Source organism: Chlamydotis macqueenii, chromosome 11 (genome assembly GCF_036417535.1).
Source record: "Chlamydotis macqueenii isolate bChlMac1 chromosome 11, bChlMac1.mat, whole genome shotgun sequence".
NCBI lineage: Eukaryota > Metazoa > Chordata > Aves > Otidiformes > Otididae > Chlamydotis > Chlamydotis macqueenii.
Genome location: NC_141566.1, coordinates 21,327,884 through 21,467,908, shown reverse-complemented (window position 1 = coordinate 21,467,908; position 140,025 = coordinate 21,327,884). Strand labels below are relative to the sequence as shown.

General features: G+C 49.3%; 6 protein-coding genes, 4 long non-coding RNA genes and 1 other non-coding gene across 21 annotated transcripts in view; 6 read left to right on the top strand and 5 right to left on the bottom strand.

The window, feature by feature from the left end:
- Window positions 1-17,227: 17,227 nt before the first annotated feature.
- Window positions 17,228-24,277, top strand: LOC147599425 (putative P2Y purinoceptor 10). The gene is made up of 2 exons (XM_086756697.1): window positions 17,228-17,459; window positions 22,345-24,277. The coding sequence occupies exon 2, from the start codon at window positions 22,347-22,349 to the stop codon at window positions 23,367-23,369; it is 1,023 nt and encodes a 340-aa protein (XP_086612823.1). The 5' UTR covers window positions 17,228-17,459; window positions 22,345-22,346; the 3' UTR covers window positions 23,370-24,277.
- Window positions 24,278-29,957: 5,680 nt separating this feature from the next.
- Window positions 29,958-35,372, top strand: LOC104476188 (putative P2Y purinoceptor 10). The gene is made up of 2 exons (XM_086756278.1): window positions 29,958-30,187; window positions 33,287-35,372. The coding sequence occupies exon 2, from the start codon at window positions 33,337-33,339 to the stop codon at window positions 34,450-34,452; it is 1,116 nt and encodes a 371-aa protein (XP_086612404.1). The 5' UTR covers window positions 29,958-30,187; window positions 33,287-33,336; the 3' UTR covers window positions 34,453-35,372.
- A 5,095-nt stretch (window positions 35,373-40,467) lies between these two features.
- On the top strand, window positions 40,468-49,006 carry GPR174 (G protein-coupled receptor 174). 8 transcript variants are annotated; one of them, XM_086756273.1, is made up of 4 exons: window positions 40,468-40,655; window positions 40,768-40,869; window positions 42,911-42,983; window positions 46,782-49,006. In XM_086756273.1, exon 4 carries the CDS (start codon window positions 46,933-46,935, stop codon window positions 47,914-47,916), a length of 984 nt encoding a protein of 327 aa, XP_086612399.1. In that variant the 5' UTR covers window positions 40,468-40,655; window positions 40,768-40,869; window positions 42,911-42,983; window positions 46,782-46,932; the 3' UTR covers window positions 47,917-49,006. The 8 variants fall into 8 exon arrangements, with proteins under 8 accessions (XP_086612399.1, XP_086612396.1, XP_086612395.1 ...); XM_086756270.1 differs by having other exon boundaries at window positions 40,765-40,869; XM_086756269.1 differs by having other exon boundaries at window positions 40,736-40,869.
- Window positions 49,007-51,905: 2,899 nt separating this feature from the next.
- On the bottom strand, window positions 51,906-52,858 carry LOC147599424 (uncharacterized). The gene is made up of 2 exons (XR_015259639.1): window positions 52,367-52,858; window positions 51,906-52,091 (listed from the first exon to the last, which is right to left on the bottom strand). It is a non-coding gene; the product is annotated as an uncharacterized LOC147599424 (long non-coding RNA).
- Window positions 52,859-55,313: 2,455 nt separating this feature from the next.
- TRNAE-UUC (transfer RNA glutamic acid (anticodon UUC)) lies at window positions 55,314-55,385 on the bottom strand. The gene has a single exon. It is a non-coding gene; the product is annotated as a tRNA-Glu (tRNA).
- A 4,818-nt stretch (window positions 55,386-60,203) lies between these two features.
- ITM2A (integral membrane protein 2A) lies at window positions 60,204-70,767 on the bottom strand. Its single transcript, XM_086756065.1, has 6 exons — window positions 70,610-70,767; window positions 66,727-66,858; window positions 66,307-66,495; window positions 64,838-64,948; window positions 63,570-63,720; window positions 60,204-61,284 (listed from the first exon to the last, which is right to left on the bottom strand). Exons 1-6 carry the CDS (start codon window positions 70,691-70,693, stop codon window positions 61,196-61,198), a joined length of 756 nt encoding a protein of 251 aa, XP_086612191.1. The 5' UTR covers window positions 70,694-70,767; the 3' UTR covers window positions 60,204-61,195.
- A 2,322-nt stretch (window positions 70,768-73,089) lies between these two features.
- On the top strand, window positions 73,090-75,646 carry LOC147599422 (uncharacterized). 2 transcript variants are annotated; one of them, XR_015259724.1, is made up of 2 exons: window positions 73,090-73,622; window positions 74,831-75,646. It is a non-coding gene; the product is annotated as an uncharacterized LOC147599422 (long non-coding RNA). The 2 variants fall into 2 exon arrangements; XR_015259723.1 differs by having other exon boundaries at window positions 73,090-73,739.
- A 2,022-nt stretch (window positions 75,647-77,668) lies between these two features.
- LOC147599421 (uncharacterized) lies at window positions 77,669-80,885 on the bottom strand. Its single transcript, XR_015259726.1, has 2 exons — window positions 80,321-80,885; window positions 77,669-79,094 (listed from the first exon to the last, which is right to left on the bottom strand). It is a non-coding gene; the product is annotated as an uncharacterized LOC147599421 (long non-coding RNA).
- A 186-nt stretch (window positions 80,886-81,071) lies between these two features.
- Window positions 81,072-82,736, top strand: LOC147599420 (uncharacterized). The gene is made up of 2 exons (XR_015259725.1): window positions 81,072-81,767; window positions 81,861-82,736. It is a non-coding gene; the product is annotated as an uncharacterized LOC147599420 (long non-coding RNA).
- Window positions 82,737-107,089: 24,353 nt separating this feature from the next.
- TBX22 (T-box transcription factor 22) lies at window positions 107,090-113,743 on the top strand. Its single transcript, XM_086756379.1, has 8 exons — window positions 107,090-107,225; window positions 107,322-107,451; window positions 108,164-108,265; window positions 108,477-108,651; window positions 108,955-109,119; window positions 109,380-109,444; window positions 109,515-109,600; window positions 111,547-113,743. Exons 1-8 carry the CDS (start codon window positions 107,090-107,092, stop codon window positions 112,140-112,142), a joined length of 1,455 nt encoding a protein of 484 aa, XP_086612505.1. The 3' UTR covers window positions 112,143-113,743.
- A 20,218-nt stretch (window positions 113,744-133,961) lies between these two features.
- CHMP1B (charged multivesicular body protein 1B) overlaps window positions 133,962-140,025 on the bottom strand; it is a 9,100-nt gene continuing 3,036 nt past the window's right edge. For all 3 annotated transcript variants that reach the window (XM_086756266.1, XM_086756265.1, XM_010115849.2), the window contains 6 exons: window positions 139,485-139,631; window positions 138,818-138,886; window positions 138,341-138,448; window positions 137,312-137,355; window positions 136,386-136,458; window positions 133,962-135,402 (listed from right to left, as the gene is read on the bottom strand). In XM_086756266.1, coding sequence (XP_086612392.1) covers window positions 135,358-135,402; window positions 136,386-136,458; window positions 137,312-137,355; window positions 138,341-138,448; window positions 138,818-138,886; window positions 139,485-139,631 — 486 coding nt within the window. In that variant the 3' untranslated portion in view covers window positions 133,962-135,357. The remainder of the gene's footprint in view (window positions 135,403-136,385; window positions 136,459-137,311; window positions 137,356-138,340; window positions 138,449-138,817; window positions 138,887-139,484; window positions 139,632-140,025) is intronic.

Sequence of the window (140,025 nt, the reverse complement as noted above, 5' to 3'; positions counted from 1 at the left end):
GGCTCAGGTGGGCAGCAAACCCCAGCTGTGTCTGTTTTCTAGCTTTCCTCGCACTGCCACCACCTTCCATCCTCACTATGAGAAATCACTCATGGGTTACCAAATCGCTCTCAAACCCGCAGTTCAGAGCGGTAACACCCCTTGGTACTGTGATGGCAGAGCCACAACTCTGCAGGCAGCGGTACACAAACGCTGGGAATTAGGAAGATGAGCCTCTTGGAACAGAGGTACTGGCTATGCGTTTTGGAGACTTTCCTTATTCATCCCCTGATCCTGAGTGTCACAGGCCTCAAAGGGAACTTGCTCACCACAGCAGATTTTTTCAAACAATTACAGGCTTATTGCAACAAGATGGACAGAGCAACTGCTACCCAAGAAGGCTGATGTCTTCATAATTGCGTAGTTGGTCAGGAGTATTGCTAACAGAGATGATATGAAAGGCCCTCAGCTCCCCATGAAAAGCTAACCTGTAACTGGCTGACCTTCAAAGCAGACAGATGAAGTCGTTAAAACTAAAAAAGAAAAAACCCACACCTGCCAAAGTGTAAACCTAAGCTGAGTTATTTCTCCTTTGAGGTTTAAAAGAACAAAGCTCTTTTTGCTCCGCACTTTCACACCTCTTAGAAAGTTATTTAATTCCAAATTGAAAGCACTGGTGCTTCACTTGGACCCACCACAATACCACTCTGCCAGATGGCAGGTTTTCTTCTTCCTTTCCTAATGAAGCCCAGACACCATCCTGAGCACCTCTGAGCACTAACCCAGCTCACTTCCATCCTGTTGTTCCACTCATGCACATGTTCAAGGGCTTTTGCAGTTTACTGGAAACCAAAAGGACAAGATCAGCCGGCATGGCTCTTTCCAGGGAAGGAGCAGCCAAATGTCAACATCCAAAAATCTTTTTTTTTGGTAACAAAGCTGGATGTTCAAGATAGAAGTCTGGGAGATAACTCATGTCAATGTTTATTGACATCAACACATTGGGGTAAGGATTCCTTTGAGGTGTCTCCATTCTTTAACCCAACAGAAAAAAAGGTGAATGAATCCCAGTGAAGATGTGGCCATTGTTTGCTGCTTTCACACACAAAGTGCTGAGCCATGAATTTCCGATGTGACAGCTATAGCAATATCAGATGATAGATACAATTTCTATGCTGTCTCCTGGGATTAAAAAGGATCCAGTGGTGAGTTTGGAAAAGGAGAGCGAGGACTGGAGCAGGTGTCTGTCTGTCTTGAGGTTGTAACTCAAGGGAGGTGGGCCAGGAGCACGCAAGGGGTGCACTCTGCACCTTGCGCAGCTTAGGCAAGGATTTTCTGTTTGTGAGATTATCCTGAGATGAGGTATAGAGGGAGAATGGAAGAGAATGAAGGACAAGAGTTCTCTAGGAAACCTGAAAAAGTTGGGGATGAAGATGTATTCTGAATCAGAGGACTAGAGACAAACCAGGAGACTATAGAGATCTGGCCAAGAGAAGACAGAACTGTGGATTTGGGATTAACCCAGAAAAGGAGAATTACCAAGTACAACACCCCAGTCTCTGAGAAAGAAATCACATTTGCATTGGAGAAAGGCAATGGTATTCGTGCCAGGAATACACAACCAGAAGAAGGGTATGGGAATGAAAGGCAGAGCCTGGAGCTGTCAGGCTGGACCACACAACATGAGGAAGGAGTAAAAGTGCAAGATGAGTCGTTGAGGCCATGCAGGGCAAGAGGAGGAGACCACAAAGAGAAGACAAAGAAACATGAGCTGATGGCGGAGAAGTCATTTGAGTGAAGATCCCCATCAACAACCAGGGTGGGGAGGAGAAAGGGTGTGGGGTGCATGGAAGTGTGTGAAGGTGGGGTGGGCAGCAGAAGTGAGGGAGGTGAAAATGGCCATTGTCAAAGGCAGGAGCAGTGCCTGGAGGACTGACATCTGTGGACGTTGTGAGGGATGAAGACTTTTCTAGAGACAGTAAAGATTTCAGAGACAGAAGAGGCAAGTGCAGGGGAGAGGTAAAGAAAATGAAGCAGGAAATGAATTAAATGAGAGCCAGGCTGGTAGAAATTGTAGTGGAAACAAGCGTGGGAGATGTAAAGATAAAGAAGGTGGTACGCTTGCATAAGAAAAAGGTCTCCAGAACTGAGGAGGACAGGAGATAAAAGCACTGGTGAGAAAAACTAGGACAGAGAGGGGATTTTACAAGGATGGAGGGAGGAAAAAGCCAGGTGAGAGGAGGAAAGCAAAAAAGCAGGACATTTTTACTGCCGGGAGAGTTGCACAGAGGGAGAACAGAGGGCAGAAGCAACACACAGGGCTGTTATGCTTGTGCAGACAGATGGAAATCAGAAGCGTTTCTGGGTTCAGTTAACAGAAACAGGCACCTTGCCTCGGAAACCAGCCCCGAGGTGCAGCAGGGGGTGCAAGCAGGGCCAGGACCGCCATCAGCCCTCGCCACAGACACCCAGCTGCTTCCCCTCCGCCACAGGGCCCTGCCAAGATGGCACCACCAAGATGGCGGCCAGGCCCTTCTGGCACATCCTGCCCCAACAGAGCTCCCCTCAGGGGAGCAGGGCTGCTGCCAGCTTATGGTGGCGTGAAGCCGACACGCTCCACACTCAAGCTCATAGCAGCTGAGGGGAAGCGTGGCCAGCTGGGGCCAGAGAGGACATGCCACCTGCTTGCCCTGCTGCACCTCAGGGAGCGCGAGTGACACGGCTCTGTGCTTTTCTGTTATCACTTCTTTTGGTCCGTCCCACACAGGAGAAAAATACACACCCAAAAAGAAATAATGATGACAGTTGAAACATCCCAAGGAGGCTATCTGATGAAGAACAAGCGCTTGCCACAGCACCCGTACTGCGAGACAACGACCTGCGGGTTCCCTCACACCCTGCAACACCTCAAGGCCTCGCCATGGCCAAGAGGCACGTCCTGCAATGGCCTCCTGGATGTGCATGGAGAGCAGACAGCAACTCATCTCTCACTGCTGCCATTTCCTCTGTCCCCACAGCTAACAGCACCATCTGCCCTCTTTGGCCCGCGGGGCCAGAGCCAGGGGCCAGGCAGCATGGAGGCCCTGCACTGCGCCAGCCGCAGGGGAGATCTAATTGGTGCCCATCCAGCTGTATTTTTAATTAAAGAAATAAAAACCCATCAGCTGCACAGACTAAGAACTAGGGGGGAGTGAAGCGCTTGCTGAGGTGAATATTTGCTTAAAACCTTTAGGCACTTAAAATAAAGTTCGGTGGATGGAAACATCTGTCAGACCAGAAGTGGTTTAAATGCTTTGTACCAACATTTTGTAAGGCTCTTTGTTTCAAAGAAACATCTTTTTCCTCATTTCAGATTTTCTCAATAACAGTGAAATAATCTTCCGCTTTCCCTACAGAAATTCTACAGAATTTTTTTCACTCTTGTTTTCCTTTCATCCAGCAAACTTTTAAAGCTCAATTTAAATTACCTTAACTGTTTTTCTGAAATTAACATTTTCTTGTATTGCTCCACAAAGGCTGCATTTTCAGCTCCAGATTCTTAGACTTTTGCACAAATTCAAGACAGACTTTAACACATTTTCAATGTTTTAAATGTATAAACTCCTTCGTCTCATTGCGTTTCACTAGTAGATACCTTGTAGCCTGGGGCAAATCACTGGTTACCAAAATTTTCCTATCTGAAGTGGAAGTGAAGCTTATTGTTACAAATAGTCACATAATTAGGTTAAAAAAGACATAAATCTTCACAAAGTCAAGTTCCTTCCTGCTCTGAAGGCACATTTTCAGCACGGGAAAGTCCAGCTAGCCAGAGCCTGAAGCTGAAAAATGAGCTTAAAATGCTAAGTAAGGCCAAGAAGCTGAAAAGTCAGAGCTGTAAAATCATTTACCCTGTAAAGACAATTGTCTGAAATTGAAGTGAACTCCACAGAATCGGGCCACAGAGGCTGGTGGGGAAGAAGGGGGCTACGTCGCCCCGTTACCAGCAGTTTTGCAGTTAAAACGAGGAAAAAGCCATTCAGCAGCTGGAGAGGCACTGGGGTCAAGAAGGGGGCCCTGCTCCTGCTGTGACCTTTACACAAGGTGTGCCAGGCTAGGTCCAGAAAGGATTTTGGCAGCTCACATACGTGAAATTTGGGGGCTTAAATCCCAAGGTGACATCCTACAGTCTCTCATACTTCTGCTGTCTGGACTCCGCAGGCTTGTCTGACCTCAGCCTTTCCATGGCTCCGGACACAGAGCCTAGGACACAGCTTGCATAGTCCTGACTTCCCTTCAGTCACTGGAGAAAAATAGGCACTTAAAATAGCAAAGTTAACTTCTTCTACAATAGACAGCTAAAACAATCACGCCCTGACCATGCCCGTTTCTTGGTAACGAAAGGAGGAGCCCAGCAGGAGTAGCTCACAGCGTGGTGCTCACTTGTGCCCCAGCAAGGTCCTTACAAACTCTCCGGAGAGGCTGAACCCAACAGACACCCTCCGTTTATACCCTCCCGATGCTGAGAGCATCAGATACCCAACACAGGCAGCATTTTATTTAAAAACAAAATAAAAGTGAAAAATGGTCCCTGGGCTCGGCACTCCTTACGAGCCCAACCCCGGCTGCTGTCTGCACAGGATGCTGGCGGCTCCAGATCCCATTTGAAGATGCCTTACTTTTCCCTGGGAACATCTGAGAAGCACCAACACCTTATTGAGTTCTGCATCCCCTCCAAAAACCTAAAATTAGCCACTCTAACACTAACTTTGAAGGCTGCAAGTCCTTTGTTTACTCTAACTCCTTTATTTGAGAGGAAGCAGCTACTCAGGCATTCTCAGGAGGTTGCGCACCACCTCAGACTGAGCTGGAGACCATCAGGGAGCACAAGGGTAGCTGCTCCCTAAAGACAGGAGACCTGAGAGCCAGGGGTGACCCCAGCACAAGCAGTGCCCTCACCCACTGGTTGCAATCCCCTCTAGACAGGCAGAGACTGGTTCTGGTAACATAGCTCATCCCATCAGCAGCTCCAGCCAGGGCCAGCACCAAGCCGGGTCCAGGGTCCACCTGGGCATTTAAGGAAACCAGGCTGCAACACAGCTCCAAAACCTCCCCCCAAGAGCCAGGGTCCAAGCCCAGATGGGAAATAAACCACAACATGCATCCAAGGGTCCACCTCAGAGACAAGTTACCTGCACAGCTGAGGTCCATGCTGCAGGCAGGGCCAGAGAGGGGCATGCTCACATCAAGGTGAGGAAGGGGCTGAGGGCCCCACCCTGAGCTTAAATAGAGCTGTGGGCAGGTGTGGGGAGCCCCAGGTGAGGCTGCTCAGGACCATTAAGGGGTCTTGGCCCCAGCAAAGATTTCCTAAGGGATGTAACAGGTGTCACACATCACTGCTATGAGACTGCTGTCTGCGGAGCCCCGCAACTTCCAGACTTTTCTACAATAAGTCACTGAGTCACTCCCACATCAGCTTCCCTTCAGCAGCCCCCTAAAAAACCTTCTTCCTTTTCCAGTAAACCCATGCCCTGTCTGCACGGTAGAGGCCTCTTTCCTCTCTTCACCGCAACTGCTGAATGTGGTGTGGGAATGGGCTCTCGTGAGTCCAGGACTGATCTTTTCCCCTCAGCAGATCTCCACTGGCCTCCTCCGAGCACAAAGACAGGATGTGCCTGGTGATGGTCTTCACCTCCCATCCCTCCTGCTCTACATCACGTGTGCATGCTGTTGTAGACCCCGTGTGCCCTGCCTGCCACATGTCTCCATGGAAGGTCCTTATGGAAGCAGAGAGGGGCTGAAAGGAGCACGGATTTCCACTGCAGAAGCCATTGACCATGGCTTTGACAGAGGCAAGACCCAAGGCCCAAAGAGCTGTGACGTTTGTGGGAGATGGAGATGGAGGTGTGTGCGAAGTGGCTGTCTGTGGCTCACCTGGCTGCCCTGCTTCCTTTTGGCCATCTCACTCTGCATTGAAGCTGGACTCTAAGCAATCTGCAAAATTCTCCAGCGGTTCTCGGGGCAAGTCTTTCATCCGCCTCATCTGTAGTCCTTTCTTACGTGGACTGCTCCAAAAGTCGGGCCCTGGGCGATGGGAGCAGCCTTGTCTGATGTGATAAAAGAAAGCCAAGGAAGGCTGAAAGGCTCTCAAATCTGCGAGGAGCTTTTTGGAGCACTGCGGGCTGGCCAGCTGGTTTGGCATGGTTGCATCCGTGAGCAGAGCTAAATACACAGTGACACAAAGGGCTGTGGGTAAAGGGACTGGGACCAACGTGAGAAATCAGGAGCTTTTTGTCTTAGCCCTTGCTGTTTCTTGGTCCTTTTTCTGTGACGCAGAGCTAATACCACTGCCTTTCCTGTAGGCTGAACATCTTAAAGGCCACAAGGCGCTCAAATAATTAACCAGGGAAGTTATATAAATACACAACCATTTGTCTGTGCTTCATCTCGTAGCTCGGGGGCCTTCCGACCTGCTGCCTGGGGAACTAACGGCAGTTTAGCCACAGCTGCACGGAACGGTGTGGGCTATGAAGCCTGCCCACAAAGCTGCAGAGATATCCAGACAGCTCACGCGAAGAGCTGTGCTGTCACAGCCACGCCGCTCGGTGCCGGAGCGAAACGGTCTGCGGGGAAAGCGCTCTGCGGTAGCTGCCGCACAGGGAGACGGGGGGAATTGTGCACCACGGCGTTATCCAACAGGCCAGACTTGGTCTGGATCCTGCTTGGGGCAGTCACACTTCAATCAAATAAATCGGGACAGGCGGTGGGGAGTGCAGGACAAGTTTATACAAAAGGACAGGCAGATCCCAAGCACGCCACTCCAAAGTGAAAATTTTGTGAACGGGTGTGAAACTTCAGTGAGTTCAGCCATGTCAGTGCTGAGAAAACAGCATTTTTTCCCTAAAAGCTTTCTTTGGTGACCTACAGGAGGAAATCTCTCAATTGTTTTCCCTGGTGATTCGCTTTCCATCAGCAAGCATGCTCTCAAACACCCAAGCTGAGGCTGAACGAAGGACTTGGGGGTTCTTCAAAGCGAGTTTGGTAAGACAGAGGTAGCAACCTGCAGTTGCAGGCAGCCACCACTGCTCTGGACGTGCCCAAGTGCTTTAGGCACTTTGCATTTCCATTGTGCCCGGAACTGAGCCGCACGCCTGGAGCTGCCCTGGCCAGAGCCACTCAGCACCAAACTCCTGCCCCAGTCTGGCAGGAATTCAGGAAAGAGTTATTCCTTCAAGGCTCTCGGACAGCTCACGTCGCCCAGTCCCCGAGCTCAGAGCTGACAGGAGCAGACTCCTCACAAACGCAGCTGCAGGGGTGATTAAAATAAACGAACGGAAACCAAGGGCCTGGCAGTTGTGGCGGTGCTACTGCTGTCCTTTGTCACTTCCACGCGGCTGGAGGAGCCGCTCGGCTCTGTGCCGGCATTCAAGGTGGGTTCTCACCCCAAGGGAGGCTGCCCTCGCTACCGCACTCATCAGTTATTCCTTGGAAAAGGAAGGGTGCCTTTCCAGCCTTTCTTTCTCAGCTCTTCCACTTGTGCAGCCAAGAATTCAAGGCAAAAGAGGGAGGGAAAGATCACGTACCAACGGGCTCGGCTTCTCCTCTGAGCTCCGTGCTTGCGGCACCCGCTCTCTCGAGGAGAAACCCAAGAGCTGCAGAGAAGCTTCTGCATTCACATCAGCATCCTCACATCAGGCATGGGGGGGCCTGCTGTTCAAGGTTATGCAGACGCACGGGCTCCAGCCTCAACATGTACAAGCAGAAAGCAGCCGTGTACTGCTCCGGGCCGGTTTCAGAGGAAAGTTATATATAGCCTTGTCTGAAGAAATAGCTGTGAGACAAAGGGTAGCTGAGTTTTGGGCTTAAACTCGTAATTTAAAAAACACTGTAATGGAAGAGGCTGCTAAGCTATGTGTGATGAGTTCACACCTTAACGTGAAAAGGGTCCTGTTCAGACAGCATCACAATGGGATTTAAATTCCCTCCCTCCGTCTTTTGGCAATCTTTTCTCAACAGAGAGGACAGAAGAGCAATGAGTTCCCTCAGCTACAGAGATCCTCTCACTTCTGCAAGGGCTTTAATCTATGTTTTAGGAAGCAATATGTATTTTATCGCCATTGCTCATTCACTCCCCACGAGAATAGGATTAATTACTTCTACCACTTTTAACAAGAAACCATCTTGCCAGCAAATAATGACCATTTCCTGCTTGTAGGTTTGGCCCGACTTCACGTGAAACCAGTCCCGTCTCACTGCTCTGCAGTGCCTGTTCCACGGTTCCAAGGCATCCACGCCTGACACCTTCTGTACGTGGTCACTGGCCCTCCCCTAATACACGCTGTCTCGCTGCCGCACGCCCTGGGGATGGCGTATCTTTCCTTCCTCCGAAGCATCTGCTGAGACCGCTGGCAAAAGGCAGGCTATTGCTTTGATGAAGCCTGATGCCTTTTCCTCTGTGGTAATCGAATAAATACAAGTTAACAGAGCTGACTTGAAATCCCCGACACACTGACTGTTCAGTGCTTCTTCCAGGTGTTAGTTGTCTTTCCAGTCAGGAAGAAAGAAAGAAAAAAGGAGTCACCATAGCTGATCTTTGCACCCTGACCCCATCGTTCAACTGAGTAAAACTCTCACATCACTGCGCATGTCTTGACCACAAACCCGTGGTTTCTTTTTTTTTTTTTTTTATCTGCACAATAGTTCTCAGAAATAAATGATTGCACCATGAATTTATGAGGTGCAGCTAGTCAAGACAACGTATTTTGTAATTTACTGTGGCTAAAAATGTTTTTCATCTAGATGCAAAGATGCTGAGGCGCCCTGGGAAAAGTAGAGATAGGGTTGATATCGATGTGGAAGAGGAACCTGAGAATTACTGACAGATCTGGGAAACATCTGTGTTCTGCTTACGAAGAGTAAACAGAAAGAAAAAAACCCTAAGTGTTTTATGAAAGCTCAGCAAGGGAAAAAAAAACAACAAATGAAACAAAACCAAAACCCAAACAAAAAAGCCTGAAACCCCAGTGACCCAGCCTGAAATGAGAAAGTGTAGAGTCCAGCTCTGGTTCAGAGGCAATTACAACTTCTCAGTCTGAGCCCAGCGCAAACTGGGATTAGCTCTGGCTGGATTTACAGGGGATCGTAGGACTGTCGTGCATTCTTCCACTGAATGGGAGGAGGGGAAATAAGGAACTTTGCTTTTAGTTTGAAATTAGACTTTTAAAGAAGCCAATTCTGAACTTTTTCTCTCTTTGACTACTTGTGGGGATTTTCTACCTGTGGAGCCCCCCAGACCATACTCTTCAGTTTCTGAACAGGTTTTAAAGACGGAGGCATTATCCCAACCTCAAAACCTTTCTTCTGAATCTCCCAATCAGATTCTCAAAGGTTTTCATTTTAAAGTAGCAAAAATTGAAAGTTACAATCTAATTAAAGACCCATGAGAAGTTTGTTTTCTCAAGGAGGGTAGGACTGTTGCGGTCTGCCTCCTTCATGAGGTGTCTGAGCCAAACGGGCACATGTGCGTGGGAAGTCGTTTGTAAGATGTGTTTGTGGTCAATGCCCCTAATGTTTGCACGCACAGCTCAAACAAGTGGGCCTGACTTCTGTGCAAAGGCTTAAAAATGATGTGGAATGTTTGCATGGGATTTTGTCAGAGTCAAATCCCTTAAGGCATCTGATATCCCAGCTTCAGAAATACCATTTAATGAACTGGTAATTTGATACAATCCATGTTATGGATAGAAAATGAAATAGATGAGAAGATAAAAAAGTGAGAAAATAAAAAAAAATATAAGAAAAATAGGATATAGCTGAATCATTGTGTCTTCCCAGAATTTGAAGGCTGCTTTCTGCTCGAAACACAGCAAAACTGCAGAATGCTGCAGACGTAATAAAGATATTACTGTGCTGCATTTCCTCCCCAGGTGTCAGAGAAAACTAGCAACCGATGAATGAAAGACAAATCTGAAAGAGAAAATAGAAAAAATGGGAGACAACCTAAATACAGAGATTCTGGAGAAATCATCAAAAGGAGAAGTAGTGACTGAAAAAATCAACAGCGCCAGTGAATTATCATTGCCAAGGAAATCTTGACTCCCCGATCCAAATGAACTGCCTGTAAGAGCAGAGACTTACTCACTCCTTCCAACACACAGCTGGATTTAGCAGTCCATGTGGGATGCAAGCAAAGGACAGCCGTCTCCAAAACGGGAAGCCGGCCCCGGGTTTGACACGCAGTCCTGTTGGCTCCTGCTCTGCTCCCTCCCACCAGTTTCAGCAGACCAAACCCACCTTCTCGTGGGATGCCACAGCCCCTTTCCATGCCTCTTCACAGCTCTCCTTTGCCTGTTTGCCTAGAACTTGCACCGCAGGTCTTCAGCTCTCCATGCCCACAGGAAGGCACAAACTTGGTGTTGGTAGCTGGCAGCGTTCAGCTTCAGTGGAGTCCATGCGCAGTTAGGCACTTAGTGCAAGAATGATAGCTTACAAAATATCTTTATAAGCAAAAAAAAACCCAAACAGATTATGCTTAGCTAATGTTTCTCAGGAAGGGCTGAGATAAAGCTGCCCTACCTTCACCTACGTACATCCCCGCACCTCTGCCTTTGGGCAAGGAAAATAAACCAGCTCCCAAGACTTTATCCTGCTCTGTTAGAATAATGGAAAGTAGTGATGGGAGCAAAACCTTCTCATGTCCTCTCATTAATCCAATCAACCAGTGAAATCCTTGCTTTGATTTGTAGTTACTGCCAGTGCTGTTTCTCATCTCACTGAAAGGACAAAATGATTGTTTCATGAGCCTGTTTTCTGCCACAAACCATTCTCCTTGGAGTCCTTTACCAGACAGGAGCTACCCAAAGCAGACCTGAAATGTGACTTTTGCTGTTGATCTCTTGATGGTAGTTGCTGATGTCATTGAATTTGGGTTTTTTTTTTTGCTGAACGAGTTTACACCTTGATAGCTAGCCACATGCCTAGCCCTGTGCTCATGCTGGTAAGACACCTTGTTTGTCCTACACAGCATCTGACAGGCCTTTTACCACACCAGTCCAGCACAATGTTGCCAGCTCTGCACAGTTTCTGGGGATGCAGACACCTGCTAACCTCCCTTGGGAAGTATCCCACTTGTAGCACAGTCTTGTCCTACAGAGCATGATTAGAAGGTGTTTCCATTGAAGTCCCACTGTTCTCTGTTCCTGTATCTCCTGGCCCTTCTGCATCTTCTTGGCCCCTTTACTGCTTGGACAGCGAGGAGAACTTTCCAGCCTGGATTCCTGTAGGCCCTGTGGCCTGCCAGCAGCATGTATGGCTTCCTGGGCCTCAGCCCACGCACTGCTGGCTGCACACAACTCAATCGTTACTTTGAAGGCTGGCCAGTGAAGTTGTGAAGGATTTCATCTTCCTTCAGCTACAGTTGGCTTTGGCTTAGGGCAGAAGACATGGAAGAGGCTGACAGGGGATGAGCTGTAGTGGCAAGCCCCTACCAGCACCTTGATGTGTTGAGTTTAGTTGACTTGCTTTGACTTCTGCTCTTGTACGGTTTGATCTGTGCACCCATCTCATTTGTGTGTGTTAGCAGTCTGACCTCATTCTTGTCAAGTTATTCCTAGCTTTAAAATTTGATTAAGTTCTCTGTTGGCTGAAACCTTTGCTTCTGTCTACCCAGATGAAGTGAAAGGGGAAGCACAGCCTTATGAAGCAAATGTGATGGAGAGCATGGGTGGAGGTTGCTTGTATTTGTCAGGAGGGTGTTTTCCAGTCTTGGGAATCCCCCGTGGAGATCATTGCTTTGTGTGTTCCAGTTCACACAAAAACGCTTACCCTTCACTCTGCAGCCACCATGTGCAGGGTGCAGCAGCCTGCCACATCCTAGGCGATATCTGGGATGCTGGCACACCAATAGCTTTGGAAGCAGCCTCATTTTCCTTCCAGCCTTCCTGGTGCCCACTTCTCTGCCGCTCCACGTGTGTGGCATGCTCTCCTATGCTGGTAGGCAATGCGTAACGGATGGGAAGTCCTTTGATCTGCAGGGAGGAAGTACTGCAAACACGCAAATACCTGAACTCAGAACCGTGGATCTTCCCACACCAGTTTCATGAGCTTTCCCTTGCTGACCCAGGCACCACTGCACTTTCCAGGTATGGTATCAGTTATCATAGGTGGGAGGTGAGCTGAGGAAATGCCCCAATTGTTCCAAGACAGATCGAAAATCTCATTTCCTGAAAGCCAGTTATTACATTTCAGGTGGGTTCCCAACGGCAACAACCTGAGGGCTATACAAGTGCACACCTCTACCGCAGACTCTCGTTACCACTACTCTTATAATTGTCTTGCCAGTACAGAAGGGGTCAGCCACCAGCAGGTCAGAGTTGACGTAACTCTAGCAGATAGCTTCTAAGCTGCTTCTGGTTCCCTTAGAACAGTGATCTGATACTAGAAGACCCTCACGCAGAGTGCTCCAAAACCTGTTAGTTGTATAACCTCTCCATGTAGTTGGACCTCACCAGACCGTGGCAGTCTTTCTCCTCCAGGAACGCTGCTGGGCAGTGAGCAATGGTAGTTAGCATAAAGCTCCTAAAGGCATGTAAAGGACTTGATGATCTTAGAGGTCTTTTCCAACCTTAATTATTCCATTCTACACGCCATGCTGATGAGAAAAAGGAATCACATGTGCAGGCTCACAGCAGCCGCTACAGAGTTACTCACTGCTATGTAGACGCCCTTGGAAAGAGAACTTTCACAAGTCTCTTGGACAAACTGGGCAAAGAAATTAAAATCACCACAAACCAAAATAAGCAGGCGTTCTCCTCCCAAATCCCTCCTCCACAAAATTTTCTTTTATCCCCTCCAAAAGGCCACAGGTTACTGGATTCTGTGCGTCAAGGGATTCTGAACTGTAAAGGATGGCAAGGAAGTTTTAGCAAAGACAACGGATGAAGCTATTTTTAGTATCAGCTGCATGGAAAACACTTCTCAGAGGCTCTGGTGTGTTAGAGCAGAAGATATATTTCCTCCTTTTTAGCTTCTGCTGAAAAACAGAACCTCAGAAGTAAGTCACAATAACAAGAGAGCAACGGTTCTGGTGGGTAAATACTCGCGGCTGGTATTGGCAAGCCCCAAATCTCCCATGAGAAAATCTTCTCAGGCTTTCATCCCGTTCCAGAGATTCAAGGTGCTCAGCTGGTCTGAATAAAATCTGGGGCGAGCTTCCAAGGTTTTGGGCACCCCAGACTCCAAAACATGGGAAGCTTTCCTCTCTCTTTCTGCTGTCAGAGAGGAATATTCTCGTTCCTCTAGAAACGCTGGGTGGGAAGGCTTTCAGTTCATTATCCGTTCCCAGCCCACGGAAGGGAGCGGGTGTTGTGGGATGGCGCTGGCGATGAGCTAAGGCAGAACTAGCAGGCGGTTCTCTTAGGAAACGCTCCTGGTTTGAATTAAAACCCTATCTATTTCAAACAGAATCCGCCTCTCTTTTGGACAAAGCTAACGTGTGCGTCTGTACTAGGACCGGAGGAAATTATCATCGACAAGATTTAACTGTGCTGTGGAATTGTAGCTCTGTAACAGCCAGAGTCACTAACGAGCAATGCCATTTCATTTGCCATAAAAATACAGGCAGGTAATTAGAAATTATTTCTCACAGTACACCCAGGGTTTGCTTTTTCGATATGTTTGCTTTTTCTTTTCTTTTTTTTTTTTGCAAAGGAAAAACCGATTACCATCTGGGGGCCGAAACACATAGATAAAGGTATAGAATTTCGAAATGTTTGCCATTCTGTGTTCCTTTTTTTGTTATCTGATTGATAGCATGCAAGAGGATTTTAGAATAAACAACACATTTGTGTACTTTAATCTGCACGTATGGTTTTCCCTTTCTATTTTAAGTCTAATTCTCGTTTAAGTCCCGTCTAATTCTCCATAAGGAGACAGACAATCAGGATACAAATATTTACTTTCTGTTTGTCATGGTAAACTTTTGACAAAACTATAGCATTTCTTTCACTGAATATCTGCTTTTCCATACTACGAAGGCTTGAGTTGACAGCAGAACAAACTTGCTGTCCATGTTACGAATCAAAAATTAACTCTTAACCTTTATTTCAGGCAAATGTTAATCATTATATAATATTAGCAATACTACTAATAACTTAGACTCCCCATTGTTTTTTCCCTGATTCCAAATAAAGGGCTGTAATTTATTTCATTGGAGCTTGATTTTTTTTCCTTGTATGATTTCTTCCCTTGGGCATGTGCAGAACATGCATATCTAAAAAATACTGCTTCAAATATTCTCTGAACTAAAACGCATCGATGCTGCTATTGCCTGGTAGATCACAGAGCAGCAACCTAATTTTGGCTTTTGGAAAAGAGCTCAGAAAGGAAGCAGGAGCATGAAAACGGCACAGTAAGGTGTTTCTCCACATGTTCGTTCTTGCACGTTGACACAGGCTTCCTTACACACAACCAGGCACATCTGGAGGCATTTTTTGCATTAAAGCCGTGAGAGCGTGTATTGCTCAATTGTTCACCACACAACGGCGGCGGTGGCGGCACCGACGCGCTGCGGCCGCCAATGCCCAGCAGCTGTGGCTGACCCCCCGATGCCCCCTGACCTGGCAGCTGGGCTCTGCTGCCCGCGGCCGCCTGGGCATCCGCTCACCAGGGAGGCTGCTCCGCACCGGCTCCTCGCCACTGCGGTGGAGGACACCGAAGCCGTGCTGCAGACCACCCCGCGGAAGGTCTGCAAGTAACCAGCCCCGCGGCGCAAATACAGCTGAGGGCAAGCTCCTGCTCTGACCTCCAGGAAACAGCCCGTGCTGTTTTCCTGGAGCCAAAGCCCCTCTAATATAGGTCATTAGATATTTCCAGCAAGCTCATTACTCTGGTAAACGATAACCAAGAGCGGGAACAGTCCTAGGCACGCGATGCAAATCGACGTTTTACCATTATGTCTGAGGGCAAAGAGATCTATAGGGAAAGTACGTCTGTAACCAGTGACTGTCTGCAAAATCCCTAGAGTAAGTTTGGTTTTATCGGCAGAAAAAGCCACTTCCTCGCTCCTTGCCTGCAGGATAACGGATATGCAAAACCAGCAAGCAAGGTTCAGATCCCCCAGGCTGGCTGTACCAGAGCCCTGCTCAGCGCCAAGCGCGCATCGCACTGGGCAGCTGACCTACGAGGCTTTTGAATGTGCGTGATCGGAGTCTTACAAAAGCCCAGCCAGCAAACATCCTTCACTTTCAGACAGGAAAATGTTACCCCCACTTTGCAACTGGGTCAATTTAAGCACGAAGGAATTCAACAGAACTGTTCTGCAGGTTTTATATGACTTTTGCCTTTGAATCTCTGTCCTGGTCCTGCACATCTTGTATAACAATCTGTCCTGCGCTTGGCTGCCGGAGCGATTTCTGTGCGTGAGTACAGGAGCTGCAGCTCTTCTTTAAGTAGACTTGCCCAAAGTATGTGGTGTATTTTCACAAGCCCCCTTTTTATTGTGATAGCTTCCTTTTGTGCCTGCAATGTTCGACACACTGACAAGAGGAGGCTCCCGGGGGACCTTACAGCGGTCCTTCAGTACCTACAAGAAAGATGGGGAGAAACTCTTTATCGGGTCCTGTTGTGACAGGAGTAGGGGTAATGGTTTTAAAACAGAGAGAGGTAGATTTAGACTAGATAGCAGGAAGAAATTTGTTACACTGAGGGTGGTGGAGCACTGTCCCAGGGTGCCCATAGAGATGGTGGATGCCCCATCCCTGGAAACATTCCAGGCCAGGTTGGCCGGGGCTCTGAGCAACCTGATCCGGTTGGAGATGTCCCTGCTCCTGGCAGGGGGGTTGGACTGGGTGGGCCTTAACGGTCCCTTCCCACCCAAACCCTTCTGTGATGCTATGATTCTGTATACAAGCGCAGCTGTGATTAACTTCGCCTCTCCTCTCTACGCAGATTCTGGCTTTTGCTCAAGTCAGTCTGCTCTATTAGTGACAACTGAGGGAGGGACGGGCGCGCTAGAGATGGAAGCTCATGCAGACAAGAGAGCATCTGCTGAGGCATTGATAACGCCTGTTTTCCACAAACACTACTCAGGCCAACCAGTGAGCTCGTTCTCAATTGCCGTTCCCAAATGATGCTCTGCTTGGCTTGCTGCGCTGCAGAGCCTTGTGCGGTCATTTGATGTTAAAGGCAACTTTGTGGCTGGAGAAGTTCCAGCGAATACGTCCCCATTGCTATTGAACAACTTTAAAAATCAGCTAAACAGGATGTACTGATAAACACTGCAACACTGGCCAACAGCTCGCTATTGCTTTTCATGAAGCCCATATAAATAATTTTAAAATAAACATCTGACAATCTCCCAGCTTCTACCAGCCTCCTTCAACAATTCATGGAAACAGGACGGCCTGCAACGCACAGCACTGCATTACAGGGGGTGTTCACTGTGGAGCGTTCTGACTGGAACTGGAGCCACCGGTTTTGTGTTTCTGAGGTTTCCGAGCAGACGTCAACACCTCTGTTGTCCCCGAGTCCGGCAGTAGGCGCAGCGATGCTCTATTTCACACTCTTAAACCATGACAGAGCGAGAGTTTAACTGCTGAGCTGCAGGGCCGGTCGCATGCCGCAAGCCAGAGGCCGGTCCCGAAGAGGCAAAGCAGGTCAGATTCCCGGTGCCCTTCTGAAAAATCCAGAAAATCAGATCCTCTACGTGGCTGGAGTCCCAGGTTCACGAACGTGTTTACCCCCGGGATAAGGGTGAGGCTGGATTTCACCCCACTGCTTGAAACAATTTAAGAAGTGCCAATGTTTGACATAGCTGGCAGTGAGCTCCAGCAAGCGTAAACTGAGCTGCCTGCTTATTTAGTTCGAGAGAAATGTCAAGCAAGGCGCACACGAAGGCTATAAAAAGCGGTTGGGAAGTTGGAGTTCATCAGCGAGAGGACGGAGCTCTAGGTGCAACAGAGCAGCCCCCCACCCAGCAGTGACTGCCTGCAGCCCCGCAGCCGGGGGGCGAGGGCAAAGCTGACCTTCCCAGGGAGGAGCAGAAACCTCGGGAGCGTTTCCACGGTCAGCTCGGAGCTGCGCTTGGAGAGGAGGAAGAGTGGGAGAGGAGGAAGGGGCGCCCTTCACAGAACAGCACTCAGCTGCACTTGAGACTTTCTCCCGCAGCAGCCTGAGGGGTGCTGAGCCGTCCCGGTGGCACGGCGGGAGAGAAAACACCCAGGACGAAGGCACGAGAACCTGATAGCGGGGCAAGCGTGCATACGCCTGGCCGGCACTGAGCTCAGCGCGGCTGGGAGCCGAGCCAGCGGGTCCCACCAAAGCGGGCAGGGGCTGGGAAGCAGGCGGCCACCCCAGTGCCGCGCCCCAGGCAAAGCAGCACCTTGCAGAGCTTCGTGATGTCACTCAGGTCGCTGCGCACGCCGAAACACGGCTGCGGCGGTGCAGCCCGGACACTCCACTTCCTCCTGACTGCACAGTTGCGCTTAGCTGGGGTGCTGCCTGGGAAGGTAAGCCTGCTTTTAAGCTCTCTCTTTGCGATCTGGAATGATCCTGGGCGGTTTCCTACAAAACCTTGGCTCTCCTCGGGCTTTTTCTCAGGGCTTGGCTCTTGCCGCGAGGAGATTTGTGGCGCTTCTGAGTCTTGAAAACACAGCAGCCCTCCTCGCGCGCCAATCCTCTGTGTGAACACATGGAGGAATTGAAACAGCGGCTGCACAAAATTGCCGTTGGTAGAGAAAGCAAAATGTTAGAGCGTAGGCAATGAGCGGTTCTCCAGCTGCTCTCCGGTGCCATTATGAGGCACAGTTTCCTCCTCTCGCCTGATTTCTCAGGGAATAGCTTTTATTCCAAAATCATACTTGATAGTAAGGGAAACTTGCAAAGCTGTTTTTTCTAACGGTGGTTTATATTACCGTAAAAAACCCCTCCATGCTGCCTTTGTGCCATCCAGCTCTCTTTGACTGAATTTCAGCAGTAGGAAATTAACACTAGCCAGGGGGTCACAGTACGGCAAAACCAGCAAGACTGCTTGCACGTGTGTTTGTTATTGAGACTCCTGACCAGTTTCAACTCCTAATTCAGACTGCAGTCACTGGTCTGGATTAAAACGTACCTTGCTCCGCGGGCTGACGCTTTCAGGCTGTACTTTGTGAGAGGTGCTTGCTGGTGGGCTTGCTTCCCTTGCGCCGGGAAGGTTCCCTTGGTTCTCTTGCGCCGGCAGCTCAGCAAAACAGCACGGCTGCAGTTTGGCAGCGGTAGGCAGGACTCACCGCGGGTGGCACCTGAATCTGAGATTTCTTGAGGTAAATCAAAAGGGAAAGGCACCAAGGTGAGCCAGCGTGTCAGATCTGGCTTGCCACAGGTTTGTGGGGGCGAGGAGCTCAGCAGCAGGCTGGAGCTGTGGGGCGCGTGAGGTAAGAGTGTGATTTTTGTTCGGGGGCACGTTTGCTGGCGGCAAGCGAAAGTGCCGGGACCTTGGCAAACATCGGCAGCCGTGGGAATTGCATCCGTGATGCAGGTCCATCTGCCGGACGGCCCTTGGCCAGCCCGGAGCAGGCGCCCCGGCGAGGCTGCCGGCATCCCGCGGCGTGGGCACAGCCCGCTCCTTCGGCCGCCGGTGCTGCGGAAGTGAGACTCAGAGCGGTGTTGCAAAACAAAAACATCTCATCACAACAGATCAGACAACCCAGAACTGCTCCCTTTTTTTTTTGTGGAAGAAGAAAACCAGCAAAAGTACCCTTAACTGTAAAACTTTCCACTTCTGACTGCGAAGGTTTCGTACCGAAGCACGAGTGCGGTAACGCGAGATGTTCTCTGAGGGCAGGGGGTAGAGGCATTTGTGTCTTAATCAAATCAATTAACCCGTCTGCTGATGGGCTTGCCAGAAGGAGCCAGGACTCTGGAATGACATTCCTGTGCTTCTCAGTCCTATCAGGACTTTTTCCTGGAAATGCCACTTTTAGTTTCCAAACGTCCAGCTACAAGTAATAACGTGCACGCTTCGTTACATCCTTACTGCAACAGCCTCAGAAATACAGACTAATTAAAACGTAAAAGACAGTACATTGGTAACAGTCTATTTATTTCCTACCAATTTTTCCAAATTTCATATTCTAAAAGCGATGTTGCAGTAGGAGGCGTCTGCCTGCAGTAGATAACTAAGCGTCAATAAAATCTGACGGAGCTTTTCCGCCTTCTGCCTTTTCCGTACCTACATTTTGCGGCGAATGACTTGACTTTCCTAACAGCTTTGGAGACCCAGTTTCAGTCAGATGTTTGGTGGCATCTCTGTGTGCCTGCTTTTGTGCACAGGTGGGAAGACAAGAGAATAGTGGGGCTTCAATCTGAGCAGGAGAAGTGGGAGGAAAGGCAGAAATGCAATTATTTTGTAAACAGCCTGACCCCAAGCTCACTGAACATGAAGGAATGGCCTTTCCTGCCTCCACGGGCCGTACGTCTCCTGCTCATCAGTCACGGTGTTTGCTCAGGGTGGTGGGGATGGGACATCACCTGCATTTCCAGCGGTTGAGTTTTGTAACCTTTGGGTTCCACGTTTCAAAGCAGCTCCCAGGTCTCCATTAAAGCACAGCTTTTCACGACGCTTCTCCCTCTGAACGTTAGCAGTATGAGGACCACTCCCAAGAGTTGGGTCTTTTACTTCCCTAACATCAGTTATTCATCAACACAAGAGTTTTTCAGTTTGGGATTGCGCTAGAAGATAGCAACACAACCTCATGAGAACGTAGCCACACCAGCACCTTTGCCACCCGTCACTCAGACAGCCCTAAACCTTGGCCCTTAGAACACCGCCTTACAGAGCAGGGCAAAGAAGTGAAATTTTGATTAACTGTGACACCTTGTGGACAATTACTAGATGCAGATGAAGGCCGAGGAGGAACCTGTCCGTGCTGTGGGCTCCACCGTGGTCTCAGCCCAACCCTGCATTCCTCTGCATGCCACCATCAGAAAATGAAGGCTGGATGCTGGTATCGGGCCGTTAACTCGGCATCGCCCTCATGTTACAGCAGACGCATCCTGGGCACCTCGGTTTACCCTACATGGCACCATGCAGGGGCCCGTTTGAGTCAGCAGCCTGAACTTGATTATTCTGATTGCTGACGTTGCAGTCTGGTCCCTGGCTGTCACATGAAATGTAAATAAGGGCCAACTGTATGGAGGGACCTCAACCAGCACACTGACTGCTATGACTCATTTGAGCTGAAGAACACGTGTCCACTGGCCAGCATTTAAATATGAGCGTGTCCTTAAAATAGAGCATTTTGCAAACGTACCTCATCCTCCATGGTTTCAACGGCCACCTAGCACTGGGGTTTTGGAGGAGCACCAGGCTGTCAGCCTAACCTTGTCATCCACGGGAAGCCAGGCAGCTCCTAACTTTGGAAGTGGCTTTAATGGCTTCTTGGCAAAGTGGGAGGTCACCTGAATGGAGAGAATCACAGAATCATAGAATGGTTAGGGTTGGAAGGGACCTTCAAAGCCCACCCAGTCCAACCCCCCTGCAAGGAGCAGGGACATCTCCAGCCGGATCAGGTTGCTCAGAGCCTCATCCAACCTGGCCTGGAATGTTTCCAGGGATGGGGCATCCACCGCCTCTCTGGGCAACCTGGGCCAGTGTTCTACAACTCGCATTGTAAAAAATTTTTTCCCAATATCTAAAATTGGTGTAGTGAGCAGTGTTCTTCTTGGACACAGCGTGTCCAGCTAGAGCTGCAGGCAAACCCGATGGAAAGGGATAACAAACATCCAGGGCATCAGAAATTCCCAGCACTCTCAAGAAATGGGATGGAGCCCAACGTTACTGGTCTGAGAAGCAATGCCCTGAGTGAACACTGCAGTGCTCTGCTCCATGCCGTGTCCACTCCCTGCTTCAGTGTCCTGAGGAGCAGCAGAAAGCAGAGCGGGAGGCCTCCAACGTTGCTTCTCAGACCACTGGAGATAAGGCCATGGGCCAGATGCATCTTTCCTCCTCATCTCCAGCACCTTTTGAGCCCTCTTCCCTCCTCATGGACATGTTCCAGCCTTGTGATAGAAGCAAGGCTGTGGTGTCCTGGGATGAGGGCCGCTGGGGACACCCCACCACAATGCAGAGCATCTCGTCCTAGAGCTAACTTGGGGTGGGCATTACTGGAAGCAAACTACAGGCTGGAGGGATTGTCCTGGAGGGACAAAACCAGCCTCTGAGCCACCTGGCCTCCATATACTTGTGCCATCTTGGTGAAGGAGGAGGATTAGATGGAGGGTTTCTCAACTACAGCATTTTTTTTGATGTTTGGTGCAGCTGAAGGATGCAGCCCAGTTGCTAAAGCTGAGGGTGCTGCAGGAGACAGATAAACCTGCAGACGGTGCTTTTTGAAGACCGTGAGAAAATGAAAGACAAGTTTAAAGAGAAAAGCAAGAAAGTTGGTGGCAGCATCTGTTCAGGGAGTGGTTAGGAGGCCCTGTCACTATCAGTATCAGCCACAGCCACTGCATCTGTCGTGACGGTGGCCTGTGTCCCATCCTGGGACCATGCCACCTCTGGGCACCTCTGGGGCCTGAATTACAGCCCACCATGGCAGCCTTGAGCAGCATCTGTATGAGCTGCCGGGTCCAAGTAGCACAATGGTTTAACAAGCTGAAAAAGCAGCGATTTGTGTTCTTTGTCACTGGAGAGCTCTAAATGCTGCTCTTTTTCGGTAACATGAAGGAAAAAAGCATTAATAACAGGGTAGAAATTACTAACACCTACCTAAAGAGACGCTTTTTCTGGCGAATGCCCCTTGCCGGTGGTGCAGGAAATGAGTCAGGAGGACTGAATCAGTGTTGGCAGCGCCCCGTGAAATAGGAAACTGATGTTCAATTGCAGCCGTTGTGTTAGACACAGGAGGGAATCACTGGGTTACCCTACTGAAGACAAGTCTCAGTTGCACAAGCCAACAAAAGAAAGATGGCCCAACAGCTCAGCACGTGATGTTTTACCATCCCTACTCATCTGAATCAAAGAAGAGCCAGAAATTTTCCACCAGAAATTATCTGGTGGAAAAAAAAAGTTAAACTGAGGCTGCTGGGGTGATGAGAAATGGAAGCTGGTGATCCGATTAGGTCTCTGCTTGCTACGTTAGCTTGGGTACACGGCAGCGCTGCCTGCATATACAGCAGCCAAACTTTCCAAACCCGCTCCCTGCTCCTCTTTTCCATGTGGCCTGACCCTATCACGCCAGAGAAGGTGGGTCCATGAGGTCCACTGATGAGGTCACCCACGCAATGCCTAGCACAGAAGACACTTCCAAACCTCCATTTCATACTGAATAGTCAAATAGGAAGTGCAAATGTGAATGTTGACAACTCTTGCAGTGCCTTTGCCTTTACAGCCCCTGTTTTTGTTCTCTACAGGAATGACCCACCCATCCTACACCACGACAAATGTTTCCAGCAGCCCAGTCATGATGCAGAGCAACCAGACCTGCTCCAGTCACAATATAACCTTCAAAAACAGCCTGTACGCAACCACCTACACCCTCATCTTCATCCCAGGCCTCCTGGCCAACAGCGCTGCCCTCTGGGTCTTGTGCCGCTTCATCAGCAAGAAGAACAAAGCCGTCATCTTCATGATCAACCTGGCCATGGCCGACCTGGCTCACGTCCTCTCGCTGCCACTGCGAATATACTATTATATTAACTCCACGTGGCCTTTTGGGAGGTTCCTTTGCTTACTGTGCTTCTACCTGAAGTACCTCAACATGTACGCCAGCATTTGTTTCCTCACCTGCATCAGCATCCAGAGGTATTTCTTCCTGTATCAGCCGTTCAAAGCCAAGGACTGGAAGCGGCGGTACGATGTAGCCATCAGCGCTGTGGTGTGGCTCTTCGTTGGGGTGGCCTGCTTGCCGTTCCCCATCATGCGCAGCTACGGCCTGGCCAACACCACCAATACTTGCTTTGCAGACCTTCAAGTCCGGCAGATCAGCAGCAAGGTGGCCACCGTGCTGATGGCAGGCACGGCAGAGCTCTTTGGGTTCATCGGCCCGCTCATCATCATTTTATTCTGTACTTGGAAAACAAAGGACTCTCTCCGAGGTTTCCAGATACCGCTGCAAAACAGCAGCGAGAGGCGGAGGGCTTTGAGGATGGTTTCCATGTGCGCCGTTGTGTTCTGCGTGTGTTTTGCACCGTACCACATCAATTTCTTTTTCTACATGTTGGTGAAGGAAAATGTCATTACAGACTGCTTCCTGAGTACCGTCACGCTCTACATACAGCCCTTTTGCTTAAGTCTTGCGAGCCTGGACTGCTGTTTGGATCCAATCCTGTATTTCTTTATGACGTCAGAGTTTCAGGACCAGATATCAAGGCACAGCAGCATGGTCATCAGGAGTCGACTTATGAGCAAAGAGAGTGCCTCATCAATTAAAGAATGATGAGAAAGCCAGCTGAAAAGAATTAAGATGTTTAATATGAAATCTAGGACTGTCCTGGGACACTCGATTACCAATTCCGCGGTGGAGGTTTGTTCAGGGGAGTTTTGTGGCAGTGGAAATCTTTTGATACATAGAAGATAAAACTCTGTTTAAGACCGATGTGTTGGAAGCTGATGAGCAACCCAACTGGCATGACTACACCTCCTGCTGTGCCACCCACGCCTGACCTCGCTGGACTAGAAAATATACAGGAGGGAGCGAAGAAGCTTTCGCTAGGAAATGGTGGAAACGTCCCAGGAGCTGTTCTTCTGCTTTCCCAGCTCCACGGCTCTACGATCAAGCCAAAGACAATCCCCCGTCCATACACTGACATCTGCTGAAGTGTCCTCTCTGCTAAAAACACACAATGCATACGAGAACCTGGAAATGGCCAGTAACAATAAATAGCAGTTTTGTCTCTGCACTCAGGCCCGCAGACGGGTGAAGGTTGGCAGCTCGCTTCAGCATGGCAGCCCTGGCCTTGAGCACATCCCATTGGTCACCACACTGAACCTCTGCTTTGCCTTTCCCGCACCCCTCCTGCTGCTCTTGTGCGTTATTTCCTCCTCACCCAGCTCTAAGTTTGCTCCTTAATGGCTGGTGCATCCCATAACTTGCACCCACAGCCAGTGCAGGACCCTCTGCAGGACAAATTCTCCTGATGGCTCCTCAAACACTCCAGAGAGTGGGACCTTCCCTTGCTCAGAGAGACTTCCTTCCCCTCTGAGCTGCCCCCAGGGGCAAGGTGGGCATCAGCATGTGGCTTTTGTCTTTGGACCTCGAGGGGCAGGAGCACGGAGAGCGTGCCACGGGCCAGGCACGGCCAGACTCGGCATCGGCGGATTTGACGGTGCTGGTGGCACCATTCAGGTCCTCTTTGGCCCAGAAGTACCTGCAGTGGATTCACCCTGTGAAATCTCTGCTCAACGGGGTCAGTTGACACACCTTTCAAAAAAGAAAGGTGTCCTTGCCCAGGTGGTTTCACTGATAGCGCAAAGGCTGTTTCTTAAGTAAATTATTCATTGTGATTTTTTCCATCAGCTCCTCTCGCGATCTTAATGTTTACATTTTTATAACTTCACTCACTATGAAGATATGAAAAGCAGTGACAGGAAAGGGCGCCCTTTACCCCTGTGGGGGCAGCTCTTCGGCCAAGTTCACTCACTTGGTGTAAGTTCAAGGGTATCATTGTGCCACCTGAGGATTGTTTTGGCTGAACACAGGCACTGATTGTATTGCCTTTGTGTTTTCAAAAGGAACCTGTACGTTCTCAGTAAGCACCAGTGCCAGCATCTCACATAGAATCACAGAACGATTTGGGTGGGAAGGGACCTTCAAAGCCCACCCAGTCCAACCCCCCTGCCAGAAGCAGGGACATCTCCAACCGGATCAGGTTGCTCAGAGCCCCAGCCAACCTGGCCTGGAACGTTTCCAGGGATGGGGCATCCACCGCCTCTCTGGGCAACCTGGGCCAGTGTTCTACAACCCTCAATGTAAAAAAGTTTTTCCTAATATCTAGCCTAAATCTACCTCCCTCTATTTTGAAACCGTTACCCCTAGTCCTGTTGCTACAAAAACAGAAGAAATACCGGAAACACTTGTTAAGTATATTTGAAATCCAACCACTCAATTCCACTTAATTACATTCTAACGCAGCCAAAACTTTTCCACATAATAAGTTTTCCCTGTTTTACAACAAAATGGGAAAAAAGCAAACAATAGCCACGTGTAAATAACCATTACACTGGAGTTCCTCTAAAAAGCAGCAAAGACATGCTGGTTAAATAAAATAAGCTCTTGTAGTGCTCTTCCCATTTGTGAGAAGATCATGATGGACTACGGTACGATTAATTTAATCTTACACCTGAAAATGCCAAATCTGCCAATCTGCAGGAAGCAGCTTCCACAGAGAGAGTTTTATTGCAGGCTTCTCCAGTTTTCTGGTGAGAAAGCTGCAGAGCAAGCAAACAAAAAACCTGAAATCAATGGAAATGTTTTCTCCGATTTAACCGGCAGCTCGTTATGCCGGTGAGACACACACACGTGTACACACCGCATGTGGTCCCTTTACGAATGTGAGCAGAGGTTGATGCTCAGGTAAACAGTTAGGCGTGCAGAATGAAATTTTTTGCCAGTTCAGCAATTTTCTCATGAGCTAGACGCTGTACAATATTGTCAATGAAGGAGACTTTAGTTTCAACGGTTGTTCTGAGGATTTTTATGGAGGTTGATCGGCTAGAATGTGACTGGGAGCTGTTTACTGTGATTGCTTTCTCATAGAATTCTCCAGCCATCAGGTGAGAACAAATGGAAGGCACTGTTATGGTAACGATGTAGCTTGTCCTACATTTTCCTTTCCAAAAACCAATGCTTAAAAAAATAAACGCATTTTTGCAAACATAAGCTGAGTTTCATAGTTATCACTTATACCTAGAAAACTGAATGGGATTGGCTCCTCCTTGATTCAAGGAGTTCAAGAGGAGTGCATCAACTTGCCTTGTTCTCAAACAGGTTGCTTGCTGGTCTACAGAAGGGTTTTCACCCCGTTCTGATGACTGCTGTAATTTTAATTTTTATTTTGTTTTTAAACTACAACGCTTACATGGGATTTAGGGGTATTTTGGGGAGAGAAAGGTCCTCCGTGGGAATGGCTGTGCTGCAGGTGAGGAGTGACTGCTATCATCCTTACATGCAGGCAAGACAGCGGAAACCATCTCTCTATATCTCATCCAACAATAATTTTGCAGATCCAAATCTCTATGGCTTCAAAAAGCACTCGCACCATCGGCGACAAGATTGGTAAAGCAGAAATTCGTAACTATTGTCCCCTACGTGCTGAAAGCTATAGCGCAGACCCAGCGTGGGAATACCTGCTCCAGGATCCGAATGTCCAAAGAGTAGTCGTGGCTCTCCCACACTTAACAACGAATCTGATGGCTCCATGAGGGATAACGTTCACCATCACTGTGGGAAAGTGTACTGGTTTTGGCTAGGATGGAGTTAAGTGGGCTGTGTGGTGCTGAGTTGCTGGGTGGGGTTAAACCACGACAGGAAGTTAGCTGAGATGGTCATGATGGTGACCTAGCCTAGAGAGCAACGATTCAAAGTAAAAAGAGACCAAGGAAAACTTATAATTTTCTGAAAGCACGTAGAAAGTCAAAGACTCAGTTTGGCCTCCACAAATTCATATGTGAAACTCAAAGCTTTTAGCTCACGTCCTCCAAAACCTCAGCAGTGTGTCTGAGGAGAAGAACAGATGAAGCCAGTGTTACTGTCGAGGGGGACAGCATTTCGGCTGCCTGCCCGACTGGGAGGCGCTGGATCTGACACAAGACCCTGGGCTGCAGGTGTTGGCTTTGCCTGCCAGAGCTCTCTCACTTTCAAAGGCAAAATGTGCCCAGCTCCAGTTCCTGTAATTCACCCCCTTTCCTGCGACCACAAAACATGTTTATTATTTTGACAAGAGAAAATACAATTTTGTGATGTTCCTCCTGGATTATCTCTTCTAGTCTGGTCCCACTGCCCAGACTCATCAGCTATGAAAAGAAGGCACCTTCATCCTTCTTGGGCAGACACAAAAATAAGTCCTTCAACAGAGATGCCACAGAAAGGCAGAGGATGACCAAATCAAGAGGCTGGGTAGGGCTACGCAGGTTGGTGAAGGATGGATACGAAGGGCTCCACTGGCTCCTGGTGCTGGAGCAACCCTATGTCAAAAGCCTCACCCCGAAGGGAACTGCTCAGGGTAGAAACACGGTGAGGTCTCCAAGCCATACACACCGATGGCAGTGCACGTCCCCTGATGGCACGGCCCTGGACAAAACCACGGCGTGACTGATTCTCCTTCTCTAGCACGTGAGCCATTCACCCGTTAGCAAAAGAAAGTGTGTTTGCAGTGCTAGCTAATGGCCACCCCACCTTAACTGGTATCAGAGGTCTGGTAATTCCTCTCCTGCTTGAGAAAGGGCCCTCCCATGCTCTACAGCAAACATATTTGGAAAGAAACCCCATGGGATCTAATGCCTTTCTGCAGCCTCAGGTTCTGAGATACAGGATCCTGTGAGTACCTCAAGCTTCATTTTCTTTCCTTAAATGAAATGACCAGGTCTCTGTGTAGAGAAAAAAAACCAAAATATGCTGGAAATGCAGGATACCAGCTCAACGACTAGCAGCCAGCTCAAAAATATGAAAACCCTTCACTGCATTTAACAGATTTTGGGGCTATGACTAGTGCATTTTCACAGAACCATGGAATGGTTTGGGTTGGAAGGGAACTTAAAGCCCGTCCAGTCCAACCCCCCTGCCCTGAGCAGGGACACCTTCCACCAGACCAGGTCGCTCAAAGCCCTGTCCAACCTGGCCTTGGACACTTATAGGGATGGGGCATCCACAGCTTCTCTGGGCAACCCATTCCAGTGCCTCAGCACCCTCACCATGAAGAATTTCTAATCTAAATCTACCTTCTTTCAGTTTAAAGCCATTTTGACCAAAAACGCTGGTCTGTGGATTGCACGAGGGCTTAGCCCAAAAAGGTAGGTAGTGACTGACAATTATCTCCTGTAAAATAAATCAAGGCTTCCTAAAAATGCTGCCTTTGTGGAGGCCGCTGTGCGGTGGCGAGAGGGACTGCGTGCCACGGGGCACCGGGGACTCGCCCAGCCCCACCGACCACGTGCCGACGGTTCCGGTTCAGCCGTAGCAAATCTCTGCGCAAGGGTGAGCTGCTTTGTGTGAGTAAGACCTCCTCCTCCTGAACAGCCCGCTGTTTTTCATACATCCTTCAGATGCATCCTGTCAGATAGTTCTAATCCTGAGTGCGTAGAGAGATGCTGAGCGTATGCACTTGGCCTTCTGCCCACAGGATACCAGGCCAAAGGCGAAGGCAACCTTTATCTGGAGGCCTCAGATAAAGTCTCGCGGTTATTTAAAAACTCCTTTGTGTTTCTGCCTTTGGAAGTGTGGCGTAAAATGAGCGTGTGGGATCGGTGATGAGCCAGAAGAGCAGAAATGCTAAATAAAAATATACATGCAGTCAAAAGAAGAATGGAGAGGTCGATTAGCGTGTGTTGAAGGCAGAGGCTTGAGGCCTGTCAACCCGTCAGCTTTTCACGACCAGGAGGGCTGCGATCTTCTGCAGAAGCTCTGCAAAAAGATGATGGGCAGATGAAGGGAGGACTTGGCGTGGTTACAAACCCGAGGTGAGAGCCCGACCCTCGCTACGGTCTGACGCCCACTGACCTCTCCTTCTCCAGCAGCCCTAAAAATAGGGCTGGCAGATGGGATACGGCACTGGATGCATGCTTTGGACACGGCCGTAGGATGTCCTCGGCAGGATATCCTGATGAAACAGCCACCTCACTCTGGGACGAACCTTTAACCTCCGGAGAGGGATGGGGCGCAGTGCCAGCCTCCCTTCTACGAGTCTGAACATTTTGCAAATTTTTTTCAAATTTGTGAAGATTTTTGCCTTCCTGAGGACACTGACCCACGGCTTTAAGTAACTGCGTCTCCACTGACCACAGGGCACTCCATGTCAAGGATCCTCTTCTCCATTCTCCACGCTGCTGTCACGAAGCACGACTTCACAGCACGGCAGCGCGCTCAGGTCCCCGCGAGCAGCGCCGCTGCCAGCGCGGAGAAACCCTGGTGACGGCGCAGCCGGCAGAGCCGGTGGGCTCAGCTGCTGCGGGGGGAGACGCAGCCTTGACCCCAGACCCTGAGCCTGTCCTGCAGCAAAAGGTTATAAACAGCTTCCTTCTTTCATTTCTCTTCCAGTTCTGTTTCTGTCAATTTTGCGGGGTCATGGGGCCAGTGACAGAAAATAGATGAATCGAGCAAGAATATTTCTATTTATACATCACCTACAGTAAAAAAGGGAACGATGCCAACAGCCATATTATCTTCGCAAGCCTTGGACCATAAGATGTGACACCGTGTATCATGTAAAACTGCTCAGCTGGAAATAAAGCAGCTTCAAATAAGTTACACTAGGATCTATGCCTGCTGGTTTTCAGCAGTTCAGAAAGGAGGAGGTCATTCCTAGCAGGCAGAACTAAAAATTATATACGTATTTATACACACAGGAAAGGAAATAAAGGAGGCAAAAAAAATAAATTGGGAATGATGCACATTATGGGTTGTTTTTTTTAAAACCAATAGTGTTTTGGGAAAATCTCCACCTTAAACCACCATATGATTTCAGAAATAAAGTTTAAACCCTTAGCTTTAGCTTATAGCCTTGATAGTCTGAGGCTAACCCAACTTCCAAGGAAACGAGGGAAAATTGCTACCTTCCAGTAACTGCCACCGGCACAGCTCTCAGTTTTCCTTCAGCGAGCGCTTACTGGAAGGTTTCTGCTTCTGTATTTTATAGCTTTTAGGAAGCAAATGGCAAGTGACCGTGGGTAACAGCAGAAGCAGCTCTACCGAAGGGAACCCTCGCCCAACACAACTGCTGGGCAGAAAGAAAAAAAGAAATCCGCGTCTGAGGTCGGATCGATCGACGTCATCGCCTTCCCAGTGGTTTCAGCGTCATTAGCCGTACACATTTTGTGTGGCAGAGAGAGACAAAATACAGGATTTCCTGTTCCGCAGCCACCAGCGCGCTGGGTTGCAGATGCCGGCAGGATTCCAGCTCTCCAAAAACATGTGGAAGCTGACCGGGGAGTCGCGGGGGCTGGGATCGCTGCGGGAGTCAGTGGGAAGTGAGAGCGGAAAGCTCGCTCCTGCGGCTCTCTAGCATGGATGTCACCCCCCCGAAGGATGGGAGTCGCAGGAAGGTAAGCTCGATTTCTGCTGCGTGTCTTCTTCAGTAGATGGAAGCTATCGCAGTTTTGAGCGGTTTTATCTTTTTTTTTTTTTATTATTTTCCTCCTTCTTCAAGCGATGTTATCGGGCAGAAGCTGGTGTAACATCCTCGGCAGCTGCTGACAGTGCCCACGTACTTCTGTCTCGCGCGGCTCCGCAGGGTGGGCGAGCGGAGCAGGCTGCTGTGCGCAGGGGTCTGCGGGGAAAGCCGTTTTACCCAAAATACTTCAATTCTGGCGTTACTGACAGAAGCTGCCATAACCCATCGGCTCTGTTTACTCGTCTCCTATTAGCGCCTGGATTAAACAAAACCAGTGCTTAAAACACAAGTGCCAGAAACCTTCTGCTACTTCAAATCTGGAGCCATTAGTGGATTTTTTTTATTTTACTTTTTATTTTTTTCCCTAGACTGCTTTTCCCTCCAGCATCCCAGGCTTGCGCAGGGTTGAGGGGCAGCAGCTCTGCTCCGGCCCCCTGCTGCCCCCCAGCCCCGGGGCTCTCCCCCGGCTGCGCCCGGAGCACAGCTTTCGCCCGGTTTGGCCAACCATCCCACGGAAAAGATGAGGGCGAGTTTGCCAGTGAACGCGGGAGCCGCAATCGCGGTCCGGCAGCCACGCCGGCTGGGTGGGGCGCAGGGTGATTCAGAGCAGCCAGGCCCTTTCCAATAACGACAGCCACGTACGCCTCCAGGAGCAGACACCGCTAACACGCTCAGAAAAAGAACCACGGGTGTTTCAACCTAATTGATCGCCAAGTTCCTCGACGCTTAATGAATTACAGTGCTACATCCACAACCGGTGGTCTTACCCCTCCAGTAGCTACACCGGTCCCCCCTCCGTGATTTCAGCAGGCAGCTGGATAAAACTCAGCTTTGCCGCTTAAAAGAAAGCCCCCTGCCCCCCATCCGTGCGCGGATGAAACAGGAAAACAGCCAGGGAATGGCAGGGAGCCTTTCGTGCGAGCTGCGTGAAGTCGCTGAACGAATCCCCTGCCAAAGCCCACGGGAGCATCGCTGCCCCGACACCGGCATCACCGACGGCAAAACACGGCGGGAGCTGGAGAGGTTCGGGGCAAGGTGTAGGAGGGAGGGAAGGCGAAAACGGAAAAAAAAGAAAAAAAAAAAAATTTTTAGAATCCCCCCTTTCAGGAAGTATTGTAGTGAATGAGCACTGGCCTGAACCCAGACCGGCGGGGAGCTCCCTGCTTTCCTGACAGGTGCTGTCACCAAAAACTGAAAATGCTGGGTACCAGGACTAACACCCAGCCATCTCGCTAAGAAACAGGCACTCCTGCTCCCCCAGGGAAAGCCAAAAAATGGAGAAAACCGGCAAGCAGGCTCCACACGGTCACGTCTCCAGGGACAAGGTCTAGGACGGGGGCTGAGCTGCGTGGTGGGGAGGAGATGGCAGCACAGGGACCTTTCCACAAGCCCAAACCTGCAAGCAACACCTCCGTTGCTGAAAAGCTGTGACAAGAACCAGGAACAGCTGCATTCCCTGTGCTTCCCAGCGGTTTTCCCTCCCTATTTTCCGCAGGGATGCGAAGAAAAGGCGTCCCACCACCACTTCTCCAGGGTTAATAGCCACGGTGCAAAGGGCACGGGCCAAGAGCGGGGCCAGCGCCGAGCACGAGCCCTTTGTGGGTTTTGAGGTGCGGAGCACGCGGGGATGCTGCAGGAACCGAAGGGTTTTCTTTCCCGCTGTCCCCTCATGCCAGATGTCCCCGCTCCCCTGCCCTCATCCCAGCAGAGAAATCAGAAACCCCCGACGTGGGGCCGCCGGCTCAAGCACAAAAAGCCCCTCAGCCCAGCAGCCCAGGTTTCACTGCAGCCTGGCTGTTCTGCAGCCGAACCCTGGAGAAATCGGCGAAGGGGAGAAGGCAGTTTGGCAGGGGCCCGGGTCAGAAAGCAGAGCACCAGCACCGCTCGCGCACCAAAATGTGGGAAAACGCACAGACCCTTCCCGTGTCGGAGGTGCGGGTGGTGGGAGCCAGCCCAGAGGCTGCTGGCGCCATTTTATATTTATCTATACGCATACAAGCATAGAGATTTCTATATAAACACGTAACCTTCCTCCTGAAACTGAAAAGGTGACAACCCCTCTGAAGAGCTGCCTCCCTGAGGAAGAGCAGGGTAGGGGAGCCTTCATCCCGCGCCCCAAATTGATGCTGGGCTCAGCGCAGAAGCCCGGTCCCCGCTGTGGGCAATTAGCTTTTAGAAACCCATCCCTGTGGGAAATTGGCCGCTGCTTAATTAAATCCCGCTGTCACGGGGCTTGGTGGCCACGGCAGGCGGTGCTCAGGGCTCGGCCAGACCAGGCGCTGGTCTCCTGGGAGGGGAGGGCGGGCTGCCCCACGCCCTGCCGGCAGCTCCAGGCTCCACTTCCAAGGGGAAAATCGCACCGTCTCGCTGCGGACGATGCCGCAGGCCCTCGGTTTGTAACCTGCTGCTGCTAAACCGCCTCTTCCCAAAGGAGTGGACCACTTCCCCGCAGGGTCTGCTCACGAATGGCAGAACCCATCACCTCTCCGCAGAGCTGCCCGTGTACCTGTGACCCGTTAATGCCCTCAGCGCCGGCTGGAGGAGCTGAAATGGGTAAACAGATGAAAAAAAACCACTCCTGCTCTAACTAAAAGGCAGATCTATTTATCTTCCTTCACGTCCTGAACTGCTGCTGGAGGATAATTCCTGTTGCTGCACTACCATGCCTGCACAGCGTGCCACAAGCGCGGGAATTGAGTTAGCAGGGCCAGCAGAGCAGCTGGCGCGTGTTCCACCAGCTATTAGCGTCTAAATCCAGCCTTAAACCTGGAGCCAGAGCTCTGACAGATCTGTCTGCACCTCTGCCACCGGCCTCTGCTCGGGTCGGCAGCCTGCCAGCACCTTCGTTTGCTGATGCTAATTATCGCCCTCGCTGCACGCTTCCCAACGCACACTCATCCCCCATCTTGCACACACGCGCTGTGCACACACCTACACGCAGCTTACTCTTCCGTAGCGAAGTGCATTTACGCCCTGCGGGGAAACGCTGGGAAGTTTCTGGCTTCACAGCCCCTGTTTTCACTCCCTACAGGAACCCTCCACCCACCGTAATCGCCCCGTGAGTGAAGACACTCGGCCGAGATGGAGAGCAACGCGTCCTCCGGGAACTGTACTGATCCCCAGATGTCCTTCCAGTCCACCCTGTACGCAACCACCTACACCCTCATCTTCATCCCAGGCCTCCTGGCCAACAGCGCTGCCCTCTGGGTCTTGTGCCGCTTCATCAGCAAGAAGAGCAAAGCCATCATCTTCATGATCAACCTGGCCGTGGCCGACCTGGCTCACGTCCTCTCGCTGCCCTTACGGATGTATTACTACATAAACCACACCTGGCCGTTTGGGAGTTTTCTTTGTCAGGTGTGCTTCTACCTGAAGTATCTCAACATGTACGCCAGCATTTGCTTCCTCACCTGCATCAGCATCCAGCGGTACCTCTTCCTCCTCCACCCCTTCAAAGCCAAGGACTGGAAGCGGCGGTACGACGCAGCCATCAGCGCCGCCGTCTGGGTCTTCGTCGGGGCGGCCTGCTTACCCCTGCTCGTGGTCAGGAGCCCCACCTTGTCCAACAGCACCAACACATGCTTTTCGGACCTGGGGGTGAAGCAGCTGAGCCCGGGAGCCTCCATCGCACTGGTGACGGTGGCGGAGCTCTTTGGGTTCGTCATCCCCTTCAGCATCATCGCCTGCTGCACGTGGAAGATGTGGCATTCCCTGCGGGATTGTCCGGGACAGCTGCAGAACACCAGCGAGAAGCAGAAGGCTTTGCGCATGGTCTTGATGTGCGCGGTCGTCTTCTTCATCTGCTTCACCCCCTACCACATCAACTTCCCTTTCTTCATGATGGTGATCGAGAACATCATCCGGGACTGCGGCGTTCACAGAAGCACGCTCCGCTTCCACCCCATCTCCCTCTGCCTGGCGAGCCTCAACTGCTGCCTGGATCCTGTCCTCTACTACTTCATGACCTCCGAGTTCCAGGACCAGTTGCTTCACCACAGCTGTGCCACCCTGCGGGCTTGGTTCACGCGCCGCAGGAGCAACCTCTCCATCGCTGAAACTGCCCACGACATTCGTATGAAGAGGAGAAATCTCCCGCGCTTTAAGTTTTGGTCTCTTCCCAAGTTCCTTGGCCGAATAAACAGCATGGAAATCCCCCCGATGCCACCCGACGAGCTTCTGCTGGAGTCCATCTCTTGAAGCGCAAGACGTTTCTCTCCGTGTAGGTGCTTCTCACAGCTTGAGTGAAGAGTGCGTTAGGTCTCCAAAAAGCCTCGAATTACCCTTCTGTGCACCAGATGCCAGGATCCGACCGAGAAGGACATTTTGATGAAAGCCAGGGATGCTGGGTGTGTTGTCGCTGTTGGGGACTGTTTGCCTTACAGCGTTCTCCATCGCGTTGCTGTTGAAATACCTGAAGCAGCCGTCGCCAACGACAGTGTTTCTCCCGTGCTGAACCGCAACTGGGTTCGGGTCCCTCTCATTTCTGTCGTTTCACACTCGCGTGAGGCTGCAGACCAGGACCGTTCATTATCTGCATGTAAACTGAACCTCTTTCCATTGCAAAAATCAATCATCTGGAGCTTGTCTAGCCTAACCTGGACTGCAAGACTGTAACTTTACCACGATATATCAAGCGAAGAGTGTTAACTTATATCCACACCAGTGTTAAAGGGCGTTTTCTAATGAACTGGGGCCAGCTGACGCGATTGAAAGAGGCGCCCAGAGCTGAGCAAGGGAGCCTGCCTGGCTCCCGGGAGCTCCGGGATGCTCGGCTTGTTACGGGGGATGAAAACCTGGAAGACAGACTGCGACTGGATGTGCCACGAGCGAGGAGGAGGAAGGATGAAGGACATCTCCCAGGGCCCACGTGCTCACAGAGTCCCGGGGCGAGCCGCAGAAGGGAGGGCTAGCAGCCAATGTCACCGTCTTTCGTGTTGTTATTTGGAGTCCTGTGTTGTTCGGCATTCTGCTAAAGCCTGTGGTCGTAGGTCAAGGCGTTCCCCGAGCCTCTCAGTTTTGCTTTAAAAACCAGAAAAGATCCCGGCCCTCGCCGGGTACCGAGAAAAGTTTACAAAACTGACCTGAGTGCATCCCTAAGGCTTCGAACTCAGGAGGAAATAAAATGGTCCCAACAGGTATTTTCGGCATGGCGGGTATTATTTTGAGTGGCTGTGAATAGTCTCGTCGTGCACCACGCCTGCTCCCAGAGCAAAGCACAACCTGTGGGGACAGGGGACCCCAGTTTGGGGCTCAGAGAGGCCCCGTTGCCGCCGCATCCCCTCACGCAGCAGCGGCTGCAAGGTTTCCTGCTTGCGGGCTACGGCATCGACGGCTGCGATGCCAAAATCCCTCGGGGAATTGCGTGAGTAAACACGGGCAGAGGGGGGCTGATCGGAAACAGCTTTGCCAATGACTGCGCGCACATTTCCGATGCGCGCAGCGTTGCTGGGAACGGCAGGCAGGGGTTTACCCTCGCGTTGGCAAGGCTGGACTTAGGAAGATGAAGGGACATCCAGCTAACCGGGAGGAATTTGGTTTGGTGCTTACAGCCTGCCGGAGACGGGCAGAAAACTGGGACAGGCAGGAGGCACGCTGTCCTGCGGCTCTGTCCCAGATCTTCTCCTCCTCTCACAAAAAAAAAAAAAAAAAAAAGAATAGGAAACATTTTCCTGGTTTGCTTGAGGGGGGATGGGGGGAAAAAAAAAAAAGAAAGAAAAAAAAAAAAGAAAAAGAGAGTTTTCAGGGCTGAAAAAGCTGTTTCAGATGGCAGAAACCCAGCAGCGTGCGCTGGCAAAACAGGAAACCCAAACCAAACCTCGCCAATGCCGTGGCTGGCGAGAGCCGGCTCTGGGCAGCCGCCGCAGACGGGACGAGTCACACCATCACACCAGCACCTTAACTGGGAGCGTGGCCCCAGCCCGCCAGCGCCTTTCGGGAGTGGCACAGCTCTGGGTAACTGGGGTCAGTGTCCACGTGCCCAAAAACCGCAGCTGGGTATTTGTGAGCCCGGCTGACCGCGCGCAAAGCCTCCATCGCGGCCCCGACCTTACCGGCAGCACCAGCTCCGGATTTCCCAGTAGCTCCAGACACCGCTGGAACGTCGCCAGCCTGTTTTCGGATTGCACAGCTTTTCTGAAACTTCTGCGAGGCAGCTTCCCCCTCCCAGAAAGAAAACAAAAAGCAAGCAAAACAAAAGAAACTCGCTGATCTGCCAGGCAGAAACGCAACAGCAACCCTCACTGGGGCTCGCCTGCACCGCGGGCGGCGTTGGAAATACAGCAGAAAAAAAGCCCTTTTTGGGTTAGATGCACTGGACAGCAAGGATTTTGCTGGGTTTCCCTGAGGAACTGTCCTTTTCCAGTGCAGACCAGTGCTTTCTGCCCTTGAGAGCCACCAGATGCTGGCCAGCCCTCTCCTTTTATCAGAGCCCACCAAGTTCCCCCCCGCAGACCCAAACTGGGGAGATCCGGGGCCAGCGGGAGCTCTGCCACCCGCCTGCCGCGTCGGCGGGGACAGACGGACGGACGGGGATGCTGCCGGTCCCCAGTGCAGAGATGCGAGAGCTGGGGGGTGGCAGGTGGGTGTGGGCTGGGGGGACTGGGTCTGTACCCCGAAGATTTCGGTGAAAAGCTGCTGCTTTGAGGATTTGCTTCGGCGAGGCCGAGGTGCGAGCTCAGTGCTTACACGGGAAAAGCTCGAGGCTGGAGAGGAGGGAGAGCGAGGGACTGTGTCAGGGAAGGGGGTGATCGAAGAGCTTTTTGGGATTTCTTTCTCAGAGCCGTTACATGTGTGCACTCAACCTTTTATTCGCGTGGCGGAATCAGGCAGCGACAACCCCAGCGCCGCACTTCGGCCTCGTTAACGTTCAGGTAAGGGACGTTTCCCGGCGACTACAGACCCCGGCCACGCTCTCATGAGCGGAGCCACGGCAACAGCGCCGAGAGCACGTCCGTCACCCAGGGCACCCCCGGTCCCACGTGCCGTCCCCAGCTCTTCGTAGGGACAGCCCAACACCCCGGGGTCAGCGCGCCAGGCGGCCCCAGACCCCTCGCACCAATAAGCCGCGGGTGATGCTTTTTGGCTGGGATGATCTCCTCCCCACAAGAAAAGAGGGAAGGTTGCTCTTCTCTTCGCTAAAAATACCTTTCTCCTCCCTCCGTGAACGCACGCTTCCAGTCCAGCCCCAGCAAAAGCGACTTTGCCTCTGGAAAACCACTCAGCCTCAGCTCTCGGCAGCGCTGCCAGCACCGATGCTCAGACGCCGATGGTTTTTGGCGCAGCGCTGACAAGGGGCTGCCGCTCCATCCAGCCGCCTCGCACTGAGGAGCGGGGAAAGGGCTGTGCCTGGCCAAGGAACAAACGCACCACCAACTCCAACTGCAGCCTAAACGCACAGCAAGCAGCTTCTGCTGCCTTAAACCCAGCAAAAACTTGGAAATCATGACTGGTTTTCCAGACAGTCGTGATTTCATCGGAGCTGAATCCAATTTTTTTGATTCACGGGCTCAGCCGGCAACGCCCTGTGAAGCCCAGGTCACCGGTGTTCGATGGGACAGCACTGCTTTAGGGACCAGGGACATCCGTCAGCCCCTCCTGCACCACAGGGTTCTGTTCACGGCGCAGGGAAAAGGGGTTTGGGAACTTGGTGTCGATGCCATGTCTGCGTCCAGCACTGCAAGGCTTCGCTCTCCTCCAAGAGCCGGCCAAAGCCTCAACTCGCAGCAGCCAGCAAGTCCTTCCCAGCAGGAATAACCACACCGATCGCTCAGTCCCGCTCCTCTTAACAGGGGAATTTTTTCTTTTAATTTTTAAAGAAAATTTCCCTGCTGTAGGTGGGTAGGGCAGGCACTGAGGCTGGGGAAGAAAATCCAGAAGTTTTAGCTCCCAGCGCAGTGAAAGTGCCGCTGCTGCATCCCTGGCTCCGCTGATGCTGGGAGCTGCGGGCGAGAGCTCGGCACGCTCACGGGCAGCGGGGTCTTGTGCCCGCTCCAGCGTTCAGCTGCCGGTAAGGGCACCCCGGGGTTCCCACCCGCGCACCTCGCCGTGCGCGACGGCGCCTGGAGCGAGTGCCGGGAAACGGGATGGACGGCAGCGGTGGCGGCTGTGTGCCGAGCGTGGCACCAGCAAAACAGGATATGGTTATGCTTTGCAAGGTGTTTTTGCAACAAAAGCGCCGTCTGTACAGTAAATACACCGGCTGCCCCGCGCGCGGGCTACGTTTTCTGATAAATAGGCTGGCTTCTGCAGAAATGAAAGTGCAAAACCGAGCATCCATCACACGTCCGATGAGGAAAAGAAGAGAAAATAGGTCACCTCCAGAGCCTGCCCAGCCACGGGGCTGGCGCTGCCGTTATTCGCGGCGCTGGCCTCGGTTTTGTGGTCTGTTAAATCGGCATCCAAACCGTCCTGCCCGCTCCCCGCGCAGAGCCAGGGTCACGCAGGGAAGGGCTGGCGGGACAGGAGCAGAGCCCGGGGCCTGCCAGGCTTCACGCCGCGTGGGTTTGGGGTGGGGGAGAAAGGAAATAAAAGGTTTTTCTTTAAATCACTACAGTGAAAAGGCTTTGCAAAGCACGAGAACGTTTGTGGTGCTGGCAAGCGCGGGGAACGTTTTTCATCCTGGATCCCGCTGATTACGGAACCGCTCCAGGACTGCTGCGCGCCGAGCCAGCCTCCTCCACTGAGGATGCTCTGCACCTCCCAGGAGACTCCGCCGCAGCGATGAGCCCCAGTTAAGCAAAAAAACCCCAAACCTCAGCTGCTTCTGGTCCAAAAGCATCCGCAGATGAATCCATCCCCGCACCCAAGGGGACAGCTCTGCGGCAGAGATCCCACAGCGCTGAAAGCTCCAGCTCCCACAGACGATTAATTAAGGCACATTAAGTAATAACAGGCTTTAAAAAACATCTAGAAGCTTTAACTGGTAGAAGCATCAGCTGCTGAAACAGGCAACAGCCCGCGTTGTTTGGGACGGCAAACCCAGCGTGCCGTGGGGTTATAAAAGCCCACAACGCACCCAAGAGATTAATTTTCTATAAACCACAATTAAAAAAAAAAAAAAAACAAACAAAAAAACCCCCAAAAAACACATACAGAGCTACAAAACCCTGTAAAAAAGGTCTGTTAAAAAGCAGGGGTCAGCAGGTTCTCGGCGATGTGGGGACGCGGTGCCTGGGGACGCCGCAGCGGCTGCACCGCCTGGCCCCGGGCCTCCGCGCGACCCCTCCGTGCGTGGGGCCGCAAAGCCGGTCCCGCGCTCCTGAGCCGGAAAAGTGAGCAAAGACGGGGAAAGGGCTGCAAATAATTAAGCAGAACTGCTGCAGAAGTGGTTAAAAAAAAAAAAAAAAAGTCACTTTCTCAAAATAAACAATTGAGTCAAGAATCCTCAACCTTTCTTGATCTTAAAATAGTTTAAGGTTGTTTTTTTTTTTTTAATACGTCTTGCGCTAGAGTCCCCAGGCGGATAACGGCAGAAGTGCTGCTTTTCAAAATCATAAAGTCATGGGGGCGTGCGTAGGCAAGGGCGCAGCGGGCGCCGCGGCCGCCACCGCCCTCTGCCGACGGCCATCGCCCACCGAAGGGCCCGGGGCGCCGTGGCGATGGGCGACACCGCGGCGGTGGGCGACACCACTTTGAGGCACAGTAATTCATTTTGGGAGGGCGTCCTCGGCTCTGGGCTGGATTGCTCTGCACGAGGTCTAGAAATCCCGTGAAAAAGAAAGTAACGGCCAGAAAACCCATGAAAAAGAAAGTAACGGCCATGGAGAACGTCCTGTTTTTGGGGAAGCCCAAAGTGGTCGGTGAGCAGCTTCAACGCAACTTTCCAAAGCCCCCTCACAGCGCAGGGACCCGCAGCACGGGGGTGAAAACGCCCCGATGACAGCGAAGGAACCTTTCCCAGAAAGGGAGAGGAAAACAACTGAGGAAGCGTCTCTCCATCAGCCTCTTCGGGTGGGCGTCCAGCAGAAGGGGCTCTGCAAGCAGGCGAGGCCGCGGGAGCCGGCGCCGCTCCGGCCGGATGCTGTCGAGGCGTCAAGGCCCCCAGGCCCCCAAGTACCGGGGAGACGGCGGGGGTGACGGCAGCCTCGCAGAGACAGCGGCTGCCGCGCTACGGCGGCAGTTTCCGCAACACCCCGAAACCAACAGCGCTATATATACACACACGCATATATATAACCACAGGAAAAAAAAAAAAAAAAGCAGAAGGGTCAGGTCCAGGCGGGACCCGCGGACAGGAGGAGCGGCACGGGAAGCGCTGCCGGCCGGGGAGGGCCCCGCTCCCCTCCCGCGTGGGCGCAGGCTGCTCCGGCAGTTGCACTTTTGCTTTGCGCGTCGAACGGGTTGGGGGACGCGCCACCAGCGCCCGCAAAGTCACATCGGAGCGGCCCGCCAAGGCAGCAAAGGTAGGACCAACGCTCGTTTGTCCCCGGTTGTCTTTGATTCAGGCTGACGGGTTTAAACGGTATTTTTTGGTGATTACAAGATGGACTTGGTGCCTCCTCTCGCTCACAGCAGAAGGGCTGAGAGGGGACAGGAGGCCCCACCGAGAGGTTGCCGTGTAACCGCCGACCCCCGGGAATCTCCAAAAGCGAGCGAGGAGACGCGGGCTGAGCCCAGGTACAGGTGAGGAGCCAATATCTCCATTGATCAGGAGAGCGAGCTCCTGTGAGCGCTCACGAGGTGCTCTGAGGGACAGGAGGGGTCGGGCTTAAGCCAAAACAGCCAGCCGTGAGGTTTCGAACCGTGTTTTCTATTCCTGTGACGCCAATACCAAGAAAAAGAAAAACTCCAACTGTGGCGATTCTTAACATTCACAAACCCACAGCCGCTGGCGAAGGGACTTGGCTTCAGGGGGACTTTTGGAGGCCACGCAGCCCCATCTCCACCAGCACAGGGATAACTGGTCCGATCCACTTGTTACCGGGGGTCTCGCTCGGGTTCGTCTCACCGCCTCCATCCAAGGGATTTTATTAAACGGCCCGTTCGCCGCGAGAGGCGGCGCGCCGACTTTCCACCGGCGATTTCCCGCTTACTTGCGGGACGCGGGGGCGGGAGGAGGCAGGGTTCTCTGTGCCGCCGCCGCTCCAGCCCCACACGTCCCGGGGCGGAGCGGGGCGGCGTGCGCCGACGGGTCGGGTGGAAAACTCACAGCTTGGGCGCTCGCTTCCGCGCGCATCTGCCGCGGCGGTGAGGGTGCGCCAGGAAGGGAGCAGAGCGGCGGGGGATTGGGCTGGCTGAGACAACGGCGCTGCTCTGGGTTTGTTTTCCCCTTTTTAACCAGGATAAATATTAACGGGGGAGGACAAGAGCTTTAGCAAAGGATTAAGAGGCAAAAGCGGTGTATTCCGCATGGCATTGAACTGGAGCATTTTCCCCCCCCCCCCGCATAGTCTTGAAATTCACCCAGCCAAAATTCCCTGATGTCCCAGTCTCCCACCCGGCTCACGGCCCATCAGCACCCAGCTGGCACCCCCAGCACCACAGCCCAGCGAGCTCCACGGGGCTCCAGCCCCACAACCCCTTCCCAAAACTTCAGTGCCGGAGCAGGATTGCTCCGGAGCGACCATTGGCAGCTCTGCCGCTCCTCCCAGCACGGAGACAGGCGGGAAGGCAGGAAGCACGGGCAGGCGCACCGCGGAAACGCTACCTCAAACGAGCAAATGAGAAATTAATGAGAGAACAAAAAGAGAGAAGCCTTTTCACTCCAGTATGCCAGTGCCCCACAGCCCTAACCTATAAAGTCTTGGCTGTTTCACTGCTTTTTTTCCACCAGAACAAGCATCCCCCACCTGTCACGACTCACGTTCAGGTGACCGCAGAGATCAGATAAACAGGTACCCACGCGCGTACCCTGCCACCGAATCAAAACGAAAGAGCCGCTCTCACCCGTACCGCTTTGCAAACGCGGCCTTCGCAAAAATATTCCGGCGACCCAGAGCACGTTGGGTGTGGAAGAGATGCTGGGCGAGGGCAGGGACATGCTGGAGGCCGCTGGTACCCGGGCTGGGCGGTGGCGGTGCCGCTGACGGGACCGCGGAGACGCAGAGCTGGGTGCGGAGGGCAGGGGACGCAGGGCCGGGGGCTCCCGCTGCATCAGGACAAGTGCGGCAAGGCACGGGAGACCCCGGGGACGCCTAGCAGCGCTGCGGCCTCCGTGGGCTGATGCTACCCGAGAGGAAATAAAAGAGGGAAATCTCCACAGTTAGCTCAGCAAGAGGCGACGCTGTTCCCATGGAAGGGGATATCATCAGATCACGGAACGGTCAAACCCAGCTGTCCACCAGAAAGCTGCTCCAAGGGAGAAGAGCCTTGATCTTCTCCCAGTTTAAAAATCAAACTAAAAAGTAATCCTACGCAATGATCAGTTCATATTTCTATCATTTCTACTTTCAGTTAATACCTATTAGTTATTACAACTCAGCATTATATCTGCCAAAATAGGACAATAACACTTCAAGTGACACATAAAACCAGTGGTTACTGGGAGAAGCCCAGCACAGGACGCCACTGCTCTGGTCCCCGGGCCAGCTCCCGCATCCCCGGCTGGCTGCAGAGATCGGGACAGAGCCCCCACCGCACCGCCTCTGCTCATGTAGCTTCAGCAGAAAACTAGGTTTTTATCTGAAATTACCCCACACACATTTTCTTTTTGTTTTAGGCCGTGGAGGAGAAGGAGGGAAAATAGAAGAGGGGTCCCAGCCAGCAGCGCACCCACACCTCCCCCCGAAAGGGTAAGTGAGCAGGTGACAGCGCCCAGCTGCCCACACCACCCCTGCCACAGGCTTCACGCATTTTTACGGCACCCCACCCCAAACACGGGGCACCCACCACCCACCTGGGCCAGCAGCCATCCTCACAAGCACGGTGCTGGGTGGCCAGGGCCAGCCGGGCTGGTCTCTCACCCCGGTTCCGGGAGGGAGCCGGAGGTGTTGGGCAGCATCCTGAGATCCTGAGCTCCAGGAGAGGACTGGATACAATGCTGCAGACAGTGCCAGACCGTGGGCTGCTTTCCCCCAGGCTGATTTAAGCCCCTCTCCTCCCCTGAGCTGGGTTTTAAGAGCAGCTGTGGCTCTGCTTCCTGGGGTAAAAGCCAGCGGATTTGCTAACGAGGGCCCCGGACAAGCTGGGCAGTTTAACCGCCCTCAGGTGAGGGGCCTGATCACCCACGGGTGCGATGGGCTCTGACGGGGGCACATCCCCAGCTCCTGCGCCTGTTCGTACAGAGTGTGCGGATACGCGGCTGCCCTTCAGGGTACAAAATATTCTTTACGCCGCACGTGCCCGGCTTAGCAGGCATTTCCAAGCCCTGGGTGTAAAGGCAGGCTACAAAACTTACCCAGCGTTTCTTGCTCATTAAGTACAAACGAGAAATTTTCATCCAGTGCCCTGACGTGGCCGACTGCGGGGTCTCCTGGATGAAACAGGGGAAAAAAAAATCATTCAGGGGAAGAAGGAAGCCATGCCTGGGGAGAGCCTTGCACCTACCGCTACAGGCAGCCCCCCGTGCCGAGGGGAAGCGAGCGCAGAGCGTGCAAAACAAGATTTCCTCTTTCTGGAGCTTTTTTTAGCATCCTGCTGGTTTTTACACAGCGCCTTTGGCTGAATTTGCTGTGTTGCTGCTCGGGATTTCCAAAGTGCAGTTTCTCACGTTGCTGCGTTCGGACCCCACCCCTTCCCAGGGCGGCCGCTCTGGCAGGGGCGTCGCTGGGTGCCCGGGGCGAGGACCCTCGCTGCCCCTCAGCTTTAGCGCTGGGAACCCTCGCGCTGCGGGTTTGCAGCCCCAGGGAGAGGCAGGAGGAGCTGCAAGCGCATCCCTGCCCCAGGATCTCGTGTCTTGTGGCGCAGCAATGGATGCAGGGTGGGCTTACCCACCCGGGAACGCAGCCAGAGGAAAAGGAGCATCCTTCAGCCTCCCGGACTGGGTGACAGGAGCCCCTGGGCTAGGGATGAAAGATAAGCTTGTTTTAAAAAAAAAATTTAAAAAATCACTGGAAGGAAGAACTGGGTGATGCGGGTTTAGGGCTTTGTCTTGCGAACGCCCCTGGAGATGCTCCCCAGCAGCGTTCACAGGAGCGATGGCACCGCAGCGTCACCCGAGCTCCACTCTGCTGGCACTTCAGAGCAAACTGTAGGCAAGAAGCTGAGACATTCTGGGTGAAAAAAAATGGAAAAATCAACCCAAGGCCAAGCTGTGCGGCTCCTCGCGAGCCACCTTCGCTCTGCCGGCGGGCTGCCCACATCCCAGGGGATGGTGCCGGTTTCTGGGAAGCCAAGGGGAATGGAGGAGCCCTCCGGGAGCAAGGGGATGCACCCGGACACCGGTGTCCCGGTCCTGCTGCCTGGCCACAGCCCAGGGACCTACAACGTGGTCGTTTTGCCCGGACACCCCGGCAGGACCACGACCTGGACAGGAAGCCCGGACACGCCGTGCTGAGGAGTTCGCTGTGACAGTAAAGATGGACACGTCTTCATGCGGCCTCAGCATCACCACGGAGAGCCACCAGAAAAGAGAGCGTCCCTCCCATCCTCTCAAAGTGCCGGTCCCCACGCAGCAGCCCCGGGTGCTCTCCCAGCGCAGCCTGCTCTGCCCGTACCTACACTCGGCACTTTTTCAAGCCCAACAAGGCAATTTCTGACTGCCTGGGGAGGACGTACTGGTTTTTGGCCAACCGGTTCGGCTCGATTCCAGCGCAGAGGAGGAGCGAGGAACCTGCCCAAAGCGGGTGCCACTGGCAGGAAGCCCCAGAGGGCTTGACCAGCTGCTGAGGGTGAAGCTTTGAAGCCCCAGGGCACAGCAAGTATCGCCAAAAACCTGCCACATCCTCCCAGTTACTTGTGCCAGCCAAGCTCTAGCAAACGGAAACCGAAGCCCTCTGCCCAAGCTACCCACCAGTGATGGATAAAACCCAACGAGAAGGTGAGCACCAATTAGTTCTTCTGCACGAGGAAGAAATTACTCGCATTTCTAGAGTGAGTCGTGCAGGTTTGTGCATCAGAGGTTGGGTGGAGAATCGATAAAAGAATTGGAAAGTCTTTGAAGAGATGGCTAATTAACCCTCCAGCTTATTAATCGTTGCTTCTGAGGTTTCACGGGGTTATTTCACACACCATTTTGCTCTGGTTATGTTAGATGCTGGCTCCCTGGAAGAAAGGAAGACATCTCAGTGGTATGCAAGGGAAACTGCACAAATAGACACAAAAAAGCTGCCCCTCTCCCCCCCACCCCCAGCCCCCTGAACTGTTTCCTTTTGTAGAAGATTTTCTGTTTCCACCCAAAGCTCCTTCAAAGTTCCGGTGCAATCACACTGGCAAGTGTTGAGCGTCGCCTTCATGACCAGATGTTCGCATTTTAACGCCTACATCTCCAAGCGCAGGAAAAAACCACCAGGGACTGTGGCGGGATGGAGTTTTGCCTCCCAAACGTGCCTTTGGCATCTCGCTCGGTACGCAGAAACGTTTAGACCCGTAGGTTAATTCTTCGCGCTGAAGCAAAAGGCAAACCTGAGAGGGTTCGGACAGAGATCTGAATTTCCTCTGTATTTATCAGATCTGGTTGGGTTGTTTGTTTTTTTTTTTTTTTTTTTTTGTCTGACGATTCAGATAATATCAGCTGCTCGCCATGCAAACAATTTATAAATAAAGTCCCCCAGCAGCCACCTGAGTGACGGCAGCTGGTATTTCCAGCAGCCACACGCGCTAGGCGGGTAAAGGAAGGGCTCAGAAAAAGCGGTGCTGAGCAACTCAAATTTAATATAGTAGTTCTGCAGCAAAAAAAAAAAAACCCTGTTTAGTAAGTGTTCCAGTTGTCCCTGCTTCCTTGCAAGTATGTTTTACATTCCGTTTATGAAAGATAAATTAAAATGTTGACCCCGGTTTGGTGAAAGCCACCGTCCTGGGACTTCCACTCCATGCCACAGCAGCAGTGGCCGCAGCAGTAGACAGTCTCTGTTTCTCAGGCGCGTGTGTCAGCGTCGTTTGCGTGAGGAGCGGATCTTGTTCCGTCATCTTCTCGGCTGCCTACAGCGCGGTGTCGGTGGGAGGTTTCTGAAGGGCTTTCCTGGGAAGACCGGCGGAGCATCAGACTCGTGAGCGTTGTGCGAGGCAAGGGCAGCCACGAGGGACGCAGGCACAGCACTCGCTGGAGCATCCCTGTGCTGGCCACGCGCTCGGGCGTGAGGAGACCAAGGCAACCAAAGGGAACTTTGGATGGAAAAGCTGGAGCTGGGAAGGACGCGGCTGCAGAAAGCTGGCAGCAAGTTAAACACGCCCTGCGATCGGGGATGATTTCTGCTCGGCCGTACAGCACGAGAGGCTTGTTTGTAGCAGCAACTAAACACATTTGCTACTTATTCCTCAGTGGTTTTGCATCTCCTTGCACTGGGAGGGGGAAAAGCTGACCACCACAGGTGGTAGCAATAGGTTTCCACCAGAGACATGCTCCTACCACTCCTGCGAGCTTTCCTGTATATTTTGCTTTGCAAGGCCTGTGTCTCCCCACAGCGCTGTAACTGCCCCTTTCTGTCTTTCAGCCGCAGGGCCACGTCGGTTGTCCAGCTCCTGTGTTGAGAGAAGCGGCTGAAATGCCACCCAAAAGGTGACAGAGGTGCAGAACCTGCCCGCGGGACGCCAGCAAGGAACATGTTATCATGCCGGGGCTGAGCACAGACCTGGAGCACAACCATGACCAACACGAACTTGACCTGCACTGAAACAGACCTCAAGCTCTACTACGCGATTACGTACACCTTCATCCTGATCCCTGGGCTCATCGGAAACATTTTGGCTTTGTGGGTCTTCTACGGATACATGAAGGAGACTAAAAGGGCCGTAATATTTATGATCAATTTAGCCATTGCCGACTTATCGCAGGTTTTGTCCTTGCCCTTGAGGATTTTCTATTACTTGACCGGGACGTGGGAGTTCGGAGGAGGTCTCTGCATGCTTTGCTTCTACCTGAAGTACGTCAACATGTACGCAAGCATCTACTTCTTGGTTTGCATCAGCGTAAGGCGGTATCTGTTCCTCATGTACCCATTCAAATTCAGCGACTGCAAGCGCATCTGTGATGTGTACATCAGCATCGTCGGGTGGGTCGTGGTCTGCGTCGGCTGTTTGCCTTTCCCCCTTCTCAGACTTCACCAGGGTCCTAAAAACACGTGTTTTGTGGATCTCCCCGTGCACGAAGTCGACCTTCCCATCTCCATTACAATGATGACGATCGGAGAGCTGGTGGGGTTCATAACACCCCTCCTCATCATCCTGTACTGCTCGTGGAAGACTATCTTATCACTAAAGGAAAAAAATTCTGCTTCACATGACCTGGGGGAGAAAAAAAAGGCTTTAAAGATGATTCTCACCTGCGCTCTGGTATTCCTGATTTGCTTTGCACCTTACCACATCAGCTTTCCACTCGACTTCTTTGTCAAAACCAAAAAGATTAAGAACGGATGCGTCCAGAAGGTGATCTCGGTCTTTCACGTTGTAGCTTTGTGCCTTGCCAGCTTTAACTCCTGCGTGGACCCCATCATCTACTACTTTACTACAGATGAGTTCAGGAGACGCCTTTCCAGGCAGGATTTGCAAGACAGCATTCAGCTCCACAACCTCAGTTATGTGAGAAAGCATTCCAGAGACATGCTCAGGGAGGACGCCCTGGACTACTAGCGCTGCCCTTCTCCAAACGGCGTCCAGGACTTCAAACGTTCACTGCATTTCAGAGTTTGGCCCGCTTTTTTTTCCTCCAGGACACTGAGAGTGACTACTCTGACAAGCTTCTGCTGATTTCAGTGAGGGCTGGGGAAAAACAAACCAAATAAACCCCCCCCAAAAAACCCAAAGCTGACCCAAAATACGTTGATTTAATATTTCGGTTGCAAATTTTCTCTGAATATAAATAACACCGTACAATTGCCACAGGCCTGATTTCTGAGCTGGGCAACCAGGAGCACAGTGACTTTGGCAGCAGGAGGAGGAGGACGCGGACCCGTGGCGAGGGGCGATGCTGTGCCGCGCCGTCACTGGTGGGGCCGTTACCCAGCCATGTCCTGGTCACACGCCCTGGCTCCAGCACGAGGCAGCAAAGACTCTGGGGCCTTGCTATGCGGAAAGAATTTGATCCTAAAAGTTAGGTGACACAGTATTATCTATTTCTGAAGGAAAAGACAACCCAGCGGTGACTAATTCCTAAGGAGAGTGCCAAGAGCCTCCAGCCACGCTGACTTTTTTGAAATTTACTGTAACGGGAACTCACCATAAGTGGAGTCAAAGGTTCCACCCAACAAACTACGAGATATTTTTAAGAAAGGCTCAAGTGTGGGTGTATTTTTAGTAATAATTGCTTTAAAATCAAACAAAAGAAGCTTTGGGCTTGACTGGTATTGCATTTGCACCTTCTTGTAAAATTTATTTTTCTGTGAACATTTCCAATGTTACATTTTTAAATGTAAAAATACTGCGATGGTATCGGGTTTTATTTAATGCAAATGTTGTATTATAGATTTAATTTATAAAAATATATATATTTTGTAGACAAATGATGTGAATCCCAGCGAGTGCTGGAACACAAAGAGTTTTTTTCCTCCTAAAAACCCTTCTATGTAATAAAGCCAAGCCCCACCACCTCATCCCTCCAGGAATCTGAGCCAGCATGTCCGTACCCGAGTGTGCCGGCTGAGCAAGCGCTGCTGATTCACGGACACAGAGTAGGACATTGTCATTTGTTCACAGTAATGAAAAAAAAATAGTTATTTTTCAATTTCCTGTTGTATATGATTTTTTTTTTTTAATTTTAAATGTAATTCTTGACCCTCTCTCCCCTCTGTACCTGCCTGCCTCACCAGTACATGCTTTCACGGACCAGCACCTGGCAGAACTTGGACTGCCGGTGCCTCTCGAGGACCTTTAGAACTTTTTAGATGCTTTTTCCAAATTATTTTAGCCTCCTTGCACTGGGGAGAGAAGCAAAACGCTGGCTTGCAGAGGGACAAGACACACCGCTGCAAAGCGCAGCAGCTCATCCGCCCCCCATGAGAGGTTTCCCAGGACGAGGTGAGTTCCTAGCGCTGGAGGCCGGCAGCTGCACAAGCCCATCACCGTCCTCTCTGGCCGCCGTCCCCTGTCCCCAGCCACACAGAGAGGGAGCAGGATGGCCCCGTACAAACCCCTAGAGCTACTTTTAGCTTCCGAGGGGAAAAGATGTTACACAAAGTGGTGTCAGAAGTTCTGAAATTATTCAAACAGAAAAACCTCAATAAGCTGAAGCTTTCCCACCTAGAAAATAGCGTGGGTGCGACAAGAGCCGTTTCTCCGCCGCCGTAGCAACATGGTTTACTCACGTGAGCATTAACGGTCCCTTTTTACAGGAAGTCAGGTGTAACAGTCGTGGCGGCTCACATGAGCAGAGATCAGGAGAGACCTGCCTGCCCTTCCCCTGCCGCGGCACCTCCGCTGCAGGTGGGATTTGCTCGGGCCATGCTCTTCATCGCAGAGAAGCCCTTGGCTGATGTTGCCATGGATGTCTGGAGAATCAAGATGTTTTCCTTTGATAACAGAAGGTGTATTTTCACACCCTGTTGATGGCTCAGGATCCACGATACCAGCCCATGCTGGAGCCCCGCAGCAACCACAGACCAGCAGAGATGCTGGGGATGGCACGCGGGAGGTCTGGAGGAGACCAGTAACGCCCAGCCACTGCAGCTGCAGAGAGCAATTGCTGTTTGACGGCTTTTCTGCCTGGCTTTGAGCTCTGTGCTAGGCAGGGTCCCATTCTTCTTCACCCAGACTTTGCTCAGCTCTGGCTGTAGTTCTCCGTTAGCCCGTTCAAAGCCAGCAGAAGCCAATATTCCCCCAGAAATCTTTTTCTTGGGAAAGCCTTGTGAGTAATAAACACGATCTGCAGGACTGGGCTGGGAATCTGAATGAGAAAGTAACCAGGAGCAAAAAAAACAAAAACAAAAAAAACCAAAAAAAACCAACCCACCCCAAACATCCCTTTCATTCTGCATGGAGTATTTCCCCCGGTGGCTCCAGAAGCGCCTTTCCACCGCGCAGCAAAGCACCGAGGGTCCCTGCCAACACCCGCACCAGGCGGACTTTGCACTGAAGGGCTTTTTGACACCAAGTTAGGTTTAATTTGCGCTAGGCCAAAAGAAAAGATGTTGTGGCAACAGGCCCAGGAAAGGTCTCTTGGGGACTTTAAGCTGTTCAGAAGCAATATCAAGGGGTTTTTTTTTAAGCAGTCTTATTTATACATGAAACCAGGCGAACGAGGATGACACAGCTCTGGGTGGAAGCCGAGCTCTCGGCGCGTTTCTGAACGCCGCGTATCGCAGCCCGTCGTTTCCATCGCCTCCCACACAGCCGCGCGCCTCCAAGCCCACACGCCGCTGAACGTGTAGGCGCTGCCTGCACCAGCTGCAGACGATTTCATCACACCTCGGGCGCCGCTTCTCACAGCTTCCTTTGTGTCATAGCCTTCACCAGAAGAGACATGATGGGGGGTTTTTTGGTTTGGTTTTTTTTTTTTTTTTTGCAAGTACAGTTTTAAGTCTCGATGTGCAAGCGAAGGCTGCTACGGAAGTGGGAGGGCATGTGCTTGCCCCTCTTCCGGTTCTCCTCTTTAGATCTTTGCAAAATGGTGCCATTGAACCAGATGAGAGACCACTGAAGCAGCTCGCTTGCTGCTGACTGTGGGCTTGGAGAGAGCGTTGAAACGCTGGGCTGTGGGCGACAACCCTGCCTGGTCACAGCCGTCCTCAGCCGCCGGTCACGGGGCTTCCTGCAGCTGCGCGGAAAGCATCGTTCTCCAGAGCCATGGAAAGCTCTTTTCTAACCTGCTTGACCAACGCACACCTGAACCCATTGATCCCTGAAGCACGGTGACAATTCGTTCCCTATTTTCATTACATTGCTCAGAAACACATCACCATTGCTTTGAGCCGGCCACCTGACAACATCTTTCAGTGTCCCTTCCTCTTGCACCACGAGCAACTGGATCCCTTTTCACCCCCTCCCCACAGCTCGTGCCTCGGCAGAGGCGAGGTCTCCCCCACGCTCAGGGCCCCCAGCCGCCTCCCGGGTGGGAGCGGGGCCCCATGCTGATGGCCACGGCACGGGTGCTCCATAGCCAGAACCCGTCACATTTCCAACGTCCTCTTCATCTCCTCCGCCACCACCAGCCATTGCCCGTGAGCTACCCGTGTAACTCAAAAGACCCCCTTTCTGCGTGGAAAGGGCTGATTTACAGCTCCTCCTACCTAAGCAGAGATTTTCCACCCTCACACGTCTTTTCTTTTATCAGCACCAGATCCGATTTGCTATTTTGTCATCGTTGTTGCTCAGTGTCCTAAGACGACTCCATTTCTCTGTAGCCAGTCTTAGATTTTCCTGCTCCGGTAAAGGCTGCATCAGCACCAAACTTCAACACTTCTTACTCCGCAGCTTACTTCCTTTGTCCCTCTGCTGTTAGAGGCTAGAAGTTAGTATTGTCCCCAGCGTCACGAAAACAGCTCGCTGGCCATAAAGGCACACAGAGCACCAAACACAGCACTGCTGGACACCACTCCTCAGACAGCAATGACTAAAAAACCAAACCACAGCAAGTGACCCAGAGACAAGTCAAGTCTCATCCAGTACAAAAACAAACAAAAAAAAGATACTATCTTGTCAGAGGTGGTGCTATAAACACCCTGACAAAGAGAGAGCAGAAAAGCCAGACCTGTCTGGACAGCGCTCGGCTTATGCTGCCAGTTAAGTCAGGGCAGAAAAACTTCAACGTTTGGGCTACAAACTGAGCTCTGAGTACGTGTGATCTATACGACATCCATCAGCGGCCAAAAGATCTGATTTGGAAAAAAAAATCCAGCTACTTAAAGCCATGGAGAACAAAATAATAGTAATAAAACCCCAGAACACATCCGCCACAGCTGTTTCCCTACTACCACTCACTTTTCTGCTCTATTAAAGACTCATCCGTAGTCTCTCAATACCGACAAATGACCCCAGAAAAACATATCATACTTTTAATACCGTTCCTTATTTCCCAAGACTGAACTCCACGCAAAGACTCCTGCTGACGCCAGCAGGCTCATTAATTTCCATTAATGAAAACACTGACCTTCCCAGGAGGAAACAGGGACGGACACGATCGTATTTTTGGATTAGGTCAGCCAGCGTGAGGTGACCTTGGTGCAGACTCCTGATGGCCCAGCCCCTGTCCAAGGCTCTGCTCCAGGAGAGAAGCAATAGAGATGTCCTTTCTCATCGTGCTTCCAGTAGCTACAAGGGGAATGACCACACGGATCGTTGGCCCGGTGGGCTCCTAAGCCATGCAATGCATTTAGGAATAATCTCCAGCTGCGACAGAGACTGCTTTTGGGCACCAATATATCTTCTTTCAGGATTGTCAGCGTTCCTCTCCTCGTCGGAGAGCAACCTTGAGCCAAAAGGAGGCTGCCTGATCCAGGGTCAGCTGCATCCATCTGATACACTAAGGGCTACAATTACCATAGGACTGGGCTTCCTAATTCAGCATCGCCTGGATCTCCTGGGAGGAGTGCACCCTGGTCCTAAAACACGGGGAAGGCACGAGGCTGTCACTGCCCCGCCCTGTAAGTATAGTCCTTGCCTAAGAAGGAAAGAAAACGGTTAAATTTCCTCCTTAATTTAAGAGGGGGTTTGAATCCTCGTTTCCCCTCGCTAGGAAAACGCCCTTGGCTCATCTGTTTGAGGACAGTCTCTGCTCCTCCATCAAAGCAGCAGGAGAAAAAAAAAAAAAAAAAAAAAAGAAAAGATTGCAGCCCAGTAGGCTGGCCTTGCCTACGGGGACCAGACACAAACACGACTTTTGGTGGTTAGTGCCATCTCCTCAAAGGGGAAGACCTGGGTGCTTGTTCCTGCTTCCAGCTCTATTTCTGTACCGTACGTCACACCACCATGGGACACGCTCCGTAAACACCACCAGCTGCTGGCAGGGCTGCGGTGGGGTTTTCCTGGTGGCAGTGAGCATTCCATTTTAAGGGATCTCCATCCTGTCCATGGGTGGGTGATGACTGAGCAATGGCTGCATCTAAGAAAGCGCATTTGGCAACACACCCAGATGGCCCCAGAGCCCATTTCAGCACGAGGTAGACCTCACAGAGAGCCCTCATCCCAGTCAGAGCCAGTGCTCTGTCTGGGCACACATGAAGGTGCCAACGCAACGTTAAAGGGAGGGGAAAAATGAAGCCTCTCGGAGGTTAGGTACCTGCACGGTCAGCAAGTAGCTGAGCTACAATCGTCAAGATTGTGATTTTTTTATGCCAGTTTGCTCAAGTTTCCCTCCACCCTTGCTTTTTTCCCCCCTAAGCCTAGAATTCAGGGAAAAACCCCAAAAGCTAGGACAACCAAAGGTAGGATGAACACAAACAACGTAACTGATTGTCATAAAGCATTATGAGCATTAACAAATACGAGAACTCATCTGCTCACCCATTTTCCCAGTGGGCTCAGCAGTGATGTAAGGAGGAAATATCTTGGTGTGGCTCCAGCTAAGCGAAGGTCACAGCCTTTACCAACCGCAACGCGCAGCCGCCAGTGACCTGCTCCAAGCACCCCATGGCCAGCTTCACCTCCCTGCTTGCCCTCCAAGGAGTCCCAAGGGAAAAACTCTTATTTTAGAGTTGCAAATCCACCAGACTGTCTTGGCTGACTAGCTACCCTAATCTGCTGTCAGCACATTTATCAGTCCTGTGATTCAGTGCCGCTATCTTGCAAGAGCTCCGCTACTACATGACACAGCCGGTATTTAAAGAAATGGTAACTCCTTGTGGTCAGACAGAGGTCTGTGCAGAGAGAGAGAGAGTTCCCTGGAGACCCATGTAAAACAGAAGCTAAAACTCATATGGCTTTGAGTTTCTAGTTTAATGAGAGGCTTCTTATTTAAGTGAGTTAAGGCTAACCATCAAAGCCCAACAGGAACAGGCTGGGATGTGGGTTAACAGCCGATAAAACCCAGAGCAGCACTATCACAAGCCCAAAGACAACAGCAGCACCGCTGCCCACACTGGCCTGGTGCTGTTCCTGCGAGTTCCTTCACCCAAAGTTTCTCCCTCTGGGATCATTTGCCCCGAACTGACCCAGTCCAGGTGTCTCCCATGGGACATCAAACCCCTGGTGGCACCTGGCTCAAAAGCTCTTTGGCTGCTTCCTGGATCTTCTACAGCAGCCCCTGGCTCTGGACAGGGCCGCGTTGTCCCTGTGGGGCAGCCAAGCAGGCATCTACCTTCCAGCTCCCCATGATGTTACTACACTTAAAGAATGCCATGGGCTCACCAGGCTGCAGAGGACACGCTGGTCACAGGACGGGGCTGTCCTTAGAAATATTCCAGGAAATCTCTTACAACCAAGTCAAGAAGTTCCCTTTTTCAGGTAAAAGGGATGTGACACTGTCCCCTCACAGAGCAGACCACCCCTCCTCACCTCAGCGCCTGGGTGCTCTCCCCGCCGGGGCCAGCGGCACCACACTGCCCATCACGCGGGAGGGATGCAGCTGCCAGAGCGGCTGCGGGTGGGGAAGCAGGATGGTTTGGTGTGGGGCAAACAACCCCACCACTCACCAGGATACAAGCCAGCCCCGAACAACTGCCTCGCTTCCCATGGGTGCACAACCCTTCCCAGCCACCTAACTGTGGGCAATGCTGCAGAGCATTTATTTTTAGGTCTTCTCCCATTTCCCAATAGCTTTCCATTGGGCGATTGGTCAAAACTCACAAGCTCAGCATAAGGGAAGATCATTTCTGGAAATCAAAATCCTGTGGGTGATGCACCTGTCTCAGGCAGCATGCCAGCACCCACCAGAGCACCACGACACTAAAGTCAGCTTGACACCAAACCAGTTGGATATTTAGAAGCTGAAAAGAAATAAAAAACCTGACTGTAAACGATAGAGATAAGTGGGCTGACTATAGCACAAAAGCAGTGAATTAATCACAGAAGAAATGTGAGACTTGGTCTTCTTGAGCTTAATGAGGTTGAACAGGAGCCTACCTCTCCAGCCCATCAAAGTCTCCTCTAGATGCTAAAGCTTCCCATACCGGGAGTCGAACCCGGGCCGCCTGGGTGAAAACCAGGAATCCTAACCGCTAGACCATATGGGAGGTGCTAGAATAAGCTCTTGCCTTCTTCAGAATCAAGGGTCTTAACCTGCAGTGAAAACAGCCACACAAATACACCAGCATTCTGCAATTCTGGGAGCGAGCTCCCCCCAGCCCATATACACATCCACTTCCCAGCCAGCTCCACCCAAGCAAACCTTTACCACGGAAAACACCTTCAGGCAGTCAGTAACTAAGGAGACCGTGTCTTTGGGGTGTCCTTCCTGCGTCTCAGCCATCCAGACATCCACCTGATTCAGGGGTGCTTTCTGAGGAGCAGTTAACACCGAAGCTTTGACAAGAGCAGAAGGAACACAGACGTCAAGGAAAGCAGCTTACAGTGCAGCACAGATCTAGAGGATAAGCAGAAATGCTTTCCTTTCTTTCCAGACCGGAACCTTAAGTGAAAAGCCAGCAGTTACAGCGCAGCTCACAACCAGGGATGTGCTACAGTTTACTTTGTGTGAAAGTCTGATCCTTCCCTCCTGTTCCCCCCCCCCTCCCCCAAGAAAAATCCCTGTGAGTTGAGGGGGCAACAAGGCACACTGGTAAGAGCAGGGTTGCCTGAATTGCGGCTTCTACGTTCCTCCTATTTTTCTAAGTATTAAGGATTAACTAGTGAAAGGGACTAAGAATGTGAGGTGACAAGGAAGTGCAGAGAAACTCTGCCTAGCGCAGAGAAACCGAAGTACGGAATTAAGTATTGTCAAGTGAGAGTGCACTGTTACCCCTGACACCACCCCCCCACAAAACCAAAACCCCTGCACCCCCAATCCCCACCAACAGATTTCTGATCACCAAGTGGAAACTGTAGGTTTGGCTATCCATGGATCTGCTCCTGATGAATCCCACGTGCTGGCGCGCTCACTCCAGAATAAAAGCACCTGGTTCCGCTCCGCAAGGGATTAGGTTTGGAGGAAAGAAGTTCCTTGTTCCAGAATCAGGTGTCCACACATGGGCTTAACCCAGAACAGCTTCAAACATCAACAAGCCCTGAAATGGAACAGCTCATGGGAACCTGAACGCTTCTCTCGCACACACATCTCCCTCCACACTCAGATTGACTTTTTAGACAGTAAATTCGCTTTCACATTTGTTAATGCGGAACTTAGATGTGTCACAGCACAAAAAGAGAGAAAATACACTTAAGTAAACAAAATAGTTGAATTACAAGAAGTAATTCCCTTTGGAGGTGGAGTGCTAGGTGGAGAGTCTTTAATAGTTCTCAAGACCGGAAATACACCCATTTATATCGCCCAAGTAATATGAAATACATACACATGATGAAGAAATAGTTGTAATGCAGTAATGTGACTGTAATTATACATATTATAATTCTTTTGGTCACAGTCCCAAAGCTTCAATAAGAGCTGGCACGTGGGCTCTGCGCCGTAGCTGGCAGCCAAGCCACCCCCCCACGGCTCAAATCTAGGACAGCCAGAAGCAGCTTTAATCCTTCCAAGCCTGACCTCGAGCTCACTCTTCCCAGAGCGGTAACTGAGCCACGTGGCTAGCTACTGTGCCGCTGCAGAGGCTTCGGACTGCACTGCGTTTATCTGGCCCTACAAATATTCTCTTCTGTTCCAGGATCTCTTTAGTACGGGGCATGTTAGGAGAACGCAAGATGAAACGCAACAGATGGGGGAAGGGGTTCGGTGAAGAGGCTGTCTTTAGAGAAACGTCACAGTGTTTTCTTTCTTTCTAGCCTTCCAGGTGCAGAGAAGACCAAGAAACAAAAGCATCCACCCACAAAATCCAAAGCTGGCTGCTGCTCTGTCATTAACGAGGGGACTGTCCAAATCAGCCCACCCTGGTGCAAGCAGAGCTGCTGCAGCTGGAAGAATGAATCCCAGACACAGGAGGATGATTTAAAAACAGTTAACCAGAATCTCAGGGAAATTCAGAGCCCATTTCAGCACTCCGATACTTCTGCTGTCATTCACCATAAACTCTGCCAAGCACATCTGAATTTTCGGTAGCCTTCCCTAGGATGTCGAGAACTAACAAAGTCCACAGAAGTCAGTCCAGTCTTGCTAAGTCCCAGCAGGCTCTTCATCCTCCAGGCACCCGCATATCCACTGTGACTTTTGCTGCGGGTGCGAGGTGAGAGTTTTTCACTGCCATATAAGCATGACTGTGCTGCAACAGTCCATAGTATAGAGCTGAGCTTATTGTGAGAAAGGTCTCACATTCAGACAGCCAGTTTATCAAGTCTGAGGTGCTAAAGCTCTATTTCACACCACGTGGAGGCCTTGGTATGTCTTTCAAAGGTCTCCATTTTTTCTTCCCTGCGTTTTCACTCTCAAGGTATTTATATACATAAGCAACAGTTTAATTCCTATGAATTTTTACTACATCAGGCTGGACTAAACCAGAGTTCTAGTCTAGGCTAGCATCTACTCCAATGGGAGTGTCTGTCACACACACCCCACCACCAGCAGCCCTTATCTTACCAGTCACACTCAGACAGAAAGCTGTCAGGCTTCCGCAAAGGTCAACAGCATCTCCTCCAAGTAACAAATTCAAGTCTCTTCTTAATTTTGAGTTATCTGTTTGATGAGAGTACTCACCTGAAAAAGCCTCACGTGTAATGCTGGGAGAAGAATCATCCAAAGCACTGGACTGTCAGCTTCACATTCACAAAGCTATTTAAAACTTACACCTAAATACACTGCATCAGAAAAATAACGTGCGAGCTGGCATGAAGATAATTGTCAATAAGCAAGTGCACAGATATTGCTGACTGTCCTGTGCGTGCTGGTTGCTTTTTCAGCAAACACACTTGTAAACAAAAGGAAAATAAGTTTGCATTTGCATCTTGGTAATGTTATCCTTTCAGACACCACACCCACGTTTGAAGCAGTCTTACTCAGATATTTAATAGGGGTTTACACAGGCCACAGCTGTACCATACAAATGTTCTTTACTATAGATAAAAACTAAGCAGATACTAAACGTCACCCAGAGGAAGCTTTCATCAAAGCATTTTTAGGCTTAATTTTGGCAAAATACCCAAAGACTTGTATGTCAGAACAAACAGACCACGTTTTTATCCATTCCCCAGACTTCACGCCCAAGCGCTTGCTGACTCTGCCATCTACTGGAGCAAGGACTCCTCTGGCGCACGCCCTCTCCTGCTTCCCGCAGACCCGCTGAACACAGGAGCTGCTCAAATTGAGAGACAACTTTAGAGACCCTGGGAATACCATCCATACCAGCTTTAGAATCCCGGGAATGCCTGCCTCCAGTAGGAAACGATCAGGGCCAGGTAACCGCCCTAGCACGCCTCACACGCTACCAAAACTTCAGTTACTTCCTCAGCACAAGAGCACCCAGCAGGTAAGAACAATGTGTTCCTCCGAGCATCCTGGCTTATTGCCTAGAACATCTAATAAGCCCTTAAGGCATTGACTTCATTTCTTTGAAAATCCTTACCAGACAAAGGTAGGCTGAAACAGTTTCTTATCTGGAAGCACGCCTGGCATTCCTGTTACACGTCTCAAAGCAGTCAGCAGGTTATCGGCTTCTACAGCGAGAGCCATCCGCCACACGGTTGCTCAAAGCTGGAAGGAAGAATTTCCATTTTTTGTTTTCAATAAAGTCAAACCTCAACGCTGCAAGTAGATGCTTCTTGCTCTCTACAACTAACACATTTCCAAACCCTTCCACTCAAGACTACCAGAACAAACGAGACCGCCAAGCCACTCTCATTACCTTCTTGGACAGCCCGGAGGAGGAGATCACCGTGACAGTAACTTGCCCAAGCACATAGCAAGCCTCTAGCAGAAACTTGTCAGTGCAGCTACTTCCCCCAGTAACACATACCTGTTCCAGTAAAGCATACCTGACTCCCAGTGACAAGAGTTACTGAAATAGAATGCTGTGGAAGGCTCTAAAGCTAAGGACATAACAAAATACTCCCCACATTTACTATCTTAGAGCCAAGCAGAACAAAGCTCTGGTTTTGGGGCATGTCCTCCGAATTACATTGCCACGCACCTCAGGAGAAGAGCTGTGTTACTTTCCAAGACAAGGCAGCAGAATTCCCTGCTGCCCACCAGCTGTGCTCTGCTCCTTTCCTCTGCACAGTTTCATAAACGATGACAGAGAGCAGCTACTCCTATAGTCACCTCTCACTGCCCAGCCCTCAGTGCAGAAAGCCTGCTTACCGTTTCACTTCCAGCTGTATAATCCCAGTTACCTTCCAGGAAAGCCAGAAGGGTTCAAGACACTTTAGCTCTCCGACCCAGCAGTCACAGAAATCTCACCACAGCGCTGCCACAGCTCTGAGCTTAAAGCACAGCAAAGCTCCTGGGTGAGCACTGAAAGGTGTTACAATAAACTGTTGATTAACCCTCCGCCGCCTTGGTGTATTACGATAAACGAAAAAGACTTCTCGTTAACAGTGCCGTCAGCACACCTCTAATCACCAGCATGCAAAAGTGGACTAACTGCAGAACGCACCCTTCCTTTGCTATCCCACAGCCGACAGTTACCGCCCACGTGCGGAACGCTGCTCAGGGATTCAGCTTACAGCACCCGGCATCGCTGACAACTGCCCACCAGGGGATCAGGTTTGAAGCAAGATGTCTCTTCCTCCCTCTGTTCCCCACGTTCGTTTTGCACCACAAACCATTTCCACTGCAACAGGAAAAGGAAATCAGTTTCACAAACTGAAAAAGAGGCGAGGGTAAGAGGGGTAAGAGGGAAGAGCACAGCGTGCTGCCCCAGGCCCATAACCATCACGTCCCCCACGCAGGCCACGTACCAGTGCAGCATGCTCTCGCCTCCGAGCACCATGAAGTCACACAAACGCCAAAGTTTTAGAGAAACATTTATTATAGGGTTGCAGAATTTATGCCAATATAAAGTCCCTTAATAAAACTCTCAACTTCATCAACTGCAGGACGCTAACTCTTCATTAACTTGATACTGTAGCTTTCAAAAAAGGAACAATGCTCTGACTGCAGCAGTAAAGCTACTTGCTCATAAAAAGTTGATCTAAAAAGTTTATATAAGCCAGAGTAGTTTAAGTTTATAACTACAGCCACATTCACAAGTGAGCTATACCAGAACAGATTCTCGAAATAGGAAGTTACAGGATAAACCAATTTATAACCAAAAGTACTGACAAGCTTTAAGAGCAACTCTATCTGAATCTAACAACTAAATACCACAAAACCAAACCAAGGTAGAAGAACTAAACGTAAGCTCAGGGAAGGTTCCAAATATACATACGAATTCAATACAGTAATTGCACAAAATGAAAGAGGGTAGTGTTAGAGGTTTATGATCGCTGAGGTTGGATTTTACATGCTTCATACATGGTAGTTAAAATAAACTTTTAATGGTACGCATTAGAAAGATTTTTTTTAGCCAGGATACGGAGTGCAGAGCTATTCTACAGAACAACACAAGATGTGCAAACCACAGATCATTAATATTAATCATTCTGTGAAAGTTAAGGTGAACAAAATTGGTTCCAGCCAAGGAACTGGTTAACATTTTTATATATATATTTTTCTGCCATTCCCAGATTACACTAAATCAAACACATTCAACGGATAAACTGATATTAACCTTCTAAAAAAAACAAAACCAAACCTTACTCAAATTTAAGTTTTACATGAGACAACTAAAAAGTTATATCAAAGAAAGCTGAAATGGTGACTTTGTCTTTTGAAATACAAGCAATACACAGAAAATGCATAAGGCTTTTGATTATCACTGCACATTTTAATTTAAGAAGTCGTCGTTTAATGCTCAGACTTCTCAGCGGAGGTGTGAACTAGTCACCTCCCATCCAACACCTTTCACTGCTGACAGATCTTTGTTTCAACAACGAAAGAGTTTTCAAAGTGTCTGATTGAATGGCAGTTCTCCACTGAACGTTTCTGCAGACCTGGGGACGAGAGAAGGTGAGAGCCTAAGTAAAGCAGATCGAGAACCCGGCAGCAAGTATTTACAAGTTCTGCATCATTACGAACAGCAGCAAGATACAATTGTTCAGTACATAGCGTTTCTGCAGCCATAAACTACACCAGAGCTCGGCGTCAGTGGGTTTTCCAGCAGAAAGCCTCCCTCATTTTCAGGACAGAGCGGGCCACATACAACACAGGACAACGCAGGCAAGCACTTTTTTTCAAGTACCCTGTCACCGTTTTAGTGACAGAAGAGACAACACTAAATAGATTGTTTATGGCAAAGTTTCTCACAGCTCTTCCTAACCACAAAGAAAAGGAAAAGCAAAGCACATTGAAATTACAGGGAAAGCATATAAAACTCAGAAAGGGTGCAGAAAAAATACCCCCAGTTCTTTTTCAGCACTTTCCCCTGCTCAGTATGTGTTAACACAGGGTGTGTGTCTACAGAGCAGTCTTCCCCGCGATGAGAGCCCTGTGAGGATTTGCCACGCAGCTGATGGTCTTACCGAAGTTTTTCCTAACACTGTTAAAGTGATTTTCTCTATTTCGGGACACGCCAGCGCTGGATCTGACACAAGCAGTTTACCTGTATCAGCTGTGAATCTTTACTAGGAGACAAGAGTATAGCAGTCCTGCCAAAGCTGCTCAACTAAAGCACTTCAATATACAGCAGTTAGAGAAGAAAGAGTCACAGCTTGATTAATAAGCAGAGAATTGTTCAGAGTAAGCAAGAGAAGCTCGCTGGTTTCTCGCATGCCTCCAGTTCAACTTCAGGGAACTGCTGCAGAATCTGAGATCAGTTTGATCTAACAGATGAACCCATGAACTCTACAAAATCGGACAGTCAACAGCACCAGCTAAAGTGAGAAGACTTCTCCACAGAAGTTAGAGAAGTTTACCCATTTCAGTCTAATTGTTTATGTGCACAAGGCTTGTACACACTAGAAAAAAAGGCATGCTAGAAATTTGATCTGGAAGGCAAGACAAGCCTTGTCCCTGAACAATTTTCTCCTCAGCAGCAGTCTTCCATTTAACTAGATTTCCTGCCCCTCTCCTCCCCAAGGGCAAACAAGGTTAGTTACAGAACAGAAACTGTACCAAGCAGCATTATTCATTTACTAGAATCCTTTTGTGCAAGTATTCCGTAGAAGTCTTTCACTATGCAGCAAAGAGGTCCACAACATGCTACAGCAAGATGATTAAAGGAAACATCATGAACACCCTTCACAGTATTGTCTGCAGACTACAGTCACAGTAGCAATCAGTTTAGACTTGATCACAAAAGCGTCTTCACAACAGCTCCCATAAAGGCAACACTTACTGTTTCTTCATGTGCCCTACGCTGTTAGCTGCACAGGACCAGTTTTATGCTCCCGTATACAGAACTTTCTGTCTAGTAACAGGATGTGGACTCCAGCAAATAGCAGATATGGCTCCTGATACTGCAAGCTGTAACTGGGCTGAGGAAGCTCTTACCAAAGAGCTTGGCAGGAAAACCAGAGCAGAGAGCTCTGACAAACCAAACATTTGCATTCTGAAAGGCTGTAACTGACAAAGGATTAGTTTGCTGTGTTTGGTGAGAGCAGCAAACTATGAAATGCTTTGAGAACTACAGTGAACTAAAATTCATAGCATCAGATTTCTGTACTCCAGGTCTACTTCCAGTACATCAAACCACCAGCACCTCCAATCGCATTTCTTTCACAGATTGGCAGGGGGGAGGCGTGAGGAGCCAGGCAAGAAACAGAACTCGGAAGTTCCTGTGAAGTGTTCTTCCTCTTTTACAAAGGAAGTCCGGCACGTCCGGAGCTAGCTGCTCAATTTTTTTTTTTCTTTTTCTTCTGCCAGAGCAAGTGAACCAGAAAGTAATGCTTTTACTTGGTGCTCCTGTAACCCAGTTTTAGATAGGACAGTGACAGACCAAGCTGCACCTACACAGACTCTTTATCAGATGGACTATATGGATTTTGAGGCCAAAGTAACTTGCAATTTCAAACAAAAAATGGAACAGAAATAGGCTGAAATTCAAATTTGGTTTGGGCATGTAGCCTCTAATTCTGTAACTGAAACTCTCTCTCACCATGTTCAAATGAAACTGCAGACATAAACTTGAAAGCAGGGGAAAACACCCATCAATTCCACAGACAGTCTCAGCTCATGTTGAACACTCACAGATTTCCAAGTCTAAAAACTCCGAAGGCTTGAGTAGGGGAAGAGTAAACACTTAAACAAGAGATTTACTTTTTTACTGAAGAGAACTTACCCGTCATCTGGTCTCTGCGCTGAAGTCTGAACGTCTCTTTTCCAACGCAGAGCTGGTAGATGAAGATACCCAAATCAGACACATTATCTATCTCCTCTGTAACCACCATTTCCTCACGGACCAGGTAGGTCTGAGGCAAGTAAGAGCCAGTCTAAAAGAAAAAAAAAATTGAGATACAGTATTCTGCTAACAATGGACAAACATCACTACATTTTATTGTTTGCTTAGGAAGGGCTTAAAGCACTAGATCTCAGTTTTCCTTCTTTTTAATATTAAGATATGCCAGTCTGGAACAGCTGCATACCAGCTAAGTTAAAAACTGACAAAGGCCACTTCAAACACTTGCAGTTACATCCAAACAAAGCCCAGTTAACCTTAACATTCCTCGCCTCACATGAAGCAAACATAAATAGAACCTGTTCAGGTTTATTTGTACGCAACAGAAAGTTTGCAGTTAAAAGAGAAACAAAGTATTATGCAAGTTCCCATTTTGAGGCAATATTTTTCTAACACAAAAAAAGCCGTGTGACCTACAGAAGTCAAGTCTTCACCAGAAGATCACAGCACTATTGAAATGACTTCCTACCCCTCATGACCCACTCCTAAAAATGGGGGCAGTGAGACACCCTTAAAGCTTGTCTTAATGAAGTTAAAAAGAAAGAAAGAAACAAGCTAAACTAGATCAGGTGGCCTCTAGCACTAGGAGAAAAGGAGTCAATTACTTTTTTGAAAAGGGTATTTGACACAGAACAGCTCAGTATCGCATTTAATTTGGAAACAGCAGCAAGCTCTATCAACCTGACCCATAAGTCGCTCTTGCAAAAATACCAGTTTTAGGCACTGAAGAGTCAAAATGCTTGCAGTGAGCTCATAACTACAGTGCCAATAAAACAAGTCAGCATTGTTCTTTTCGTTAAAATGCTCACGGGGCAAGCGAGCTTTCTGGTAGTAACTTTCAGTTTTCAGCTTTCAACAATATTTGGAGCTTTATCAAATTCCTTTATAATAGCTAAATTTAACCTTATTTGCTAGTTGCTCTCAGCTTTCATAAAGCTAGGCATTAATAAGAGCATTAAGCATGAATCTGCTCAACATAATATACACTGACAGCTGGCCTTAACTTCAGTACAGTGACTGAGCCAGGGGGATTATGTACTTTGATGGCAAGAGGACTGTTCTAGCAAGAGACTGTATTTCAGGAGCAACACCCAGCATTCTTATCGAAAGTGATCTTGTCAGCACAACTAGACAATAAAGTTTCCACCTACCGCCAGTTTTGCAAAGAGATCCATCAAATTTCTTGGTGGCATGACTATGGATGTGTTCAGCGGAATCACGTAGCAGTTACCCAGTTGCAAGTCAAGATACGCCGTCAAAAGCTTTTTTGAAAACAAGTCTTCAATTAATTAAGCATGGCCTTTGATTGTTAGAACACAGCTCTACAAGGGCTAAGAAGGAAGCTCAAAAAGCTGCAGAGCATGCACAGCTAGCATCGAAGCAATGCATTCAGGAACTGTCTACTATAAGAACTTAGTTATTGCCACTTCTGCAAACAAACTGGTTATAGCTACGGTTTACAACAGGACTTTTACACAGAAACTGCTTTGATAGTCAGCTCTCACTTGTATCGTAATTCTAAATTAGTACAGTTTGTATGAATACAGAGAAAGTAATTGGGAGTATGCTCTCTTCACTGAGGAAGTTTAATTAAGCACAGAGCAAACAAAAGGTACCCAGCTGCTGATAAGCAAGTAAACTGTAAACAGTTCCTCAGAAAAAGCAGTAGTCCCTAGGAAGTCACATCAGTACTACCACTGAATGCAAGAACTGCAGGGATTAAAGCTATCAACCTATCTACTTGTTTTATTATGACTTTGCATAGCACTTCGCCAGAATCAACTGAAGTTCTTAAGTTGCCTCAATCTTTTAAGTTACAGCCAAGATTCTGTCAAGACAACACAGATAAAAGTTGCAAATACTGCGAACACAGTAGCACAGCTTGGCTGCCTGGCGTTTCACACTACTGTCAAAGACAGCACATACAGAGGTCAATTCTGATGTCTTTACCGCGACTCTGCACTGCCAAGGTTCGATTTGCAAATAACCTGTGAGAGCTTTTACAGCTGACTGAGGATAACTGTTAATACCATCAATGCACTTTAATAAAGAAGTCAAATTAAAACCATCCTCTCATCTTTGCTTTTGAGAAACTACATGCAGCTAACACAGCATTTTCAAGTTCTAGGTTTCAGGCACTCGAAGGGGTTTTTCAGTTCACTTATCCAAGGAAGAGCCACCCATGCTTGCTTGGAATCCTCAGTTTCCCTGTTTCTTAACTCACATTTACAATGTTCTCCTACCCTCAATTTCATTTACATAGGATTGGTGACCAAATAGCAAGGGTTACTTCCAGACTTCCTAAGGGCAAAAACATTTAAAGCTGCATAGCACCGAGATGTGTTGTTCTGAGAAACGGTTCAGTTGGAGTCACTGTGGGTACGAACTTCTCTAACACTCTTGCAACACTCCTCCCCTGCACAGGTTGTCTACCATTCTAGAGTTAAAAGGATCAGATGTCCCACACTGAAAATCCACCCCGGAAGAGAGGCCTGCATTGACAGTAAGCTTTAAAGGTCTCACGAACTAAAACCCTGGAGCTGATATGATTACCATCCGCTCCATAGTTTCCCAGTGAGCAACAAGCCTAGTTATTTCTTATCGCTTCACCTATACTCACCCTATCGAAGTCGTGAACGATTGCTGCTGGATCACTGTCCGAGAACTTTGGAACGGGCACATCTATGATGGCTATGTTATCATCTTCTCGAATGTCAGCCTCTTCAGCAATGGGGAGGAAGTAAGGTTCTGCTGCACGATCACGATTTTCATTTTCAAAGTAACACATTTCACCACGGTACACCTTATGCTGAAAATAAGAGCAAGGCTAGTTACTTTTACAGCAAACATTGCTTTAAAACTCTATTTTTAACACTTATGCTATGACAAAGCACAGGTCTGTCACACCTGGAGCTTTTATAAAGGACACAGCAGCCTTCATGTCCCAGTTACTGAAGGTTTTCTATTATAGTGGTAATCCATCTATAATTACACTTTTTTTAATCAGCAACGCCTGAAGAAAAAGCAACTTTCACATTACCTTAGGCATGAAGTACTTGTAGATGCAGGCTCCGCCGACAACAACTCCAGCCAAGATGAATGCTAGACCCAGCAGAGTCAACAGACATCTTCCAGATGAGTTTTCACCTCTATGTGTGGCAACTTCTGGATCCTTTAAATGAAGAGGGATGAGAACTTAGAAAGCGTAGCCACTCTGAATTCAAAGCAAGCTGTTATCTACTGCTTCACTTTGGCCTATTACTTGTAGGTGTGCAGCGAGAACTGTAAGTCAAGCATTACATAATAAGAAAACACGTGAAACGCTACTGCATCAGTTTTCAAGCAGCACTGAAAGAGGATTATTTTCTTAGTTAGAGGATGCTTTCTAGACAAACCTTCACCCAGAAACTATTTCAGGTGTAAGAAATTTAAATAACTAACAAAAGATGCAGTGCTGCAGCCACAATATAGTACAAGGAAAGCAAGGTTTGTAGAGCAAGGTCATTTTAAGGTACACAGTGTTTTCAGGCCCCTTCCCAAAAGCCTATTTCCTATCCTCCTCCTGCTGTCAGATGGAATAAGATAACATTACTTTTCCTCACAAAGCTGGACTAACAGAAAAAGCTAAGCTGCAACTTCGTCTGTTAGCTGGGGAACACCTGACAATGGAGTCAAACATTCAGGTTTTAGAACTTGTAATATGCACAAGTGAAGTTCACTATGAAAGAGAAGCACTCATCAGCTTAAACACTGCTTCCAGTTATGCCAAATAAAAACAAGGCCCTGTGGCATGTCCTACCCTGCAGCTTCAAAATACTCTTTCTTCCACCCAAGTCCCAGGGAAGCTTTCTTTCTAGCAACCTGAAACTTATCACTTTAGTTCAGTGACTGGCTTCCCCCCGTCCCCACAGTGTTCTCTTAAACAGAGGATCCAAAGGCAACTACTATCACCATCTAACACGGTGGCGACTTGTGTAATACCGATTGCGAAGTTACTGGTGGTGCCTGAATGGCAAGTTGTAACACTCAAGAGTCCTTCCTGTGCCTTTCCAGACTTCCGGTGAAAGGCTCACACCAACCAAGCTGAGAACAGCAAAAGCATTCAACTACTAAACAACCAGAAGTGACAATCCCTTTGGGCAAACACACACTGGTTTTGGGTCTTAAGGGAAAAAAAAAACAACAACAAATTCTGCATAAAACAAACTCCAAATGTTTAGAGAATATATATATTTGCTCAGGTATGTCCTTTAATGATTCAAGACTCCAGTGAAGTGAGTTAGTAGCTCACTTGCAGGACTCGCTTTTTCTACTAGACAGGAAGAAAAAGTGGATTTCACAGCAAAAGATCTTTTCCTTTGTTTTGTTCCTCGAGTCAGCTGCTAGATTTAGCACAGCAGATTCTACAGCCTCTCTCTATTTGGGCCCCGCTCTTTGCGCTCCTGTAGAACACAATGTATTTAAGTCACCTGTGATCACAACAAGCCACAGTTATTACTACAAAGGCTGCACATATTTCCATGCTCAGCACGATATAGCAGTGTAAAAGTCAAACACATCAGCTATGCAATTACTGAAACAAAAAACAAGCTGTTTTGCGAAAGTCAATACTCCTACATTCCACTCTTGCATCCTCCAAACAGAAAAATGTTGGTTCAGCAACATAAAAGCTGCCACAATTGTCGAGTTAAACATTTGTAAAAAAAAAACAAACTAGTTTCAAGTCAGAATTACACCACATTTATATGGCATTATGTGAAAGTCATCTTTCAGAGTTAAGTGGCTTTTAAGATCAAGACTAATTCTGTTCTCTTCATATTCTGCCACCTTCATCTACACCTTTCAGTAACCTACTCATCTAGCCTATCATTACTTGAACACAACCGTCTGCAGCAGGTTTGGGCACCACAGACGTCCTGGTGCTTGGCTGCTGTCAACATGTAATTAGCTGCGCTTGCACTACACGTATTTCAAACAAAGCCAAGGTATTTCTCATTTAAGAAGCAACACGGGCAGCCTGAATCTGAGAAGAGCTGACAGAGCTGATAGGAGAACACAATACCAAGACCTCGCTCCAGTAGGTTACAAAGCCTCTGCTCAAAAATAATAGAGGTCACAAAAAACCTGCAAAGAAAATGCAGTTCTAAGCTGTGCGGTAACAAGCAAAGCAAACTAGGAGTAAGAGAGGAGAAGAAAAACCACTTGTGTTAACATTTGCAGCTAGCTCAAGAGACAGTGTTGACACAGTCTGCTCCAAAGAATCTGCAAGGAGAGTATTCTGCAAGCTCAAGTGTTTTGCGTGGATATTCCAGGGGACTTTTATTGTGCTGTTTCAGCTGACATTAGCTATTAAGCTTGTTTGCTCTGCACAAATATTCCTGCAAAAGCAGACATTAGCAACCACTAGAACAAGTTTGTCTTGGAATAAAATTGTGAACTTGATGTTTACATGCAACTCTAAGCCCCAAAGTCAGACTGAAGAGTTGTTAAAAATCCACGTACACACACAAACACCCAGAATATTGTGGCAGTTATAACAAAACAGCCAGAGTAACTTCTAAAGTGAGAAGAGAAGAAAGGGTGTAAACGTATATTAGAACTATTAGGCTCAGAACTTGCATGGTATAGGGCCAAGCAAAAAAAAAAAAAAGTATAACAAGTTCCCTCGGGAGCAGCTGATGAGTTTGTCCTACAAGAACATGTCATAAGCCTGGTCAGTTTCAAAACTTAAATTAGTCTTTTATCTACTCTGTTTCAGTAGTAATTCAGTGCTACTGTATTAACGGTGCACGCATACAACTCCAACGGCTCAGAAGAGCCCACTGAGCGCACCACCACTCTGCACCCCTTCCCTTTTTAAGGGGAGGCAGAGGCTCTGCAGGCTGGAAGGCAAGCTGCTTTCCTGATTACAGCTTAGAAGGGGGGGGGGGGGGGGGGAAGATGACACTAGAGTCCAAGTCCACAGGTGTTTTGTTTTTTGTTTTGTTGTTTTTTTTTTAATAGCACCACTCCCTGATTACAAATGAACTCGGTATTGCCGAGTTCATCCCGTATTCCTCTAGAGTAACTGATTTATTTCCCTAGATGCTGATCAGCTTCACCTGACTAAAAACGTCAGCAGCCAAGCAAGACACCTTCAAAATAAAGCCTCCCACAGATTTGGCAAGTTCAATTTAAGCCAGCGACACGGCGACTCGTTAGGAAGGAAAAGCCGACCACAGAGTACTGGCCTAGGCTTCTATTTAAAACCCTTTATGGCAGGTTTCTTTATTTAAGCCAGGAGCTTAAAGCCGCCTCACCGCAGCGCCCTCTCCACCCCGCCGCCCGCGGGGGCCGAGCCCCGAGCCGCCCTGTTCGCTCGGAAGACACAAACCAGCTCTTCCCCGGGGGTAAGGAGCGGGCTGCCGCCGACGGCAGGGCACCGGAGCCGAGCTCACCCGCCTGCCAGTGACGAAGGTTTAAAACCCCAGGCAGGAAACGCGGCCCTGGCGCGGGCCCAGCTGCCAGACAAACAACCAGGCCTGCCCGGGGGTACGAAGCTCTCCCGCCTGCCTTCACCCCAACCCGCCGCTCGCCACCGCCCGGGGCCTCCCGAGCGGCAACCGCGCTGGAAAAACGCCCGCGGGGAGGGGACCGCAAACCCCTCGGGCCCGCTCAGACCCGCACCCCTCGCCCCTCTGAGGGGAGCGACCTTCCCCCGCCTCTCTCCACAACCCCGGGGCAGAGCGAGGGACCCAGGCCAGAAGGCTGCCCCAGCGCCGAGGGGAGCGGTGGGGCGGCCGCCGCGGGCTCGGGCTGCCTCTGCGAGAAAATGGCGGCGGCTTCCACCTCCTCCTGCCTCCCCCCCCCCCGCCGCCTCCAACACCGCCGCCCCTCGGCCCCGCTCCTCCTGCCGCGAGCGGGCAGAACCCCGCTCCCCGCACCTTCTCGGCCACCAGCGCCTCGCCCGCCTCCTTCTTGGGCTCGTCCTTCTGGGCGAAGGGGGAGTTGAAGGCGATCTTCACCATGGTGCCACTGCTGCCGCCGCCGCCTCCCCGCTGCGGAGCCTCCGGCCGGCGGGAGGGGAGGGGGGGAAGCTCCGCACGGCGCAGGCCACGCCCACCTCCTGCGGGGCGGGGCGATACCAAGCCCCGCCTCCCGGGCAAGGGAGTGCGGCGCGCCCCCTGCAGGCCGGGCGCCTCGCAGCGCCTCGTTCCCGCCGGGAGCGGGAAGGGCGGGAAGGGAGGAAGTGGCGGCTGGCAAGCAGACGGAGCGCTTCCCATGCTGGGATGGCAGGGTGCCCTTCTAAGCTCTAAAAGCCTTCTACCTCCCCTCAGAAAGTGAAAATGAATTAGAAATTCAATGCAACCCAAGCGCCATTACAGTGGGCAGAGTCCTTGACACCAAAAGGGAGACAGATATGCCATAAACTCCTTGGGGGTGACCGAAACTTGCTTTTCTCCCCATATTTGTGTGCAGCACGGCACCCTGCCAGAGAGGATCAGGTCCTTCGAGCAGTTAGGGGGGCGATCGGCCAGGGAACGCAGCCGCCGCCTGTCCTCGGTGCTGAGGCTGAGCCCGCCATGATGGCCCCTCATGCAGGTCTCACTGCAGTGGTCTTTATCCTCAAGGAGCTTTTGAGAAGCACCACGGTTGTCCCTGTTAGGGGTTATGCAGCTCCATGGCCGTGCAGGGAGCTTCACAGGCAAGGGCAGGGACTAAACTCCTTTTCTAAAAGCCCTGCATCCTAAAACCAGCCTGAAATCCCAGAGAGCCTGACTGCGGTGTGGGGAGAGCGGGGCGATGAGGGGATGGCAGTGAGCATTGCACACTCAAGTCTCTCTTCAGTCATTTCATTTCCTTTTGGCTTTGTGCACCGTTCGTGCAGATGATCATACCTACGTCTAATCCTCTGTATTTTACAGCGGGAGCACATCACTGGTGAAAACGAGGTGTCTCCAGGCCATGTTCAGTATGGCACAGGAATGGCGATGTTTTTAGTCAAGCTACCTCCCTTCTCTCGTGAAATACGGCCTAAGGGATTTTTAACAGCCAAAGAGACAGACAAGGCATCTCGGTTCATTTAATGTCTCCGAAGCGGCAGAAGAAGAAAAGGCTTCATGTATTAGACTGTCTGAAACCACCTTCTCCTTCATAGGGATGAAAGTCTGTGTCTGTCTCACTGGAATTTGACTTCACCGCTCCAGAAAGAAATCTGGTTTGAATCTGGTGCCTACACCATTGAACTCTTCCTCGCAGACAGCTGTAATTAAACAGAACTGAACACTAGGCAAATATTGCAAAAAGTAATTCTTCTAAGTGTAAACAAAATGCAGCATGTATTCCAGCATTCAAAGCATGTTCCTGTTGCTTTACAGATGCAATACCACTGTTATTTCCTTTCAAGATCATAGGTTTGATATTGCTGCCTTTCATGTTATAAGAATTTTGACTTTGACCTCAGTCAGAGAAAAAAAAAGTCTTTTATGTCAATTTAACCTCACTTTGTCTGGTAACAGAAAACACCTTTGCCTCATTTTACCAAGAAACGGGTGAAAAATTAATTTTCATACTTCCTAGCTTTAGCATGTTAGCAATAAGTTAAGCCATACTCTCATCAAAGTCCCTGAAAGACAGGTTTAAAAGCAGATTTAGTAAGCTTCCCGTAAGGCCGATGCAGTCTCTGTAGCCTACAACCTGGCAGTTTATAAATTATATTAATAATTTTTGGTATCTTAATCTAGTATAATTACTTTGTGCTTAAATAAATTGACCTTATTTTCCAATTACCCAACACCTTTACTTGAAAAAAAAATTAAACTGATCTGTGGGTGACTCCACCACTTCACCCTTAAAATGCTTTTGCATCAGCCTCTTAGTACTGGCCCAGTTTTCCTTCTTATTTTTGCCATATATTGGCTGCGGTTTAGGCCTGGAAATCCCAAGAGATCTAAATGAGTAATATCACTTATTCTTCTGAATTCCATAATATTGCTGAGTTTTCTTTCTACTAAAATACCCTGGGTTTAGTTTACTGGTATTTATTCTGAGATCATCTTTATCACCTCGACAGGCAAGAGATTATCCCCTTATCCTTAATTACCCATTTAATCCTTCTGGTGTTTGTAATGTTAAAGCAACACTGCTTAAAAATTTAACAAATATGCAGACTAGGTTGTCTTAGAGACCGGAGAAATGTGGCCAAAAAGAAGGATGAACTGGTGTGCCATAGCAGCTCTTCTTCTGTTACCTTTAAGCTTACAAGGAGAAGCGAACTGTGTTTCTTAAAAGTGATGTTAAACACCAACACCTCCCTTTTTCGTGGTGATGATGTAAGTAGCTCAGACAGTCTAAGAATATTAAGGAACAAGGTTTGTAAGGTGAGGTAGTATCTTTTATTGGAGCAGTCGTTGGTTCAGCAGATGAAGCACTGTTTTAAGCAATTCTGCATAGCACTGAAACTAATTTTTACTCTGGAGGCATTTTTAAACTATTCTAATGTACTTTTTTAAAAAATCAAACTTTAAAATGAATTCACATTTATTCTATCTCCTCCTCTTGTGTATGCCAGAATACTTCCTTACCTTTTGGGAACAATATGATACTATATTTGTCCTAGTTTTTAAAGTATTCTCAGACTTTGAAGTAGAAGGCACTGGGTACGTGCGTGATCTTCAGCGTGTGCATTATTCTAGTTCAAACAAAGCTGTGATCGGGAGGGCTGCAGCCTGGCAAGGCATGCAAGCGCACGCTTTACATTTCAATGGCCACTCACAGCTTAACGTTCAGTGTGTGTTTAAGTTTTTTATTAGAACTGAATCCACGTAGGTAGTTAAGCGCTGAAGTGCGTATTCCCTGAGCATGAGCTCGATGCTGTCCCTGCACAGGGCTGTCCCCTACGCGGAGTGTCGCACAGCCACAGAGCGTTGCACAGTGGAGCCCCAGCCCGGCACTGAGGTAGCACACGTAAAGAAACAATAATTAATACAAGTAATGAATAATATCTTTAAATACACACTATATCAATTGAAGTTTTTTTGAGTAGCATAACTGCTGAAAGAAGGACAGCAAAAGGTAAACAATAAGTACGTCACGTAGGACTATTAAAAATGAAAGAGAAACTACAAATTTTCTCCTTTACGAAAGGGGATCTTCTCAAAGTTCGACGTTTTATGTTTATCCAGATGTCTGAAGTTCTGCTTTTTGCCTCCAGTCCTTTTCCAACCCTCTTGTTAAGATTTCCTCCTTAGTCACCTCCTCAGCCCGTTTCCCTCACTCTCTAGCTCTGATCTTCACTCTCTTCATTCCTTCTCTAATCTCTGACCCTCGGACCTCTTTGGCGTTCCTACCTTCCTCTGGTTTCTACGGCTGTTGATAAGGCATCTGTCTGTATTTCAGCCTACGAAACTGTCGTGCTGGGGGCTGCCAGGATAAAGGTTTGTAAAGGAAAGATTTCCCCACTGAGTTGCGATGAATTTGGGCCCTTGACTGAGGAGCTCTGTTTCTGGACAGCAAACACTGTTTGCTCCACCGACTTCCCTTACTGCCTGGCGTGCAAAAAAAAAGATATATTATTCCCTTCTGCTGATTGCCTTGTTACAAAAATTAGTTAAATGGAAAATAGCCTATTGGCATTCAGGGGAAAATCCTGACTCCATTTTCTCCGTAGTGACAAACTGTGGAAGTGGTGAGCAGAAAAAGGAGCCTGAAGGAGGCAGGGACGAGGAGGTGATTACCCATTAAACAACAAAGTCAAGAGCACATCCTCTCATGACTGTGCTCAGGCTGGTGTTGAAGAGAACTGGCTGCCCACACAGCTGTTGCCTCACAGAACAGAATTCCACAAGAAATTCCAGTCCTCCAGAAAATCTGCCCAGCAAGCAGCATGCCCAGACCGATCAGCAACCCTGAACGATTAAAGGGCCGAATTCACCTCTGGTGTAACTGCAGTGAGGCAAGCAGAATTACACCAGGGATATATGAGGAGCCCAGAGCCTTGGCAGGTCTAAAAAAGCATTGCTAAACACTACTGTTAGAGGAAAACCGAGCTCTCAAAGCTCAGCCTGTCTTCTGCTGAACTGACCAAAACCACATTTTTGGATATAGATCAATGTTTACCTTGGCATTGAGGAGTGTCATCTTGGGTTCCCCCTTTTTCCTTTCAGGCACGCTTCCCCCCAAAACCACCCGTACGGATGGCATGCCCCGGCAGTTCTCCCTCGGGCAAGGTGGGCTGGCGGAGGCTCAGCGGGCTCCACGCGCGAGTTCACCCCGGGTGAGGACCCCCAGAGTGAGTAAGAGCCATGGGCTGAGCAGGGGCTGTCACCTGTCAGACACCCTAAATGGGAGAGTTCTGGGGTTAACCCCACCCCTCCAGCTTTGGCATTTTCTCTGCATCCTGATCTCTGCTTGCTAGCCAGAGTTGCGGGACGGCGTCTCAGCCAGCCGGCTGGAATGCAGCGCAGCAACGGCCGAGCCCGCACCCGCACCCACGACTCGGTAGGCATTGCTGCCATGGCCAGCCTCTTATCAACGGCTGCAAAACAGCCCGCTGTTAACCGTGCTTGTGACCGCAGCCGCAGTTTGAACTTAGGTTACCGGCCGGTGCGGACAAGGCTACATCTTGTCTGGCTACGCTGTCCCAAGCTGCGCGGGACTCGGCACGTGCTTGCCTACGGATGCAGTTAAGCCAGAGCTGTGCGTGCACTGCGGCTGCGTGAAGATGTTCCCAGATCAACAGAGCTGCGTTGGCAAAGATCCCTCATGTGCTGTCAAAACTCTACGTTGACCGGCGCAGCTTGTTTGACTTGTTCTGGGTGGGTTTGCTTTGCAGCGTGTCGCTCCGGCTGTGCGCACAGGGACATAATCAAAGTCCTACCTATGGAGACAGCGCTCCTGAACTATGTAAATGATTGCTGTGTAGGCACATCGTCAGTCTAATATCAATTAAAGCTTCCAAAAAAACCCCAGAGGAAACAAGAGCTTGGGTTTGGTCTGATTGTTTACAGCCCATGTATTGCACGCACACCGCTTGCGTATTCAGTAGCTGCATCTGTTAACAGAACTTTAGTAATGGATTTATCGCTGGACAGCATTCCAGCTGGAGGGTTTCTTATTTAGCAGGTGATGTAATTAGGCACCCAGTCTGAGCCCTGCGCTAAGAGGCTAGGGAAGGCTTTGGAGTGGGGGTGAAAAATCACAGGTGAATCTTCCAAGGGCTTTGGCAGAGATTTGTTAACCGTGCAGAGGTGAATCAGAGTTGGAACTGATAATACATAGTTAGTAAAAAGCTATAATACAATTATAGAGATGCTTTTCCTCCAAAGAACACCCTGCTTTCTGTCACTTTTCTATGTAAATAAGAATAAGTATATATTTTAGGTGTCATAGCAATGTAACTAATTTTTAAGAACTTTAAAGAACCAAATATTTTATTGTATCACCTTACCTACCGAACTTCGGTCCGTTAACACCCACAAAAATCACCCTTGTACTTGCCTTTGAGGAAGAACACATTACCAATTTTTGCAGCCGGTTGCACTGCCCTTTTGCTTTCTTTTACCTAACGAAATAATATGGATTTTCAAAAAAGAAACATTTATGGAAAGTGAACCTGCCTGCACCCTCGTCTCCTCCTACGGGCATTTTTTTAGCACACAGGTGTCCCTTTTCGTCTGTGTGAAGCCTATGCTGTCAAAAATAGAAATACCGCAGAACACCTGTCCCAACAGCAGCTCGGAGTGTAAATATTGTCAGTTAAAGAGATTTGTGGCTTTTTTTTTGCCTGCAGACTGTCAGAGAAGTGGTGCAAGGGGGTGCAGATAGTCTGTTAAGGAGCAGACAGGTGATAGCGGTATCCTGTGACGGTATTTATCTATGCGCCAAGGGTCTGACAGCTCCGAGAGGCAAAGCCTCAACGTCGTCGCCGTGTCCGCTGCCGGGTGAAGATGAAAGCTGGTTTTGTAAAACTCAGGCGGCCGAGCCCAGCTTGTGTTTCCTCTTCGCCATGCGGAGAGGAAGAAGCCTGTGATCGTATGCGCACAAACACACACACACGCCTGAGTTTCCTCTTTCCAGTGCGGAGAGGAAGAAGCACCATCCCAAACACGCGCTCTCGTACAGGCACTAGCACAAGCTGAGTTTAATGCGTATATGAAATATTATGTTGTCAAAACAGATCCTAACAAAATAGTTATTTTTTAAAATGTATTTTTGTGTAGTTTTGAGAAGATGGCTTTTGATTTTACGGGAAGGCAAGTCTGCTGTCTGCAGCATTTTTACAGGCTACAGGTTTTACTGCAGAGGTGTTTTCTGTTCAGGTGTCAGATACCACATCATGATAGGCAAAGTAACTTACAGTACTTTATTTTGCTGTTCCAAGAAATCTCTTCATACTGAGGAGACACCTGGTGATATTAGAAGTCTTTGATAGGACCCCATGTGATGTTATTTTTGAATGTGTTGGCTCTCCGGTAGACAGCACAGTGAATAGCATTTGTTTTGGAGGAATGGAATTAAGAAATCCCTAAGAAAATTGTAGTTTTCTTCTATTGCACTTTTCTATGAAGCCAACCACCCAGTACAGAAAAAAAAACCCCTATTTTTAAGGAAAGCAGTTCAGGATCTATTGAAAACTCACCAGGTTAATGTTAAAGACGTGCATTGGCCTGAATTTAAGATCACAGAAACATGGCAAGGTTTGTTGGAAGAGAATTCTGTTGTTTTCTAGTCCAGCCTCCCACTCAAAGTAGGACTATCGCCAACGTTACCTTGGGTTTTGTGTAGCTGAACCTTGAGAGACACTAAGGATGGAGACTCTCCAACCTGCCTGGGTAACCTGCTCCAGTACTACACGGTCTTCCTACTGATTATTTTTCCCTAATGTCCAATCTGTGTCTCCCGAGCCACCATCTGTGGCCACTGCACTCTAACTTCTGGCACTGCTGCCAGGAGTTTGGTTCTGACAGGATGAAGGGTTTCCGGGAATGTGATTCTTTTGTTCACATAAAAAAAAATCTCCATTCTTCTGCAATTTGGAAATCTCCTAAAATTTGAGTAGCTCTTTGTAAGTGTCAGTCGTTTCAGTGCTCGGAACCATTTCTTGGAGGTGGCAATGCAGTCGCCTTAAAGGAAGAGCCAAGCTGAGGTAGGAGTGTTTACTTCCTCTTCTGCAAGGATTGCATCACAGAGGAATACAGTTCTTGACAGTTATGGTGCAACGTTTCGCCTTTTGGTAACGCTTGAATAAGCTAGGAACCAAATTATGTCCCAGCTTGATGCAATGATAATCTCAAAATCCGTGTGTTGGGAATTCACATGGACCGTTTGCCCAAAGGGCTAAAGACTCCTCACAGACTCTTGGGATTTCTAATGTTTTCCAAAGAAATTAGAGCTGCTTCCACTGTTTGCAGCCTGCAGCTCTTGCTGCCGTGTGAAGTGGCGTCCACATGCCTGCCATGCTCAGCAGGAAAATTAGTTCTGTCTCAGCACTACTTGAGTTCCCCATGGTGCTGTCGGGAGAACGATGACCTTGTTTCTAGGTTATTTTCTTCTACTTCTTCCCAAGTGAATATTCCCATTAGTGAAGGACATGATCTTCCCTACCGTGTCCCCCTTACTCCATGTCGTGTGCTGGAGGCCTGGAGATGACGTCATCTCAGATCCAAATTTAACCCTGTCACAAGTGTGCGTCACTGCTTTCCTGAAAATTAGCCACTTTCCTTTGGCAGAGTTGGATGGTGTTTGCCGATACAAAAAGATGCCGCTGAAATTAATGACAGTATTAGAAATTATTCCACTTATATCCTGGGAATAATAAATACGCAGAATACAACAAATAGATCTGCCTTTGGAATTGCTTGCTGAGAGCATTGCTTCTGTTTCTTGGACGAGCTGCTTTTCCACCTTAATTAGAACCACGTCTGGTTCATTTCAAGACTTATTGAAAATTAATATTAACTGTGGCCGGTTTCTGTTCAATTAGTGTAGCAAGAGGATACGCTGCAGCCTGAGTCCTGCTTTCTGTCATGCAGAGGGTGGAAATGGTCGTTCCACTAAAGATGCAAGCAGAGATTGTTGTTGCGTAATGAAGTTACTCACCGTGTTTTAATCAGTCTGAACAGCAAGACAGGAGGGGCTGGGAGACTGCTGGGCACGGCAAGGAGCTGGGGAGGCGAGAAGAGCGAGCGGCACGGAGGGAATTGGTGCAGGGCAGTACGAGGGGAAGGGGGAAGAGGGAAGGAAGTGTTGCCGTAACATAAAATCCAGAGCTCTTTAGAAATGTTCTTCCCTTCAGATATCCACGAGGCAGCGTTGGACTGAGGGCACTTTCAGAGCCCTCATAGTGCTGAGGAAGCATCCTCAGCGTGCTCGAGCACATCACCGTCTCCCAGAGTCCCTGGCTTACTGAGGAAGCACTGACGTTTGCAACTGGAAAAGAGATAAAGGGAAAAAAGATCATTTACAATGCCTCAAAATGATGGCTTGGTATAGGTACAACTGACTCATTATTTACAACTGGGTTTTTTTGTGACAAGAACCTGGTACAAGAAACCACACGAAAGGGCGTTGGCTTTTTATCTAAAAAAAAGAGAAAGACTTCTCTGAGCTCCCGGGAGAGGGATTGCCCAACGCCTGGACCTGCCCTGCTGCCCGATCCTGCCTCCACTGTGCCAGCGTGCCCATTTGCTTCCCAGCCTCTCCCCTTACGGAGCAGCACAGTCCCCAAAAACCAGGCGGCACCGCCCTCTTACAGCGAGCTGCGCAAGCCCTGGGTGCCAGCAAAGAGCAGAGGGAGGGGGGTACTCATCGGCTTGTTATCTACTCAACGGCGTTGCCAATCTGCCTTCCTCTCACTGAATTTAGACTTCTGCTTGTCGCTCCCGAACATGAAAAAGCCCACAGAGAGCCCAGCCGGCCTTATCGGCCCCCTGCCTTCCGCTGAACTGAGCCGAATTCAATATTTGGCTCGTTCTCCCCTAACTCTTTTCCGTGCTGGCCCAAGTCCCTGCAGAGGTGGGGACCGCTGGAGCCATGCAACTATCGCTCTCAAGAGTGACACCCAAATACAGAAGAGTTTTTTTTTTTTCCCCATAAAACTCACTTTTGGAGGCATTTCTAGTCCTCAGTGCCCTCAGAGAAAAATCCAAACCTCACTTATTTTCCCAATTTTTCCACAATAACTTCAACTTGAAAAAAAGAAAATAACCCAGCAGAAAAGCGCTGTGCAAAACAAAAGGTTCAATGCCTCCAGGCTGAAGGGAAGCAAAATCAAGAGAGAAATGAAATTTATACACGTAGTCTTTATATTTTGGGGAAGTGCCTGACAGCAAAGGTCAGGGAGGAAGATGCTGCTGGGGTCGCTCTTAAATTCCGCTGCTGATGCCAAATGCTGGAACTCAGTAAAATATTTGCATTGGTAATTTTCTATTGCTCTTCAGAAATAACTGTGGGATATCCAAGTAAGGGATTTTGCAGAAGTAAAACTGAACCAGAAGGTAAATGAGACAAAACTCTCAAGCCTACTGCCTCCCAAATATCTTCCTTTTATCCCTCATTCCTGCCTCGGCTTCTCCACAACGTGCTCTTTCTTCTCCCCTCTCCTTCCCCCAGCCCCCTCCCTGACTCTCGCGTGGTATCGGGGTATGATTTCTTACTGAAGAAGAAAAGCCGCATTGTTCAACATCTTCCTCTACCCAGCGATGCCAGCCTGGCACCTGTTTTGGCAGAGGCTTCGTAGTTTCCTCGTATCTGACTAATAAGAGATGATGAAAAATATAATTCATTTTAAAAAAACACAGATAAGCATCTGAGAAAATGAAACATGCATCTTTAAATGTGGCTTACTGTTGTTAAATAACAAGCAAACCTGCAGCAAATGGTTTAATCTCCAGGCTCCCTCCTGTGGCCAAGTACAGCAGATTCGCTTGTTGTGAAATTAATATTTGCCCTTCCTTGATTTCCACGGGATTATCTGTGACAGCATAAATCCTGATTGTTATTATTATTATTATGCGTTATTTTTGATCAGTTAGCAGAAATTCTGATTGCAAGGCTGGTTTCTGAGTGGGAAGGTGTAACCAGGCGGTAACCCGCAGCCCGGCCAGGGTGGGCATCGCCTTGCTCGCACCCGGGGCCATTTGACCGCTCTCCCTGCTGTCACGCTGCTGCGTTATTTGGTCAAAACCCTGCCGTGCCCCGTCTGCGGGGAGCAGGAGCTGGGCAGCTCTGCCCTCGCCTGATAAAGCATGGACTTTCTGTTTGGTGGTTGGGGCGGAAGGAGGACCGCTGCCTTATCTTCCTTTCTCCAGCACCATGCGTCATCTTTTTTTTTTTTTTTTAATTTTTTTCTAAATAGAAAGTAAAAGCTATTTTTTAGGACACAGGAGCTGGCAAGCTTCCCGGAGCCCGGCCGGCCGCCGTGGGTGCTCCCTGCCACTCGGGGAGCCCGGATTGTACCGATTCAGCAGCATTTGACAAGCTGAAATATCCTTCTGCCGCAACTTTTTATTTTTTCCTGTTCTAACTACCATGTCAAGTAACTGGTGAACGCAACGTGATGTGGTATTGGGTTTAAAGCAGCATTTTCCTGTTGCTGTTCCTTACGTGTTGGCCACGCCCTTAATGATCCTCCTAGGAAATACTTTGGGGACGTTGGTTCTACGTACGCCAAGTGACCAAAAGCACGCAAGGCAGGGTTGGCTCTCACGTGACTTCAGTTTTTCCTGGAAAGAAACAGGAACAACAACAACAACAAAAAAATCTTACTTTCAAAATTAGTGCAAATCAGCTTGAAAATAATCTTGTTCTAGAAATGAGCACTCCGTTCTTTCTTGGGCGATCTAATATTAACTTTTATGGGATGAGAAACTCCAGGGAATAAACACTGGGAAAAAGTGAGCTCTGTAATGGTGGTGCTGGTGCTGTCTGAGCACAAGTGTCAACGTGCAGCGCGCGTACGGGTGTTGTAGATACACCCTTGCAGCCGCCCAATTTGGGCCCCTCTGAAACTGGGGTCTCGGCACTCGGGAAGGGGAAATAGCTGTCTGCGCAGAGCTTTCTCCTTGGCGCAGTCCTCAGGTTTCGTGTCCTCACGTCTTTTAAGTAAGCAGGGAAGCAACGATTTCATAAATTTGATATTGCTTAAGGTGAAAAATTACCCCACCGCTTCAGTTGCCTCACCCAAATTTCTTACAGCCTGAATTGCAAAGCAAGCCGTGCCCATGTGAAGGTGTGTGTGTAATACGTGTTTCCGTCGCTGTGTGCTGTAGCCTCTTCCTGTGCCGTAGAGACCAAAGGAACGGGATTTTGTCAGGCCAGAAATTTCTGTCCGTTGCAAACCTCTGATGCCGCATGGCCTGGGAAGTGGGGATGACTCCTTCGTCACCCTGTCGTCAGTCTGGGGCTAAACAGTGATAAAAATGCTTGAACAATTTTCTGTTTGGATGGTTTTTTTTGGTTTATGGAGCCGAATACCTTGGTAACCCGAAGTCAAACGTGCGGGAGCAGGAGTTGCCGTAGACATCTCCTAGAAATTATCCACAATTACAGCTGTAGCAGGGAGCCAGGTGTGTGCGTGCGGCCGTGCTGGACCACGCTGCAGCATCCTCAGGCGGGTGGTGGGGGTCCATACGAGCACCCTCCTCTTGGGTCAGCATCTGAGCGAGCTTCCAGGCTCTGGCCTGCCTCTCTCGACCTTTATGGCCCTACATTCATCTTTCAGGGAGTTTTCTGCCCTGTGACTTACCTGTCTTCTTTACCTGCTGCTCCTCGGGTGGAGACATCTGCTATTTCTCTGTGCCACGTGGAGCCTTTCAAGGCATCCCCGTGCTATTTGCAAAATAGTTTTCAGTTTAATTTTATTCAATTGCCAATAAACCGGCAGAGCATAATTACACACCAAAATTATCTAGACTTGAAAGCACGGCGATCACTCCCTTGTTCTCCACGAGCTGTAACTTAATGCAAACCCCTCTGTCATCTTCCATTTTCTAGTTCTTTCATTCATCCCTGCTGCGTAATTAAAAATGTCTTATAAATAAACACTGGGGCTGATTTCCGAAATGTTCTGTATTTACTTGCAAGGCCAGTACTTCTGTCGTTGGCCCACTTAAGTGATTTTGAAAGGTTGTATACAGGTTCCTTTTACAATGTATTTGAAGTTTGTAATCCCGCTTAAATACACAAAAATAGGAAGGATTAACAAACTGCCACGCTGAGGCCAAAAGAAGACAGAACTAAAAGCAATCAAGGAGCAGCCTATCGGGTGCATGGAATAAATTGGGGGAAAAGTGGAAAACTGTCAACAAAAATAATATGTTATGGATCCTCAAGCCTTTGTGTTTATGCTAGAGGAAGCCTAAAATAATCTGTGGTTTCTGATGCTTGATTTAGTTTTCCACAAGCCTAATTAACACCAGATTAAGGTTGCTGCCACTATAGTTTATTGCGGACACTGACAAATACTTGCTGTTTATTTGTTTTCTAAAAAAAACGACTGGAGGCAATAACAGTATGACACAGTTAATAAGCTTGAAAACAATGCTATAATATTCATTTTTATAAACTTAGTCTTTAGGAGAAGCCCCCGTGACTTTCCATATGGAATTCTGGCCCTACAGTTCTTACGGAGGAAAAAATCCCATTGATTGGATGTCCTGTTCATTTAAGGTATAGCCCTGTGAATTTAAGCTAAAAATTAAGCATGTGCTGAGCAGAGATGGACTGTACCCTGTGTTTGAAATAACTCACATGCCCAGGGGCTTGGCCAGGCGTGGGCCAGCGGCTCTGCACCACGGAGGAGAAACCCCAAAATACCAGCTGGCACCTAGGTGGAACCCCAAATCTGCAACCCTTTATTTATGCAGGCAGCTTTGCTCATGCAGGAGGACTCATAAAGTCACCGGCATTCCTGATGGCAGTCAAACTCCTTGCCTGGTAAAGGTGTGAGAGCTGAGGGTGCCGCCCCTCAGCCTGCAGGTACCGGCTGCTTGTGCCGAAAGCCGGCAAACAAACTTTCAGCCACATCCTTTCACCACCATCGCTGGAAACACGTGCTCTGTCCGATGGCTTCCTTGTGGCTCCTTCTGGACCTGAGCCGAGCCAGAAGACGCAGAGCCTGGCAAAACCAGACCTTAAAAAGTTAACTGACTCCTCGCAAACCTCGTAGCCAGTCTGGGTTGGGCATAGATCGAGATCTGGGCAGAATTTAATAGTTTACAGGGCTCAAGCCCTCTGGCTTCCCTTACCCAAACCAACCCGGCTGAAATCTGGTTTTCTGCACGTGATAGTCACGTTGACAAAAGAAACTCCAAGGCAGCAGATAGACAAATCCAATTTTCCCTGTGCAGGCTTCACCTGTTGTAGAGCAGCTCCCCTGCATCGCCTCCATCCTCCTGGAGGGAGCAGATCACATCTGTAGGCTAAATTGTGGCCAGACATGAGGATGAGCAGGTCAGAGAAAAATGCATCTTCACTGCCAGTCAGAGCCAACACAGTCACCGAGTTTTCATCCTTGAGTCTTCATCTCCCCCCGAAGCAAAGGCCAAAATATTCTTGTCTTCGTGCTGGCCTGAACCCAGATTATTTTTGGAAAGGCTGAGCAGAGAGTGTCACTCTTTAGTGACACGACTGGCAGCTCAGCTGGGGGATAAACAAGAAGTCATAAGCCAGCGCAAATGTCTGATGACAAGGGACAAATGTCAGGATTTGGTGGCTTTCTGCTCTTTTCTGCTCTGTATTATGAGTCACTGATGGCGCTGGCTGAGAGGAACCCCCCCCCCCCAAGGGACAGTCACACCTCGAGGTGACACATTCAGTTTCTAACGTTCTAACATTCCGTGAGCGTCAGGCTGAAAACCTCGCTGAAAAAGCCGTCGCTTTATTTGGGGTGTGCTTGGGGAACAGCTGGTGCAGCGCTGCAGTTCGTGGTGCCCTGCGATATCGTTAATTTTGCTGTGAAGTGAGCGAGACAGGCTTGGGCTGTGGAGCCGTTTGGATTTGATAATCCACTTCCATTCCTTCTTAGCCCAGATTTCTCAACCAACTGCACAAGGACTGATCGTTTGCTAGCCGTGAGTGAATTACTGCAGGGTAACACAAGCCCGGGTGGAACGCAGAGGAGGGCTGATGGCTTTCACAGGGCCGAGGAGAGCCCACCACGGGCTGGGGCTGCGTCCGCAGGTGGCTCCCGCTGCAGGGGACACCACTTCCTTCAAGGCAAGAATAAAAAGACATGAAAAGGTTTTTCTGGGCATCTAATAAAGGAGACGCGCCAGAGCCCAGCGCTGCCGGACGGGTCGCGGGGGAGCTGGGGCTGTGTGGCACTGGGCAAGCTGGCCCTGCCTGCCTGCTCGCCGCCCGCCGCAATCCAGCGTCCCTCTTGGCTCCTGAGCTGCTCTCCGTGGCTTGCTCATCGCGTCGCAACCGCTCTCCTCCTTGGCAGATGCTGCGTTGTGTAATGGAGCAGGAGAACCACACCGTGTCCTCCTGCCTCTTGCATCAGCAGCTGCAAAGCTGGGGTGGCCCTGCCGCCGCTGCCAACCCCAGGGGGACACCGAGAAGGAGCCGAGCCCCACCAGAGCAGGACATGTTTTGAAAACCCAAGCTCCTGCAGCTGCCTACACTGAATGTTTCGGTTATGTTTGTTCATCAGCTTCAGAAATGAGTAGCTGACCCATGTAACAGAATTTGAGGTGTTTCCCTGGGCTTTGGACGCGCACCCTGGCTCCTCCCCCGTCACCTGCGAAGCTCACCCCGCACTGGTGGCTTGCAGCAGGGCTTTGTCACGAGGCAGCTTTAAGGTAAAGGAGATTTGGCGGATATTCAGCTAAAGCCTAAATCCAGGGCAAAGTTGCTTTCTTCCGCTAATCCTTCTCAGTCTTATTGATAGACAGCGGAGTCTGAGAGCAGGACTCAGATTTTCATGAGTATTCAGAGGTCAGCAAAGCCTCAGATTAAAAATTGCGTGTTGCAGATGACAAATTTTGTGGGACATTGCATAGAGATCCTTCATGCAGATCTTCCAACCTAATGTCACTTGTTCCCTGCCATCCATTGTCCAGAACAATCCTTAGGCTCAAACCTTCTCTGTTAATTGCCATGGAAATTTGATAATTTTATCCTAAAGGAGAGTTGGGGAAAACTCAGGAAGAGCTCCGATTACTGAAAACTGGAAAAAATTAATCTTGATTAAAGCACTTCCCCCATGAAAATAAGGACCTCCTGAACTTTGCAGAGAGCTGATTGCTCGGAAGCTGTTCTTCGGGCAATGTCGAGCTGTACTTCTGCTGCAGCTTTCCCTGCAGCGCTAAAATAAAAGAATCTAGCCATCACCAGGCAAAAAAAGAAAATATTTAGAGGTGCGATTTAGTGGGCTGTTGGAAAGACCTTGCTTCAGTTCCCTTCTAAGGGAAAGCGCCAAAATATGCACATTGCCCTCCAAATGCATGATGGCTGTGAAAATGCCCGTCAGCTGTCAGTGCCCATGGAGTTTCTCAGATGAAAAAATAGGACGTGAGTGTGAAAGGGGTTTTGCCAGCACCAACAGAAGGAGCAGAAGAGAAAATGGGCCTGGTTTATTTGGCATTTTTATGGTGAGGAGGCAGAAGTCCTGTTCCAAAGATCAGTGTCGTATGGATTTCTGTGTTTTCTGGCAGCTTGCTTCCCTCCGAGGTAGGAGAGGGTTAGCGTAGGAAATGCTCCAGGTCTGCTTCCTAGCATTTAAACACAGCTGGAATTGGCATCTGAAAGAAAACTGTTTATTTTATTTTATTTTGTTTTATGAATTTCATTTCATGTCTTTACCTTCTTTAATTAAGCATTTTGATTATTTCCCTTGAGGCATACATTTACCTGCACTGTACAGAGTACGTGTGACAACGACTCTTCCCTGGTGCGTGCAGCGTCCGGGCAGCATCCACACTTTCACACCTCAGACGACGGTCTGGAGGAGCGTCCCTGTGTATTTTTACCCTTGCCTACCTCGTTCCCCACCCGCTCTCCTGCTTGGCACCACAGATGCTTACAATTATCTGCAGATGCAGAATGGGAATGCAGATTTTGTGGTTACAATTTGTACCCCTCAAAATTGTGCTTTTGAAGAGTTGTCTCTGAATTTCTCCGGGCTTTCAACACTCTATTTATTTAGCAATTGACTCGCAGCAGTAAGAGAGCAAACATCACCCTTGCTCCCAATCCCCCTCAGCAAAGAAGATTTATTGCATTGTTATGCAGAAATGTGCCGGATTTGCTGGGAGGGAGAGGACGTGCCTGGCTGGAGCAACCTCAAGGTCAGTTTGCCCTCGGATTAGGGACCGCCCTGCGCGAGGACCCTGAGGACACAGCAGAGCGGTGGCTGGTTTTCTCAGCTAGCCCGGGGATCGCTCCCAAGCCAGGGCAGTTAAACCAGTCAGTTATTCCACCTTAGGGAGCTGTTTCTGCACAGAGCTCCACGCTGCTGTGGGGTCTCTCTGTGGGGATTTTGCTGCAGGACCCCGTTGCTTCTCCTCCTTCCAGCTACTTTGAAGACCAGAACAAAACAGTGGAGAAAAGCGCATACAAAGCAACAGGAACCTGATTCCGTAGCTGGAATCGCTGCTGGAAGCGAGCATCGATGTGCGACCCAGTACCCCACATGCTCCAGAGCCCAGCTGGACCGATGATGGGGTTCACTTTGGTCCATTCTTGGCAGGACGCACATTTTCTTGCCAGGTCATTGCTTCACAGGAGATGTGCTTGCATCCTGCTGCTCAGCAGATTCCCTGATTTCTCAGGAAGGTGTTACAGTTTACGGTACGGATCTTCACAGCACAACCCAGCTTTTAGCTGCAGGGGCTTGAGCACAGTCTGAAAAAGCCTGTGCGCTCCCTCTGATGTGGACGAAGCACCGGCAGAAAACCATGTGAAGCTCCCAATGAAACGACCCTGTCAGCCAGGACTGCTCAGATGGTGTCAAATCGCTGCCACGGAAAAAGGAAATAACTGCAAAAGTGAGGGGTTAGTCCAAGGAGGCGCGTGTCCAGGCTGGGAAACGCTACATGAGGTCTTGGCAGCACCAGCCTGCGCTCGCGGCAGCCCTTCCTCCAGCGACTTAAAGCAATGACCCAGCTCCTGTTAAACAGATGTTGAGAAGTCAAGATAAAACCCAACTGCTGCCCACCCCAGGCAGTTCCTGTTATCCAACTCGTCCTTCACCTCCTCATCTTGCATCCCTCTGGGCTGGCCTGGTTTCCCATGGCAGCATTTGTGGTGGAGCGTGGAGGAATGGAGAGAAACCTTCAGTCACAAAACATTTGCATTTTTAAAGTTTTGTGCTGATTGAGCTGGGATCCGTCCTCTGCGCTGGCTGTTGGGACAGGTCCAGCTCCCAGTATGAAACCCTTCCTCGGTCCTGGCCCGACAGAGGCTTTGTGGCACCTTTAGGTCATTGTTAAACAAAGCTGTGAAAATAGAAGGAAAGCAGAAATCCGTGGGCCGCATGGCTGAGATCACTGCCCAAGCTCCACAACCCTCAGAGGATCCTCACGGATTTCCTTGCCCCGGGGGTAAACTCAATCCCATGCGTCTGTATTTTCCTTTGTGTAACACTTTGCAGAGAAATACCCAAAGTGGGTGCCAGCAGGCTGGACCTCCACCAAACCGGGGTGCGTAAATGCACATTTGTGTCCATGCCACACTTGGACAAGGCCCGTGTTAGATAAAGACCCCATGTATCAAAATGCAACATCTGAAAAGTAATTTCCTGCAGCATCGGGTCTTCTTGTGTGAGGTTTGGTGCGCCTAAGTGCAGTTTTTCACCCTCCTTCAGCATGCGGGGCTGAACGATGTGGGGCTGAAACAGCATGGGTGAAGGAGCCATGTCTGCATGGGAAGGCTGGGACCTTCTACACCCCTTCTTTAGGATCTCTGTGTCTCCCTTTCAACTCTCTCTTTCAGCGTATTTCCCCCCAGACACCACAAATCACAGACGTAGTCAAGTCCATCCCCACATCATGTCCATGACGTTTCTCATGGTCCACGCTATGGTCCTCAGTGGTGGCTCAAGATCTCCCATCCTGCTGGGCAGCCCCTTCTTTCCACCCACGTGCCCCACCAAGCCGGGGGCTCCGCTGGTCCCACTGCACCCCGGTAGGACGTCTCCGAGGGGCCGGCGCTCCAGCCACGGCCGCTTCCCCTGGACTTCATTGTTTCATTGACAGCGGTCAATATCTCCCTGCCTAGGAATGTATTTACTTATAGGCACATAAGTAATTCATTTATAAAATTGAATTATCTGACTAGGGAGATTGTGTGTTTTGATTGTGTAGCAGTACTTCTGAAACCGACTTAAAATTGATAAAAGCCAGATGGAAAGCGGAAACAGTCCATTTCATGACTCTTTAAACGTTTAAGTCGGTTAACCCTTGTACTGCACCGGTTCTGAAGTCGGGGTGTAGTGTGGAAGCAATTTGTTGGTGAGTTCTCAGGATGCAAAGTGGGCTGTAAGCGCTCGCCGGGTTGTGTGCCGAGGGGGAAAAAGGAGTCTCCGCAAGGATTCTCAGTAGGAAAAAATGCTTACGAGGGAGATGTTTCATCTTGGGAGTGGTTACAGCTGGAAGAATTTCTAAGAGAAGGGGGTGAAATCCCAACTAAATGGTGTTTAGGTCCTGGGAAGGTTCCTGAGGGTCCAGGACGAGCAGTAAATCACCGGGGCAGCCCCAACCAGGGCTTGTGTGGGGAGATGGGGATGACAAAGCCCAACCCAATGCTCCCGGCTCTGCTAGCAGACATCCAGGGGATGGCGTGGAAGGAACATGGCCAAGAAGCCCACCAGAAACAGAAGCAAAGTCAGCCCATCAGTGAATGGACAGCAGGGGTGGTGAACAGAAGTTCATTTGGCTTCGACTGTGTTTCCATCATCAGAGAAACCCGGAGGAGAGGAGGTGCACAAGGAACAACTCTCAGGGCTGCCCACATGCCGGGGAGCAGAGTCCAGCCGCGGTGGTTTGTGCTGTGAAGACACACCAGTGCGCGTGAACTGGAGCAAACCCACAAGCTCACTTTATTTCCCTGCTCTGCCCTTTTTATTGTTTTGTTTTTAATATTCCATCCACATTTGCAATGGGAGTGTGTTCCTCTGTGCTGGGCTGGGTGCTGCCGTGGGCTGGTGTGGGGACCGCATGTGACATAAATTCCCAGCTCGGCCAAGCAGGACTCAACCGTAAACTCAATACTTTCCAAAATATCTACCAGTGCAATTAAAAACCTGCCTCAAATTCCCTGATAATTGAGGAAGAACAGGACACGACTGGCCCATCTTTTGTGCCTGCAGCTGAAGGGAGGGAGGCGGATGCCGGGGCACATCTGCATCGAATCCCCGCTCCGGCTCTGCGAGCCGTAACCTCCGCAGGTGCTGGGGGCTGTGTTGTCTTCGCCGCGTACCGCACCACCACGTACACGCCAGATCCCTTCCTTCCGTGAGAAGTCCCTGAAATTAATTTGCCTTTAATTGGCTTACAGTTCTGCTTCTACCGCATTCGCATATTGGAAAATCAAAAGCTCTCCAGACCGAAATACTTTACGGTCTCGGTTTCCATTTCGTTAATATTTTCCAAGCTGGTTTCCTGTTTTCCTGTTGCCAAAAACGCACATCGGCAAAGAGCAAAATAATTCACATACCAAGTGTTTGAAACAATTGATTAGTGAAAACCTGATTTCTTTTTTTTTATCAGCAGACCCCGCTGTGATCCTTTCTCTCCCGGCAGCTGGATTTTTATTGTCATTTATCGGCGCAGGGAGGAGGCCTGACGCTCGCGGGCCTCCTCGAGTTTTGGGTCTGTAACTCGAATTTGAGAAAGAGTGTTTTTCAGATCCCGGCAGAGCGGGGTGTTCTGTTCCCATCAGTTCAAAAATGTTTCGTCGTAGGGCAGAAATAACAGGGAAGTTGTTAAAGGGCAGGCAGAGGGCTCCGGGATTGGAAAATTTCGCTCTGTCTAGAGTTACTCCTTTCAGGGCTCAATTCAATAGGAAAAAAAATTGTGGTATTGTGAAAGGCCATGAGAGGAAAAACCTTTTTACCGAGGCAGAAAGCCAAGGCAGCTCAGCAGGCTCCGCAGCTCGCACATCCTGACAATTTTCTCTGTACTTAAGCTATTAAGCTGCCCCGTGCCCCGGCCATTCCTTCCCTGCAGCTCCGGAGGCACAAGCGGGACTTACGAGCTTGTAGTTTTGAAGAGCTGATGATTAAAACCCAGAGGAAATCTTGCAGTTGGGATCTTTTTCCTGCAGCGTGAACCCCGGGAAGATGCTGGCGGAGCATCCCTGGCCAGTGCGGGCTGCTGGGACCAGCACCTCGTGGGGTGTTGAGTAGCTGGTAAATAAATAATAACACAAATGTCTCCAAATTGGGCTGGTTCATGTCAGGGATTTAATAAATTGCAACTTTTTCTATTAGTTTAATTTCTTTTTTAAATATAGGAGAAAAGGTAAATTATTTAAATTTCCTCGGGAGTGGCCACTTTAGGAAACAAGAAACAAGTTTTTAAAGAAAACGTAAAAAAGGGAGACAATGGATTTTGACAGTACGTGGAAACACTGTGTTTTGTGAGTCTAGCCTGAGGTTGAGTCGGTTGGAGGGAGATGGAGGGAGATTCCCATCTCCTGCCCTCATCCGCAGCCCTGTCTGCCCTGCCCCTCGGGTCGACGAAACGAGAAAGAGGAAACCACGCGTTCGCTAAGCCGTGCTCCTCGTATCGCCGTTCCTCGCGCAGCTCCGATCCGTTTTGAGGTGGCTTTGCAGTGGGGGAAGCCAACCCTCCCAGGGCAGGAGAACCGGCTGCAGCGGAAGACAAAGAAAATCAAATAAATGCATTCAATTAAAAAATCGAGGAGCAAGGGATGGGGTTTGCTGGTCAGCAGCCACCTCCGACAGAGCCTCAGAAATGTAGTATTAGGATAGGTGACTGATTTGGGATAAATACAACCCAAAACCAGTGTGGCTTCACCTCCTCCGGTCTGTTGCAGTAACCAATAGAGCTTGAGGGGAAACGGCAGGAAAAGCCCTGGTGCTGTGGTGGTTTTGTGGTAATTTTTCTTCGAGGGATTAAACGAAATGAGATAATTGTAATTTACACTGGCAAACCCAGAATCAGGAAGAAAAAGACATCAAATAAGGATGAGAAAAGAGGGATAATTTTAATTAAAAGTAGAATTGGCCAGAAAGCTCCTACAGCATGAATGCATTTTTAGGAAAAATCTGGGAAATAATGAGAACCATTTTTATCACTTGGTGCTCCAAACACTTATTTTTCATATAATTTGATGAGTAAGTCATTTTATCCAAATAGTGCAGTTTAATATAAAAAACAATAGAAGTTGCTGATGTTTAAAAAAACACAAGCAGTTAAAAACCAAACATTTCACTGAAATTCCTATTATTGATCATTTTACAAAACATGAATTAAATAATAACCGGAGTTAAATAAGCCTAGGCAGTCCCCAGCTCCTAGAGGTAAACGTTTCACATTTATACTTCAGCAACATTAGTTAATTATCTATATTTTCCAGTAAAACTTTTCAGCGCAGAAGCTGGGAAGAAGCGGTCCCAGCCCGAGGTCTGTCCCTGCTGGTCGTCGCCGTGAGAGCTTCCCTTTTTCGGCAGAACTGAATTGACCGTAGTGGTCACATCCTGACTCCGCACAATGGCAACGGCGCTGCCGAGAATAATTTGGGTCAAATTTAAAACTTGCACCTCTACTTGTTAGGGCAGGTTGTCTTTGGCATATGAAATAATTTCTAGGAGAAAAAAAAAAAAAAGAAAATTAATTTCCTTCACTCTGCTTGAGTTTCAGAGGAAATTCCACTTTATCGCTCCAGAGAGCACCCGCAAAAGAAAACAAGGAGAAATAAATCTTTTTTTCCAATGGTTAAAAATAACCCAGCTGCGGCGCTGCTTCCTCCCAGCTGAGCGGGGCAGACTGCGCACACTGCTTTGGGGTTCGCTAGAAAACGGTACTCACTAGAAAACAATAAATCCAAATATTTTATATTTACATCCGCTGCGCCCTCTCTCCAATCCCCTACCAGGCACCCATGCCGGGGAGCACTGGTGTAAAACTTCACAAGCAGCGAGGATCGCAGGAAAACGGGGCACAGACCAAATTTCGGATCCAGCAAAATGTACGCGGTGCTGCAGGGAAACGGTCCTCTTGCGGGGTTTGGAGGCGAAGGAAAAGCACGGTCTTGCCTCAAGATGGCAGGCGGGAGACTTGGATCTCGGCCGCGATGTTTTACCAGGCGTGGGATAAAAACTTGACTGTCCCAAAATGTGCCTGGTGCTGGCACCACCCAACAGCCTTGTGCCAACACCCCCGAATTCCAGCGTTAACATCCCCAAATTCCAGCGGTAGCATCCCGAAACCCTTGTGTCAGCATCCCTAAACGCCGGTGTCAGCGTCCCCAGTCCCTGTGCTCTGCATGAAAGGTGAATATTATCTCGGTGAAGCAATGCGCTTATTTGGTGGAGTAACGTACAGGGTTGGGTTCCTGGTTCAAAAGATTACCAGAATACGCTGATTTCAGCCCAAACGACAGCAAGCCTCTTCTTTTCTGACTTACCAGCCTGTCGCTGCCCGAAATGTTATTTGTGCAGGAAAATACCCCATCAGGAAGAATGACGAGCCATTCCAACTGCTTAGATCTGACGGTGCACAAATTGCCTGCTTTCCCTTCGGTTTAGCCATGTATGCTTTATATTTTTATTCTCAAAAAGCAAATTTCCACCCCAGCCTGCCGCCGGCTCAGGGACCCTTGGCACGTCGCATGGCTCCAGCACAGCTTCCCCCCCCGAGTTTCTGCCCCTGCGATGCCCACGGGAAGGTGATCGCATGCCGACACGTGCGCGGCTCTTTGCATGAGCGTTTTGGCGTTTTTCTGCGTTTCCGCTCTTGTGTTTAGTGTTGCCAGCTCATTACAGATATTTCGTAGAAATACGGGCTGAACAGTGAAGCTGCAGGGTGAGCGTGTTGGAGGGATGGGTTAAGTTTGGCCTCTAGATGCACGTCAACAGAGACGAAAGGTGTTTGCTGAAGGGATGCAGCTTATCCCCTTGCATGGACCCACACTGAGGTATCGCACACCTCATCCTTCCCTACCTGCGAGTTAAAGTGAGAAGCGAAGCAAAGAGATCAAGTCCAACCATTAACCCAACACCACCGTGTCCACTAAACCACGTCCCAAAGTGCCACGTCTATGCATTTTTTGAACACCTCCAGGGATGGTGACTCCACCACTTCCCTGGGCAGCCTGTTCTAAGCTTGACCACTCTTTCAGTAAAGACATTTTTCTTAATATCCAACCCAAACCTCCCCTAACACAACTTAGGGTGACATTGTGAGATGCAACACAAAACTCACAGACATATTGCTTACTATTTGCAACTCAAGTTCTCTTTTATGGTTTAAAACACTGAAGTGCAGCTTTAGTTTCACCTGACCATGAGCATTTTCTTCCCTCTTCCAGGAAACCATGACCTAGGAGCTGGCAATCAACGTCAAGCTGTGACAGGAAGAGATCTTTGGGAGTGAATGATTTGATACTGGATCAAGGGGATTCCGTCACCAGCCCTTAAAAGCATCTTTCACCAGGCCCTGGTGTCAAACGAAGGAGGCAGAGCTGGTTTTTGCGGGGCGGATCGTGCAGGAGGGCATCTCGGAGGTACCACTGATGGGAGCAGAGCCTGATGCCCGGGCAAAACACGGTCACGTTTGCAGAACTGCTTCCTGAAGACACAAATTGCACATGGCACGTATTCATTTACTGTTTGTAGGTAAGAAAAAAATGACAGAGCAAACACCTACTCTGCATGAAGGGCTCTCTTCAAGTCTTGGAAACTGTAAGTGGAGCAGGATGATGAGCGTTGGCTTCCTGGTGTCTAAAAACCTAACGCTGAGCTCTTCAGGAGTCGATTTGGTGATGGAGGATGGAGGAATCGCTAATCCGCACTCATCCCACGTCTCCTTGCGTTTGAAGATACAGCCTCGGAGTGTTGTATCATTTGTTATTAATAACATCCCTCGTACGCACCCAAACTGCGGCTCGTTTCATGCGCCCGACTGTTCGGGCATCGTGTGCCACGGACCATATGGGCCTCGTTTGAAAGCCCTCCGACTCACAGGGGTCCATGTGCAACTGATAAAGGCCAATTTGGGATGGATGGGAGGCGGGGGGGCACCGCTCTCCGGGCGAATCCAAGAAGGACGCCCTATATGTTTTCTAAGTGCTAAACCCGAGGGAAATTACTTCATCAAAACCCGATCCAGACCGCAGTAATGAAGCCTGTGATGTAGCCAGTGTTCAACCATGTTGACTTTACAGTACTGGAATTAATCCATCTGCATTGCAGCTCGGTGAAATCATTTCCAGCCCGTTAGCGGCTCCGGGGCTGACTTCATCCTTGCAGCCCCAGATGCAGAACCCTGGGAGTCGGGGGAATTACGGACAGGACCGAAGGGCTGTTCTCCGCGCGCGGTGACGGCTGTCTGTCTTCACGGGGACGGCAAATTTGTCCTAGGGACGATGGGGAGCCTGCAGCTCCGCCGGGCTTTGGGGTGGGCGTGCGCAGCCTTCTGCTCATCCGCTCGCATCGCTCTGCTTCCCGCGGGGCTGGAGACAGGGGGATTTGCTGCTTCGCTCTCCCTCGACGAGATTATTCAATTTGAACCCCTATAAAAATCCCGGTAATCTTACCATGACCGCGGGTGCAAATTCAGCCCGACGCTATCGGCTGTATCTCATGCTTCCTCGGAAAGGTGCTGTGTAAGCACGGGGGCTTTCCCTGCTGCCATCAGCACAGTGATCTTTTTATCTCTTAAAAATAAACACTCTGGATATTTTTGTGCTGTTTGCACCAGAAAAATGCACGCGACGGGATGCCCTGGCCGCCAGTGCCCTCCCGGGAGCTGGTCCCAGCTCACGGAGCATCTCTGCGGGGCGTGTGCTCAAAGGAGCCAAGAAAAGCAGAAATGCCTCCGGATCTGCAAATGCCATCTGCTGCCCGCTCCCCTTTCGCTTCCTTCTCCTTCGTCCCCTACTTTTTAATTAACATTTTCTCAGTAAAAATACAATCGCCTGTTTCTTGGTAGCTGCTGCAGAGCGCCAGCGCGTTTGCTTTCCGTGAAAATGAGGAGTTTCTGAGAAACGCAAACCACGACAAATCCCCTGATTTCGGGGGGGGGGGTTTCTGCAGTCACACAAACCCGAAACCTCGCGGGGAGGGGTGCCGGCTCCCGCGGAAGGCGGTTCGAATCCCCGCGCTCTCCCTTGCGCCGCGGCTGCTGCCGGAGGCTGGGGTGGGGGTGATGCCCCGGGGACCCACGGGAACTGCCAGCGCTGGGGCTCGTCCCGCGAGAGGGTCCCCAAATCAGGCAGGACTTCACCTTGCGCCTCTGCAGCCTTTGGCAGGCGGTTTGCAAGGCCACAGGGTTTAGGAAAAGTGCAAAACGTGAGTATATCCGACAGGATTGATCAGTCCTTATATCCTCGCTGGGCTTTTTGCTGTCTTACCTAACCCCCGCCGTGTAATTTAATTAAGTCTGTTTAATTTATTTTTGAAAAAAAATGCATGTGGGACTAGTAAACTTAATTAAAAAGAAACATTGTGAAGCAGCCTGATACAGCTATAATTTGATTTAAAGTACTGGATGATACCAACATTATAACTGTAAACCGATATGCCTTTTAAAAAAAAAAAAATCTAAATGGAATTTAAAATGCTCCTTCGTTTGCAGCGGGCTTTTTGAGCCAGGGTTAATTGCGAAGGCTTTCTTCCCCCTCTTCTGTCGCTGTAGGGCTTTTTTCAAGCGGGGTACGAAGTGTTTCATCCTCAAACAAATTACCGCTGGATCGTTTGCGCTTTGTGCTCTGCGTACGAGCCAGGTTTCCATACCTTCGTTCCCGTAACGCGAAATCCCACTGCCCAGAAATCAGTGCCGGAGCTGCCGTTGAGTTCAAGGGGACCAGGACGTGGGGGATGATGGAGATTTGTTTCTGGAGTAATCTCCTGGATTTCGGAGGAGAAACTTCCTCCTATCCTGAGCCAAGGAGGTGGAAGTTGTCGTCAGAGCCTGTTTGCGTTACATGCAATGCGATGCGATGTAACCTGTTGTACTGAATTCACGTCTTTTGCTGCTGCTTTTTGCACTTTAAATCCAAGCCAGCCCACCTCCCCGTGCTCAGCAGCCCTCGGAAGTGGATGCTGGGTTCAGTGGATGCTCCAGTCAATCCGTGCGTCCCACGCCGTGAAGTCCAGGTGTCCTGTACGGCCCCCGTCAAATCCTTCCGAAATTCCCCTGCCGTGGTCAGGCCGTGCCGTGCCGTGGCCACAAATCCGTGCTCTTAGGGGAGAAAAAGTGCTTGGGAAGCCTGAAACTGTCCCCTGGGTCATGGCAGGCAGTGCCCGGGCCGGGTACCGCTTTCCTCCGCTGCCTCCGAACCCGAGCCGGAGGATGGAGCCGGCTGTAAGGGCTGATGCCGAACGACACCGACCTTTCCCCCTCACCCACCAGCCGTTTGCGAAACTCTTTGCAAATTCCATGTGGGAGCAAAAAGGCTTTTTTTCCCCAGCAGCAAGGTGATTTTGTACGAGTCACTGGTTGTAACCTTTTCTAGGAATTATTTGCAGAGACGTTCGGGACAGGACAGGAGCTGGCTGGACTGGGAAGCGCGACTTTTCCTTACAGAATTAAGGGAAACCCCCTCCCTTGGTGGCACACGGTCACCCAAACTGGCTGTTGGCGTTGCCACCTGCACCTTCCCGGAGCTGGGCCCATCTACGGGTGCGAGGGCTGCGTCGCAGTCACTATACTTTCCCCTTGATTTTTGTTTTACCTGTTTCTTTTGCCTTTAATAGTAAATAACAATCCTGTTCCCCCCCTTGCTTTTAAACCTCCAGCAAGAGGGGGGGGACCTGGCCAGCAGACGCCGGAGAAAAGCTGAGCTGTGAGAGAAGGGAAGCAAACCGCTGAAAGCAGAAAATCTCATTTTCCTTCAGCCGCGCTCGATCACAGTGACCCGAGAGGCAACTGTAGGCACAGAGCCTGAGCCAGAAAGAATTACAGTTTTTTAAATTTAACTTTCTTCCTTTAAACTTCAAACTTCATGTAACTTTACGGCTGAGAGCTCCCTGCAGCAGCGCCGGCACCGGCGCGTGCGAAATCCCCGCGTGAGGTTCGCAGGCTCCCCGGCAGCGGAAGGGATTTAATATTATTTGTTGGATGGAGCGCTTGATAAATTAAAGCTTTTATTTTGGTCTCGCAAATTATTCCAAATGTGTTCTTGATTTTTGTGAAAGTAAACAAACCCAGAGAGTTTCCAGCCCGGGGTTTGTTTGCATGTACAATAACCCACGGAAATCCGCAGGCTGGGTTGTGAGAGCAGAGCAGGCAGCGATCGCCGCGGCCCCACGGCCGAGCCCGGCCACCGAGTCACGGATCTCATCCCCTCTTCTGTCAGCCAACTGCATTTGCCGGCCACAGGGGCAAGACTTTTTCTTTTATTAATTTTCTACTAATCTGCTTGCTTTTGTTTTATTGTCGATACCAATTCTAAGGGGGAAAATCCTTGCAGTGAATATTTATTCCCTGTGATTTGCTGGAGTACGGATTCCCTCGTTATCTCGCGGCTCCATCCTGCATTAGAACAATGAGCGGCGAACACATTTTTCGGTCCTCTTACCTCCAGCCTCCAGCCGCCCGGACAGGGTAACACCAACCACGCTGGGCAGCGCCGGGCAGCGCCACGCCGGGGATGGCCGCGCGTTTGCCGTCCTCGGAGCCGTCACCCCTCTTCCGGACGATGAAACGACCTCTCCGAGGCGATTGGGATTGGTAAGCGAGCCCTGGCGAGCAGGAGGGCTCCCGTCCGCCGATTCGGAGGATCTGGATCTGGGGGATGTGCAGAGCAGGAGCTTCATCGGGATTTTCAGTGAAGCGGATTCATTCTGTTCTGTACGGAAGTGCTTTAAGTTGTGGAATGCGGGACAATAAAAGCGAGCAGATGCAAGGACGTAGGCGGAAATCCAGAAAAAAAATATATGTAGTCTCCGTACAGCTTATAGGAATTCCCCTGGGCCTACGCGTGCTGTCTGCGATGGGGCCCGCTGGTCCCAGGAGGAGGGAAAGCGGGGGGCAGAGGGAAGCCAAAGGGCGGGGGAGCCCATGGGTGACCCCCAAGGGGCTGCAGCTTGGGGCCGGGGCGGGCACAGCTCCAGCCACGCTGCGCGGGCGCTGAGCATCTCCTGGGAAGCTCCGCGGGGCTTTTGGTGCTCTGAGAAAACAGGAGAGGCTGCAAGGCCACTCATCTTCAGCGGTGCGTTTATGTTCTGGGACAAGATGTATATTTTTTTTAATGGTTTTTTTTTCAACCCAAACTACTTTTCCTGGCGGCGTAGGAGCCATCCGACCTTCGGTGGCACTACCGTAGGAGAAGCAAAACCTGCCCTGTCGCTTGGTTTAGTGCCATGCTCAGCCCTAAGCCTCCGGACGCGGGATTGCTAACGAATTACCAATTGTATTTCAACGTAAAATGTCCTCCAGGTTCCCCACAGCGCGCTCCTCCAGATGGAGGGCTATTTGCTCCGGTAACTAATGGGCACGGACAGGCTCGAGCAGCACTGAAAGGTAATATCACCCCCAAATACAACCAGATGTGCGAAAAATACACAACTTTTCGATGGATAGAACTTGCCGCGGAGCCAAAATCAGACTCAGCTGCTAGTTCCAGGTCTGGAGGGTTAGGAAGAGGTAAATATTTTGTGCGTGAGCTATACTGGTAACCCAGGCTTCTGGCCAAGACTGGTAGGGCAGAGCGTTGCTGAAGGCGGATGCTCCGGATCACCGGCTGGATTCGAGTTCCCGGGGCCGTGGTGCCCAGAGGCACAGGGGTTGTGAGGCTTTCAGGGCTCTACCAGTGTCTCTTCCGCCTGCTGACAAGGCTTTTTAGGGACGTTATCTCCATACTTCTAGTTTCAAACTGCTGTTTATCTAAAAAAAAAAAATTATTTCTAAAAAAACCAATTTACTCTAAAAAAAAAATATGCATGGAAAGAAGATAAGGTCAATGCATTGCACATGACCAGGAAGCCTGTTTGACGGTTGGAGTTGATGGTCTTGGAGGTCTTTTCCAACCTGAAAGATTCTATGATTCTGTTTTGTCCCCTCTAAGTCTTCCCGTTCTGCAACATGGGCTCCAACTAAGGATGGAAGAACTCTTTGCACATCATAACACCTCGGGTGGAGCGGAGGATTTTACATTTCAGATAGGAAGGTCTTTCCTCTCGCACCTTCACGCATGACTTGCTTTGATCCTGGGGACCTTAGAAAATGACCACTGGTAAGCACTGGTCCATGTCCACCATGGCTCCAGTGAACCCCAAGAGGGTGCACGGAGTCTCGGAGCTGGGACAGAGCAGGCTGGTGGAGAAATGCCCTGGGGATGGTGCTGGGTGGGGGTGGCAGACCCCGTGGTGGGGCGCAGGGAGCCTGGCCATGGGATGGAGCACCAAGAGCTGGGGAGGGGATGCTCCTTGCAAGCCAAGAGCCCCTTTCCGTGCTGAAAGCCAACGGATGCTCCGCTGGAGCCAGCTCTCTCACGAGCCTTCCCCGTCTCACCTTGTTTTTCCATTACTCGAGGACAGAGAGTGTTTTTCAGAGCAAATCCCCTGCTAATGCTGCTGGGATTTGAATTTACGGCCATGGGAGGTGTTGAGCCACCAGGCCAGATGGTTATTTGCTAATTTTGATGGTTTGGAGTGGTTTTTGGATCTCAACAGAACTGTCCACATTTGTGAATGAGAGAAAGCCATAGGTTGAGCTGTTTCGTATATTAAATCATTGCGTGGTTTTCCTCTTCCCTTATTGAAAAGGATCGTCTGATTTTTGGCTGTATAATTTACAATCCGCAGCCTGCGACCCGGTGCGGCCAGAAGGAAACGTTGGAAAGGGGGATAATTCCGTGGAGAGAGATTTTCCTCTCCTCCGAGCTGAAATTCCTCGTGAAGCTGAAGCTTGTTGACCCGCTCAACTAAAGCTGATTTTCTCCTGCTCCGGCGACCCTCGCCGCAGACAGAATTCTTTGATAGACTTCGTAGAGCAATTACCTGGTCATTAACAAGCGTGGATCGCATTTACTTATTTTGCACAAGTCGCTGCTGTTGGGATGCAAGTCAATCACATTTATTTATTACTTTAAAATTAAAACCAGGAAATAATACCCGTCGTCCCTAAGGGGGTGCTTGAAAAAGCAGAGTTTCACCCAGCTTTACGGGGCGAGTTCATGCGGTTTTAATTTCAATTCCAAAGAATAGATAGATCGGTTGGGGGGTGACATCACCCTGCTTAGAAAATGTCATGTGATTCCTTTTCGTGTTTTTAAAGCTATTATTTTACACATCTGCCGACAGATATTTGTATTGGCAGATCTTACGAAATATTAAGATCGTATCTTTTCCCGTTTAATTTCCAAAGTCGCTTCCTTCACCAAAGTGCATGCGAGCAACTCAAAAAAGTTGGTCCTTCAAAAAGGAGTGGAAGCTTCCTTGCAGACCTTTTGATTTATTGTCCTTCACCCCTTCCAGCTTTAATTCCCGTCCCTCTATATTAGCGTTTACGGCAATAATTAGCTGCAATAACGGAGGACAGAACAGCAAAGCAAAGATGAGTTTCTCCGCAGCTGGTTGATCTCTCCCGGGGGTAGGCTCGGTTTAAGGCCAGAGTTTGCATTTATCTTTCCAGACAGGGATGGAAAAGTCTCCAACCTGCCTTGGGGCCGACTCCTCCGGCAAAGTGCTACGTGGTGCAGAGGCGGCGGCGGTGGGAAGGAATCAGTCGAAGACAAACAGTTGGAAAAGCGCTCTGCACCAGAACTAGTGAGACCGGGGATAAATCATCGCATCTCCTTGGACCCGCCTTCTCCGAGCCCAGTGAAGGACGGAGCAAAGCTCACTGCAGACGTCAGGCTTTGGTGAGGCGGAAGAGTGAACCCAAATAACCTGAAATGTAGGCATGAACAACAAATAAACCTGGATGTCGCCGGCGCAGCGTCGGTAAGGGAGAGGCAGCTGCTGCAGCCCGTTGAAGGAGGTGCAGTGGTGACCCCGACAGCCGTGAGCATCCCTTCAGGTGGGTTCTGCAAGCCCAGCTCCCTCTGGGACACACACTGGTGCTGTGGACCCTCGGCTCCCCTGATGAGCAGCATCCTCCACGGCCCCAGATCTTGGCCATCCCAGGACACTTGGGCCCGTTTTTGCTCTCAGAGCAGACGATGTGCTCACGGCCACCAAAGAACCGTCCCCGTAGGCCCTGGCACCAAGGAGGTGTCTGAAGGTGTCCAGTTACTATTTAAAGTAAAGCAAACCAGAATATAAGGCTGTATTTTGTAAAAATAGGATCACCCTCCTCTTTAAAAAGGTTTTTTGCTCTCAGACCCTGCCTGTGAAAGGGCTCGCTGCTGGTAGGGCCCCAGTTGGACTTCCCAAGACCTCAGGATGCTCCATGGCCGGACCCTGCCCGGCCCCGGTGCCGAGGGGAGAGCGCAGGAAACGCGGCCCCGGCTCTGCCCGGCTTCGCTCCTGCCCGGGAATATAGAATAACTCGGAATCAGCTTCCCCATAACTATTTTTAATTTCACTTCTCCTGTGTGGTTTCCCTGGCAGCTAAACCGAGAACTCCGCCTTGTCCCTCCCCGCGCTGCGCCGGCGAGAAGAGCAGGGGTGGCCCCGGGGACAGGGGGTCCCGTGGCTCACAGGGCTCACATGGGGTCAGCCCCCGCTCCCCCTGGAGCTCTTCCCCGCGGTAAAGCCAGACAGGATACGTTTTGGTGCCGTTCTAAGGGTTTTTGGCTTCGTCCACGTGGTGAATTTTGCTCCCTCTAAATCCCCTATTATTACACATTCTTTAAGTATTTTCTTAAAGTATTATGAGAAAAGTTCAACACGGCAGGAATTTTTCCTTTTCCTTAGAGGGGGGGAAGGGGGCACGTCTTGGCCTTAAGTCTCAGCTCTGGAGAAGCCATGGTGAAGGAAAGGCGGTGGGAAAGCTGCTGGGTGGGATGGCCGGGCTGGCGGGGGCTTCGCAGGTGGAGGAGGCTGGAGAAGGGACGGGGCGCCTTCTCCTCGCTCTCGCACCCCGCACACAGCCACCAGCCAAAAGCCAGGAGCCGGGCTGGGAACGGCGACCCTACAAACGTTCCTCGCGGCGCAGAGCCGAGAAATCTTGCTTTTCCAGAGGATACATTGAGGTCATCATGAGCGATGTGACAGAAGCCACTACTAGGTGGCCCCAGCCAGCTGGATGGAAGTTCTTGTGGTGGCCTGTCACCTCTTGGCGCTGGAGATGCACATGGTGACCTCGTCCTTACCCCACCAGCAAGGGGACGCTGCCGACCCTGCCTCCACTTCCCCGGCTGTGACAGGGAACATCACCAACGCTGCTCTCATCACGAACTGGGCCCAGACCCTAATTTGATTTAACTCTCCCCAAACGCTCTATATTTTGTTTTCACTTCACAGAATCGTTTCCGTAAAGTTTAATCCTCTTCCCTGCGCAGCTTTTTGGGGGGCTTATGTATGAAATAACATAACAAAGGTTTATTTTAATATATCTTCAACTAATGCAGTGCATGTGATGGTGAGGAACCTCCTCAGGAGGTCGACCGATGGAGAGACTTCAGCGCCAGCTGTCCACCACCATAAACCGGCCCTTTCTTCCCCAGACTCGTCGGTTTTTTGCTGTGAAATTAATCGGGGATGCTCGGAAGAGCAAGGATGGGGTGAACCGTGCCATCGCCTCCACGTTGCAGGGCTGGCCTGGAGGTGTGGGGCCCAAGAGCATGCGCTCTCGGGTGTAGAAACCGGGGTTTTTCAAAGTTCATTAAGGGGAAGAGAAGATGGAGAATGAAATTAAAGCTTTGCTGTGGGACTGGACATTTGAGAACGTAAGGGAAAACGATCTCCTAAGCGCTGTTAGAAGCTACCACGGGTGTTTTCTGCCAAGATCTACTCCGTCTTCAAGAGTTTCTGTTTAAAAGATGGGTTTTTGGGAAAAAGAAATATTTGTGGGTCTGTTAATAAGTAATTAGCTAATGACCCTTAGGAAGTGGTAGTTACATTTACAAAAATCCATTGAATATTGCGAATTCCTGTTCCCGTCGAACCCAAACCACGTTACTCAGCTGACGGCCACCTCCACTCCAGTCGCAGCCCGTGTGTCGGCCGGAGCGTTCAGACCCGGTTTGTGGCAGCTCCGACACCCCCCGGAACAAACATCCCACCCCTCCAGCCTCGCACGCGCCGCCTCGTTAACGGCTGGCGAAGCCGTCGCCGCGCTGTGGGAGCTGGGGCTCGTTCGGCGGCACGCTGCAGGTTTGGGAACCTTTTTTTTTTTGTCAAATGCTAAAGAAATTTTACTGTTTTCTTGCTAGACAATTTGTGAAGCAGAGAACGAACAATCCCTCGAGTTTATCCCTTGGTCCTAGCACCACCTTTATGATTGCAGCTTCGTATAAATTTTGGATTCCATATCAGGTGGAGGTACAAAAGAGAAAAATATCGGATGCATGACTGAGCGCAGTTGATATGAAAATATTACCCTTAAGCCACAAATCCAGTTTGCCTTGCTTTGGGTTTTTGCTTTGTTTTGTTTTGGTAAATGCAGAGTCGATCTTGGCAAAATCTCCCAGTTAAATCTCCTGAAGCGACCAGGAAAGTCCGCGCGCGGAACTTACCTGTGCGCTTCATTAATTAATGGGCAGTATCAAAAGGTCGTTTTCAAGTGAAGCAAATACTTCTGGCGTATCGTGTAACGCTTGCTGTAAAATTAAGTTAGCGATTCTGAACTTCGTGCCAAGCGAGCGCTTGCTGGGTTTTCTGGTGACAGTAACAGGCGACACACCGTCACGTAGTTTGGTGAAGACAATGAGGTTACAAAGCCCAGGAAGGGTCTGAGTCAGCCTTTGATGGATGAAAGCTCGCCAAGTCCCCTGAAAGCCCTTCCCTGCCGTATTAATTTGCCCTAAACCCTCAAAATGTTCCTGATTATATCATCTCAAGTGGGCTTTATTTTTGTTTTATTTTTCATTGTAGGAAATTAAATAGGGTCGCTTGATCCCTGGCCAAGTTCTTGAAATGTGTCGCAATGCTGAGGAAATAAAAGATTACTCGGAATACTTTTTAATACTATGTCATGTCAGCAGAGATAAGGGTTCGCACTCCGTGCCCTCAGCTGGCTTCTATCAGCGCTGGGGAGCCGCCGCTCACCCCGCTTTTAAATCGCCAGCTTACGCCGTTCTAATGGTGAACACGTTGATGGAAATTCGTTTCGTTTCTCTTTGTGACGGGAAATAAAGCGCTGCAGAGGTGCAGCGAGAAAACCTCTGGTGGTCTGTGCTCCTGCCCCGCTTTCTGTCCGTCTCACATCCCGAAGGACGGGGATGGCTCTGGGATGGTGGCCCAGAGCGGGTCGTGTCGGGTGACCCCCCGAAACGCAGCGCTCCACAGAGCGCTGGGGAAGGGAAAGCAAGAAGCGTCCTTCCACCCGCTCATTGCACAGCTCGTGCGCGTCCGTCCCAGCTGCCACCACGAAGGGCGTTGGGACTTTTCCACCGCGAGCTCCACAGGAGCTCGGCTGGGTCTTGCAGAGATGGGGATGTGGACTTTCCGCTCCCAAATCGGGTCGCAGGCGTGGTCCGAACCGGCGCCACACGCAGAGGGAAAAGACGGCAGCGGGGAGAGTGGGCGGCTTCAGCCGGGCTGGGTGCCGAGCTCCAGCGCTCCGCACCCATATCCGCACCCCTGCGCTGCCTCCGAGGCCTCCTCCTTAGCCAAACTGTCCCAGTGAGATCCGCCGGGAATTCGATCTATAAATCTGTCCTTAAAAGGACACGCCTGTAGCTGTGCATAAATGAGTATCGAGGTGCAAACCCCACGGGAAGTGGGGTAAGGAGCATCCTCGGCACAGGGATTTGAGGACGGCGGGTGAGTCTGGGGCACCGGTGAGAGCTCTGCCGGAGCGCGGCTGCGCGACGTCGGGTTTTGGTTGTCTCCGCAAAGCCGAGACGGTTTTCACTCCGCCGCCGGCCCAGGGCTTGGCGGAAATGCGTGCACTGGGACACAGGTCCTAATAAATACGGCAAGAAATCCCGAGAAGCGAAACGTTTGGTTTCTCAGCTGCCTTGTGAATTTTATCCCTTTCCGCAGTTTTTTTTTCCCGTTAGGGCTCATCTATCCCGGCTGACCTCTGCAGCGCAGGGCGAGGGGTGCGCAGGGGATGGAGGTGGGGGAATGGGGCATCCGCTCTGCTCGGTGTGGGTACCACCGCTTCCCCCTCCAAAAAAAAAGGCTGACCCCCCGAATCCCCTTTGGTGCTGGCTCAGGGGAGAACGCCCGGGTGGAAAATAAATCAGTGCGGCACATTCGAGCTCTGTGGGGTGGGGAGATCCCAGTGGGGATCCGAAAATCGCCACGCAAATCCCGCGCAGCCACTTCCCTGCGCATCTGTGGGTCCCAGCCCCAGCCCGTCCCCCGGCCCGGAGCTCCCCCGGCCTCGCAGGGGCTCCCAGGGGCTTCCCGACTGGAAAACGGGGATTTCCGCCCCTCATCCCGGGCGGCTGCCGCGGCGGGGCTGCGGAAACATCCCGGGGTGATGGCGGGGATACGGGCATGGGTTTGCTGCCTTTAAAAAAGAAAAAAAAACACAAAATGAACCAAACACACAAAACCCAAACCCAAACCGGGGGACAAGCCGGGTGCGACCGGCCCTGCCACAGCTGGGTGCAGAGCTCCCTCTCCTTGATTCCCTTTTTAATTTTTTTTCCTCTTTTTCCCTTTTTATTTTTCCTTTTTTTTTCTTTTTTTCCTTTTTATTTTTCCTTTTTTTTTATTTTTTTCCCTTTTTTTTCCCTTTTTTTTTTCCTTTTTTGTTTTTCCTTTTTTTTTTTCTTTTCTCCTTTTTTTTTTTATTCTTTTCGTGCTGGTTCTGGTTAAACGTTATTTGCACTTTTGTTGGAAAAGTGGCCCCTAGTGTGCAATTATGTCAAATTTCTTTGAGTTTTACAATTTAATGGAGAACAGTAACTCTTTTATTGATCCTAGACGGGGCCGGCTCCTCTTCCCCTGCTCTTCCCCTCCCCTCCCTCCCCTCTCCCCCCCCCCCGTTACACCCCTGAAATGTCACTCCGTGCTCCTCACGCTCCCCCCCAGTTTCCAAAACAAACGGCGGAGGCCGCCGCCGTCTCTTCACTCGCTCGGATGCCGGAGGCTCTCGCCGTGCCCGCCGCCCTTCGACGGCAACCGGCCGAGGGTCGCCGGGTACCGGTCGGGATGGAATCGCCGCCGCCGGGGGTCCCGCCGCCCGCCTGAGCCCCGGGGTGGGGTGGTTTTTTTTTTTGGGGGGGGGGGGATGGCTCTCAGCAGCCGGGCTCACGCCTTCTCGGTGGAAGCTCTGGTGGGACGCGCGGCCAAGAGGAAGATACCGGATGATCGGGATGAGGAAACCGGGACCGGTTGCAGGCGGAGCCGCAGAGCCCCGGAGCCGGGTCGGTAGCGGCGGGGACCGCCCGGACGGGACCCCCGGGCGCCCGGCAGCCCCCCCCCCGAGCCGCTCCCCTCCCGTTTCTCTTCGTTCCCCGCAGAGAAGCGGCCCGGGGCCGGCGGAGAGAGCGGGGAGGCGGGGGCGGCGGTGCGGGTGGAGCTGCAGGGCTCCGAGCTCTGGAGGAGGTTTCACCAGATCGGCACCGAGATGATCATCACCAAGGCGGGCAGGTACCGCCCGCCGCTCCGCTCCCGCGCTCCCCTTCCTCCGCTTCTTCCTTCTGCATCTTTCTTTTTTCTTTCTTTTTTTTTTTTTTTGGGGGGGGGGTATTTTTCTTTTTATTTGTGCATTTTTCTTCTTTTCTTTGTTGCGGTATTTTCATTTTTCTTTGTGCTTTTTTCTTCTTTTTTTTTTTTTTGTTGAGGTATTTTTCTCAGTGTTTTTTTTTTCTTTATTTTTTTCTTCTTTTTCTTGTGTTTTTTTTTCAGTTATTTTTATTTCTCTTTATGTTTTTTCTCCTTTTTTTTGTTGGAGTATTTTTTTTTGTTACGTTATTACCTTTGTGGTTTTTTCCCTTTTTTTTTTTGTCGCAGTTTTTTCTTTCTTTTTCCTTTTGGTTCGCGCTTTTTTCTCTTTTTCTGGTGGGAATATTTTTCTTTATTTTTTTTTTTCTTTCTTTTTTTTGTCAGGTTATCTTTGTGGGTTTTTTTTTTTTGTCGGGGTATTTTTCTTTGTGTTTTTTTTCTTCTTCTTATGTTTTTTCTTTTTTTTTACGTTATGCTTTTTCTTTGTTGTTGTTGTTGGAGTATTTTTCTTTGGTGTTTTTTTCCCCTGTTTTTGTTGAGTTGCAATTTTTTTGTTGTTCCCCGACGCCCGTTTAGTTTGGTTTTTTTTTTTCCCAAACCCCTTTGGGCCGTTTAACCGGCCCACCTCTGCCCGCAGGAGGATGTTCCCGTCGGTGAGGGTGAAGGTGAAGGGGCTGGACCCGCTGCAGCAGTACTACATCGCCATCGACGTCGTCCCGGTGGACTCCAAAAGATACAGGTACGGGGCGGGGGGGCCGCTACGCACCCCCTCTCCCGCTCGCACCCCCCCACCCACGCGGGATTCCCCCTGCCAGGCTGAGGGCGCCTCTGGGGAACAGGGGCGTGCGGGGCAGCGTGTGGGGGGGTGCCGGGCTGCAGGCACGTATAGAATCCATAGATGCGGGCGGGCGGGGAGGGGGTCCCCGGCGCCTGACCCCGGCCCGGGCCAGGTACGTCTATCACAGCTCGCAGTGGATGGTGGCGGGGAACACGGACCACTCCTGCATCACCCCCCGGCTCTACATCCACCCCGACTCCCCCTGCTCGGGGGAGACCTGGATGCGGCAGATCGTCAGCTTCGACCGGGTGAAGCTCACCAACAACGAGATGGACGACAAGGGGCACGTAGGTGTGGGGCAGCCCCCCTCGGGGGGGGGTCGGGGGGCAGAGCATCACCCCGGCGGGTCAGAGCATCACCTCGGGTGGCCAGAGCATCACCTCGGGGGGGGCAGAGAATGGTCCCGGGGGCAGAACATCACGTCGGGGGGGGTCAGAGCATCACCCCGTGGTGCAGAACCGACCCCGCGGCCGGCCGGTCCCTCTTGCCGCGGAGCTGAGGGCTAGGTCCCACGCGTGTCTTCGCGTGGGGGGTTTTCCCCTGCACTTCTCCCTCTCGGGGGGGCTCAGCCGGCCTCTCCCCCCGCACAGATCATCCTGCAGTCCATGCACAAGTACAAGCCCCGCGTCCACGTTATCGCCCAGGACTCTCGCTTCGACCTGGCGCAGATCCCGTCGCTGCCGGCCGAGGGGGTGCAGACCTTCTCCTTCCAGGAGACCGAGTTCACCACCGTCACCGCCTACCAAAACCAGCAGGTACCGGGGGCCAGGGGGAGGGTGCAGAGCCCCGGCGGCACCGGTGAGGGTTGGAGAGACCCGACGGTACCGGGGCAGGGGGATGGAGAGCCCCGACGGTACCGGGGCGGGGGGGGGATGGAGAGCCCCGACGGTACCGGGGCGGGGGGGGGATGGAGAGACCCGACAGCCCTGCGAGTTTTGGGGATGGAGACCCCCGACCGTACCGGGGGCCGGTCCCACCCCGACGGCCCCTTTCCCTCCCACCCCCCCCGCCCCAGATCACGAAGCTGAAGATCGACAGGAATCCCTTCGCCAAAGGTTTTCGGGATCCCGGGAGGAACAGGTAAGGGGCGACCCCGCCCCCGCCGCCCCCGCCGCCCCCGCCGCGGCTCTGAGCCCGCTCTCGCTCGCAGGGGGGTCCTGGACGGGCTCCTGGACACCTATCCGTGGCGAGCCCCCCTCGCCCTGGACTTCCAGGCTTTCGGCGCGGAGAGGCAGGGTAAGTGTCCCCCCAACCCCCGCCCCTCCCCGCGCCCTCGGGGCCGCACGCCCGGGGCTCTCGGGGGGCTCCAGCCGCTGCGAGAAGGTGCTGGGCCCGGAAAACGGACGCTTTGGGAAGCCAATTCCACGTGTTTTCGGCCAAAAGTCCCGGCGAAAGAAATTCGAGGGGCAGAGCGCTCTTCCCAGGGAGAGAAGGGGTGGGAAAGCTTTTTCAGGAAAAACGATCTCCCTCCCCCTGACAAGCGCACATCGGTCTCCTACAGCGCTTTTCCAGAAAAAAAAAAAAAAGCTTTTGGAAATATTATTTGAGAAGTGATTTTTTTTTTTCTGTAGCAGCGAAGGAAAAAAACTACCAGGTCATTTGCACGCTGGAGCGCTCCAGTTTGGGTTGAAAGTCGCCAGTTTAAGTCTCAGTTGTGTCAGGAACTCATCAAAGTGTTGGGGCACATCAAATCACTCCGGTCTCTCGCAAAAAAAAATCATCACAGGAAAAATCCATGCCAGACATAAAAAAGTCAGACTCAGGAGAAATTAAGAGGTTTACCGAGTTGTAAAGAAACTAAATTTTATTTATTTGTTTTACTTAAAAGATATCTCATGCAAAAAGCCCCTTTTGAACTCGTTTTTGCAGGCTGCAACGCGGTACCGAGAGGAGCTGGTGGATGGGGAGGGAGAGAACAGCAATTGCCGTGATCATTGTACGGATGTGAAAATATTAGGGTTTTTTTTTTTTGCCAGCCTTAATGTAATTGGTATTTTTTCTTCAGGGTCAATTTCCTGGACTGATGTAAATATAACAAAATCTCCATTTCCACTAATAACACTAACGCGCGTTTGCTCTGCCTCAGCCAGGATTCATTCCCCGCCTCGCTCTCAAGACTTCCGAGCCCTAAAACTTTCCCGAGTTATTGCGAAAAGATACTGGGAGTTCGCAAAATTAATTTGTGCCGCGTCCGAGATGTTTGTGGGTTTTTTCGGTGTGATGCACTAGCGGGTGTGGCTCGGTTACACAGTTGGTTCTCCGTGGCTGATGGTGGATGAAGTCTGACCGGGTCACACCCAGAGAGCGTGTCGCTGGGAATTCAGTGTAAATCGAGAAAAACACAGAGCAAAAATGGATTCGCATTCCCTCCCTTCCTTTTCCAGTCACTTGGGTAAGAAATTAAAATAAAGCGGGGGGGGGGAAATCATCTGGAAGAATGTGGTAATGAGAGATGTGGCTCTGAAACGCCGTTAGATGAAACCAGCATCTGTTTGCCACCGGGGCCGGCCGCTCCAGAGCTCCAGCCCCGCGCCAGGGCAGCTGCCTCTTCTCATTTTTTTTGCTCTTGACGGAGCGGCGAGCGCGTCCCGAACGGTGACGTTGTACGCCCGCGGCCTCCGCGGCAACGTTCACCCATGTGAGGCAACTCAGTGTCGCTTCTCTGCCGAACGGTGAAAGTGTTCATTGGTTCATTAAAACGACACGGGCACGTAGAGTTTCTGGAGACACCTGTAGCGTTCAAGGGTGTGTTTCAAATTGCATGGGAAGCCAAGTAAAATTAGTCAAGTCCTGTGAGCAGGAAGGTACAAAAAACCTCCTCATCAGGCTGAACATGGTTTTTTTTGTTCTTATGTACAAGGGGGAAAAGTTGCCTGTAATTTGCACAAAGAATATGGAACCTAAAATAGCGATGGTGTGGAGCTGAACTTTGTGGTTGTCCCGGTCAGGTGAATGGGATGACGCATGCGAGAATATTTTTCTTAGACAAGTGCTGAGTAACAACAACAAATAATTTATGGACAGATCTTCCCGTTTTCCAGGAGCTGATTTTTGGAGCGGGTTTGTGCTCGGACGGACGCCGGCAGCACGGAGATGCGGAGCGGGAGCAGGAGTCCTCCAAGGGTTTCGTGGCTGCAAACATCAGCGCGCGCAGCCCAGACAATTTTTGTTTTCCTTTTCAGGTGGGAGCTCCAGCTCTTCGCCAGTGACCTCCAGCGGTGGGACGCCCTCTCCTCTCAACCCCCTGCTCTCCCCGTCATGCTCACCTCCTACGTTTCACATCGGCGCGTCATGCCCCGAGACCTACCTACACAACCTCAACGTGCCCCTCTACTACAAGATTTGTCCTGCGAGCTTCTTGAGACAACCGTCTCTCATCTTTCCAAGCCACGAAAAACTGGGAGGCACCAACCCGCATCTTTTACCCCACTTCGTGGTGGACGTGCCAAAACTCTCTTCCCTCGGCATAGCCAACCTGAAAAACGCCAAAGCTGAAGACTTGAACGGGCAATGTCTACAAGCACCCGGCTCTGCGAGTCAAATGCTGTATGGATTACATGCATCTGGAAACATTTTCCCATCAAGTCCCATTGCTCGGGAAGCGCTTAATTGTTCTTTACATCCTCCATATGGCTTGTACGGCTATAACCTCTCTGTGCCATCCAGACTGATGAGTGCGGCAGGCCATTTCAAAGTGAGTGACAGCGTTCCGGCGTCTTTGAGAGATGGCAGATGTAATCACTCTAACTGGCACCCGACGATTAACCATTGCCTTTAGCGGAATTATGTAACGTTTCTAAGCGTTGATATGTAAAGCAAGCCTTTCCTTCCTTCATACCCAAGGGCTTGCTCGTTACTGACTATGAAATACTGCATGGTACTGGAGCGGTATGTCTAGGAATTTGACTTTTTTTGATGGGCAAATGTGTTGTGGTGTTGGGAGGGTGGAGGACCTGGGAGCGCGGAGGGTCTGAGACAATCCGCAGCAAGGTGGTACCTGCTGGGAATATTTATGTCCTGTTTGTAGGTTAAGAGAAAATTGTGCAGTCACCTTTTAAATATTTGCACTCTGAAGTGGGAAAGGTAGACGTAGACATTTCGACAAATATGTTTTCTCTCTAGCTTACCTTTACTTAGCTCGAAGCCCTGGTGAGCTTCTGCTCACGCTACTTGAGATTTTCCACTGTTCGAGACCTTGGGTCAGCCAAGGAGCCATCTCTGGCCCAGTGCTCGAGCGTGCTCTCAAGTTCCCTTGGCTTTAATGGGTCCTAATTAACGATGTGAAAGTGCCCTGGCGCTCCAGGACCAAAGACTCGGTCATCAGAGTGGGGACGGAAATTCAAGGAAGATGAGATCAAAGATGGATGTGTTCCTACCTCGTGGGTGGTAGCCCAATGCAGGGGTGCCCCAAGAGCCCTCCTCCCCGTGCTCCCGCTTCCAAAGATCCCCAGGAGGTGGTGGTGCAGGGTGGCACCAGCGTGGTGGGAAGGAGCAGTGGACGGGTGGTCACACATCTGCCCTGTGGCGAGATGGATCCGTGCCGGGGGACGTGGGGAATACATCTGGGAGAGCTGCGTGGGATAAAACACCTCCGGGAGCCCTGCAGGACACTCCTCCCACTCTCCTTCGGGAACACGGAAGATCCACCTGGGATCACATCTGAGGAACAGGGCAGGGATGCTCCTGGCTCGGTCCCGTGGAGAACGGCAGGTCCTTTCCAGAGAGTTACAACTCTACGGGCCCTGAAAGTGGAGATTTTCGACTCCTCCAAAAGTCCTGTTTGTTTTATTGTAACTTGTGGATATTCTTGTTATTCCTGTAAATACTCTCTAGCTCCCGAGGGCACAATGTTACTCACCATAAATTAGGGCACTGGTTTTATTCTTTATTTGATCAACGCTCAGTCCCTACCTGAAGCCAAATTTATTACTTGACAAATGACAGAGCTTTGAAAATAATTTGACTGGGACCGGCCGTATTTTGGGACTAAGATACGAGAATCCTGCATTTACAAACGTAACCCAGCACTATACAGGGATTAAGCGCGGGTTTAAGAATAAAAATTGGTGCCAGAGTTTTGGTTTTATTTTCATCCACAGCAGACAACAAATTAAGAAGAGAACAAGAGATATCAAAAGCCGTTAAAGTAACATGAAGTCACACTTTTACTTTTATGAGACTTTGCTAAAAACCAGCTGAGATTGGTTCCCTCATTTACCTGCTTTGGGTGCGCACAGAGCCCCCAGCGATACCAGTATGAACCAGGGGCCGTGCTTGCCTTGCCCAGTGGCCTGTACAACTGTAAAAATGAACAAACCTGCTTTCTGTGCTGTTTCTTAGCCGCTTATCTCACTATTTTTATTAAAAAACATGAAAGTTTTTTTTCGTTCTGAGTCCTTATTTCTGAGCCGTCCCCCACCACCGGCTGGGAAGGGCTCTGCAAGGCACTGCGCAGCCCTGCTCCCCACGGGCCGAGGGGCCGAGCCCCACATGTGGTTGTGCTTTTGGGGAGCTGGAAGGCTCCTCCAGATCAGTCACGGATTCGTGGGTGGATGCAATGGGTAACTTCCAATTTTCCAAATGTTTGTGGTTGCGTAAGATATTCCAGAGTTGCTGGCCATGAGCTGGTGATCCAGCAAATGAGTGTTTGTTTAGTTAAAAATGTGACTGATAATGATGAGAATACATGTTTTCAGTACGGACAATTTTGCAGCGATATTTAAATTGAGATCAGATACATTCCATCTAGCCCGGCTGAGCAAATGCTGTCTTTGACCGGAGCCACCTCATTCCCGCGCGGAGCCCATTTGCAAATGGTTACGGGGCTTCCCAGAGCTGCCTGCTGATTCTGTGCCTTTCGGCATGAGACCACGAACCCAGCGTTTGGGTGGATGTGCTCCAATGGCGATGCTCAGCTAATTCCAGGGGAATTGGGTTGGGTTGGGTTGGGTTTGGTTGGGTTGGGTCCCGTAGGAGCCCAGTTTTTGCCACCTTCCCCAGTCACAGCCACATGGAAAACATGCCCAGAGCCCGGTCCCTGCAAGAGATGCGTGGCACCGGCACCCGTGTCCCTTGGGCGCCAACACCGTGCCCATCAGCATGGGAGAGGCAGATGTAGAAATACCAATTTGCTCCGTACGAGAGGTCAGCACGGCATGAGAGGCGCTGTCAGATCTGGGTTATCCCAGGTTACTTTCTATTTCCTTTGCCTTTATCTCCTGATTTATCCTTTCAAAGATCACTGTTACAAATAAAAAAAAAAGATGTTGGTGGTTCTTTACGACACAAATCAATATTTTCAGGCAGTTGTAGATCTCTGTCCCAATGCCCCCGTGTTCTCTTCAGACCTGGCCAAGGCTCCCCGACCAGCCCAGCACGGGAATATTTTCCATATCTGCAATGATGGTTCCATGGAGTCGCTCACACTATAACACGGATGGTTCCACACATGAGAAAAACTCATCCATCCCCAAACAGTGGATAACCTCCTCGCTGCCATTGTAAAACGGCTGCTGGTGGGAGGCGAGCGGCAGAACTGGGGAGGGTAAGTCAGTATAATAAATCATTAGTTATTAAATGGGGGGAATTGAGGTCAATATTCCAAGTGGAATCACGCGCCTGTAAATAGAAATATGTTACACGCTGTTCTGCGCTTCCTGGAAACCTGTGGTGACTGCAAAAGTTCCCAGTTTTTTAGATTTAGTGGGTGAAAACAAACATAAACCCAGTATTATTGTGCTATTTTTAATTGGGAACAGGGAGAAAATAATCAAAGGGTTGTTTTTTTTTAAAGGTTAAACTTGCTGAACAATCTTAGCTATTAGTCATTTGACTTTTCCCAAGAGGGAAAGCTTGGGAATATCTGATCCCATTTATAGCACTTGGCAAACAAAATCGGCCAAACCAAGGGCGCCGCGGCTGCGCTCGGCGCTAAAAATCAAGGAGATAAAAAAAACCAAACACAGGGATAATGTTTTTAATCAAAGTGCCATTTACTATCCAGTTTCACCCACATTTAATACATCTACCGGAGACGGCAAACGTGGAGAGGGAGCGTCGGATGTAGCTTTTTCCGATCCTCGGTTTACATTTGATCTTCTGAGGTTTGGTCCATAATTAGATGATAATTTGTATCATAATTATGCAAAACAAGCAAGGATTGGCTAGCGAGACAGACCAGAACAAATAAGCACCCAGCAGGTTTGAAATGCATCCAGCGTTAAAACGAGGTACACGTGGGGCTGGGCCCGGGGGGGACATGCTGTTCCAATAAAGCTGCAGAAAGGGAGAAGGCCGCTATCGGTTCCTGCAAAGGTTTAAAACGCTCGTGTTTACAAATTTGTATTGCACATTAATATGTAAACACAGGCGATTGGAAACAGATGACTCCGCAATATTGACGTGTCCTTCCTTCTTCGTTTTGTGTGTCTGCTTGCCTTTCAGAATACACGAAATTTCTCTTTCGAAACACAGTTTGGGAAGCTAAATTAGCGCTACGGCAGCCGAAGGCCCCTCTGTGTGTTTTGGGTGCTCCTCCCGGCATTGTGCACTCAACGGCCGCGAGCGATACCTCAGGCGTTGCCACTCCCGCACCCAAAACATCCCGTAGTTTTCTTTTCTGCCACGTTCTTTGGAGGCCCCAGAGCAGTGGCAGGCTACCACGGCCTCGCCCGGCCACCATGGCAGGTCCGGCCGTGCCGTTCGGCAGCCTCTGTGCTCCGCAGCCATGGAGTGCTGGAAAAAAACGGCTTTTAAAATGTAAAGAATTATTTTTGATAAAGTAATTTTGAGAAGGAAAGGAAATACCATCTTCTTTGCAATCTGGATGAAAGCTCGTGACCTGTCAACCACCCTTCTTCCACTTGGTCGATTTGCGTTTTAGGATGTAAACGAGCATCCCTTTCCGCGCTCGGCCGCGCCTGCTCAAACCGCAGCCTCTTGGCCCTCGCGGAGCGAAAGCTGGAGTGGGACAGCCTCTGTGCTGCTGGGAATTGTACCGGCAGCAAGGACTTCTGCAGATGTCGGGTATTGCGGCGCAGACCATTCCTGCTTAATAGTCCTCTGCTCTCACCAAGCTCGTGCAGTTTCTGATTTTATAGTTATTTATAAACCCAGCTCTCCTCCCCGTCCCTTCGGCGACATTTGCAAGAAGGACCCACCGTCTGCTTCCGTACATCAAACAATTTCCTCCGGGATTGCTTATCCTAAAGCACCAAGTTTTAAGTTTGTTGTAGCAATGAAGTAGGAGAAGCAGTCCAGGTTTTATGAAGGACCCCTTGAGCTTGTAAATCAAATGACACAAACCAGCAAGGAAAATTCAAGACCTTTCTGGAGAGGAAAATGCCAGGGATAAGGGAGAACCCCCAGGTAAAGTAATATTTGCTGTCTGAGCAGGCAGATCCTGAACAAAACCAGAGACGGGGTCGGGGCGGTTTCCAGCTCTCTGAAGTCTGAAGATGTATTAGATGCACTGAAGAGATTTTCAGCTTTTTTCTCTTATTTTAAAAGCCTTGCGCCTTCAGGTTTTGAGAGATTGGCTTTTTGGAGAAACTCGCTTTTTCCTGCTTGGCGCTGACTCCAGATCTCATCTCTTAGCTGGGTCCCAGCTCCAACAATTTCCTCCCGGTCTCGCCCAGCAGCTGGGAGCACTTAGCAGCTCGTCCGCCCCGTTGGGCTCACCTGCGCCAGCCAGCCCTGACAGGTCCATCTGCTTCCAGTCAGGCCTGCAAATAAAACGGGGCCTCGACTCCAAAAAGTCAGAAAAGAGTAATGGGCTTGCCTGGATACCTCGAGTTCCTCTTGCTATTACTCAGATAATGGTTGCTGCCTTCTGGTCCAGCTGCTGGTTCATCAGAATGAGCCGCTGCATCCCTTCGCCATAGACCTGAAAACACCATAAACGCTCTTTTTTAAATTCGGATTTGGGAGAAGATGCTCCCTGCCGTTGCACTGGCCAGGAAGGTTTCAAATACACGATATTAAGCACCAGTTGGCACGGCCACGGGAAGGACCGCGATGTCTGTCTGCACGGTCGGATGTTGCGCCCACCTCACCCGACGCGCTCGGTGGCTTGGCCCATCATCTTCCGTTGTACGCGACTTTCAACGCCTTGGAGATTCTGCTTTGGCTGGGATGGTAAACACACTGCAGAAAAAGCCCTGTAGTTTAAGGCAGTTTGGTAAATTTTGTGGGTGGGGTTGTGTTTCATGGGTGTCTTCAGCAGCAGGACAAAATGGAGCCATCCAGGAGGCACCACTGCTTGGCACAACAGACATTTAAATTAGATTTACACAAATATCTTAATTTCTCCAGTCTTGCAGTGAATCATTATGTACAAAAATGTTAATAAACTTAAATTGGAGAAGTAATGGTCTTTAAAAAAAAATGGATTATCAACTAATATTCTTCCACGGACTAAAAATCATGCTGACTTCCCAGCTGCCCTGTGCAGGTACCGCACGTCGGCGACTACCAACACTTTCAGCTTCAGCCCTTTGCTAAACTCTTCTTTTACCTTCATTAAAAGTCTTACTGTAAAATTAATCGAAGTTGATAAGCTACTTCCTGTATCGTATTTCTTCTAACATTATCAATATTGCTAATAAAAATAGAGATTGAAACAATATGTTGTAACGTCCAAGATATAAGCCAGATTCTGCTGCAGCTCAAATAAATATGAATTTGGCCTTTGGCTTTCACGAAGGCAGGATAATGTCTCTATCTGGGCTGTTCTAACGGATAACATCAGCCCCCTTCGCCTCGCTTCTCAGTACTACCAGAATTTAAGAATTTAGACCAGTAGAAGAAATATAACTCTATTTCCTGGAGATTCTTGAGGTTAAAACAAATCAAAGTACAGCGAAGCACCAAACTTCGTTTCCAACTGAAAGGCAACCCAGCGTTTCAAAAGCCTTCGCGCTTTGAAAGTGCTGACACGTGCGGTGTTGGACGTTGGGATTGCAAATGAGCAGCTCGTGAGGCAAGGGTTGGCAAGGAGAGGGCAGGGAAGGGCTCATCTGGAACCGGCCAGGTCCGGCTGCTTCATCCCCACCGCCGTTCCTCCTTCCCAAGTGGACGTCCCCGCTTTCTGAGATGGTTTTTGGTCAAACAGGTTTGGGTGGTGTTTGAGAGCTGTGTTGGCCAGTTTGGACCTCTCCCCTTTGACCAGCTCCTCAAGGCTTTGAAGACCCTACAGAGAGTCAAGATTTCTTCCATCCAACGTGTATGAAAGGCCCACCCAAGAGCACGACCTATGAACTGCTGATCCAAGGAGCGTGGTTGCCAGGTATGGCTGGTGAGACGGCCGCAGCACCCTACTCCAGACTTGAGCTTCCCCAACAACCAAAAGATCACTTATTTTTGAATTTATTTTGAATATCGTTCATGCAACTGGAGTTAAGTGCCGTAAAGAGGAGGCATTCCCCTGGGTAGGTCTCCTGCACACAGAACAGAGCAGAGGATGGAAGTGAGACCCAGCTCTGCACAGGCTGAGAGTTTTTGGAAGGGATGGTAGGTTGACCGTGCACCGGGCTGGCAAGGCAGGGATGTTCCTGCATCCGCAGACGGATGCCATCACCCTGCGCCAGATCCAGCCCCTGCTCAGGCTCCCGGTGGGAAAATTGCCTCCAAAATTTGGAAGCTTCTGGGTCTCCCTGAGGATGCATCCCTCACCGGCCAGATTCACGGCTCGTGGGTAGCAGGGACCGGGTTGGTGACGGGCAGCTCTTCCCATGCTGCTTCCCTTCGCAGCAGGTGAAAACACAGACGGGTGATTTTCAGATAATTTGTCAGTTTAGAAAAAATTAACCACAACAGCCCTGGAGCAGGGGCAAGCGTTTCGAGCAGTTTATTTGTAGCAGTTGGGCTTGGTCGGTTTTGATCTCGGCGTTTCTGCCCCGACAGCCACGCTCGTCCCAGCACCAGCCCCTGTGCTTTAATTCTTCTTTTTTTTTTTTTTTCTTAAAATAGGACACACCTGTGAGGGAGGCAAGTTTCTTCAAGACATTCCTGATCTGGAGCGTATTAAACCGATATTTTTGTTTTGTATTTTTGATGATTTGCTCCAGTGATAACATAATAGCAGGATATTTTGGCCTGGGACTGATTAAAACATTTCTTTTGATCAGCGTTGCAGATTGAAACAGTTGTTTATTACTGGACAAAGCTTCGAGAAAAAGAAAAAAAAAAAAAAACAAAATCAGGAAAAAGAAAGCGGCTCCGGGTGGCTGCTGGGTCTGCTTTTCGCTGGGGCTATTTCCTTCACTTTGGGAAAATTCTCCGTTCCGGCCGGGGCTGGAGTTTGGGAAGCGGGAGAAGGACAGGACGCTCCATCTCGCGGAGGGATGCCGGCCGGAAACCCGGGCAGCGGTCGTTAAAACGACGCGGGCACTGAATAAACCCCATCTCTCCCTCGCGGGACGCACCAGTCCCAGATCATCACTGTCAGGAGTTTCTAGAACCAAGCTGGATGTTTCCTAGAAAGGTTGTCCTTTAAGGTGTATCAACCACCCCACATTTCAAAGCTACCTAAATTACGAAATGTAAGACAAATTTTAAAAGTCTCTTTTTTTTTTGTGCTATAAACTGAAGGCAGCGCCGTATTGTCACAAACCTACAACATCTGAATGGAAATGTGTGACTTGGGTTTAACTCCAGTTCCTAGAAAGGCTTTCAAGACTATGGATTTTAATTAGATGAACATTTTCAATAAACCCCCTATTTAACTGCTGACAGGACTGTGAGGAAAAACCCAGTCATATCTGGCGCTGTCTCTCTGACAGAACAATTCTTCAAGTTATGTTTGCTGCGTTCAGGCAGCTGCGACCAATAACCCTGCTGTCTTTACGATTCCCCTATGATACGAAATTAAAACGAACTGGAAATGTTTACGCCTCCGATGGCGAGCAACATGTCCAACAGATAACGCCGGCAACGCCTTCGCTTCGCCCGGGGGCTTCTCCTCGCGCGGAACCCGTCCGTAACCCAGCAGCGGGGATCGCTGCTCTGCCGAACGCCTCCGACACGTAATGATCTCTCCGTTAAAGAGGAACGGCTTCCACCTCGCCGTCGCCAGGTGCCACCAAAAGCGGAGCTCCGTTTCATGCGGCCGGCTTCGATTCCTGTGTTTACATCCACGGATTCCTTGGCTTCACGCGACGTTTGGAGATAAATCTGTTTTGAGTCTTGTTTGCTTCCCCTTGACTTTTCCTCGCAGCATGTTTACAAACTGCGTATTAATTCCTCGGTCATGCCTTTGGTATTTTTCACCACTTTCAAAAAAAAAAAACAAAAACAAAAACAAGGGAAAAAAACGCCAAACCCATCACATTTAATCATCTCAACCCAACGTTCTTTGGCTTGTCTGCATGGATGTATACATTGCGCTAATTGAGGTTGCTCCCGACGCGCACCTGCCCCGCGTTTTCCTGCGCGGAGGCGAGTCGCCGACACGTGTCCGCAAATCCACCTTCGGGACACGGAGAGCCCTGGGGCCACGCCGGCGGGGAGGGGAAACGAGGGAAGCAGAGCTGGGATTTGAGAATTCATCTCATCTGTCACTCCGTGTCCCCGTGGCGCGACCTGAGCGTCGTGTTAGCGCGTCGGTGTGAGGAAATGGCGTGTAATTCGTGCACGTTCCCAAACAACGTGATTTTTGCTCCAGGACGCCACCACCGCCGTGTCCCCGGGGGTTGATCCCCGTCCTTCCCGTCCCGCTCCTCCTCTCCCGTCCGGCCAGCGCTGCCCTCCCCTCCTCTGTGCCGGGGTGCGGGTCCTGGGCTCTGCCGTTTCACAATCAATTACGTAAAGAGCACTCCAGTGTCCCTGGCAGTGTTTTGTTTCCCGGATTTCTCACTGAGACGACAGAAAAAAATAATTCAACATCTTCTCTACGACTGGGTCAGCTCCGTGCCCCGCTCCCTCCCAACATCCCGACCTCTTCACCGAGGCGGCGGAAACAATTTGTTATTACGACGCTGTTTTGCACCGATGATATTGAGAGACAATTATCCACAGTTCTAGTGAACAAAAGATAAAATTGATCCGTTTTTTCGGAGAGTTACAGCGAGAGGAAGTTTTCTTTGGTTTTGAAATACAGGCTTGACGTTGGAGTTCATTGATTTTAGTTAAGCGCGGTGATTTTTCATAGAGGATTTTTTCCCTTCTGACACAGACACCCACAGATCAATATTTCTCTCATTTAAGTGCTTTACCGCTGTGGATTTTGCAATTTTAGTTTAAAAAAAAAAAACAAAAAACAACAGAAAAACAGCATCCAAAGCACAAGCCAGAGAAAGCCAGGGGGAGCGGAGCGGGTTCCTCGCCTCCTCGCTCCGCGCAGAGGCCGGGAGCGGCCAGGGCCCCTGCGTGGGGAGCTCCCAGACGTGGAACTGGGATTTCAGGAGGAATTCTGCTCCCTCCCAGGCGGCGCTGGGGCTGCCGGTAACAAACAGCCCCGCTCCGGCCGGGGGCTCCATCTGGCCCCTTTGTTTTTCCAGTAACCTGTAGACACCGACAACACCTAACAACGAGATCCCAGTTATCACAGACCATTTGCTTTTTATTTTCTTTTTTTTTTTTCATGCATTTTGTTTTTTTAATCTCACTTTGTATTTTGCTTTGCTCCCGGTGCAAACCAAGGAGCTTCTCCGGGAAATCCCAAGCCGCCTCCTTTCCTTTCGTCCCCTTTTTTTCTCGGCTTTGTGCTATTTTGACGCTGAGGGACGGCAGCAGAAGGCAGAACGCGTTGTGCTATTCCAGCTTTCCGCGCATCAAATCAGTAGAAAATTTTGACTGCTGTGAGTTATTAATTTAATATCAACTTCTCGTTTGATGCTTGCTGCTGGTGGCAAGATGATCCTGAAGGCAGAGGCTCCCGTTAACCGTCAATCCACTTATTTTTTGGGATTTTTTTCCACCGCAGCATCCAGGCACCGTACCGCCTGTAACAACCCGTGGAGCGTATTCCCGGGGGATTTCTGCTGCTCTGGAAGAGGCGGGAGGGCGCACAGGGTGTCCACATCCTTTCAGCGCTCTCCGAACCGCGCTCGGACGAGAAGCCAAGAGCTCCTGGCGGCACGGCCTGGGAGCTGCGGGAGACCCATCCCCACGTCCCAGTCGCCCCGGTCCGTAAGCAGCTTTCCCAGCTGATTGCTCATCATCTGCTGAGAAACGCCGTTTCTCAGTGCGAACCCACTTCAACCGTGATTTCATCTTTTGAAACGTCAGGAAGCGCCGCTCCCCGTTCCGCCACGGACACCCAACCACCTCCAGACAGCCCTTGCGGAACAAAAGCTCAGATTTAGAGGAGCACGTTGTAATTTTGGGGTGGTTTCATTTTTTTTCCAGGCCGTTCTAAGCAAAGCAGAGTTTAACCAGCCCCCTCCGAATCGCAGCGTAAATCTCGCCGGCGAGGGAAGGAAGGGAGCTGCGGCGGGAGCTGTCAGCAGCTCCCTAGGATCTGACAGGGTCCGGCAAACGCTCCCCCCACCCTGACCCCGGCCGTCAATCAGCTTTCGGAGGAGAAGCCCCTTCTCGCCCGCCTCTCCTCTCTCTGGCCAGGAGCGGCAATTTTGCCCAGCTGTCATTTATCGTTATTTCGAGGAGGAAGGGGCCAGGGAGGCACTCTTCGCCCCAAAGGTGCGGGCAGAGCAGAATTTGAGATGATGGGTGGGGATTTCCACTGGCACAAATGGGAATAAGACTCGGAGTTTTCCAGGCTGTACCGAAAATAGCGGACCAATTTCAATCTCAATTACAGCTCAGCTAACCCGCAGCATAATTCAGAAGTCAGCTTCTAATGTTTCAATTCAGGATCAAGAATAATATTCCACTTCCCTCTCCGCACCCCAAGCGATTTTCATTTCGTAGGGGCTAATCTCGCCCTGAACATGTGTTTCGGTGAGATACTAGAGGATATGAGTCTGCTAAAGAAAATACATGGAAAAGTTACGGAGAAATGCCTGTGTTAAGATCTGCAGAGGAGCCAGCTTAATAACACGGCTCCTTGCGACAAAACATTCCATTTATCAGAGTAAAAACGTGATAAACGACTGATTTAGTGTCTGCTGAAGCCAGGGCAGCAGGAACTGCTTTGTCCCGCAGGAACAAACATGTTTTCAGGTTCACAATTCCTGCAAACCCCAGCACGTGCAACACGGGTCCCTCTGAAGTCTCCTTCACCCACTGTGGACCTGGTCCTCCCGATGGGCCGTGCCAGCAGCGCCTGGTGACATCTCCTTTGATTACAGCTAGCATTTTTAAAATACACCAGCAAAACTGGTAGCAGACAAGGGTTTTATCTTCCTCAGCTACACATTAGGGGTCTAGAACAGCAAATAATTGATACTGCTGTATGTCAGCGCAAGCGGGGTTGTAGGTGCTTGGTTGGAGCCAGGCGTTTGGGAAGACGTCCAGCTCTTCCCAGAGGCCGGAGCTCTTTGGCTTCACTGCAACCACATCACCGAGCCTTGCTCAACGTGCCTGCTGAACCTCCATGGATGGACGCAGGAGACCAACGGTGCTGCGGGGGTTTACACGAAGAAACGCGCAAGCGCCATAGCCTCATTGCTGAGATGCGAGCTGACCTTAGGAAGGCAGCAGGGCGGGAAGTGAAGGGTGACGGTTTTTTGGTTAAAAGTCTGTTTTGCACGGCATTTTTCTGCAAACACCCACCCCAGTGGGCAGTCAGCCCTGTAAGAATGAGCCCAGCACCAGGATACAGCCCGAAACACGGCCCCTCACCGCACAGCGCTCCTCACCCGCAACGAGCAGGTCATCTTACAGGTGACGATAAAGTCCACGCTTCGTAAATGCCACCTTTCCGTTATTTCTGTCTGTCAGCCATTTGGATGTCTCTGTTACCATGAAGTTCCTACCAACGAGAAGAAAAAAATTAAAAAAAAAAACAAAACAAAACAAAAAGAACATTTCTTCTTTATTTTGGAAAATACACCCTTTGTTAGGCTTCCAGTCAACATTATCGTTCCAATAATAAATTGCTTTTAGAATTAATATTTTTAAAAAGACTACCTGAAGAATATTTTCCGTTCGAGAAGACGAGTCTTAATCTGCTCTCATTCTGGTGAGGAAGGAAATTGGCTTTAATTTTTAAACTAATATTGTTATTTAGAAACACAGCATCTTTATCGCTTACGTGGTTCACCTGTGAGGACATCTATGCGGTGCTTTGCATTTAAAGGACAAATTTGAACAAAGAAATTGATTCCTTGGGTGGCAAAAGGGGGATGCTGGAGGTACAAGCTAGCTATGTGCTCTTCCCACAGCAAAATACTGATTTTCCAGCCCTTTTTTGGTCTGCCACTGGAGAGTCCCGGGGTGGAAAGGCTCCCTCGGGGTTCCTGCCCACCCGCAGACCTTCCTGCGGCCCCGCTCCGTCCCTCCGAGAGAAAGCGACGGCACACGAAGAAGCGCCCCTTCCCTGCGCCGCCGGCTTTCCCCCTTGGCCGTAGGAATTATTTCTTTGTTGCTTAACAATCCGTAATTATCTCCTGGAGTAAATTCTGTTGGTGCATCAGTTTTCAAACACAACAGTCATTTTTATCGGGCGTGTTTATTTAATTTTAGCTGATTAGCGCAGGGCCTAGCGAGTGGCTTAGACCAACAGTGTGTCACCGCCCAAGCATGTTGTAGGTAACAAGAAGACATGGACCAGCGCACACGTTGCTTTGTCTGCATTAATCTATTTACCTTGTAATTCTTCAACTGGTTTTAATGGCCGGCTCAGCTGGAAGCGATTAGTTGGCTGAATTAAAGCCACATTTCTCACTTTGCGCGCTGGGAGGGTTTTTGGCCCTTGGCTTTGCCTTGTTTTGTTGCTTCCCAAATCGAGACGGATACCGTTTGAAAACAGATGAAATCTCATGGAGGAGACGGACCTGGGTGTTTGGAGCTGTGTTCCCGCGTGGTCGTCTCCAAGGCCAAACCCTTGGATGGGCCACAAAATGGAGCGTTTGAAGTGGAAACCCTGCGGCGGGGCTGTCAGCGTGGCGGCATCCCAGGCCGAGCCAGGAGCCGGCCCAGCGGCTTCAGAGGGAAAACTCGGGGCTGCTCCGAAAGGAGGAGAGGAGGAAAGGAAGGAGAAGAGAAGGGGCTGCAGGCACAGCTCAGGAGATCCCAGGGAGTTCTGCATGGGCAGCAGCCACTTGCTTATAAATTAATTACATTAATGAATATATTTGTGTTACACACTCAGGACTTGCACCTGAGCAGCACGATGGTGCTCGTCCCACCTCGTCCCATCTCATCCCATCTTCCTGGCTGAGGATTTTCCAGGTCTGGCCCAAACACCGTGCTCTTTGCACAGCACTACATGCACCAAGTCTCCCAAGAGATCTTCAGCTCAGCTGTGGGGACCCAGAAGGCACCCATTGCTGTGGGACACTGCAGCCCAATGGCTCCCATGGGATCAGGAGCCTCTATGCAAGGTGAGGACAGATCGCTTCCCATCCCAGCATCTCTGCTGGGAATTATTCCTCTGTACCGGGTCATCGTGGTGGCCATGCCTGCAGTCATTCACAGTGGCAACGGTGCAGCACCATCTTCCTTCACAACTCTGGGAGTTTAGATGAGTTTTGGCCTGTTAGGAGGTGATGGGAGCCTTCCAGCTGGCTCCAGTCCAGGCTGGAGGCCACTGGGAATTGCAGTGAGATGTATTCCTGCCGCACAGACCTGGGCTGCCCCAGAAGACCTTCAGCACAAACCGTGTCCTCCTGATGGTCCATCCATGGTCTCTCTTGGGAGGTATCAAGCCAGATCCATTGGCTTTGTCCTTTCCCAGAGCAACGCGTCAGTGCTGTGAGGTGATCCCTACCTTGAGGGAAGGGATTACTTTAACTCTGCAAAAAAGCTCACGACGCTGCACGGGCTCCCAGATCCCACGGGAGATGTGGGGTGAGCAGATGAAGACTTGGCTGAGGACACAGCACCAGCTGAGCGCTCCTACATACCTGCAACAGCTTCATGGAGTCACCGCCACCAGCACTGCCCAGTGGAGCCCTTCAGCAGGTCTCCCTTGAGAATTTTTCCTTAGAAAATACTATTTAATATAATATTTCTTAAAAATAAACAAAAAATGTGCTCTTCATGCTATCCACTTAGGAAGGCAAAGAAAGGAAAGCCCCGCTGTGCCCTCCATCGGCTTCAGAACGTCCCGCAAGGTGGTGGTACCCAGGGCACAGTCCTGGGAAGGTGGATACGGGGAGGGAACCCCCCGGGGAAAGCGGGGTTTTGAATCCCAGTCTGCCATGGCAGCGCCTGCAAGGGCTGCTGGACAGGTTTCAGTACGGGCGGAGTTGAGCTCAGCGCATTTTCTTTTCATTTCGGCAATAAAAGAAAATAAAATTCAGATGTGGTAGAGCCCAAACTGAGTCTTCACTTAAGTCAATATTCAAACGAAATAAATCAAGCGCTTGCACAGATTTACTCCCGAGGAAGCGCGTATCTGGTCGTTGGGCAAAACAGGGCGAAGGGAAGGAAGGCTGATGCGCCCCCTGCTCCTCTTCCTCCCCTCTTGCCAGCCACCCCCAACCCAAGGACAGCGGCCCAAACCAAGCGTTTTCTGCCTCCCTGGGTTCGCCATGACCCAGAAGCCCCTCAAATCTTTGCGCGCACTCCGTTACCCTATCTGTCCCATCTGCACCTCATTACATGCTCCAGCTGAACGGCGCGGGGAGTCGGGTTGCGAGGAGGCAAAGGTCAGAGGAACCTCCAGCCTGCATTTGGCCGTCGGTTGATTGTTCAGATAACAACCAGCCACCCAAAAATCCAAGGGCTGCTCCGCGGCTACAGCCAGGACCGGAGCAAAAGAGAAGCCGATAGCCGATTCCTCCCGGAATTCCCCTGCCCTGAACCTCTGAGCAGTAACGAAGCAGCCGGACGGTATTTCTGGTGCACGGACGCAGAGCCGGTGCCTGGCAGCATCCCCCTCGCTCCGCCGCGTCTTGCTTTTAATACACTGCCCCGCGTTAATCCAGCGGTTTAGAAGCATCCCACATCGCTTCTGCGAAGCGGAGCTTGAATGATTTACTGTCAGATTCTTTCAGCTCCTGTTCGGCTCCTGTTTTTCTTTCATGTGGGGAGCAGGGGTCAGCAGCGGCAGGAGCTGCATGCTTTCACTTTGTCTCACATTTGCCGCTGTCATTCCCGCCCCGCTCCGGTCCCCGCAGAGCGGCAGGATGTGTTCATGCTCGCAGCCCTGGACGCTAATTGATTTGAGGGAGGCCATTCATCAGTTAAATTTAGTAGATCACCCACCAGGTTTGCTGCTCACTGTCAAAGGTAATTCAATTAAAACTCCAGAAGTGTGACTAAGCGCTCGCTGGTAAATATGTTTAGCAGCTGTGTTGCTGTATCTTCTCCATGCTATTGTGTCTGCGAGCCAGCCCCGGCGCGGCACGAGACGGAGCCGTATACCTCGGCTGATTAATGTATACAGCAGTTCTGCCAAAAATTAAGTCCAAATGCCTTCTTGGGTATGCAACGACACGCAAATGTCTAAGAGTAACAGCACAGTAAGAGAAAAGCCTTGGAAGTGTTGAAAGGCAGCATCTACAGGCTTTTTGGTATTTTTAAAATAACTTTCACAATGATCATACTGGGATTTTCAAATCCATCGATCGTTTGGGATCTCCTCATTCCTACTTGTAAATGCCTAGCGTCCCCTTAGCCATCAAAGTTCACAGGAAAGCCACCCCACATGACTTCACCCCGTGGCCGAAGCAGCGTGCAAATCAGGGAGAAATCGCAGCGCTCCTGCGGAAAGATGTTTCTATTCTGCGCTGGAGGCGGGGGAAGCCTTGCTGAACTCCTCCTGGCCAACAAACCCGCCTTTGGCTCTCCTCGTCTGCCGGCATCGCTCACTCCTACGCGGTTTGGTGGTAATTAAGCGCATCGTTAGGGGTCCCACTGTACACCACGGGACAAAATGGTGTGTCTGCTTAACAGATTAAAGGAAAACATTATCTGGAAAGCGCAGGTAAACAAGACACACATCCCTCAACCTTTCACCCTTGAAGACCAAGGTTCACACCCCGCTAGAGCACAAATAAATAGGGGACTGGACTCTCCTGACTCGCTGCTGGCCAGTTTATACTCACGGCGAGGCCATTCGGGAGCCCAAGGGACTTGTTGGTCACCGGGATGCGAGAGGACGGGTGGGATGCAGGCTGGGAAGGGGCTGGAAGCAGAGGTGCACAAAGAAACTCCCCAAATCCCTGCCCATACAGAAGGCAGCTGGTATTTATTTAGAGTGATGGCCTCAAATTATTGTTATAAAATTAACCAGGCCCTGAAACGCGGAGTTTCTAACAGCTACGACTGCACCGGTCCCATCTCACCAACTGACTCTGCAAGAGTCGAACCCCACACAAACACCAAGATTTTCCCGTTTGTAGAAAAATGAGATCCAGAGGCCCCGCAAACTCACCGCTCTTCCTGCACGTCTGTCGTAGAGCAGGAGGAGGAACACTTGTGCGATTCCGTGAACAGGGTACCGAGAAAACAGCCACATTTCCCACACATCGCCATAAACCTTTATGAAGAGCTTGGGAATAGCTGCTCTGTTTAATAGTCTAACCACAGGCTAGTTAAAGTTGTAAAACTTCAATGAGAGCCTTATATTTGAAGAAAACCCAGGATATTCTGTATTTGCTACTTTAAAACACGCTATATATGGGGTTTGGTAAGGATTAATCTTTACAGTATAGTGTATTTTTTAAAATATTTTTGTGAAAAGCAGAGCCCTGATTAAATGTAATAATTACCACTAACACACTTCGATACTTCTGCTGTCTTCACAAACAGGATTCTCTCTGCAGAAGAGGTTGTTAAACACACACGTTTTGTATAGAGATATCAAGTTTTTCAGCGGTGGTCAGATACTTACAGCAGCGTAACTGAATAAGCAACGGCTTTGACAGACAGCTGCTGCCAGGAATCCTTTTTTTTTTTGTTGTTGTTGCTGTGGAATCCTTCCCTCCTTCTGGCATTAGTAAATTAAGGCACCTGCTATACAGATCAGCAGAAATCTGGAAAATCATTATCACGTCAATGCGGAAGCGATGCCCGTCACGAAAGGACAAATGGGGTATGTAGCCTACACAGGCTTTAAAAAAAAAAAAAAAAAAAGGTTCTACTTGTCACATTGCTAGAGGGAAAGTTGATGGCACTGTTCTGGACTTTATCCACTTCCAGGTCACACCAATTAGTTACAGCAGCCTCCTGGAGACCAGAACTAATTTACAACACTCGGAACTGGGCTGCCTGCTTCTCCTCTGCACTTCGAGCCGAACGCTGGGGCTTCAAACTGGTACCTGGAACGGGAAAAAGCACCAGTGACAGAAATGGAGCTTAGCGGTTCCCACACCAACCCGCTCCACAGCGAGAGACGAGAAATAAAGCCCTGACTGCAAAAAGAACAAAGTGAAATATCCTGTACAGGGACTCCAGGATTATGTTAATCTAACCTTTGAAAAAAGAAAGAACACTTTAAAAAAATCAAATTAGAAAATATTGAGTGTCTTTACAGGAAGTTTTTAAACGTTTTACTATCCCTGACAGCTCATTTTGACAGAAATTGCTTGTAATAAAGAATTACAAATCAGATAGTAGGGAAATTAAATTAAGCTGATTATTATCTTGTCAGATACACATGTTTGTTGGCACGTAACATTTATTGGTTTAGACTTTTGCAAAGAGATTGTTTCACTCGGAGTTAAGAAGGTTCGAATGTCCTAAGCAACAGGCACAGGTCACCGCAACCGTAAACCATCTCTGAGATCAGAAATACGCGATACCCAAGTGCTTTTATCCTCCCAAATCCCCCCTGTCCAGATAAGGGCTGAGAGCAGCCGGTCTGCCACGAGATGGGCTGGTTCTGGCGGCTCCTCACGGCACCCGGCGCTGTGGGAAGACATGGGAAAGGTTTCCAAAGAGCTGGAAAGAGCCGGGATCCTACGGGCCGTTGATTTTCAATCTTGAACCGTGTATCAAGGCTGATTCAGCATGACTTTCTTAATAAAGAGCAGTAAAGGTCAAGCGGGAGCCCGTAGGACTCACTCGCTGCACCTTCTCCCAAGTTAAACAGGCTCGATCGGCACTCGGAATTAGTTACAGACTGTTCCCATCGCTCTTGATCGTTATTGGAATGGCAACGAAGGGCTTCCCATACAAGGGCACTGACCTTGGGATTTGAAAAAATATTGTTTGACAAAAAAGAAAGCACCGAGCCGTACGCCGCCGTTAGCTCAAACCAGGCCTTCGCAATAGATGAACGCTGATGCTAAAGCCAAAAAATGCAATGCCCTACACGGACAGAGAGAATCCTGAGGTGGGTAACTCCTCTGATGAGAAAATAAAGTTTTCTATTAAAATACATTTTCCATCAGCATGCAGTGTGATGGAAAAAGAATTATCATCACAGAAAAAAAAAAAAACCCAACAAAAAACCAACACGACAGCTAAAGCAAGCCAAGAGAACTTCGCTAAAGATCAAACAATTTATAAGAAGTTTTAAGCACAAAGATAATTTACTACTGCACTCCTAACAGCAATCTCCCAGTCCCAAATCAATGCCTGAAGGCAGCAAAGGAGCGTTCTGAAGTGCATTTAGCGAAGATGGCTGGCTGTTGACACAAATTAGCTGCTGGCCCTGCACAAGGTGTTTCCAGGTCGCATTTTGTGCGACAGAGCAGCTTTGAGGAAAGGACAGAGCTGCGACACGGGCGCGTCCGGCTGAGCTTGGACGCTGCCCAGAAACAGCTTCCACGGGAGACAGGTCCTTAAACCAGCCCGTGAGCACTCTCTGCTTTAAGCATTAAAAAAAAAATAATAATAATTTGTGTAGGACCTATGCAAAAACAGAGTCTGAGGCTCCCTCTGCTGGTTCCCAAACAACAACGGAAGGGGAAAATAGAAGTGGAAGGGTTCCAGCTCCAAACCCAAACCCACACCATCGCCTGCCAGTTTTCCACGTGGCCCCTTGTAACGCACGGTAAGGACAGAACACCCTCTCAGGTGTTTAGCACGAGGATACGCTTTGGCCTCCATATCAGATTAAATATTTTTTTTAATTAATTATACTTAGATTATGTTTCATGTTATTACACTTAATTTTAATAATCCCTAAACTGTTGCCCCAAACATTTCTTGATAGTACCCACTTCACTTTCTTCTTATTTCCTCTCCATAAAGATTTAATCTTCTGATTTTCTTCTCACAGGAAAATACTGATGACACCGTGACATCCGCCTGTTTATCCCCGTGCTGAGCCCCGCCGGCAAACAGCCACATAACCTAGGAACACATCTGAAACGAGTTGTCTGTACAATTTTATTTACCACTTGCAGTTACAAATTGTCCCGTATGAGTAAAGCACTTTTCAAAGTGAACTCTACCAGAGCTACAAAAATTATTCTCTATACATGTCACCAGCTTCAGAATTTATTTCTGTACACAGTTGCTGATTATATTTAACAAAATGTCACTATTTTTTGGCTCCGAGGACCTCCACAAAGGCAACTTGACAATTTTATCCCATTGCAATGAGAAACTCAGAGTTCTTGTTCTCCCTTCCCCTTCCTTCCCTCTCCTTTCATCTGAAGCTCTTCACGGCTTCCAGTTCTGGAATTCAAATGAACGAAGAATAACGCTACCATGCGCTAGCAGTTTTAGCAACCAAGGAAAAAAAATGTTGAGCAAAACCATCTTGCAACATTTCAAGCAATGTTTCACTTTCAATGTGTCCCCTCTTAAGCATAAATATTGAAATATTACCTGGTAATAAGTTTACATAAAAGCATATACAGTTTGTTTATTTAATGAACGTCTACAAACATACACAAGCAACTTACAAGAAACACGAGCAACGTGGGAGTGAGGAGCCAGAGCTGCTCAGAAAAGAGCGAGTGTTTTGAGGAGAGCCTGAATGGAGGAAGGATACGAAACCCAAATATTGCTCTAAGAGTAACTTTCAGTTTTAAACATTTCCAAAAAACTTGAGAAAAATATATACATTCAAAATGTAACTGTTCAAACTTTCCGAATGCCAGCTCTCACAACACAAGTGCTTCTAAAACGAGAAATCATTTTCCCCAGGAGAGGGCAGGAGATCTACACACAGAAGCAACCCGTACAAAATCCTGTCCCTGCTGAGATACGCAGCAATTCTCAGAGTGAATTAGTTAGGGGGAAATAAAAATAATTGTTTGAAACACTTATTTCTCCCCCATGTCAGCTAAGCCTGCCTACCTCTTTGCATCATAGTCCCGCAGAGGTAACGTTAATTATGTCGATCAAGCCTTTATGTTTGTTAATCCCTTTAAGAAAAAAAAAAAAAAAGGAAAAAAAAAGATAATGAAAACTGTTCTGGTATTGGAGTTAGCAAGATCAAAACTACGAAACAGACTGTGTACAGCCAGTAAGATAATGAAGCTTATCTAACATTTACCCTGCAGCAGTCTACTTGGTCTCATCTGCACCCATTTTTAAATTCCTCCAACCCCCAAGGCTAACGGCAAGGCAATACACCCAGAAAATCAAATACACGGGATCTCAGAATTGCCGTCTGCCCCCTCAAACCGTTTAAGAACGGTCAGGAACAGTCTAAAAGCAGGATAATCTTCAACACTAAAATAAGCCAGACAAGCCAGCTGAAGTTGTCGAATATCGAACACTGAAAGTCTCAGCAGTGTATGGTACAGCTCCACCTACAAGGAACCGCAAAGTAAGCTCAGATGTGGATTTATTATTACACAATAGCAACTTTCCAATCCTATCATGAGAGATGAAGTAACTGAATATCAGAAAAAATAAAATGAAGTCTGTTCAGCAAGGCAAAGGCACACACACACAGTTACCACAGCCACGGGTAACCTGGTTGCATAGATTTACCACTGTGGTTTTGTTATGTTGTTCAGGAGCTAGGGGGAAAAATTAAAAAAAATAATAAAAAAGTAGTATGTAGTCCCCTTTCCTAAGATGTTTTACTAATAATTTGAAAGGATTGCACCAAGACTACAGATGGGAGTACATGTTTTTAAACACCTCCCAATTTCTCCTGTTTACAGAAGGAACATTCAAGGTGTTTGAAGAAAGCTGCATCAAAACCAAATGTAAACAAGTGAGAAGACCACATTTTAAACAAATCGTTTTTGTTTAGGCTGCCAGTGTGAAATACACAACGCTTTAGGTTGTTTTGTCTACCTTATTTTCCATATCTTATTTTTACAGTAGCCTTGAATACTTCAGAATGTAAAATCCTGCAAAAACTTCAAAGACATTTGAATAACACATTCAAAATATAGTTTGAAACTGCTCTGAAATATTTAACCATTTTTGCATGTTTTCATTGAATAAGCTCTGCTTGACAAAAAAAAAAAGTGAAAGTTTTTTTTCTTAAATATTTCCCCAACGCTGGAAAACCCATGTGATCCTGAACACCAGCAAATTAAAAACTAATTCTAAGTCTAGCGCTTCACGCCTTCCCTCACCCCTATAAAGATAAAACAAGGAAACAAGCCCCAAAAGTCAGAAAGAATTTTAACACCACCGTTTATCACAATACACCACAAATAGTCTTGGCTACAAATTTCTACAACCATTTCTTTATTTCACCACTGCAGTCAGAGCTTGAAGCCACTGAAAGCAGCCAGTAGATTCTCTCACTGTACAGAAACAGAAAGGGGTTGAAGAGATCACTAAAACAAACCAGCTCCTCCATATGGCTGCAATATGACAAATCATGATATTTTCTCCGCAGAAAGCAATATTACACCTTACAAAATAAAGCAGCTGCTCTGAATCCAGCGTAACTGATGTACACATCTAGCAGCTCGCCCTGTGCTACCTGTCTACTGCTCACTCATGGTGAGGGGCAGAGGAGGAAAAGCTCACCTAAGGGAGTGTCCGTGTTCAAGAAGCTTGGAACCCTGCCTCATGAAGGACTGTGAAGATCCAAACGTGAGGAAGAGCGTTTCTGTATTTTCCATACACAGAAGAACACTGAAGTGGGGAATATGATCACAAGATGTGGCCTTACATATAAAAAAGTGACTAAGAGTAAAAGCAAAGACAGGGTAAGGAGGAATGGAGAAAAGCAGGCTTCAGTTACTTCATATAAAGCTTCTCAGCCTGAACTTAAAAAAAAAAATGTATAGCATGAGTTCCCTCTTAACAGGAACTAGATGTTACGTTGGTAGAAACAGAGGTGAGTGGCATAACTGGCTGCACCCCAGGACACTGAGAAGAAAGCAAAACGGAGAAGCTACAGCACCTGACATTACAATGAGCAAGCTGCAACATCCAACAGAACTGACAAAGAGTTGAAAAATATATTTCGTTCCTCCTGCACTAGAGTGATGACACCGTACAAGCTCCCAATTATACAAAAACATTATATGTAACTCATTTTGGAACCAAACCACTAATTTCAGCCCAATTACCCTAGCTTTAAAAGACATAAAACTCAGCCTGAAGTTCACTTATCTGTTTTAACAGGCATATTTTCTATGAAGCCCACACCATCCACCTCTGCGCGTTCCAGGAGTTTGGCTGTGTAAGAAAGTTATCTACAACAATCACCTGAACTGAATACATCAGTTCTCCAATCATAAACGGTTCTCATGATTTTAAAAAAAATCACTTCATCATTTAAAATATACATCAACGACACTCCGCTTTTCTTTGAGCTAGAATGTACCAACATTACTGGCTGACTGAGAATATCAACTGGGTTTTATGAAAAAAGCTTGCGAAAAATTTATCAGCTTCAAAATGTACAGAAAAGGACATTAGAGAGCGGATATTTCGGGGTTACTGAATATATTTTAGAAAGACCTGCAAGCTAGGAGTGAAGTACCCTATATTACAAGTACTCAAACACTGAAGCCACAGTGCGTACACCTTTCCAGTGCAGTGAAGGGTCAGTTACAGAGAGAGCGTTTTGAAAGCCCGAACAAAGAACTGCAGCTCTGTGTAACTTAAACTTGATCTCGTAGGCGGGCCAGTCTCTGCGACAGCTCGTCCTGCAGAATTGTAAAACACAAAGAAACCAGCTATCAGTAATATGAAAGTTAACTTTTGCCAAGTGCTGCAATGCTCAAGCAATCTCATGTACAAGTCATAACAAGATGTGCTTAAGACCCCGAGAACGGCTGCACTAGGTGAGACCGGAGGTCCGTACCACTGCCTCCTCGCCAGCAGCGGATACCTTAGGAAGGAATTTCAGAACACAGCAAGTAGAGATAGGGTTGGGTTGATTTTTTTTTTACGTATCATCTTCGCAAGTGTAAAGCAGCTCTTATAGAACTGCAGCTTATTTGGATAAGGCTGGTATCCAACTGAACGACTACTGGGAGACAGCAGTAGGTCCATCTGTTTTAGAGGGCCTGGTAAAAGGTGGAATTGAACTTTTCAAAGAATGTTGAATACTTGGGGCTTCCCAAACATTGTTCAGTTAAGATGAGGCTCCCTAAAGCCTTCTCCACAAAGATGGGATGACAGAGATAAACTGCTGTTTTTCCATTCCCTCAAATATATTCCCCTAGAACGGGAAAAGCAATCCACCAAAAGACCTGCACAACCTCGACGTCAGGATCTGCCCACGCACAAGAAATTCTAAGCTATCCATCGAGAGCAAACGTGGAATCCTTTGCTCTACTCCTGTAAGACCTTTCACACATTAAAGGGAAAAAACCTAAAGGCCTCGTGCACGCTATGGGAGCTGGCTGGTTTCATTAAATTTGGAGCAGGTAGGAGAGTCAGCTGCTGGGAACTCTATGAAATAACTACACAAAAAAACATCTGAAACATGTAAACTTTCTGGGATTTACTAAGCAGACAAACATATCGGTAAAATTATTTTGCTTGTAAGCCTGTTAACTACACGTTATTTCTTTTGGTCAGCTAAAATCTAATTACAATTTAGCAAGCTTGTTCTGAGCAAAGCTCTAATTCTCATACCACATTTCTCTAGAAAACATCGATTTCAACAGAATCTAACATTTACCTGTTCTGCTGAGGCAACGCTTGTACCAACAGAACCTGTCTGTCCTTGAGGTAGTTCCATGTTCAGATCAAGACTAAGAGAAGAAAACAACACAAACCAAGTCAGGCATGCATGGCTAAAGGCAGCAGCACAGTAATTGACAAGCAGAGCAATACTGAGGCAGCATGAGGCCACGGGCATCCCATGAACACTACACTCCGGCTAATTAGACAACTTGATCCGTAAAGAAACTCATTACCAAGAAGACAAGTCATATATTGTAACTAGTAATAGCTAAATAAAATCTGCTTGATCAGGACTGAGCAAGATTTCTGTTTAACAGAGGTACGTCAGACACGGCATCCGTATGAATGACAAGAAGTTCACTCATAAAAAGCAGAGTTTCACTAAAAAAATTTGTCAAAAGTATTTATCCTCAAGCCAACAGAGCGACACTTCCAACTTCTGTGTCACCACGAAGGCAAGTAATATTCTGTGAAATATGTCAGCATTCCCCCAAAGGCTGAAATATGTAACGATGGCACTGTCTAGCTTGTGACAGCAGACCTACAGGAAGTTTTATTGCGGTAAGATAGGGGAAAAAAAAGACGAAAAGTGTGGAGAAACATGGCAAGGATTGCGAATGCTAAAGCCAATCCAATACCAAAACACTATTCTGATATGAAAAGTAACATATGATTTTTGGCTTTTGCACAGCCACCCCTGCATCCTGACATTCAGAGCAGCTTTGAGTGAAAACAGAATGAAATACTGGCAACTAAACTGTTACCAGAACACCACCGACCGGTGAAAGGAAAATAGTGATTCTTCTCTGCTCCCAAGAGACAGATACACATAAAACATGGGTGTCTGACCTTCAGGTTAACCAGGAAGAATTGCTGGAACCAAGATTTACTCAAGAAATAGTCACTCAAAATTTTACCTACCCTGCTTCATCTGCCATTTCCTGTAGAAGCATATCCACCTGGTTCTAGAGCAAAGAAACTAAAATCAATAGTTGCATATTGGAGTTTATGACAAACTCTTCCATTAAATGTTTAGAGAACAGAAACTATTTTAACAAATCTGATTTAAAGATAAATGCCTTTTACAGAACATTTTGGTGCTTAACCACCAGAGGGCCCTGTATGAGCTCAAAAATAACGAGCAGAGGTGCTCAGCCTATTAAAATTCCACTAATTGAACTCCAGCTTCTGAAATAATGCATTAAACTTACCTGGACAAAACTCCAAACGTACACTTGAATATTTCAAGTGCTGATTATCAGCTACTAAAACACTGCTTCCCAAACATGCCCATCGCCTATAGATCTGGTTTCTAGGATCTGGGTTTAGGTTTGTTGTTTTATTTACAAAGCCCTATCTCCAGTGAATTTCTCTGGCTGGCAAAGCTTCTGTTGGAGCAGCACACGTAGCTCCTGGTGGGACAGCACAAGGGGACAGGCGCTAGGAATCCTTAACCACGTCACGCAGTGTTTAAGGATTTATTTTAGTAAATGCATGTCCCTAAATTGAAAGTAGATAATGAACAACCTTTCCATTGCACATACTACTATAATTTGGTGGTGATGACTAATGTCATTTTGTTAATATCAGTGACTTAGAACTATTTCTTTTCTCACAGCATATTCCACTTTGATAATTAACGCTGCAGCACGTTCTGGTTCAGACCAGAACTCACCAAAACACTGCTTATTCAGCAGGAGGGCTAACGTTTTCAAGATATAAAATAAAACCTGCTATAAGAGTGAAATAGACTCAAATACACATATGTGATCCCCTGCACTTGTGACTGTCATTTCAAATAGTCTCTTCATCACAAAGAAGCACAAAGGAAAAGTGAAAAGGCTCCAGTTGCTGCTAAGTCTCAAAGTAGGCAGAATGAAGGGAATCAGACATTTCCATACAGTTTAATTTAAGATCACACTTAAAAAAAAAAAAAATTGCTGCTCTTACTTGTGGGGTTGTTAGCGTAGTAGTGTTGCTCATTGTGTCTTCCATCTGTTGCGTCTGAACATCTAGTGTTTCAAATTGATGCTCAAATTTATCCATTAGTGCAGATATCTATGAAAAATACGAATCAAATTCATGATTTGCAGGTAACAGAAGAGAAATATATCTCAACTGGCAAAAATTGAACCACACTACAATGAAGGCTGCAAGCAGCTTCTGGAGATGAGAAGCTTGCCCCTCTGCCCTCCCAGCATCAGCTCGGAAGTTGATCCAGCACTGCAATTCAAGCAGGCTGGTCAGGGCCCTGTCCAGTCAAGTTCTGAGCACCTCCATTTATGGGGACTTCACAACCCGTTCCAGGATCTACCAGCCTCGCTGCAAAACCTTTTCTCTCGATCAGCATTTCCCTTTTTAGAACTTGTGTCCATTGTGTCCTGCCTGCTTTTCATGTGCAGCTCCAAGAAAAGCAAGTCTATTTACCTTTTCCAAGTTCATGCTCTTCAGCGTGGCATCCATAGACTTAACTACCCCTGCCATCGACTTCGTTACCTGAAATGAGGTAAAGGAAATCATTACAAGGAAAGAAAATTGAGCAGCTTCTTACCAGGCTCTCTTATCTCTATCCACAGAGTTTCTACAGGTCCCACCATTTCAAATTCTTTAAATTAACTAAACCACTTGAAATTGTGTATTGGTATTAACTTTTGTGGGTCTTGAGACCTGTCTAATTTTAATGGATATATGTGGTATACAGATCATACAGCAGAATAAACTCTCTGGCTGAAAAGCAGTACAGTAGTGTACCTTAAAAAACTACCTGAGCTAAAAAAGATTTCTGTAATCACAAGTCCTGTGTCACTACTTTATGCAGTTGGAAGGTGAGCAGTCTCTTTGCAAAACAATGTTAACAGCATAACCAGCAAAACACACTGTCTCCTTTGGAGCATGAGTAACAACAGCTAACAGAAATTACAAGCTACAAAACACAGCAAAGAGCAGCTGCCAGAGGGATTCCGGTATCTGATTTACTGTTAGCTACATGTGAAACCAAAACTGAAGCTTTTCAGCTCACTGCGGACAGAATTCAGTCACCTCTAAGAAGATCAGAGGTCTCATCCTTGCAGCAGACTTGTGAAAACATATTTACCTTGCCCATTGTCACCGCAGTCTGAACTCTCGCTGCTACAGCATCTACCCTGGCACTCATGCGCAAGAAATTGATGGCTTGATTCTTCTGGCGGATTGCGTTTTCCGCGTGTATTCGTGCAACTTCCATGTTACCCTTCTGAATCGCCTGTTGAAAAAAGGGGAAAAAAAAAAAAAAACAAAAGGCATTTCAACCTTCCCCGCTCTTATAAATGTCTCTTCTGAATAGCTTATTTCATTTTGGAAGCATCACTTCACCACAACATCTTTGCTATTAAAAGATAAAATAAACCCCTCCCACCTCCCCCAATATTTCACAAACTTTTAAAGACGTGAGCCCCTAACCTCTTCCCAAGGAAGGTATCTAGCATGCACTTCAAGTAGAAGGTTTTACAGAACTACAGAAACATCATTTTCCCATTCCTAAAAGTCTTTTCAGTATCAAGACCTAAACACAGACACAGTTGGTACGGTTGTATCTCATGGACAAAAATAAAGTCAAATAAATTTAGTCTCTCTCTTTCCTACTTCAAGGACTCAAA

Coding starts and splice junctions, on each gene's coding strand:
- LOC147599425 (XM_086756697.1), top strand. CDS start 22,347: ATGACCCACCCATCCTACACCACGACAAATGTTTCCAGCAGCCCAGTC.
- LOC104476188 (XM_086756278.1), top strand. CDS start 33,337: ATGGAGAGCAACGCGTCCTCCGGGAACTGTACTGATCCCCAGATGTCC.
- GPR174 (XM_086756276.1), top strand. CDS start 46,933: ATGACCAACACGAACTTGACCTGCACTGAAACAGACCTCAAGCTCTAC.
- ITM2A (XM_086756065.1), bottom strand. CDS start 70,693: ATGGTGAAGATCGCCTTCAACTCCCCCTTCGCCCAGAAGGACGAGCCC. Junction 66,859..70,609: donor AGGCGCTGGTGGCCGAGAAG/GTGCGGGGAGCG, acceptor CTTCATTTAAAG/GATCCAGAAGTTGCCACACA. Junction 61,285..63,569: donor GCGCAGAGACCAGATGACGG/GTAAGTTCTCTT, acceptor TCTCGTCCCCAG/GTCTGCAGAAACGTTCAGTG.
- TBX22 (XM_086756379.1), top strand. CDS start 107,090: ATGGCTCTCAGCAGCCGGGCTCACGCCTTCTCGGTGGAAGCTCTGGTG. Junction 108,266..108,476: donor GTGGACTCCAAAAGATACAG/GTACGGGGCGGG, acceptor GGCCCGGGCCAG/GTACGTCTATCACAGCTCGC. Junction 109,120..109,379: donor CCGCCTACCAAAACCAGCAG/GTACCGGGGGCC, acceptor CCCCCGCCCCAG/ATCACGAAGCTGAAGATCGA.